The sequence below is a fragment of the Schistocerca cancellata genome, chromosome 1, assembly GCF_023864275.1.
Source record: "Schistocerca cancellata isolate TAMUIC-IGC-003103 chromosome 1, iqSchCanc2.1, whole genome shotgun sequence".
Taxonomy (NCBI): Eukaryota; Metazoa; Arthropoda; class Insecta; order Orthoptera; family Acrididae; genus Schistocerca; species Schistocerca cancellata.
The window spans coordinates 262,270,822-262,415,000 of NC_064626.1; positions in this window are offsets into that span (position 1 = coordinate 262,270,822).

Here is a 144,179-nt window from a genome sequence, read left to right on the forward strand (position 1 = left end):
TGGTTCCACAGATTTAAAAAATGGCCGAAAATCACCTGAAGATGAACCACGATCTGGCCATCCTTCCACATCAAATACGAATGAAACTGAAACTTCCTGGCAGATTAAAACTGTGTGCCCGACCGAGACTCGAATTCGGGAGTGCTGGTTCTGCAAGGTTCGCAGGAGAGCTTCTGTAAAGTTTGGAAGGTAGGAAACGAGGTACTGGCAGAAGTAAATCTGTGAGTACCGGGCGTGAGTCGTGCTTCGGTAGCTCAGATGGTAGAGCACTTGCCCGCGAAAGACAAAGGTCCCGAGTTCGAGTCTCGGTCGGACACACAGTTTTAAACTGCCAGGAAGTTTCATATCAGCGCACACTCGGTTGCAGAGTGAAAATCTCATTCACGAATGAAACTGTTGTGAAACTTCGCGACTTAGTGCGGTCTGATCGTATACTTACAATTAGGGAGATGGCTGATAAGATTAATTTAAGTTTCTATGCAGTTCAGTCAATTTTAACTGAAGGTCTGAACATGTGTCCAGTGTCCGCAAAATTCATTCCAAAAGTGTCGTCTAGTGACCAGAGACAATACCGGCTTGAAGTGTGCCAAGAACTGATTTATCGGACTAAAAATGACCCATATTTGTTAAATAGGGCAATTACAGATGACGAATCGTGGGTGTATGGATATGATCCTGAAACGAAAGTGCAGTCTTTGCAGTGGAAGACTGCAGGTTCACTACGACCGAAAAATACACGACAAAGTGAAGACAGTGCTGGTGATTTTCTTCGATTCTACAGGTACTGTGCATGTTGAATTTACCCCTGGAGGACAGACAATTAACCAGAATTACTACAAATGTGTTCTTAAGCGTTTGTGTGGAAAGGTGTGGAAGAAAAGGCCTGCATTGTGGAAAGACAGGAGTTGGGTGCTACACCATGACAATGCTCTGGCTCATCGTGCCTTCTCCATCGTTGAATATCTGATCAAATTCAAAATTCCTGCTGTTCCAAAACTGCCGTATTCCCATGATGTTGCCCCTCCGGACATCTGCCTGTTTCCTAAAGTGAAATTTTCGCTGAAAGGGAAGTAATTTGACTCGACTGAAGACACCCAGGCAAATACGGAGACCGTCCTTAACACAATTCAGAAAAAAAATGTACAGGAATGTTTACAAAAGTGGAAACACTGTTAGAGTCCGTGCGTTCAGTCAGAATGGGACTGTTGAAGGAGATGCATCACAGTAGCATGCAAGTACCACCATTGTACAATTACAAGCCCATTCTTAAAACTTTCCAATCACACCTCGTAATGTAGACTAATGTAACTTAATGCAGATGAATGGAAAAAAACAGTATCTTAATGTTAGAGTAGAGCACCAGTGTGCTGTTTCACACAGTCGCGTCGATGAAATATATGTGTGTAACGTTGCAAAGTGAAATGAAATGGAACGATCGCGGTAGGGAAGGTGATTGGTCGACTTCATCTTATTGAGAGAATTTACGAATGTGTAGTTCATCTGCAAAGGAGACCACATATTGAACGCTAATACGACTCATTCTTGAGTACTGCTCGAATTGGGTACAAGAGAGATATCAAACAGTTAAGAGGTGGACTGCTAGATTTGTTACCAGTAGGTTCGAACAACATGCAGGTATTATGGCGATGTTTCGGGAGCTCTAAAGGGAATCCCTGGGCAAAAGGCGACGTTCTTTTCGAGGGGCACTAAAGTAAAAATTTAGAGAAGCGGCATTAGAAGCTGACTGTAGGTTGATTCTAGTGCCACCAACATACATTTCGCATAAAGACCTCATAGATAAGATACGATAAATTGGGGACAGTACGGAGGCTATAGATAATGGCTCTTTGCTCACTCTATTTGCGAGCGGAACAGGAAAGGAAATGAACAGTACTAGAACAGAGTACCCTCTTCCACGCACTGTACGGTGGCCTGCGGAATGTTCACGCAGATGTAGCTGTAGTACGTGTCAGCGTGCTCTTGGTTTCACAGTTGGTTCCTTCATGTTCCCACTTCAGAATCTCGTGAGTCCACTTGGACACAGTTAAATAGGTTGTAATGTTTGTGATGGATCCGGTTCTCAGATAACATCCAGTGGCTGGTCTACGTTCGAAATCTCTGAGGTCTTCTGACCGACTCATTTTGCTGTTACTGGTTCTCTGCAGACAAAGCAACATTTCCCACGTCCTTTTATATTGGTCGGCCTCTCATGACGTCTAATGGTCCATTCCATATTATATGGGGGTCTCTGATACTTTTCATCAGATATTGTATACAACACTCGCTTCATTCCTTGTCCTACCTCTCACCTCACGTCGGCACTAGTGCTATACAATTGTGGGTCCGATCCTCAAGCCAGAAAAAATCAAAATTATCTTCTTCTAGTGCCAACGTCTCAGCGATGTGGGCCATTGCGAAGTCTACATCATGACCGATATTCCTTAGATTCGACAGCGATTGCTTGATTTCAGCTACACAAGTGCTAATCAAAAATCGACGCTCTACATTCAATTTAACATACGTTATTGTGCCTCTAATGCAAATTCCATCAACTTACTTAAAATGACATTTTGATCTCGTACAAATTTTATCACTTCAAATCTTGTAATAATTATTGGATGCAAAGACAGTGCATGCTCTAGCATGCATGTAAGTCATACCTTAGGAAGAAAGAGTGGAATTGGTTGACTCAGTTCAGGTTAACAGTTACATTCTTATCCATTTGTGAATAGCATAAGTTCAAAAATGGCTCTGAGCACTATGGGACTCAACATCTTAGGTCATAAGTCCCCTAGAACTTAGAACTACTTAAACCTAACTAACCTAAGGACATCACACACACCCATGCCCGAGGCAGGATTCGAACCTGCGACCGTAGCAGTCCCGCGGTTCCGGACTGCAGCGCCAGAACCGCTAGACCACCTTTTTTTTTTCTTTATTGATTTTCAATTCCCCCCGAAGGGGGCGGGCCGGCAGCAGCTTACTACGCTGCTCTACAGCCTACAGACTTTTTTTAAATAAAGGAAGGAGAAAGAAACAAGAAAAAAACAGGCGATAAAATAGCGATTTAAAGTGAAAAATGGCGTAAAATTGCGGAAAGTTAAAACAGAAAGCAAAGGGGGTTGGCAATGTAGATAAAAGACACAGGAATCAGACAAGTAACACAGTAGACACACAATTAAAAAACATGGCGACAGTCTGGTTTCTGTTCGCAAGTAATAGAAGGACACCCAGCGACAGTATGATGGTTGTTCGCTACACGTCCCAAAAGACACAACACGGAGCACGCACTGGAAAACACACTGTAAAGCACTGCACGAAAAAGGCGGCACAAAGATGGCACTCCCGACCCAAGGCAGATGGGGGGGGGGGGACCTGGAGTAGGGGGAAAAACAAGGAGGGAGGAGAGGAAAAAACGAAAAGGGGGGGAAACCAACGAGGGAGAGGACTAATAAAGGGGGGAGAAGGGCAGACGCGAGAGGGAATGAGAGGAGGCAGAGGAGGGAAATGTAAAAGGACGCGGGGGAGAGAAGGGGGCAAAGAGAGGGGAGGTGGGGAAGAAAGAGGATGGAAGGGGGGCGAGGGAGCCCGGGAAAAGGACAGAGGAAAGGAGGGGGAGAGAGGATCAGAGTTGACAGGAGGGATAAATGGAGGGAGAGAGGGCATCATCCGAGAGGGGGAGTTGATGGAAGCCACCTTGGGAGAGGAGATGTAGGGTGTAGAGATGGAGGGTAGGGGAGACACAACTGTGAAAACGTGGCAGGGGGCGGGGATGGGAGAGGAGAGGAGCAACCAGGGGGTGAGGGGGTTCAAGACGGCGGGAGGCGTAGAGGATGTGGATATGTTCGAGGAATAGGAGCAGATGGGGGAAAGGAATGAGGTCATAGAGGATCCACGTGGGAGATGGGAGGCGTATACGGAAGGCGAGGCGGAGTGCATGACGCTCAAGGATTTGGAGGGACGTATAGAATTTGGGGGGGGGGGCAGATATCCAGGCAGGACTGGCATAACAGAGGATGGGACGGATTAAGGATTTGTAGGTGTGGAGGATGGTAGAGGGGTGCAACCCCCACGTCCGGCCAGAGAGGAGTTTGAGGAGTCGGAGGCAGTTGTGGGCTTTGGATTGGATGGAGCGGAGATGAGGGATCCAGGTGAGGTGACGGTCAATGGTGAGGCCAAGGTAGGTGAGGGTGGGGGGTGAGGCGGACAGGACGTGTGCAGACAGTAAGAGAGAAATCCAGGAGCCGGAAGGAGCGAGTGGTACGACCTACGATGATTGCCTGGGTCTTGGAAGGATTGAGTTTCAGGAGCCACTGGTTACACCATGCAGCAAAAAGGTCAAGGTGATTCTGGAGAAGGCGTTGGGACCGTTGGAGGGTAGGAGCGAGGGCGAGGAATGCGGTGTCATCAGCATATTGCAAGAGGTGTACTGGAGGGGGGGGGGCTGGGGCATATCTGTCGTGTACAGGAGGTAGAGGAGAGGGGAGAGGACAGAGCCCTGGGGCACACCTGCAGAGGGGTAGAAGGTGTGGGAATTGGCATTATGGATGGTAACATAGGAGGGGCGGTGGGAGAGGAAGGAGGCCATCAGACGGATGTAGTTGATAGGAAGGGCGTAGGTTTGGAGTTTAAACAGGAGATCGGGATGCCAGACACGGTCGTAGGCCTTTTCGAGGTCAAGTGAGACAAAAATGGCGGAGCGACGGGAGTTAAGCTGGAGGGAGAGGAGATGAGTGAGGCGGAGCAGTTGGTCATCAGCAGAGAAGGAAGGTCGAAAGCCACATTGGGTGTTTGGGAGGAGGTGGTTTTGGTGGAGGTGGAGATGGATGCGCCGGGAAAGGATGGATTCCAAGAGCTTGCTGAACACCGATGTGAGTAAGATAGGACGATAGGAAGAGGCATCAGATGGAGGCTTGTTGGGTTTGGAGAACATCAGGATACAGGAGGTTTTCCACAGGTCGGGATAGAAGCCAGTGGCAAGGATGACATTGTAGAGGGTGGCAAGGAGGGAAAGGAAGGAGGGAGGGCAGTGTTTGAGGTGGCGGTAGGTAACGCAGTCATGGCCGGGAGCAGTGTTGCGTTTAGTGCGGAGTGTGAGGCTGATGTCCTGTGTTGTGATGGGAGTGTTAAGTGCAGATGGTGGGGTATGGCCCAAGTACTGGAAGCTAGGAGCAAGGGGAGGAACAGAGGTATTCGTATGGTCTATGACATCAGGGAAGAGGGAATAATCAAAGTGGGGATCATCTGGGATGGAAAAAACATCAGAGAGGTGGGAGGCAAAGTGGTTGGCCTTACTGAGGTTATCAGGAAAGGGACAGTCATTAAGGAGGAGAGGGTACTGGGGGGTGGGGCGGTTCCCAGTAAGGCGGTGGAAAGCAGACCAATACTGGGAAGAGTTGATGGGGAGCATGGTGTTGAGTTGTGTACATGTCTGGCGCCAGGCACGGCGTTTCTTCGCAGTAAGCAAGTTGCGGATGTGTCGTTGTAATTGCCGGTGGCGGGTAAGTGTATCACGGTCACGAGTGCGGAGAAAAGAGCGGTAGAGGCGGCGGGACTCTCGAAGGAGAAGGATGGCCTGTAGAGGCAGGGCGGGGCAGTGAGGGTGGATGGCTTTGGTGGGGATATGGGTGGCGACGGCGTCAGACAAGGTCTGGTGCAGGAAGGCCGCAGTGCGAGAGATGTCATCAGGAGACTGGAGGGTAAGGTCGTGGCCGTCAACCTGGGTGTGAAAGGAGTCCCGGTAGGCATCCCAGTTGGCACGGGAGTAATCATGGACAAGTTTAGAAGGGACGGCAGGGCGAGGAGCGTTGCGGGGATGGCGACCATTAGAGATAGTGAGGAGAACAGGAGCATGGTCACTGCCAATGAGGTCAAGGACATCCGCGGTGATGCGCCCAAGGAGGTTGGGAGAGGCAAGGACCACATCAGGAGTGGTGTTGGATTCAGGCCGGGTGTGCTGAGGCAGGGGAACCAGGTCTCCCTGGAGAGTGGTGAGAAACTGATGCCACCGCTGGAGGTCGGTAGGATCACGGCTGTGGATATTGAGGTCAGCGGCAATCACGTAGGTGGAGAAGGTGCGATCAACGTGGGCCAGGAAATCGTATGGGATGGGGGTGTGAGGGCGGCATAAATGGTGGCACAGGTGATGGTAAGGGTGGGGAAGAAGAGGCTGAGGGTGAGATGCTCGGCAGGATTGTTAAGGAGAGGTTGGGGCCGGACAGGGAGGTGCTTGAGGTGGCCTATAGCAACTCCGCCACGTGCCAGAGGGTTCGGATTATCAGTGTGGTGTAGGGTGTAAGGAGCCGTGGAGATAGAGATACGGGGTTGAAGGAAGGTTTCATTTAGGACGAAGGCATCCATGCGGTGCTGACGGAGGGTGTGGAGGAAGAGGAGTTTGTGGGTGGGCAGGGAGCGAATGTTGTGGTACAGGATACGGTAGGGTTGTTGTACCATGGGAGGGGAGAGTTAGACGAGGGTGGTGACGGGGGTGAAGGTGAAGTGGGCCTGGTTGTGGGAGTATGTGGCATAGGTGGTAAGATGGAAGATGGAACGGGCAGCGAGGGCGATTTGGGAAAGTGTGTGTGAGCGCCGGAAGGGGTGGATGTTTTGGAGCACAATGGTGGTGAAACGGATGATGTCCTCGGCAGTAGGGAGAGGGGGCGGAGCGAGTTGTTGGGGTGGATGGGGTCATCAACAGGACGGACAGGGACGGTGAGCTCAGGGGTGACTGGTGGAGGTTTCGCTTTACACTTCGAGGAGTAGGTAGGGTGTGGTTCGTTGCAAGTGTTGCAGGAGGGGGGAGAGGTGAGTTTGGGGCAATTTTTGAGGAAGTGGGAAGCTTTGCAGTGGGGACAAGTAGGGGGGTTCTTGCAGGCAGAGGTAACGTAGTCGTTGTAGGTGAGACAGCGTTGGCAGCGGTAGGATTGGACTGGGGAACGGGAGGGGTCCACCTTATGGCGCTGATTGTAGATGAGGGCTCCCTCGGTGAGGAGGCGGTCAATGGAGGAGGAGGATTCGGTGAATATCCGCATGAGAAAAGTCGGCCCGGCATCATTGAAGATGCGACGGGCTGAGCGGATTTCAATGTCGGGCCGGGAGTTGAGTTCCGCCAACACCTCAGCCTCCGTGATCACGGGGCTAAGCTTCATGATCACAGCGGTGAAGGTTGGCGGACGTCGGGGAGGTTGAGGCTGACGGGGAGAGGATGGGGTGTGGTAGGGGGTGAGGGTTGCACGTTCGCCAAATTGGATACGGGGGATGCGGGAGAGGAGATCAGTGTGGAAGGAGGCATTGGGGGATTTAATGAGGACCGAGTCCTTGCGAGGAATCAGAAGGGAGATGGGGGCATTATGGTAGTATTTCCGGATGGCGAGGGTGAGGGAGTGGGCATCAAGGAATTGAGGGTCAGGATTGGAGAGGACAAAGGTGTGAGTGGCAGGCGCGGTGGGGGCGGGGGTTGGGGCCGCGTCCATGGGGGTGGGTGGGTCACGGGGATTGGGGGTTTTTTTGGAGGAGACTTCGGGGGAAGGGTCAGCATTCGGGCACTTTGAAGGTTTTGTGGTCACGACTGGGTGGAGAGGGGGCAGGGGGACGGGTTGCAGGGGAAGATGGCGGGGGGCATGGGCACCCTGAGCAGCGGATGACGGAGACGGAAGGGGCGTGGGCGTCACAGAGACTGTGGAACGGCGAGCCGAGATCCGTGCTGGCTTGGAGCCTGTCGGAGGCGGTGCAGGGAGCGGTGGGAAGTCAGTAGCTGTCGATGGGGCGACAGAGATAGGGGAGGAGGAGTTGGGGGTGGTTACAGCCGAAAGTGGCGCAGGGGTGGCGTGGACAGGGAGAGAAGGAAGGACGGGAAGTGGTGTGGAGAATGAGCTCCATGTGATGGTGGTTGGAGCAGCGGAGGGAGAGGTGAAAATGATGGTGGTGGTGGTGGGTTGGGACATGGTGGCGGCGCGCGAGAAGGGCGGCGGCGGCGACCAGACGGCGGCGGAGGCGGCGGCGGCGGCGGCGGCGGCGGCGAGCACCGGCAGGCGGCGGCGGCGGCGGCGGCGGCGGCGGCGGCGGCGGCGGCGGCGAGCACCGGCAGGCGGCGGCAGGCGGTAGGCGGCAGGCGGCGACCAAACGGCGGCGGCGGCGGCGAGCACCGGCAGGCGGCGACGGCGGCGGCGAGGAACGGCAGGCGGCGACCAGGCGGCGGCGGCGGCGGCGGCGGCGAGGAGGATCGGACGGCGAGCAGTAGTGACGGCGAGCAGACGACACGGCAAGGAAACGGTGGGGATCTTCCACGTCGAAGTTGCACCCTGAGAGTAGCCCAGGCAGTGAAAGTCTTCGATGAAGAAGAGAGGGAATCCAACCCTCGAATGAAGCTAGACAACCGCGCCCGGCGAATAGCATAAGTAAGTAAGTAAGTAACCAAGAGAGAGAGAGAGAGGTTGAGTCATAAATGAGGAAAAACATGTCATGCAAGTTGTGACACCCCGAGCTATAAACACAAATTCGTTTTTGGAATGTTCCTATGTCAATAAATGACAATGCAATTGAATGGTAAAAATTTGAAAATATGAAGTGGACTTTTGGGTGTTACTGTGCACCGACATTGGCCAAGGGGACTGATCGACAAGGACACAGCGATCGAGTGTTGTAGGTAGTCTACCCGCTAACGAGAAGGCGAGGCACGCAGCGTAAAGCGACGGTCTGCGTGACACTGCGAGCAATGACAGCGCCCACATCTATCTCGTACCGGTTACGCTGGCCAGTATTATGTATCGTGGCTAGTTGGCATAGGGAAAGGAACGTGAAGAGGGGCTGCACTACTGTACATGCATGTTTTATAATTTGGTTTTTGTGTTCCAGAGTTAGTTTTAAGAAACAAGTACACAGAGGCAGAATACAAAATGCAACTACACAGGTATGTGGCAGTTAATACAGACGAATAGACCACAGCTGTAAACATTGTAATTAACATAGAAACAAATGACCAGAAGCTGCAGTGGCTATTTATAAGTACTGTTCGAAATAACGGCCACGATGTATGTGGCAAAGTGGATCTCTTCGCAGGAAGAATTGCTGAACACGATCCTACATTTCTGTATCTCTTTCCGTAATATCACAGGCATGTTGTGTTCTGCTTTGAAGGGTGTTGACATCAACAACCTCTCCTTCATAAATCACTTTTTTCAGATGGTCCCACTTAAAGAAATCTAGTGGATTCATGTCTGGCGATCTTGCTGGCCTTGCTATAGGGCCTCCACGACCAATCCATGTCAAAGGGAGGCATTGTCCAGGTGGTGTCACACTGTGCCGCTGAAGTGAGCGGGGGTGCCATCATTCATGTACCACAAGTTCATACGAGAGGCCAAACTAACGTCTTCCAACAATTCCGGTAATGTAGCATCCAGGAAACGTAGATACCGCTCTCCTGTAGCCCTTTGTGGTAGCACATGTGGCCCTATGAGATGGTGATCAATAATTCCTCACCAGATATTGACACAACATCGTTGTTGGTACACTCGTATCACTGTGCTGTGGGGTTTGTCTTTGGCCCACTCGTGCCAATTATGCAAATTCACTAAACCCTCCTTCGTGAAATAGGCTTCGTCGGTGAACAGTTTTGTTCATGAAAAATGCTGGTCGTGGGTTTGACGCTGTAGGATAAAGTAGCACAAGTCCAGCCTCCTCTGGTAGTCTTCCGGCAATTATGCGTGTACCTTCTGCTTGCGAAAGGGATGGTTATGGTTTCTGTGGAGTACTTGCATAACAGTAGATTGTGACATTCCGACCGCAGTGTCGAGAGACCTTGTAAGGTGTCAGGCAAATCCAACACCTTCCATGAAAACCCTGACATGATAAGCAAATCCAGTAGTATGTCACATAACTCCGAATAAATCGTGACATTAAATTAACCAAAGTAATACGAGTAACGAGTGAGCAAATGGAATATGACAGACTAACACAAGAATGCCTAAATGCATTTCATACCTTCTCACCGTGAGACAGACGCAGTTTCGAGGGGATAAACGTGAACAGAAGCCGAGAGTAGAACCGTGTTAAGCTAGACGGCCCTACGATAAGGGACGGACACCCACGTCGCCAGCTAACCACCAGGACCACCCCCCAGCCTATGTTAAAAGATAGAGCCCTCCAGAAGAACAGTACAGATCTTACGATAACACTAAAAGGGCAACACCATCTGCAAGTTTTAGCGTGAGACTTTTTCGCGTCTCTGTTACGTTGCAAACTTTAAAAACATTGCCCCACCACGAAAAGTATAACGTTTCTCATCGGATAGACAGAATTTTTGTAGGCGGAGCTTAAGGTTAACATTGAGACCCTGATTGGTCAGTTGAAAACACAGCCGGATAGTTTTTTTTTTAAACTTCGGCAAATTGTAGTAAGGAGAAGTTAGGAGAGAGTTAGTTCCGAGACGGCGAGCTGTATGGAGCTGTGCCAGCCGTCGCCCCCTGACGAACACTGACAAGATAATGAACGCACGCGATGCCGCATTTTTGAGCGCATAAGGCTTCACTCAGAACTGCAGAAGTCTCATCTGTTACATACCCGTTTTGCGTAATACTAGTGTCGATCGTCAATTAAAGCTCATGGTATTCACATTTGCTATGTAAGTTAAAATCTGAAACGCGATGATTTTTCTGTTATATAATTATTGAGAAGCCACATCAGCCACTGTAATTTACGACAAGTTAGATAAGTAATTAAAGACAATTGAGGGTCACTGTAGACCACTTTGATAGTTTTCTCTTTTGTGAAACTTACTTTAAACCTAGATTCTAGATGTGATATGGCATAGGTCATCCTTCAATCCATTGTAGAACTTGGAAACCCATTCATGGAATATTCGTTCAAACTTTTGTTCAACGCAGTTGGTTTTTATCATCCTGTATTAAAAACATTTCCTTTTATCAATAGTGCAATTTATAAATAATGTTTTGTTAGTAGAATAAAATCCGCTATCTCATCTAACTCTATTCCTCTTTGCTCTTCTATCACATCATATAAATCTTCCCATCATAGTGGCTTTCAGTGTATTCTTTCCACCTATACGCTCTCTCCTCTGAATTTAGCAGTGGATTTACGGTTGCACTCTTAATGTTACAACCCTTGCTTTTACTTTCATCGGAGGTTGTTTTGACTTTCTTGTATGCTGAATCAGTCCATCAGAAAATCATTTCTTTTTCCGATTTCTTCACTTTTTTCCTGGAGCCATTTTGTCTCAGTTTGCCTGCACTTCCTATTTATGTCATTCCTCAGCAACTTGTATTTCTGTATTGCTGAGTTTCCCGCAACGTTTTTGGACTTCCTCCTTTCATCGATCAAATGAAGTATATCTTCTGTTACCCATGGTTTCTTCGCAGTTACCTTCTTTGTACCTACACTCCTGGAAATTGAAATAAGAACACCGTGAATTCATTGTCCAAGGAAGGGGAAACTTTATTGACACATTCCTGGGGTCAGATACATCACATGATCACACTGACAGAACCACAGGCACATAGACACAGGCAACAGAGCATGCACAATGTCGGCACTAGTACAGTGTATATCCACCTTTCGCAGCAACGCAGGCTGCTATTCTCCCATGGAGACGATCGTAGAGATGCTGGATGTAGTCCTGTGGAACGGCTTGCCATGCCATTTCCACCTGGCGCCTCAGTTGGACCAGCGTTCGTGCTGGACGTGCAGACCGCGTGAGACGACGCTTCATCCAGTCCCAAACATGCTCAATGGGGGACAGATCCGGAGATCTTGCTGGCCAGGGTAGTTGACTTACACCTTCTAGAGCACGTTGGGTGGCACGGGATACATGCGGACGTGCATTGTCCTGTTGGAACAGCAAGTTCCCTTGCCGGTCTAGGAATGGTAGAACGATGGGTTCGATGACGGTTTGGATGTACCGTGCACTATTCAGTGTCCCCTCGACGATCACCAGTGGTGTACGGCCAGTGTAGGAGATCGCTCCCCACACCATGATGCCGGGTGTTGGCCCTGTGTGCCTCGGTCGTATGCAGTCCTGATTGTGGCGCTCACCTGCACGGCGCCAAACACGCATACGACCATCATTGGCACCAAGGCAGAAGCGACTCTCATCGCTGAAGACGACACGTCTCCATTCGTCCCTCCATTCACGCCTGTCGCGACACCACTGGAGGCGGGCTGCACGACGTTGGGGCGTGAGCGGAAGACGGCCTAACAGTGTGCGGGACCGTGGCCCAGCTTCATGGAGACGGTTGCGAATGGTCCTCGCCGATACCCCAGGAGCAACAGTGTCCCTAATTTGCTGGGAAGTGGCGGTGCGGTCCCCTACGGCACTGCGTAGGATCCTACGGTCTTGGCGTGCATCCGTGCGTCGCTGCGGTCCGGTCCCAGGTCGACGGGCACGTGCACCTTCCGCCGACCACTGGCGACAACATCGATGTACTGTGGAGACCTCACGCCCCACGTGTTGATTCAATTCGGCGGTACGTCCACCCGGCCTCCCGCATGCCCACTATACGCCCTCGCTCAAAGTCCGTCAACTGCACATACGGTTCACGTCCACGCTGTCGCGGCATGCTACCAGTGTTAAAGACTGCGATGGAGCTCCGTATGCCACGGCAAACTGGCTGACACTGACGGCGGCGGTGCACAAATGCTGCGCAGCTAGCGCCATTCGACGGCCAACACCGCGGTTCCTGGTGTGTCCGCTGTGCCGTGCGTGTGATCATTGCTTGTACAGCCCTCTCGCAGTGTCCGGAGCAATTATGGTGGGTCTGACACACCGGTGTCAATGTGTTCTTTTTTCCATTTGCAGGAGTGTATATTATCTTTCCAACGTCTCAGATGATCCATTTTGGGCACGTCCATTCCTCTTCAACTGTACTGCCTACTGAGCTATTTGTTATTGCTGTGTCTATAGCCTTACTACTATATTGTTTTGTGAGTCTATATCTACCCTGGGTACGCCTTAGAATCAAGTATCTGATTTCGGAATCTCTGTCTGACCATGATGTGACTTAGTGGATGATATTTTTTCGTTTTCAATGCATGCGGTAAAAATCATCAATAGATGCCTCTTGAGAAACAAAACACTTTGGATACGTTGGTTATAGAGGCAACTATCATAGGAGCACCAACACAATATGCCGACGTTGGAATTGACGCAGCTCCGACGCACTACATTCATAAAGACACAGAACACTGTTCTGAGCACGACTTGAAACGCACTGAACATACTGCGCAGGTGCCGGATGTGGTCAAAGCTGTAGGGTATGCCAACATCTTCATTTACGTTAAAGCATGCATTTCTCGCAGTTTTCTCATATTTTTTTTTCCAACAGTTGTGTTCAACCTCTATATTTCAAAGCAGGTCATATATTGAGTAGTGGCTAAACATTTGAAATTTATCGTACATCACCAACAAGTTTAATATTTATATATACAAGATCGCATTTGATCCATATACATGGTCCTTATTGGTCATTAATCTTACGATGATTCACGATCCTTAATACCAATGGTGTTGTAGATGTAAAGTAGGATTTACCCATATCCCTGCTACATACCTCTCCAGTCTGAAAGGTACGATAGGCAATGACAGCCTTATTATTAAAAGTGTCAAGTCCTGGAATTGTTTTGATTTCATTACCATTACAACGCACAACTGCAACGGTTAGGCAATCATCAACACATTGGACAGCATCAACTTTAGTAAAGCTGAAACTGAATATACATCCACAAAATACAGACGGGCCCTGCAATATAACTTGTGCACCTACAGCACTAGCTGTGGTTATCTCCAAATCGTCGATAGCCTTGTAAACGGTCATACGAGAACATCTTCTGTGTCTCCTAGAACGGGGCATCTTCTACGTGAGCGGTTCAATACTCTTGCGTGAGCGACTGCACCAAGACTGACGCCTTCTTACCAAATTCATTACATATACTTTTACTTTATTGCATGCAAATTTATTCGATTTCCAGTTACACGACAGTTTCACGTTCTTCAAATTCCTGAACTCAGCTGGAGGTAGCGATCATTTTTCTACAGCCGTGCTCTAGTGGTCCACTAGGAGCTATAAATGTTTCGAGCTTAGAAAGGAAGAAATTCAGACATCTGGGGACTCAAACCGGTCCTGTATATTAGCCGGCCACCAAAAACTGAACTTCATTGGTAAGATAGAGTACATGAAGTAAATTGGTAGTGCAAAGGTTTCATTGACGTTAGTCACGTTTGGGCATTGAATAGACATAAAGGCTCGGTTTGTGACATGTATATAAAATTACCACACGCTAATTTCGTGTACCACACAATACGTATATACAGAAGTAAGGAGTGTATTAAACTTCAAAATAATTTGACGTAAATTACGTTAGTGTGTCTTGTTGATTCCACTATTTTGAAAGCAAATTTAATTAACAATATGCCGGGTGTTGATAGGTGTCGCTGCATTGCTTTGTTGGTATTCATATAGGAAATAGTTTTTATTAGTCTCGAAAATAAAGTAACTGCCTCGAAATGTAACTGGGGTTAACGAAACAGTCGGTGCAGCTTCATTTTTGCATTACGTGGTGAATCACTTGCAGTAGTTTCAAAGACCACCAGTTACCAGATATTTACTTGTCATGTGATGGACTCTAACAGTACATTTGTAAACTACTGAACTTAAAGGCAAGCCTACCATACTCACCAATGCAGCAGTTTATTCAGAAGAGCCTACTGGAGGACAACAGTAGCAGAGAAAGGAAGAAAATTATTTTAAGTATGAATATTCCATAGAACCCTAATGTTGTTCGGGGGAGCATTTTGCTGTTTCTTTTGTAACGACAAGAGTCGAAACTGTAGATCATGTCACCCAGTATAAATACACGACCAATGATCCTGGGAAGGAAATGCTGGTAGGAACCTCCTTGGGAGTTTTGGAAGTCAGTACCACAGGACTGCAGGCGTGTAAGTGCACTACCCATTTCTTACATAAAAAGTTGTCGTTAGCTGACTGAAGTAACTGGAGTGTCTAAAATGAGGGGATAGTCTCATCATCGATGAAGAATGCTTCTAACAGGAGCAGAAGGATGACTAAGGAACCAGAAGGGAAGAGAGAGGAAAGGAAACGAGATTTTATAGAGTAGAAATTATGCTTTTTACGAAGATTCTGGTGTGATTTTGATGACCAGTGAATGCAAGGTGATAACTGTACACAATGGTGTGACGACTGTACTGGTTACAAAGAACGTGATAACTACAGAAGAATGTCAAGCTGTACTCTTACCTCACTGAATGGCCGTCCGTGTCCGTCTGTGTGGGTGTGAGTGCGCAGGTAACGCTTTTGTATCTTCCCACTTATTTTGCCTGTTTTCAGGAAAAAAAGTGCATTTATTGTTACTCAGTTAAATATGTAGGAGCCTCAATGAGAGATTTGTACATAGATAGATTACTATAAAAGATCAAGTAGATCTCCACATGTTTCCCTTAGGTGCGTACTTTTACTCGAAACTCCTTTATGACATGTACTTTCAACTGATACGTTCCACTAACAATTAGTTTCCACTGAAACGTAATTGTCCTCAAAGAGCCGAGTAGGACGATGCTGAAGTGGTTGCGTTAGTGGTTAGCCCGGAGAATAGGGCAGAGATAATCAGTGGATCACACGCCGTACTCTCCCGCAAATAGAGGCCTCACTTTGAAGTGGTCGGGTGCAGAACCGCGTAGCCACATCAAACAGACGCAGCTGGTGACAGAAGGAATCAGACTACCGCTAAGACCTGCGAGCGTGCGCTCAGGTTCTCCCCCCCCCCCCCCTCGCTCTTCACCGACCTCTCCCACAGTCAGGCGCCAATGGAATTTAGTCTGCAGGGACAAAATTACTTCTCTAATCCAATTTTATGTGCCTTTACAACTTTTAATACCTTCACGTGAGACGAGCCCACAAATTTCAGTAAAGAGGCATTTTAAGGGGTATTTTTCTTAAATGGTGACCTAATGGAGTAATTCAATACGAGTAGCAGCTACGATACAACCTCGTCAATCAGTCGTCTAAGTGACCGGAAGCATGGATGAACGTAAAAAGTTCGGATTATATGAGGAACAGTTTTATTTGCCCTTAGCATGACAATGCAATACAGTAAAAATTCTATTTTGAAATGGAAACACTTTACTGAAATATTGATTGCTCTGTGTTAAAATGGCAAAAAAACGAAAAGAAAAGGACGACACACTACAAAACATTACACGAAAATTTTGTGTACAGTAGTGCGTGTACTGCAAAATACTGTTAATTAGGGTTTAACAACTGTACTTATCTTCTTATAGTACTGAATTATGACGTAACAGATTTGCACTTAACTGTTGAAACATGAGAAGTCACACAATAACAAAATGTTCTGTTGCTAAGACGGACGAGAAAATTCTGTAATAATGTTTGGCTTAACAAATAATTTAGCTGCAGTGTTCCGCAATCTACTAATCCACAGCATGCATATTGGGTCAGACGCAGAGGTTTGTTTGATGTACTGAACGGCTATAAAAATATATTTTTACGTCTGTAGGTGATCCTCGTGATGTAGATTGGTTGCCTTCGTTCTCCTCGTCATCTCTCTCGTGATCATTGGTTGTTTCAGCTACAGGGTCAGTGTTTCAGTCGCCAGTTACTACATCTTCCGTTGTGCAGTCAGCTTTAACTGTACTGGTCCACTCACTTACATGACTGGGCTTAACCCACGGGTGTTATGTTTACACCCGGGTTCCCGGGTTCGAATCCCGACGGTGTCAGGGATTTTCTCTGCCTCGTGATGACTGGGTGTTGTGTGCTGTCCTTAGGTTAGTTAGGTTTAAGTAGTTCTAAGTTCTAGGGGACTGATGACCATAGATGTTAAGTCCCATAGTGCTCAGAGCCATTTGAACCATTTTTTTGTTATGTTTACATATCCATCACAATCGCTTAATTGTCTACTTCTTGGCTTTCATTACTTCTTTCTGGCAACTTACATCTTGGTTCCCTTCACTCGTTTCTCATTATTTTAGGTGGCATTTTGCGCCGGGGTTGATAAAATTTTGATCCTGGCATTTTTTCTTGAGCTTCGGCATTTGTATAACATACATATTTTATATTTATTGATTACAATGCGTGAAAAAAGTGCTGCCCCATTGTGTTCTTTCTAAAATTGATCGATTGTAATTTCGACGCTATCGCCTATAAAGCCACTCAGATGATCCCCTAATCCATGGGTTGGATTAGTCTTGTAACATTGGCAAGATAAAAGAGAAGCTTTACTTCACCTTATTCAGAAGAATGAGATGACACATTTGTCGAGTAGCAATATGGCACTTTTAGGAATAGCTTTCTTCTTTTTTATGTGTTTTGTAATGGCAGGGACGAACCGGTCTGAACCCATTCCGTGGAGAGGTTGGATTCCATCCATGTTGACGTACGTTACATTAATATACAGGTGATGAAGCCATGTTAATAATTTTTAATGTCCTTAATTTTTTTCCTTTTTCGATCACAAGCAATGTCATATTGTGACTGACATTAGCATTACAACAGAGAAGAATAGTTATTCTATCTTTGGCAGTTTCTATGTCTGTTTGAGATTGATTACGTACAGCAGGTGTTCTTGTTGGGAGCATTTTGTAGTTTAAGCGAGATTGATCTATTTTATACAGTTGGTAAGAGCTCATCTTAAATTATTTAACTAAGGTTTGAAATTTCGCAACAAATTCATTGGCAGCTTTTTCTTCACCTGACAGTATCTCGCTTCAAAGTAATTACACAGAGAATGCCATGTCGTTTTTTTTCACCGATGTAGCCAACCTTCACTGGCTGTAGACTTTTCAGTTTCATGATATTTGTCTAATTTTTCAACGATAATCAGTGCCTTTTCTTTTATGATTACAGTTCCTATGTTTCTCTCGTACTCAAACTAATTTCAGTTTTAGGCTTATTCAGTGTTTCGTGTGTGTTCGGTCCTTTGTCACCTCCAGTCGTCATAGTATGACTTTTAAGAGTTTGTTTATTTTGATCCAGTCCTTTAACAATTATTATGCCGACCCTTACCTCATTGCAATGTTTTGAAGGCCTCGCCTTTATCTAACCCCTCAAGAAATTTCCGTTTCTCCTTTAAAGACATCATTTGCGTTTAACTGATGCTATATTTTTCTTTCACATACTTCAATAAGTACGAAAAATACTGTCACTAATCTGAAAAGCACGTGTGTATAACGACACTTGCTGATCTAGTCAGAAACAAGTTATTTCATACTGTAACTGGTCTAACTACCGCGACAACCAGCGTTCAGCTGCCTACTGATCCTTATTACAGACGATGAGTCCTGGTAAGTCCAAACCCGGCCGCAGCGACCGCCCGAGTACATAAACAAATACCAGAAATGGGGTGATCGGACTAAGGGGCGAGTCGACTATTTTGAGGTACGAATAGTGAGGTTCTGCGGTACCGCTACTTCAAAAGGTAATATGGAAATTAAAAATATTCTTCACATGTTCTGTTTTGATTGATAAAGAGTTTCAACCGTTTAGATGTTGCAGGACATTACAAATTATTAAATAAAAGCAATAAACTTTCTTCTAACACATGAAACTTGGTTACTGTACATATGAACACATTGACTGCAATCGACATGAATGAATTAACAGACAACAAAGAAACAGTTCTCCATCCAGTATGTCATTTTTTATGGTTTCTTTGTCACATTCTATGAAATGGCAATACTACTAAAGTTGAACATTTTATCGACAAGTTTACAGTGTGTGCCGGCCAACGTTCCACGAATCAGCGTCCAGAAACTAGTCGGACAAATAGCTTGTTATCTTGTATATTCGCAACACATTCCGCTCAAGAGAGCTAAATTCCTAAGTCAATATTTCTTTGCTGACACTGGGATTTCAGTATGTTGCAACACAAAAATGTTACTCCTACTATAAATTTAAATCTGAAAGAGATGAATTGTCACCTCAGTCAGATGAGTTGTAAAATAATACTTTAACAAAATTTTACTTGATTAAAGATGACTCTGGAAACGCCCTCGAAAATAAACCTTAGCTATTAAATGGACATAATTCAGTTATGTCTTGAATATCTTACAACTCCGAGAGTTAAGCGATGCCCGTGGTAATAATTCAAATTACAATGCTTTGTAGCAACAATTTACTCCTTGTTACGTGAAAGAAAAACGAAATGTTTGTAAATCATTCTGACAACTATCACCCTAGTGGTCTTTGGAGGAATTACTTCCGCTCGTGCTCAGCGACTCCTAATCTTGGAATATATAAGTTGCTCAAGCGAGAGTGGACTGCAGCCACTAGCGTTTTGCAGTCAGCAGGTTCTCTACTGTAGGGACAAGAGTCTAAAATGACAAAATATTATCCTAACATTTTTATCATTACCGGACATATATTTGCTGAAAAACGGCATCATCCGACAGATTAAACGATTCATCGGCTATTGATACTTACAGTGGATGTAATTCGGATGTGCTTTGCATAACACAGACAACAGAAATTTATCACAAAGAAAATGAAACGGAAATAAGCAATTCGATTTCCATTCTAACGTTACGGGTCCGCCTAATACGGAGTAGTAATTACGTACTTTACTGAAGTAGTTCATTTGCTGAGATTATTGCAATTCCACACGTTTCTATTGAGATAACCGTTTCTACTGACTATGCTACAGCAAAATAGTTCTGTCTCGAAAATCCTAAGACCTCCTATAAATGCTACTTTAAGTATTAACATGTGACGCTCTGCCGTCCTTTCTAGTAGAATGTCAATGTTATGATGGTAGTAGACAAAAGAAGCTAGAATCTAATTCATAGGCAGTCACAAATGATTCTCGTTTGAAAAGCACCAACTGTATAGATCACCAGAACTATTGCATCTATCGTTCATCTCCTCCACTTTCTCGGACTGATGCCTTATTGTAATATTGATGATACTGACAGCCGTTGTTCCTCAGTTGCTACTTGTTCATCATGTAGATATGAACAGTTGCGTCTTTTCCAACAAGTAAACGGCCTTATAAAAACCAAGGAAACTCACAGAATCAAAAAGGATATACCTACATGTAAGGGGTAATAGCAAAACCAACACTGTATGCCCTATTGCAACTAATAGGCCTCAAATGAAAATGAAAATCTCATTAAAAGTGTCCTAAACTTACTTGTTGTCAAAAAAAGTGCGTTTCGTCTATTATACTAGTTATCAGTGGTCTATAATACGAATTAAATAATTTAACTAAATACTTTTCTTAAAAGATCTGTAGTGTTTCCTAACAGCAAAATTAGATTACCTAACGGTTGAAAGGGGCCTATCTCAGTCACATTTCAAAGAATCATTACTAATAACTAGCTTATTCTGGATAAATATGGCAGACTAGTCTTGTGCTACTTTTTGTTTCTATATATGTATTCTGGGAGAAATATTGCATATCGATACATTTTCATTGATTATTATTTCTGAGTTTCACGCCAGCAATATTTTTCACGCTTTTGCCACAATAACCACCATGAATAATTTGCACAGTGTCAGGATACACGGGTAATTAAGAAGCTCGCATGTACTAGTAATGATGAAGAGAGGTTTTTTACTTTTGTTCATGAAGTCTTGGGAGTTTTCGTTGAACCTTGTTAAAACAAGCCATGTAGCCTGATTTGGCCTAGAACAACAGACATCTCGCCTTTCCTTTTTTGATGTTTGAGACTGTTCAAGCAAGAAAATTAGTGAAATCATAGAAATTTTTCAACGAGCTCATTTCGAACTTCTGTCCAGTAAACTGATGTGGTTTCCGACCAACGACCTCCTGCGCTTTTCTAGCATCCTACAGACTGCGCAACCCTTCCGCCCCTCTTTATCATTTTTGTGTCTGATCCACCACCCCCTCTGTGTGCAGATGCATCAGGCAGCGGTGGCTAACGAGGGAATCTGCAAGATTTTGGAAAACACGGTTCCCGATAATGGCGTGTGGAGTCAATCGTGGCCTTCTGAATAACTTTAGTGTGAGGTTATGTTTTGGGCAAGATCTGGTAAACATTTCGCTTTCCGATATAGGTAATCACTGCGGTCACATAAATTACTTACCAAGTGAAATGGACGCAGTGAACAATTATTTAAGGGTGTTGATTCCTTTTGGCGAACAAATAATTTCCTTCATAAATTCAACAATAGCGTGTTTTAAATCACAAAATTGTGTCATGCATTTCGTTTACCTTATTCAGTTGCAAATGCGACTTGAGAATTCTCATCCCTCTCTCTGGTCATTCCCATTCATTTTAAAGGGTTGTGACAATAGATTGCTACATTGCCTCTTTTTTGTGTTGCCACTGGACATGTGAACGTCGTCCGTACCACAGACCGATAGCGATGGATAAGCAGCACTGACATCACGATTCTGCCGACCTCAGACAGTTGTGCTGAAAGAAAAATGTCGCACCGCAACGGTAAATGAAATGTCACTCAGTAGCGGGTACTTCCGAGAAGAACAGAGCAAACCCAAGTGACAGGCTATGCGTTAGCCCGCACACGCTGCATGCGTGAAATTTGGCACGCCGTGGCAGTCCCTGCTCCAGTGCATACAGAATAATAAGTAAACAAGAGGAAAGAATAGAACAATGAAAGTAAACTGAACCCATTAGGGGTGAGACAGCGGTGTTTACTACCGCGCTGGACGCAGTCTGTCTTATTAATTGCCCATCTGCAACACATGAAAACTATATAAGCACCATTGATGACAAGAGTGATTCACTTAAAAACAGAAAATTTAATTTGAAAGAAGAGTGATTCAATTACCCATAACAGAACACCTAACTTTCAATTTGAAAGCTGTATGTTGAAAGATTCGGAATTAAGATGCGCACCTGTGGTAAAGGTTAAACAGATCAGGAAACAATATGACAAGGCTTACCTCAAGGTAACCAAACTCTTAATTTCAATTGTCAACCAAGCTGCGACTGGATCTCAACCCCTCCCTTTTGACAATCTTATTTTGACTAATGACCTGAATAAAAAAAGTTTTGCACCATAACGGTTCCCACAACTCCTGAAGATAGACGTTGACTGTGGATGTTGTATCACAGACACAGTCCCACTGACTCTTCACAGATGTCACTAAACCCGCCCAAAGATGTAAACAACCATGAAAGAGCTGCGCCTATTTAGACCGAGGGGGTTCGACAGCCGATCAGTTCCAGTCATTCCACCAGGAAGGAGGTACCCGGCTCGTGTTGGCTGTAGTTAAACCATGCCTAGACGATCAATACCGCGGTTCGATCCCGCCCGCATTGTTACTTTGTGCCAGGAAGGACTCTCAGTAAGGGAAGTGTCCAGGCGTCTCAGAGTGAACCAGAGCAATGTTATTCGGACATGGAGGAGATACAGGGAGGCTGGAACTGTCGATTACATGCCTCGCTCAGGCCCCCCAAAGGCTACTACTGAGTGGATGACCGCTACTTACGGATAATGGCTCGGAGGAACCCTGACAGCAACGCCACCATGTTGAGTAATGCATTTCGTGCAGCCACGGGATGCCGTGTTACGACTCAAACTATGCACAATACGCTGTACGATGCGCAACTTAACTCCCGACGTCCATAGCAAGGTCCATCACTGCAACCACAACAGCATGCAGCGGGGAACAGATGTGCCCAACAACATGCCCAATGGACGGCTCAGGATTGTCTGTAGTAAATTTGGTTTTTTGGTAGGTAGTTTATTTTTTAAAGTTTAGGGGGATTGGAACTCGTGAATGAGACTACCCCTGATTTTCGATCCGAAGTAAAATTGCCAAAAGAAAATTTATTTCTGTGTGAACAAATTTCTATTAAAGTTTTCTAAGTCGCCAAAAGAAAGAGTTTTTGATGCTGTATTGAGAATGTAACTTTTCACGACCGTATCGGACAATATGGGTCAATTTACTACAGAAATAACAACCTTGGATAATTTTTGAGATTTAATAGAGTGAATTTACAGTAGGCTGTGTAGATCTTCGTTTTCTCTTGATAGCTGCTGGTCAGGCAATTGTCTCCGTTGATTTTCTCCCTCCCATTCTTGAAGTAGGTAGGTATGGAAATGATTTTTTTCTAACTCTTGATCTTTTTGTTTTTCATATTCATTTATTGCTTGTACTTATCGACGACCATACGAAATTGAGTTGCAATGAAATCTGATATTATCGAATCTTCAAACTGGTCAATATCATTTACGAGAATACATCAGTCACTTGCACTGCTCCTATGAACTGCTCTCCGTGTTATCACAGTACGAGATCTTAATTGCAACTGCTGCCGCTCTCGACTGGCGGACGTCTATCAACGCTACCGCACCTCTTTCGTCAGAGATAGCAATGCCTTATCTTCGCTGCTTCCGACCAAAGAGCGCGTTTACAAGGAAATTTATTTATTTACTTTAATATTAATTTACAAAAATTATAATTTAAATAATTAATTGGGTAATTTCATTTGAATAAAAAAAATAAACATTTTCCTTTTTCGTCATTTGCGTCAGTGGGGAGGGGTCTGTTCCACTACAATTGGCATCACGTTCTCTTCACCAATGAGTGTCACATATGCCTTCAACCAGACAATCGTTGGTGACGTGTTTGGAGGCAACCCGGTCAGGCTGAACGCCTTAAACACACTGTCCATCGAGTGCCGTACATCGAATTAGCTACATCCGGTTATAATAGATGTTTCATGTTATTTGTAGGGATCGCTGTGTTAAGTATATAAAGTTTGTAGAAATAATCGACACCTTCCAGTTTGAAGCTTAGTTTGTTAACACAGACTAAGTTTCCCAATCTTTCCAACACCATCTCTTCGTTACACTAGATATGTTGACCCACATAGCATTTATTTGCTGTAGTAAGTCGTATTAGTTTCTAATTAGTTGAAATTCCTCAAGGGTCTCCTTGTGGTAAAAATTGCGCTTTGTGAACGGTAAGGCTGAGCCACTGAGAACCGCAAAGATACAAAGCACAGAAGCCATATTTTGAGAAAAACAGATGTTTGCGAAAGTCAGATTTATAGACAGACTGCCAGTCTCCAGCATCTGTATTTTTTTTTCACCAGGACTCAACGTCCTATTATTCCCAAAAAAAAATTATTTTTCTACTTTCAGTTATGAAATGTAAATTAATACTCCAGATTATATTTATTATAAACGTTAATTCACAAAATTTTCATGTATAGGCTAGGGACACTAGAGTCTTTCTACGGTTGTAAAGTTTGTAATTAATATGAAACTAAATAAGAACACAGAGAACACGTTCATGATGCACCTCAAAGCCCACTCACCCCCTCCCCCCCTCCCCCTCCCCCCTTCCCTCCCCCTCCCCCTCACGCACACACACAATAATGACTTATTCCACCACTTCGTGGTACTCGTTATCGTCATTTTCGTTAAACACATACTGTGGGTTCAGCTAGTGAAGTATTACTTGTATGTTCTTGGTGTAGACACTAACGTATACTGTGGTCTCTGCATAATAATTGAGCAATGCAGAGTAACAAAATGTTGAAGGACGGTAACGTTGACTTCGGTGTTTGTGTTGAAATGCGACTCATTGCTCTACAGTACTAGCATCAAGCACATCAGTACGTAGCATCTACAGGTTAGTGTTCATCACGAACGTGGTTTTGCAGTCAGTGCAATGTTTACAAATGCGGAGTTGGCAGATGCCCATTTGATGTATGGGTTACCACGGAGCAAAAGCCGTGGCGCGGTACGTTTCTATCGAGACAGATTTCCAGAACGAAGGTGTCCCGACAGGAAGACGTTCGAAGCAATTGATCGGCGTCTTAGGGAGCACGGAACATTCCAGCCTATGACTCGCGACTGGGGAAGACCTAGAACGACGAGGAGACCTTCAATGGACGAGGCAATTCTTCGTGCAGTTGACGATAACCCTAATGTCAGCGTCAGAGAAGTTGCTGCTGTACCAGGTAACGTTGACCACGTCACTGTATGGAGAGTGCTACGGGAGAACCAATTGTTTCCGTACCATGTACAGCGTGTGCAGGCACTATCAGCAGCTGATTGGTCTCCACGGGTACACTTCTGCGAATGGTTCATCCAGCAATTTGTCAATCCTCATTGCAGTGCAAATGTTCTCTTTACGGATGAGGCTTCATTCCAACGTGATCAAATTGTAAATTTTCACAATCAATATGTGTGGGCTGACGAGAATCCGCACGCAATTGTGCAATCACGTCATCAACACAGATTTTCTGTGAATTTTCGGGCAGGCATTGTTGGTGATGTCTTGATTGGGCCACATGTTCTTCCACCTACGCTCAATGGAGCATGTTATCATGATTTCATGCGGGATACTCTACCTGTGCTGCTAGAACATGTGCCTTTACAAGTACGACACAACATGTGGTTCATGCACGATGGAGCTCCTGCACATTTCCGTCGAATTGTACGTACGCTTCTCAACAACAGATTCGGTGACCGATGTATTGGTAGAGGCGGACCAATTCCATGGCCTCCACACTCTCCTGACCTCAACCCTCTTGACTTTCATTTATGGGGGCATTTGAAAGCTCTTGTCTACGCAACCCCGGTACCAAATATAGAGACTCTTCGTGCTCGTATTGTGGACGGCTGTGATACAATACGCCATTCTCCAGGGCTGCATCAGCGCATCAGGGATTCCATGCGACGGAAGGTGGATGCATGTATCCTCGCTAACGGAGGACATTTTGAACATTTCCTGTAACAAAGTGTTTGAAGTCACGCTGGTACGTTCTGTTGCTGTGTGTTTCCATTCCATGATTAATGTGATTTGGAGAGAAGTAATAAAATGAGCTCTAACATGAAAAGTAAGTGTTTCCGTACACATGTCCACATAACATATTTTATTTCTTTGTGTGTGAGGAATGTTCCTGAATGTTTGGCCGTACCTTTTTGTAACACCCTGTATATATATATATACAGGTGGTATATATATACAGGTGGTTTACGAAATATATCCAGCGGTAATGTTAGGTGACTCACCCTGTATACATACATACATATATATATATATATATATATATATATATATATATATATATATATATATATATATATATACAGGGTGAGTCACCTAACATTACCGCTGGATATATTTCGTAAACCACATCAAATACTGACGAATCGATTCCACGGACCGAACGTGAGGAGAGGGGCTAGTGTAATTGGTTAACCATAAAAAAATGCACTGAAGTATGTTTTTTAACACGAACCTACGTTTTTCTAAACGGAACCCCGTTAGTTTTGTTAGCACATCTGAAAATATAAAGAAATACGTAATCAGTGCCGTTTGTTGCATTGTAAAATGTTAATTTCATCCGGAGATATTGTAACCTAAAGTTGACGCTTGAGTACCACTCCTCCGCTGTTCTATCGTGTGTATCGGAGAGCACCGAATTACGTAGGGATCCAAAGGGAACGGTGATGGACCTTAGGTACAGAAGAGACTAGAACAGCACATTACGTCCACATGCTAACACCTTTTTATTGGTCTTTTTCACTGACGCACATGTACATTACCATGAGGGGTGAGGTACACGTACACAAGTGGTTTCCGTTTTCAATTGGTGGCCATCATTTGCTGCACACAATTGCAATCTCTGGCGTAATGAATGTCGTACACGCCGCAGTACATCTGGTGTAATGTCGTTGTTTCATATCCTCTAGAGGTGTAGGCACATCACGGTACACATTCTCCTTTAACGTACCCCACAGAAAGAAGTCCAGAGGTGTAAGATCAGGAGAACGGGCTGGCCAATTTATGCATCCTCCACGTCCTATGAAACGCCCATCGAACATCCTGTCAAGGGTCAGCCTAGTGTTAATTGCAGAATGTGCAGGTGCACCATCATGCTGATACCACATACGTCCACGCGTTTCCAGTGGGACATTTTCGAGCGACGTTGGCAGATCATTCTGTAGAAACGCGATGTATGTTGAAGCTGTTTGGGCCCCTGCAATGAAGTGAGGACCAATGAGGTGGTCGCCAATGATTCGGCACCATACATTTGCAGTCCACGGTCGCTGTCGCTCTACCTGTCTGAGCCATCGAGGATTGTTCACGGACCAGTGATGCATGTTCCGTAGATTCACTGCCCCGTGGTTTGTGAAACGGGTGAAAGCGGTGACGATGCAGTATGCGCATGACACTACTTTGACTCAGTCCACCGGCTCTCGCAATGTCCCGTGTACTCATGTGTGGGTTCATGGCAACAGCAGCTAACACACCAACTACACCCGCTTCTCCCGTGACGGCCCTGTTACGGACCCGTTTGCGTGCTACGACTATACCTGTTGCATACAGTTGGCGGTAGATGTTTTGCAATGTGCGGCACATTGGATGCTCTCTGTCCGGGTACCGTTCTGCATACACACTGCAGGCTTCAGCTGCATTTCATCGTCACTCGCCATAGGTGAGTATCATCTCCGCCTTTTCAGAGTTCGAATACACCATGGTCACAGTTCCTACAACACTACACTATCACAGACGTCTGGTAACACGGTGTACTACAGTTGGTCTGCGTGCGGAGACAAATGCAGAATAACAATAGCAGCAAGCGCTACATGCGGACACTGCGACAGCTAGACCAAACCACAACAGTGCACTACAACCACACTCGTAAACACGGTCGTCATCGTAAACATGTCTCTGCAGATGCTGCTCGCCGACCGTGGCCCGTGTTTGTTACAACACGCAACTGAACGTCGGAGGCTTCAAGCGTCAACTTTAGGTTACAATATCTCCGGATATAATTAACATTTTACAATGCAACAAACGGCACTGATTACGTATTTGTTTACATGTTCAGATGTGCTAACAAAACTAACGTGGTTCCATTTAAAAAATCTTAGGTTTGTGTTAAAAAACATACTTCCGTGTATTTTTGTATGGTTTGTATTAAACAATTACACTAGCCCCTCTCCTCACGTTCGGTCTGTGGAATCGGTTCGTCAGTATTTGATGTGGTTTACGAAATATATCCAGCGGTAACGTTAGGTGACTCACCCTATATATATATATATATATATATATATATATATATATATATATATATATATATATATATATATATTGCCCAACATAAGATCTACAGATGTCAGGAGCATCCACACATACTAAAATCTCAAAATGAACGACAGTGTGATTTAGGCAATTCTGGTTCTCACCGCAATTCATCTTCTTCAATAATGAATATTGATGAATTCATATAATTATAATAATAATAATGGGAGATTGGAATGCTAGTGTTGGAGAAGAGGAAGTTGACGGAATTGTAGGGAAATATGGTCTAGGAGATAGAAACGAAAGAGGAAGCCGGCTAATTGAATTTTGTGCCAAAAACAAGTTGGTCATAGCGAACTCCCTTTTCAACCACCATAAAAGAAGAAGGTACACGTGGAAAGCCCCAGGAGATACTAGAAGACACCAAATCGACTATATATTAGTAAAATCGCGTTTTAAAAACCAAATCAAGGACTGCAGAAGCTACCCGTCTGCGGATATTAATAGTGATCACAACCTTGTAATGATGAAATGCTTACTCAAACTCAAGCGATTAGAGAGAAAAACGAACAAAGTATGGAACAGAGATAACCTAAAGTCTGAAGAACTAGTGATCCCTTATGCACGGAAAACTGATGAGATGGCATCAAACATTATTCCCGGGAGTACTAACGAGGAGTGGAAACAAATCAAAGAAGGCATACATAAAGCAGCAGAAGAATTTATTGGGAAAGCCAAACCTGTAAACAGGAAAGAGTGGATAACACCTGAAATAATTTGTCTAATGGAAGAAAGAAGACTATACAAAAATGCCTTTGACGAGCAAAGCGAAAACAAATATAGAAAGCTTAGAAACCAAATAAACAGAGAATCTAGGAAAGCAAAAGAAAATTACCTCAACAGCATTTGTAAAGAGGTGGAGGAAAACATGGTTAAAGGAAAAACTGACTTGGCCTACAGAACAATAAAACAAAACTTTGCTAAACGGAAAGTAAAATCTTCAGGAACTATAAAGAACAAAGAGGGCAAGGTACTATTTGGATATGACACGCTGAAGAGATGGCAAGAATACATTGAAGAGCTATATCAAGGAGACCCTCTAACAGATAATATGATAGAATTAAGCGAAGAAGTAGAGAAAGAAGAACTAGGGGACACAATTCTGAAAGATGAATTTGAAAAAGCACTAAAAGAACTACCAGATAAGAAAGCGGCAGGTGTTGATGATATACCTTCTGAACTAATTAAGAAATCAGGAGACAAAATGAAAGCTACATTACTGCAACTCATACAGAAAATATACAAAACAGGTGAAGTTCCTGAAGACTATCAGAAATGCATCATATTCCCCATACCTAAGAAAGCATCTACTATGGACTGTGAAAACCATCGAACACTCAGTCTTCTTTCACACGCATCAAAAATTCTAATAAGAATAATTTTGAAAAGAGTTGAAAACCAATTGAATAGCACTCTAAGTGAAGACCAATTCGGTTTTAGAAGCGGTGTAGGGACGAGGGAAGCAATCTTATCTTTAAGACTAATAATTGAGAAACAAATTTCCAAAAACAAACAAGTATTTATAGCCTTCGTAGACCTCGAAAAGGCATTTGACAATGTTGTATGGCCAGAAATGTTTAGAATTCTGAAGAAGGCTGGTCTGAAATATAATGATAGAAGGATAATCTTTAAAATATACCAAAATGAAACAGCCTTAGTTAAGAAGGAAAACAAAGAAGAAACAGCAAGAATAAGGAAAGGAGTGAGACAGGGATGCCCACTATCTCCAGTAATTTTCAACGCATATATCCAAGAAGCAATAGACAAAATAAGAGAGAATATTGAAGTAGGAATAAAACTTAACGGAATGAAAATAGATATGTTGCGATATGCAGATGATATCGCCATAATTACAGAAAGGAAAGAAGATTTAGAAGCCGCACTCAATGAAATGGAAAACACCTTAAAAGAACAGTATGGAATGAAAATAAATAAGAAAAAGACTAAAGTGATGGTGAGTGGCGCCCTGAACTACAATGAACCCATACGAATAACAATAAAGGGAGAGAAACTAGGGCAGGTTACAGAATTTAACTACTTAGGTAGCAAAATAACAGCAGATGGAAGGAGCAAAAGTGACATTAAAAACAGAATACAACTTGCCAAAATAGCATTCAATGGAAAAAGAAACTTACTGACGAGTAGAAATGTTAGTTTAGACGTAAGAAAGAGAGTCATGAAAACCTATGTGTGGAGTACAGCCCTTTACGGATGTGAAACTTGGACTTGTGGAAAAGAAGAAAAGAGAAGATTAGAGGCATTCGAAATGTGGTGCTACCGGAGAATGGAAAAAATCAGCTGGCGAGACAAGGCTACAAACGAAGATGTCCTCAGAAGAGTGAAAGAAAACAGATCTCTTTGGCGAAATATACAGAAAAGAAGAATAACCTTCATAGGTCACATTTTACGGCATAACAATTTCATTAAGAGAATATTAGAAGGAATCATTGAAGGAAGAACTCGCCGAGGACGACCTAGATTAACCTACATTCAACAAGTAATAAATGACATCGGGTGCCAGACCTATGCAGATATGAAGAAGAAAGTTGACAAAAGAACGGAATGGCGTGCTGCTGCCAACCAACCTGTGGGTTGATAACCGAAGAGAGAGAGAGATATAATTAGTACCATTGAATCATCGTCAGTGCGAAGTGGAAACGTCTTCATTTAAGAACAGATACCTTTCTATAGCTACGCCACTTTCATTGCAACATTCACTGAGAAAGATCATTAATAAAGAGAGAGAGACAGAAAACGAACTACAGCGCTGAAAACAAAGCCACACAAACAACTGTGGACGACAACAGCAGATTTTGGTACGATATTTACCAACGTCAAATCAGCTGAGTGACCAAGAGTTACGAAAGCGTTGCAATGATCGAAGATTGCGGCTCGCTGCGGGTCATGGTGTGATATTTAAGAGTCCGCTACGGTCGGACGTGCAGTGAACACGGCAGAATTTCGCTAGTTAACCGATTTTGGCGGAATGATAATCGGGTCTAGATAGGTGGGTCACAGTTCCAATGGAGACAGCGTTTCCAAATACGTAAACCGTGGTACAGAACGACCGCAATTTTTTGACGAATTGACATCGCGTTGTCTCCATTGAACCATACGATTGTGTGTGGCATCAGGAACCAGTTCCTTCCAATGTTTTGTAGACTTCCATAGCCGACGAGAGACTCATCTCTCCATGCTGATACCTCGACACAGAGTTCAACGGCTGGCATTCACCTAGGAACCTCGTTACTGGACCCTAGAACAGTAGTGGGACCGAACAATGTCAGGAAACCTAGTTTCAGTTGTATAGACCGATGATCGCGTGAGAGTGGCACACTACGAGTCCATGGTTCAAATGGTTCAAATGGCTCTGAGCACTACGCGACTTATCGTTTGAGGTCATCAATCGCCTAGAACTCAGAACTAATTAAACCTAACTAACCTAAGGACATCACACATATCCATGCCTGAGGCAGGATTCGAACCTGCGACCGTAGCGGTCGCTCGGTTCCAGACTGTAGCGCCCAGAACCGCACGGCCACTCCGGCCAGCCGAGTCCATGGTTCCTCCGCCTCAACAAGTCAGTGTCACGGCGATATGTGCGGTAGTTTAGGTCTGGGCTATGTTTCCACCGTAATTTTTCTATCTCATTGTCAAGCTGCAGGGTCTAATGACACTCGCACGTTATGTGGACATTCTTGCTGATGACCTGATCCCTTCCTGCTACTGAGTACTCTGAGATGCCAACAAGATTAGGCATACAGATGGCTTAATGAATCCTCCCCCGAATCCACTGCCGTTGGTTGGCCTCAAGATCAAGCGAACAGCCGACAAGTGCACTTACGGAATGCAGTTACTTCCTATGCAAGGTCGAAGAACGCAGTACTAACATCACAAAAATAGTTTTTGGTGCCACTGCAAGATACGTGGATAATTATCCTTCCAGAACTATTCTAATATCACGTAGGATTCAAGTGTCGACGCGTTACTGCTATTTTGAGAACTCGCGGAGGGACTCGTCCTGTCTCATAACCGCAAACTACCCCCGACTCATGGCCACCCAGTGTGATGCCTTCTTTAAGGTTACAATGTTTATGGTATTGTCCTTGATATAGCGCTAGTAGCCACTAGGCAGTAGTTTACCTGATGTAGGATGTTCTTGCTCGGCGCCGCACAAGAAGTGGCAGCCACTTCTGGGCCGAGGTGAAAAGCCCTCTGGCGTAATCCCTGGCTGTCTCTGCTGCGAGGCCTGACGCCTGCCTAGTGAGCTAGCGAAGATCAGCTTGCACGGCCGACGACTCATGTCCCTACACTGACTACGAGGCAACTTTCTGTACCTTTCCTGGCTCTGTATCGGCGTTCGTTACGTACCTATTAGTCATCATAAGAATGAGTGTGGCATTCATTTCCTTATTACGAACTATATGTACGTATAAGAAAGCGATCAGTAACCTTCCACATTTACTTTATTTATAATCTTTACATATACTGTTTCGGGAGCCCAGGATGATCTTCTATTTGCAAGTGGCACAGAACCTAAATATTAGCTAGCGAACTCCAATTGGTCTGCTCTGAAGATGGTCAAAAATGACAAAACCAGGTTCATGATGGATGAATGGACATCATGTGATTGAAGTACACAAGTGCCAATGGCAACAGATAATATCTAGCTGGATCAACTTGTAAATGAGAGAGAATGGAAAGTGCGTTGTTATTAATGACACATGGGGGGGGGGGCGGAAGTACCAAATACGAATTAGTCTGCCGGAATTGATGCCAGTACAGAAACGCGCCCTCCAAATGCAAATCATAACGTGACCAGACTCACAGACTTTATTATTTCACATCTCCCCCCCGCCCCCCGCTCTCTTTCTCTCTCTAATTACCAAACAAATTAAATTATTTCCCCCTAAGCATGATATACTAAAAATGATATCAATGTAGTAGATACTGCACTGTAGACTAAGCTAAGGATCACGAAAATGTTTATTTTCGATCAAAGACAAGTTGAATAGTTACAAGTACATTGAGAGATAAACGCAACTTACACTGAGTAAAATTAATTAGCGTTGGCTAAATGGAGAAATGATTTCCGTGGCTTTCCCCTTGATGAAATGAATGGATAAGGGAATCTAACAAATTATTCCAAAAGTGAAAATGGGTCAAACTCACTTGAAAGTATAGCAGCACTCGGTCTTAAAAACGGCTCAACTTTACGCATGTACAAACTCTTGTGTGAAATTACTCTGCATAAACTGCGAGGACTTCACCTACACCAAACACAAGTTGCGATACAGCTGATACAATGCACAGTGCTTTGTCTCAAAAGCAATGGAACGAACTCCTAGCTGCTCTGGAACCCTCCCGAGTAAGCTCCCGTAGCCGGCGTCTGCTGGCCAAAGTCTCTTTCTTCTATGACACCCCGGCGGACGTCGATACTCTCCGGTTCCCACGACCATATTGTCTTTACCGCACGCCGCCCACAGGTGAAGTGTTTACCCTACGTTCGCTCCGTTAAATTTCGATATTGCACCATGTGGGGTAGTCAGAAAAATGTGTTAGACCACGGATACGAGAATTGTTCCGCATCTCTGCACCATTGGCATGCGTTCTACAAAGCCCCTTTACACAATTTTGAAGCATCGCTTCAAACATGATTTAGCTCGTATCCAATCGTAGGCCGTCCCGTCTATGGGACGCTGCCGAGAGTCGAAGCTATCCTAAAAACTCTCGTAGACGACCGTTCCCACAGCGGACTGCACAGAGTTCCCAATACCACTCTAACCTGCATTCATTTCTCTTTTAATAGAGTTTTTTCTTGTGAGCTGTCAGACAGCTAAGAGGATGGGACGTGGCTCCTGTAACCACACTTTATATGATCGGAGATTACTGTGAAGATTTTACGGACATTTGCTTTATACATAATTTTTTATTTTTGAACAACTTTTAATAAATTTTAGTAATAAGAACAGAGCAATTATCTGAAATGATAAAGTTCAAATCAACCGGATATTGAATATAAAACACTTTCGAGGAACATAGACACTGAAGAGCCAATCAAATTGGTACACCTGCCTAATACCGTGTAGGGCCCCCACGAGCACTCAAAAGTGCCGCCACACGACGTGGCATGGATTTGACTAGTCTGAAGCAGTGCTAGAGGTAACTGACACAATGAATAATGAAGAGCTGTCATATATTCGTAATAGTACGAGGGGGTGAAGGTCTCTGCTGAACAGCACGTTGCAAGACGTGCCAGATATCTTCAATAATATTCATGTTTTGAGAGTTTAGTGGCCAGCGGAAGTGTTTAAACTCCTAATTGTGTTGCTGGAGCCACTCTGTAGCAATTATGGATTTGTGGAGTGCAGTATTGCCCTGCTGGAATTGCCCAAGTCCGTGGGAATCCGCAATGGAGATGAATGGATGCAGGTGATCAGACAGGATGCTTACATACGTGTCACCTGTCAGAGTCGTACGTATCTAGAGGAATCAGGGATCCCAAAACACTCCAAATGCACGTGTCCCACATCACTACAGATTCTCTACCGGCTTATACATCCCCAGGCGACATGAAGGGCCAATGGGTTTGTTCCCATACCCGTACACGTCCATCCGCATCATACAATTTGAAACGAGTCTCGTCTGACCATGAAACACGTTATTATCAACAGTACAATGTCAGTGCTGACGGGCCCAGGCGAGGCATAAAGCTTAGTGTCGTGCAGTCATCAAGGGTACACGAGTGGGCCTTCGATTCCGAATGCCCATATTGATGATGCTTCGTTTAGTGGTTCGCACACTGATACTTTTTGATGGCCCAGCACTGAAATCTGCAGCAATTTGCGTAAGGGTTTCACTTCTGTCACACTGAACAATTCTCTTCAGTCGTCGTTGCTTCCACTCTTGCAGGATCTTTTTCATGTCGCAGCGATGTCTGAGATTTGATGTTTTACAGGATTCCTGATATTCACGGTACACTCGTGAAATGGTCGTACGAGAAAATCCCCACTTTATCGCTGCCTCGAAGACGCTGTGTCCTACCTCTCGTGTGCCGACTTCACAAGACGTTCCAACTCGCTTTAATCTTGATAACCTGCATTTGTAGCAACAGTTAACCGATTTAACAACTGCGCCAGACACTTGTCCTGTACAGGCGTTGCCGACTGCAGCGCCGTATTCTGCTTGTTTACATTTCTATGTATTTGAATACGCATGCCCATTCCAGTTTATTTGGTGTTTCAGTGTAATCCTATGTTATTGTATTATTAAGTTAGTACCTTTATTTTTTCGACTGCTGCTTCGACGATCATTGGTACTGCCCCTTGCCAAATGTACGTGATTCTGTGATCCATGTATACATTGTGAAGTGAGCTTTGTGAAAATACATTATAGAAAATATTTCATGGCGTTTTCGTGTTCCGAGTAACTGGAAAATGTAATCTTCGAAGAAAGGTCTCTGCCCAACCACGTGCTTATTTAGAAAAATGAATTAATTGAATAAAATGGCAAACTCAATGGACTATGCCGAACGATAAAGAGTTTTAAATCCGGAAGTTATTTTCTTTCTTCTGAATGATGTTTTGCAACGAAAAACCAGAGACGTAACAAACATTCTATAGTTGAGTCGCAGCGACTGCAAGAGATTGATATCTCTGATCGCCAACATAAACATTTTTAAATAATTACGAAACAACCCGTTCCAACCTATTCAGCGTGAAATGAAAGAACTTTTCCGGTCTAGACTTTAAATAGGAAGTGATTTACTGCAGATTTATGACTTTAACTAACTAGCTAGCTCTGTCAGTACAACTTTATTAACATACGTAAATTAGTGCAGTTAACAGAAAGGCAAACGACACAGTTTTCTCAGTCAGATTATAAACCAAAGCTGCATACGGAAGAAAGCATTAGCTCTTTAAGAAACTGAGACACTTTCGGCTACAATAATTGAGTTAAATTGCGTCCCTGAGATCCCAGTGAGTTCGGGCGGAAGAAATAAACATTGCGTTTATTTAACAAAGTAGGGAGTGGTTTCACGTCGGCATTTCACTTCAGGAATGTTTACTGTGTGCTCAGACCATGAAATTTCGCTGACGGAGCTCTGCCGACGTCTCAGGCTCTGATAAAATCCCCCCATCACAACAGAGTAGCTCGGCATTGTACTGGCCGCCACAGAGGAGCCATGATAACTCAGACCTCCTACGGTGCCAGACGCAACGCCTGCTCACACACCTCCGTCCAGCGAGATCGGTGTTCCTTTTACAATATGCGACTGACGACGTTCTAGTACCTGGCTGCAAGAGCGCCGCCGACCCCACTAGGGGTAATAAATTCTGTTCTCTCCATGGTGAGGCAAAGTGCTTCTGTTCGTCCCACGGCAATTCCCAGAAAGATACAGTAGGCTCAGCAAAATGCCTTCATCCATCAACCACGTCTATAAATGTACCATTGCTCAATAACGTTTGGGATACGCACCCAAACGTGCTGAAAAATTAATTACCGAATTAACTGAAGCTCACAAACCGATTATGACCTTGAAGTGAAACGAAAGCAACTCTAAACAACATGCTATCTTTCAAAATCTCCACTTGAGATAAATTATTACGCAGGGAGTGTCACAAACAGTTCAGGAAGTGTGGCATGTACAAGCAATAGTTTCAGTGTGTCCTTCGTCCCACCACAGAACATCTGGATCAAGTAGAATGGTAACGTTGCTAATATTAAGAAAACTTGATGTAACTAAACCACTTTCATGCAGCAAGCATTACAGTGAAATGCAAGCACACACACACACACACACACACACACACACACACACACACGTGTTCACAGGAATACAGGAATACACTGAAGCTCCAAAGAAACTGATATAGGGATGCGTATTCAAACAGATATATGTAAACGGGCACAATACGGCTCTGTGGTCGGCAACGCCTATGTAAGTGTCTGGCGCAGTTGTTAGATCGGTTATTTCTGCTGCAATGGCAGGTTATCACGATATAAGTGAGTTTGAAAATCGTGTTATAGTCGGCGCACGAGCGATGGGAGACAGCATCTCCGAGGAAGCGGTGAAGTGGGGATTTTCTCGTACTACCAATTCACGAGTGTACCGTGAATATCAGGAATCCGGTAAAATATCAAATCTGCGACGTCGCTGCGGCCGGAATAAGATCCTGCAAGAACGGGACCAATGACGACTGAAGGGAATCGCTCAAAGTGACAGAAGTGAAACCCTTACGCAAATTGCTGCAGATTTCACTGTTGGGCCGTCAACAAGTGTCAGCGTGCGAACCATTCAACGAAACAACATCGATATGGGCTTTCAGAGCCGAGGGTCCACTCGTGTACCCTTGATGACTGCACGACACAAAGCTTTTCGTCTCGCCTGGACCCGTCAACACGAATATGGCACTGTTGATCACTGTAAACATGTTGCCTTGTAGGACGAGTCAAGTTTCAAATTGTTTCGAACCTACGAACGTATAAGGGTATGGAGACAACCTGGTGAATCCATGGACCGTGCATATCAGAGGGGGACTGTCCAAGCGTGTGGAGGCTCTGTAATGGAGTGGGTCGTATGCAGTTGAAGTGATATGGGACCCCTGATACTTTTACATATGACTATGTCAGGCGACACGTACGTAAGCATCACCTGCATCTATTCGTGTCCATTGTGCCTTCCCACGGACTTGGGAAACTCTAACAGGACAATGCGACACCGCATACTTCGGTTGGCGAACAAACCCACCAGATATGAACATTGTTGAGCGTATCTAGGATACCTTGCAACGTGCTGTTCAGGAGAGATCTCCATACCTCGTACTATTACGGATTTATGGACATACCTGCAGTATTCTTTATGTCATTTCCCTCCAGCACTACTTCAGACTTATTCGGATACATGCGACTACGTATAGCGCCACTTCTTAGTGCTCGTGGGGGCCCTATACGAAATTAGGCAGGTTTGGCTCTTGAGTGTAAAAAGAATTGTGATGGGTGGTGTTCATAGAAAATTGCAGCTTATGGTCAGCAAAGAGTTAAGATCCAGCGGAAAGCAAGTACCGAGTTAAATGGAACTATTTCGTATTCGCATTCACGTGACTAATGAGGACAGATTACTTATACTTCTGTATTTGAATAAATTTGCCCATATCCCTGAGTTCACATATGCACAAATTAACAAATAAGTGAAGCATTCAATTCCTTAACTTTATAAGTGTCAATGATTTGAAACTGTCTGCATTTAACAGCATTCATACACAACAGACTTTGTTGTGAACACATCACTACGCTGATGCTACAACCTGAAAATGGAAATGGGCCCTTTGCACTCCACACTGCGTAAAATAGAGCAATTGCTGCACTGAGTGAATAATACAGTCCAGTCAATACACAACATGAAGATATTTCATTACAGTGTTGTAACGCCTTCACATGCCTCACCGTACGTCTGTTGCAACAACGAAGTGTACGTCGAAGTAGCTACTTCTTGTGGAGGTATTACCACGTTCTCCTCTGCCATTGTAAATAGCGATGTCAGGTTGTACCACAGGGGCGAGTGCTAGGAAGTCTCTCTAGACCTGCCTTGTGGTGGCGCTCGGTCTGCAATCACTGATAGTGGTGACACGCGGGTCCGACGTATACTAACGGACCGCGGCCGATTTAAAGACAACCACCTAGCAAGTGTGGTGTCTGGCGGTGACACCACACATACCTCACAAGAAACTAAAGAGTAAATATAAATTAAATTGCAGGATTGTTTTGTTTTTCTTGCGGCCGTTTAGTGCGCCATTCGGAAGTTTATTCCACTCTCCACAATCACGAGACGGTTACCTCCATACCGGTAATTACCATGGACTAAGGCGTAAGCATCTAGGCGGAGCGCAGTTTATATGGCTGTAATAGCATCACAAAAATCACAATGTTTAGTATATTGTTACTCCGTAATTTTTTGTTACACATACAAAAGAGATATTGCTGAATCTGTCTCAATCAGATCTTACATATAAATAATAGAGTTAGTCGCTGTATTTCTACAATTAATGAAGGTTTAAACATCTGTTTCCTTTGTCACTATTCGTCTAACAAATGACGTTACAGACGTACGTTATAAAGCACAAAGTTTGGAGTGAAAGTGTTAGGTGACTCACGAGTTTCCGCTAATGTTGTATATCCTTTCATTATGTCCTCTGTAAGTGAAAAAACTCTGAGAGAATATCTATTGATACAGCTTTATTTATTTTAAGGTCGCCTCCAGACAGAGAGTATTTAAATGATTGCTCTTTAGGTGACAAATAACATTGTTGTTGCTTTCTTTATTCTGTGCTTGAATGTACGCACATATGTTGATGTAGTGGCATTTTGTTCCGATACTGTTTAATGCGGTTGTCATGGGTGTGAAACCCGCTACACGAAAGCCGCTACGGAGCGGTCTTTATATTATGTTCTCGCGCAACACGTTTGAATAACTTCTCAATAGCAAGGACACTCTACCTAGAGAGGTTATTTGCAAAGGAATCGACAGGTACTTCCCAGGAGCATGTGACCGGTGGCAAACAATCATAGCGCTTGGTGCATATGGTTCGGCGTAGAACCCTCTTGTAGCACAAAGTATTGCTGTTCCTGGCAACACTTTGGATAACATGATTTAGACACTTGTGCTTTCGAGATAGGCGTATTCAACGAACATCTATCCGCAATACGGTGAGATCGCAGTAAATGACATGTATTCGGGTTGCATTTATGAGGTTAGAACTTATGCGTACTTTAGGAATGCAGAATGCGTAGTACTCCTTTCCGCGTTGCATTTCTATTAGGACATACTGGTGGGAACGATTTGCCTTTGTTGTCTCTTTCGATCTCATCAGAACACATGATGTTCGATGTTTACTTCTACTTTAACCATCCATACATTCAAGTGACTTGCAAAGTGGTCCTGCATCTTACATACACATCTACATGTACGTCAAGACTCTGCAATACTCAACTAAGTTCCTGGCAGAGGGTTGTATCGAACAACGTTCAAGCTGTTTCTCTACAATTCCACATTCGAACAACACTCAGCAAAAACCAACCATAACATATTTCCGTGTGAGCTCTGATTTCACTTATTTTATATGTGGCCGAGCTGTTCTAGGCGCTTCAGTCAGTAACCACGTGACCGCTACAGTCGCAGGTTCGAATCCTACCTCGGGCATGGATGTGTGTGATGTCCTTAGGTTAGCTAGGTTTAAGCAGTTCTAAGTTCTAAGGGACTGATGACCTCAGATGTTAAGTCCCATAGTGCTCAGAGCCATTTGAACTTATTTTATAAAGATGAACATTTCTCCCTATGTACGTGACTACGAATAAAATATTTTCGCATTCGGAGAAGAAAGTTGGTGGCTGAAATTTCATGAGAAGATCCTACCACAACGAAAAGCACCTTTGTTCTCATGAATGACATCACAATTCGCGTATCATGTCTATGGCACTCTCTCTCTCTCTTATTTCGCAATAATACGTAAAGAGCTGCCTTTCTTTGAACTGTTTCCATGTCCTCCATCGATTGTATCTGATGCGAATCACATACCTCGGAGCAGGACTTCGTAAGAGGACGGGTAAGGGCAATGTAGGCAGTCCCTTTAGTACACCTACTGCGTATTCTAGGTTTTCTGCCCCAAAAATGCTGTCTTTTATTAGTTCCCCACAAGAAAGTTGTCCTTGTCATCGTTCCCATTTAAATTAAGAATTACGAAATTGTAATCCCAAAGCAATTAGTTGAATTCACAGGCTTTAGACTGTTGATCGAAATTTAGTCGATTCCTTTTGGTACTCATGTGGATGAATTCACACTTTTCGTTATTTAGAGCCAAATGTCACTTTTCGCACCAGGCGAAATTATTTTGTGGTTTGCAATTGGTTTAGATCATCTGATTACGTTAAAAGATGGTAAATGGCAGCATCATCTGCCAACAGTCTAAGATCGCTGACATCCACTCACTCGCAAGAATGCGTGTCAGAAGCTTCTAACATTATTTAGAATTTCCTTTCTGCTATAATATCGGGTAGAGATTTTAAACAGTATGATGTGATATTTAGTATTTACCAATGACAAATAATCTTACGAACGTTGTATTTTTTAAAAACTATATTACATTTTCATTTGCTTGATGGCTATGAATTCATTATGTGGCACCATTTTTTCTGTTTAGCTGTTTCACCACGTGTTCCAAATATCTTTATATCGGTGCTTAGGATATGCTTCATAGAAACAGGCCCCGTCCACATACTATACTTTCAATTCAATGTAATGTAGCATACGTACGCAGTGCTTGCAATTATGTTCTGTAAGAATTTTACATCTCCATAGCTGAGCCCACGTAATGCTGTACCTCAAGACACGCGGCGATGAAGACGACATCATCGATACTTATTTCTTCCACCGCACCAGCTCATAGATTCACCGGCTCTTAAGCAGCTTTGGTCACAAAAGACATACGTATTTGATCTGAACTCTTGAAGCAGCATAGTACAGCGTTTTCACTCAATGTCCTAATCTGGATCTCGTTTGTATTATTTCCGAGCAGCCCTCGTCCCATTTCGCAGCACCTGTGAAGGTTTTTACACAGCTGAAGCAAGGCCAGTCATGTCGAGCTTATGAGGCATGTATCAGGACAGAAACAAGGTTAATTCTCAAATAGGTGTCAGGTGTTAACTAATTCTAATGGTGTACACACTCACGTTACTATAGGCCCTGTAGCGTATCAAAATGCATTGAGACTGTGCAGTTGACTGCATACACTAATTGTGTCATACAGCGGGAATGACAAACTTCACGTATTACATGAACTTCTTACAGGATAATGACGTTCAGTTAACAAACGAGGACTACATTTAGACAGTAAGATTTTGACTCTGCAGCGGAGTGTGCGCTGATATGAAAATACCTGGCAGATTAAAACTGTGTACCGAACGGAGACTCGAACTCGGGACCTTTGCCTTTCGCGGGTAAGTACTGCTTTTGACAAGTGTCTCGTACACATCTCCTGTTCCAGTATTATCCTGGAGAACTACCGAGAAACTCCGAACAATTTTACAAAATGAAAGAGTAAGAGTAGGACCAAATAAATATTCCCTGCATGAATTTGAAATGTATTGTTACTTAATAGTAAAGAGAACAAAATAATGAGCTGTTACAAGAGACAGGTGACAATAAACTCTTTGAAAATACTACCTCACACGAAAATATTTTCAAAGAAAAGTGTAATTGTGGGGGGAAACCAAAGCGGTAAGACGATGAAGAATGTTCGTGTAGTAGACTTGCGAAGTTGAATGGTTAAGCGATGGATGTAAACGAAAAATATCGAAACACTTAAATGTTTAACTATTTAAATTATAATACCGAAAATGTCGCCTGTCTCACTACTATCTTCGACACGTCGCACTTTTGATGATGATACAACTTTATCCATATTCTTTAAAAATGGAATGAAATGCTTTCTGATGTTTGAACTCAGTCTGACGAGCGTATTAAATTAATTCCGTTATAGTAATATGGCAAATTAAAATTTATGACTACGTCATGTGGCTCTGATAACACTGAGAGTAATATTCACGTGGAACCGAATGTCAAATTTTAATAAATATATGGGTCTCCGTAGGACACAGAGAAAACTGAAGTACTGTTAATGCATACACACGGCATGAGATACCTGTTACAAATAACTAACTTATTAAAGGAAACTGGTAAAATAAATCATCATTATTTTCTGATATATAATTTCACGAGAGAAATGTCCGACCGGACAACCTCGTTACATACTGAAAATGACCAGTTGACACCATATTGACACCCAGCAAATATAATTTAATCTCCAGTGAGGAAAGGAACAATAATTCCATTTTATCCGCGCGTTCCGCTTCGAAAGATCGGCGATATGAAAGGAAGATATCCCTGTGGAAAATGCCAGACAATGAATGTAAATTAAAACGTTTAATTGAATGTTGGTTTACAATTGCGCGGAGGGATTAACGTGAGCGGATAGGCAGTATGCCGATAAGGGAAACGAGTGGAAATTTTCATTAATGTTAATATTCTGGGATACGAATTGATGAAACCTTGCTACTGGGAATTACGCTATGAATTGAAAGAAATTCATGTATATTCCACTTTGACCGTTCCTGAATCCTCTGCCACGCATTCAAGTGTGAATAATAGAACAGCCATTCGGATATCATGCAGATATTGTTAAAGCAGTGCCTAAATGGAGTTTCATCCGCAAAGACAGGTTTAAAAGAAACAACATCCGTTGAGATGATTGCAGTCCATAAGATGTTAAAGTGAAACGACTGATTGTAATAAGAATTTCTCGATTCGGGGAGTTTTGAGTATTCGAAATTAATAGCACCAACACAATTAGGAATGTGGTCACGTTAAAGGCTTGGAATTTCAATAGTGTTACACTTAGTACTATCTATTAATTGCATTGCCACTAATGTCTCAGCTTTTGTTATTAGTCGTACAATAACATTCGAAACTGCGTTCTTTCTCTCATCAAATACGATATTCCCTTATAGTAGAGTGTGTCTTCTATCAGTTTTGTGTTATGAAACGGTCTTATGTAACACAGGAGAATTAATGGCATCTGATGTCAGTTCAAGGGCCCACAACTACTGACTACGTTCTCCAGTTACCTACAGAATAACATTATGTGTCGGAACGGATGTGGACATACCTTTCGGCGTGTGTCTTTACACTCGATGATCCAATAAAGCAAAGATTTGCCCGTAATTCATGTGATGATATTTCGTGATTATGATCCTCCGACAAATCCTGATAACTTCCGCTGGGTGTGACCTGCGCAACACAGCACAGGAGGGGCTGAGCAGAACAACGCGCTTGGCAAATCATGTCACCAGAATTTCCCCAGAGTGGGCTGATGCAGAATTTTTTTATTGAAGGGTTGATGGGGAATCTTGTTTGCGTGGCCTCTTTGCTGTAGGAAGAAGAACTGATTTCACAAATTGCGGATGTAACATGTTTCAGCACAAGCAAACCAGTTCTCAGGATGAAGGTTGGTTTGAACTTATAATTACTTACAATGTATGGCCCTGTTAAAAATGGGTTGACCTTGCCTTCCAGAGACCGCTCATGTGAGCGCAGAACAGGGAGTTCATAGCGCAGAACAGGGAGTTCATAGGCAGCACGCCACGCCTGGTGCACTCGGCGCTACGGGACCACAGCACAGCTACGACGCCTAAGGATGAGCTTATAACAGTCCGAAACCGGTCGTGTGGAAATAAAAAAATTTACAACTGAAGCTGTATTTTCAACCCCTGTGACAGAATATTGTATTGGAGACTATGTGCAATGGGATCCTTACAGGTAGGAGTAACGGAGTCCACTACAAAATTGCAATTTCAAAGAAGAGTCGCTAGTTTTTCATTGTGACGAACAAGAGTAGTTAGTTTTACGGATATGATACATGGCGTGGAAATTGTTAAATCAAAGACTTTTTCCGTTGGTATGAGATCGTTTCAGGAAATTGCAACCATCGACAATCTCCTCCCAATGCCAAAATATTTTTCTTTTCGACTATATCGTAATAAAAGGGAAATCAGAGGTCACACGAAAACGTTTAGGCTTTCATGCATCCCCACTTGTTATTCGAGAGCTATTGGAGACTATGGAACGTTGGATCGATGCTGAAGGCGTGCTCGGAAGACTAAGGCGGTCAAGGCGACCGCTCGCGTAAAGCGGGAAATCCGGCTTCGATTCCTGGTATGACACAAATTTCAATTTTAGAGTATTCAAGTAGAAGTGGATGAACAACCTACTGCTAAAAGAACATGGTGGTAGTCATATTAAGCATTTTTATAACAGTTAACTGCAATTAATATTAACGCGGCAGCTGAAAATGCGAGTGGGTCTTGTTTCCCCTGTATGAATATCCATACCTACGTCTATATACGTACTCAAAAAGGACCATATGACGTGTGGCGGAGGGTACTTTGTACCAGACGTGTGGCGGAGGGTACATTGTACCACTAATAGTCACTTCCTTTCCTGTTCCACCGGCAAATGGAGCGAGGGTAGAACTGTTATCTATATGCCTCAGTACGAGCCACAGTATCTCATATCTTCGTGGTTCTTACGAGAAATGTATTCTGGCGGCAGTAGACTTGTTCTTCAGTCTTCTTCAAATGTCGGTTCTCTAAACTTTCTCAATAGTGGTCTACGAAAGAACGTCTCCCTCCCTCAACGAATTTCCATTGGAATCCCCGAAGCATCTCCACAACACTTGAGTGTCGTTCGAACCTACCGGTGACAACCTTAGCAGAGTTCCTTCGCTCTCACACTTGCGTCCTATACGCCTCTCTTTTACGAATGAACCACATTTCCCTAAAACTCTCCCAATAAACCAAAATCGGTCATTCCCCTTCCCCACTACCGTCCTTAAACGCGCGATCAACTTCATATCGCTTTGCAACTTTACACCTAGATAATTAACAAACGTGACTGTGCTGAGCAGCACACCACTGATGCTTTATTCGAACATTACGAGAATGTTTCTCCTGCTCATCTGCATTAACTTACACTTTTCCATACTTACATCCAGGTGCCATTCATTGTACCAATTAAAAATTTTATCGAAGCCACTGTGTATCTTCCTATAGTTACTTAACGACGACCTCACATCATCAGTTAACAACCGCCGATTTCTGCTCGCGCTATTCGTCGGATCAATTAGTATGGAGAGAGTAGCAGTGGCCCTATCATGCTTCCTTGAGACATCCCAACGATGCCGTTGTCTCTGGTACATACTCGCCGTTGAGGACCACGTACTGTATGTATACTGTGTTTCAAAGAAATACCTTCCTAGAGACAGAAATGTGTGATAAATTTTAACATACGTAGAAAATTTGTAACACTATGCTCTATATTACCTACGACTGTCTTATCCAACTTCTTTGTCTGCTTTTACGTAATGTGCCTTCTGTATAAGCATGCTCCTTGATGTCAAATTCACGTAATTGTTTTATTCACTACTTATGGTAATTTTCTGTAATTATAATTAATCAATGAATGTAAAAGCAATGTGCTATAAGGAAATGGAAAAGTTAAAATTTTAATTTTAACACTGTTTCATGTATAGGGTTAGTTATCATGTAAAACATAGAGATAAGTCCCCGTGCAACGAGATTGGCTTGGCAGGAACAGCCAAGGTGGATATGGCGGTCGAACTGTAAAGCTCTTTAGTGGCATGAGTCTATCGGTGGCTACCAGGTAAAGTGTGCGCCTCTTGTGAACTGTAGGAGGTGTGAAAAACTGCAACATTATATTATATAGCCTCGAATGCAGAAGTAATTTCGCTTATTATTCGTAACATACTTTGATTAGCACCATACTACGAAAATCCGACCGTGAGAAGAGAATTTTCAGAGCTTGTTAGACAGCAAGAGCCATGAATACTTTTTCCGCCTTTTTTGAATAACACTGGCGATAGACACTGTAACAACCTTATACCAAATTATCAGTTTGCTTTCGGTAAACTTTGTGTTAAACCATTACGCACGATCTCTGTCAAATAAGTGTGCTTTCACAGGAACCACATTATCAGTGTATTTCTAATTTAGTTCTAGCCGATAGTGTTATAAAATTGGTTCAAATGGCTCTGAGCACTATGGGACTTAACTTCTGAGGTCATCAGTCCCCAAGAACTTTGAACTACTTAAACCTAACTAACCTAAGGACATCACACACATCCATGCCCGAGGCAGGATTCGAACCTGCGACCGTAGCGGTAGCGCGGTTCTGAACTCTAGCGCCTAGAACCGCTCGGCCACTTCGGCCGGCCATAGTGTTATACACGACCTTAACTTACAAGATATATCCATTACGTGCATTCGTATATAACATTGGGGTACTTAACACAATTATGTTTAGAATGTTATCTTTGCATTTATCTTTCGCAACTGTTTAAAATGCTTATCATACAATGAAGGCTTTGACGACCGGATGTTTAAGCTGCTGAGAATTTTTCCGGGTTGTATGGCCGTCGTCCATGGAAATCACCAATCCCTGACATTTCGTCCAAGGGTACGTTGGACGAAGTATCAGGGACTGCAGAGTTCCATGGACCAAGGCCATACAACCCGGAAAAATTCTCAGCAGCTGTTTAATATGCCTTTCACTGGATGCACGACAAACATCTAGAGATGGTCAGAATCGTCGCATACTTTTGCGAGCATATCTGCAATTACTGCAGTCACTGTTATTGCTGTACGGGTTCGCAATTTAGGCACAATTTGGGGGCAGAGAGACAAACCTTAAATTAAACAAAAGCACATCCAGTCAAGCGAACTTGGAGGCCACTCGTGCTATACAACATCTGTACATCCTTTAGGTCCAATCCACCATTGAGCCAGCTAATTGATCTTAAATGCAGATACATTGCAACATAGCTCAGCCACGTCAAAAAATTACATTTTTAACGGGGCCTAGTGATTACAAAACAAGCAGGGTGTCCAATTCGTCCAGCGTAAAACATGCCGGCGACGTGGGCTCCGACCTGCACCATAGAGTCAAATACTCTGCACAAGCGCGCCGAGGGGAGTCGCTTGTTTGCAAAGTAACGTGTGGTAGTAAAATACAAACTTTCAGGGTCGGAAATGTCACACCTAATATGTTCCGAGCTGTTATACCGTGGTCTAATGGAAACATGATAATTCAAAAAAACTACGATCCTCCTCGAGAAATTTCATCCGCAGCTGTGTACGAAAGCTGGATTTTTATACGAAATCCATTCGACCACGGCAGAGTAGCCCGTAACATTTTATTAACTGTGAAAGTATCGTGTGCCTTGGGAGTCGATAGCTGAATGGCAGATATTTCCGCAACGCGTCTCATGTTATCTCTCTGTCAGGCCGGGAACTTTATCCAGCACGAGGCGCTGAGCGTGCTGGCCTCCGATCTGGAGTTGTAAGTGAAAAGCTAAGTATTACACACTTGCTTCTGACCCTGATTTGGTACGGTTTTACGCTGTGGCTGAAGATGATGGTGCTTCGGTGCTTCTTCAAGATGTCTGGTACAACTCAGTGACAATGCTGTGCGCGTGTAGACGACAGTAGCGCGATTCATTCAAGACGCTTTTAATGTTGTTGTGTTTCAAATACACTGCATACTACTTTTGTTCAGAGTAGCTTTTCGTGCCACGTATTTGTCGATTTGCAATGGGACTTCGGTGTTCCTTGGTCACCCATTCGAATTCAAGTACACACATCCGAAACGAAACTATAAATGGCTTGTAATATTTCTTTCTCTCTCGCTCTGTCTCTGTCTCTCTAAAAAAGATGCAGGGAACAATTTATAGTTCCCTTTATGGATTTTATCAACTGATAGATGCTAGGAAACTGTGTACTGTTATTTCGAATACTTTAACATTGATTTCTCACATTTTCGATAGCATACTTATTGCCGTGAGGCTATATTCATTCATATTGATAAGACGTGGCGTCACCGCTCTTTGCCCCATTTTCCATTGTGGTTTGTTTTGAATGGCATTTTTAGCTTTACCTTACACAACCTGCTATCTTTCGTAATGTTTTTCAATTATCAGGTACGGACGTCACGCTGCAGTTGTTGTGATGCAGGAGATAGAACAGAGGCTACGACTCTGTCAAGGACGGGGATAGAAATCGGCAGTGCCCTTTTAGAGGAGCCCTTCCGGCCTTTGCCAGAATCGATTTAGCGAGATCACGGAAAGCTTAAATCTGTGTGGCCGGACGTGGATTTGAAGTCTTCCTCCCGAATGCGAGTTCAGTGTCCTAACCATGCGCACCCTCGCTCATTAAGCCAGATTACGCTCCCCCAGGATTCATTATTTGAAAAGTACGCATAAAATCAGGGCGTTTGGACTTGCAGTTAAAGTTTTACAAGACGTGGAAGGCTTTCGAGGTAGGTGAATCCTCTAACAGTCCGTGCCTTGGAAAACGGAAGGATGCGTGGATCTTTCCTCTGGAAAAGGCGTAAAACACAAGAAGGTTTGAAGAGTCTCTCTCATGCTCGACCGTGGTTTGAAATACAAACGTTACCGCAAAACACGTCATAAGGTTAGGTAGTGCAAAACTCTGTTGTATGCTCCTCTCACATAATCAACCAGTGTCTTGAAATTGCTGCTACCACTGTAGATTGCGACTAAAAGTCTAAGGTTGCCCACATGCTCCTATGGGTATTTCGTTACACATCCTTCATACAGTCCGGCCTCTCTTCATGCTATTTCCGTGATTTTGGAGCACTGGAGAAAGATGTCCGTGGCTGTTGGTTTGCTTCTAATAAAGAGTTGCAAGTCAACGTACAGTAATTTTTCCGCAGGGAACCTCAAATATTTTGCCAGGAAAGCATTGGACATCTTGTCTGACAGTGGCATGAATGAATTAACTATTATGGTATTACTTTTGAAATAATAAAGTTTCTTGACGTCAGCTGCAATGGGTATTGATGTATTACCCAATTCTTTTTATATAGAAAATGTAGATATTTCTTTTCTCTTAAACACGATATTACGAAGTTATACTGACACATTTTGAGAAGAATCTGTTAGTAGTGTGTATGACATTGCACTTAAAAACAGCAGAAGTGCAAAAGCTGCCCCCACCACACTTGCAATCAAATGCCATTTAATATGTAAAGCACATGTGCTAAAGTGTTCAGTCTGGGAGATGACTCAGCTTCAGTTTAGAGAGGCCTTTAACGCGAAGGAAGCGAAGGTCTCACTAAAGTCACATCGGTAATTTTTTAACTACATAAACAACATTTCGTTATAGAATGTACCTTGTTCTTCTTAATAATGGGTGTCCTGGCCATGGCAAATAAAAGGTTGTGGTTGTTGCTGATCAGTGAAATGAACATCTTGAAGGTCTGTAATAGGATCATATATTTGTTTCAAGAGACAGGGAAAAATTAATTATAGACGCTATCTACATCTACATACATACTCCACAAGCCACCTGACGGTGTGTGGTGGAGGGTACCTTGAGTACCTCTTTCGGTTCTCCCTCCTATTCCAGTCTCGTATTGTTCGTGGAAAGAAATATTGTCTGTAAGCCTCTGTGTGGGCTCTAATCTCTCTGATTTTACCCTCATGGTCTCTTCAGACAATTTATGGAATTAACAGCTTTCAGTCGCTGACCTGCTGTGTTGTAGCTAAATGATAAGGGATTTTTCTTTCTATGTATTCGCAGCACATTACACTTGTCTACATTGAGATTCAATTGCCATTCCCTGCACCATGCTGCAGATCCTCCTACATTTCAGTACAATTTTCCATTGGTACAACCTCTCGATACACCACAGCATCATCCGCTACATCGGATCAACGTTTACAGTTCACCAGCATGTGAGTGTGATCCTGAGTCGGAAGCTGATGTCAACCACATCTTATTTATGTGCCCCAAATTTGACCGTGAACGGTTGGTCTTCCTGAAGACATCGCTGAGTATGGGCTACCATCTTCCTCAATCAGCTTCTTCTCTTTTGTGTACTAAAGACGTCCGTCTATATAAAGTGATAGTTAACTTCATCAGGAGTAGTGATCACAATCTGTAGGTTTCAATGGTGTACGTAAATTATAAACATGTCTCGCTGATGATGATATTTCAGAATTGGTGTGAATTGTAAGCCAAGACACTTTTATTACTTTCCAATTCAATTCAATTTTTAAAACATTATGTACAAAACTGTAACAGTTAAGCTTTTTATTCCTGTAAATATGCATTTCTGTATTTGTTTATACAATTATGTGTACATTTTCACTATGTGTTGCCGATGGCTAAATTGAGTACACACTCAAAGGCCAAATAAAAAAAGAATCATCCGCAAAAAGCCTCAGTGAACTTCCGATGTTATCCACAAGGTGATTTATGTATATTGTAAATAGCAACGGTCCTACGACACTCCCCCGCGGCACACCTGAAATCACTCTTACTTCACAAGACTTCTCTCCATTGAGAATGACATGCTGCGTTCTGTTGTCTAGGAACTCTTCAATCCACACTGCACATTTTCAAAAGACCATTAATGAAACACGTGTTGCTATTTAACAATGCTATGAATATCGTTTGAATAATTTTGATGCTTCAGTTTATACAATGGAAAGTTTGTTATATTTTTTCTGAAAAAAAATTGCAAGATAGAACTTGTTTGGTTCTTGTCATAGGTCCCTCAATTATACTGATCTTCTGCTTTTTACATTGAACGTTTAGCCTTTGGCTCTTATTAATAGTAGATACTGGAATACCGTCACTGAAGAACACAGTATGTGTTTCCTCACATAAAAGAAAAATACAGGGGACATAAAAATTTGTATTACCATAACGGCTGTGTTCCTAGTGCTGCGCAGGACCTTGGGAGCGTGAATGCTGCAGCTGTGGCGCCGGGTGAGGCAGCCGCAGGGTTGTTGTGTGGCAGGCAGTGCGTTAGGGAGGGAGGGAGGGATTGGGGGAGGAGTGCTACAGACGGCCCACAAACAGCCTGCGGCGCACCGCCCGGTGGCGGTGGCGCGCTGCTGTTTGCTTAGGATAAATAGGTGGCGTATAATTAACACCCACCCACTCCACGGACGTCCGCTGCCGGTCTGCATCTGCCTCTCAGTGGGCACTGTCTCTGCGGATGCCTTACACCGCAAAGTGCCACCAGCTTCCTGCATACAGATGCTTGTGGGATGATGTAGTCTCGGTCACCAAACCTATGGTTGATCTGATGCAGATCTTCTGCCCTGTCACGTCTCAGATGGTCTCTTCCTTTCTACGTGGCTGCTAGGTCTCACATCTTACGCCATACATGCCCAGAAACAAGTGTTAACCAGCCGTTCTGACTGAACTGTTAAGTTCTTAATTAGGGATATTTTACCGAGTGCCATTTCAAGGCCCTCGTCATTCTCTACTCTTTTAATCCCGTTGTCTTGAGCAGTAGCTTGTAACCGTAAATTGTCCAGGCTTGCACCTCCTTCAGCACCCCTGTGTCACTCCCACATAAATCTGTGTTCCATACGTTACTTTCCAGCATTCCATTTCTGGTTTCAGTTTTAGATTTTGTGGTATTACCAGCTATTTCTATATGTAGAAAGACGTTTCACGTGAAAAATCCCTGCTGCTTATTTGCTGTTGCATTTTTCTTTCTTTGTTGAATCCACTTGTGAGATAGAAAACGATGTCTTCCTTTTCAAAGGTCTCTTGCCCATAATTTAACGTATACGCGTCGAACATGTCCATCTAGTTAGCACGCCGTATACAAAATCACCTGTATGTGTGAGGGGCGTGTATTCCCGTTTCGGCCCCTGTAGTTTTGTGAAGTTCCGATAGATGGCGGCGCTATTCGTAGCATTTAAAACTGCGTCTGTAACGCAGATGCGATCCAAGCAGAGATGTGAATTGAATTTCTTTTGATTGTAAACCAGAGCATCGAAAGTATTCACAGGCGCTTACAGAAAGTCAACGGAGACTTGGCACCGAACAAAAGAGCGGTGAGTCGTTGGGCGAGCCGTCTCTCATCATGGCTACGAGGTCGCACAAACCCGTCCTATCGCCCGCGTGCGGTCGGCCTTACACATCTGTGACTGCTGCAGTGTTGGAACGTGCAGACACTCTCATTCGAGTTCATCGACGGATCACAAAGAAACACCTCACTGCATAACTGGACGTTTCTGTTGGTAGTGCTGACACACTCGTCCACCTGTTGATGTACTCAAAAGTTGTGTGACAGCTGGGTTTCTCGTTGCGTAACAGATGGCCATAAAAAACAACGAAGAACCATCCGTTGTGAGGTTGATCGTGACAGTCATTCGTTGAACATTGTTACAGGCGATGAAACGTGGGTTTATCACTTCGCATCGGAAACAAAACCGCCATCCATGGAGTGGCGCTACACCAGCTTTCCTCCGAAGAAAAATGACAAAGCCACGCCATCAACGGGCAATGTCATGCCGATGGTCTTCCGGGACTCTGGGGAGGGGTTGTTCTGTTTGTCCTCCCTCATGGTGCGACGATCCACGTTAAACTTTATTGTTCTACCCTCAGGAATGCAGCGTGTTCATTGCCACAAAAAGGCAAACGAACTTCTCCATCTCCATGGAAACGTAAGGCCTCACACGAGTCTGCGCACCTGAGAGGTTCTTCCTCTTCCATCCCTGAGCCCGAATGTCACACGTTCCGGCTTCTATTTCTTTGAGCCAATGAAACATGCACTCCGCGGGAAGCAGTACGTGGATGGTCAAGAGGTTATGATGGAGCAAGATACTGACTGTGACGTCGACCAGGAAAGTAGTACATTGCGGGCATACAGGCCCTTCCAGTAAGGTGGTGTAAGGTAGTCACACTGAACGGAGATTATGTGGAGAAATAGGGTTTCGTAGCCCAAAGAATGAGGAATAATGTTGTCTTTGGAGTTCCAAATAAAACCAATCCGCTTTCAGCAAAGAATCTGTCTCGTCACATATTGAATGCCCTTCTCACATGTGCGATAGTACATAATTAACTAAAGTCAGTTATCATGCCGGCCGTGGTGGCCGAGTGGTTCTAGGCGCTTAAGTCTGGAACCGCGCGACTGCTACGGCCGCAGGTTCGAATCCTGCCTCGGGCATGGATGTGTATGATGTCCTTAGGTTACTTACGTTTAAGTAGTTATAAGTTCTAGGGGACTGAAGACCTCAAATGTTAAGTCCCATAGTGCTCAGAGCCATATTTTTCAGTTATCATGTTGACGTTCGTGCGGTAGGCCACTTTTTCTCTGACTTGATGATGCATGCGATAATGTTTAACAGAAGTACATATAATAAAGATTTTTCATGTGACATTACGATGCTTACACCGGCCGGGCACATTAAATTTCAAAAATATCAGACACCAGGGAGTTCCTGGAATTCGCGCGAGCTGCAGAGACCCGCGTGCATAAAACTGTTTTCTCCACCACGCTGACAGACTTTCGGCGTTCATAGCATGCAAATACAGCATCAGGTTGTCGTGAGAAATGCATTGTTTTTAAAAATTCACTTATGCACTACGGACGTGTAACACTAGTGAAGTTTTGAGAGCTGTCAATAGTGTGCCCAAAGTACATTTCATTAAAACTATGTTCGAATAAACATGCAATAGATGCTGAAACAGTTAACCTTGAGCCTTATTAAATATTTTCTATTTTCGCATCGATGACCATTCAACTCCGTCGATACTGACCGAACTGTGTCACATGTCATAAAAAGCAAATTTTATTCTGGAGAAATGTAAGTAGTTATGACTACCCTACAACAAAATTATCTACTAGTGCCAGTTCAGACCAACGCAGTGGCTTTGAAACATGCCCGTCTAGATCTAAACATGGCCCCAAAATCCTGGCTGCAACCGTGCATGAATACTGAAATGTGCCGAGGCTCTATTATGGCGGTGTTACAGCATACTGCGAACTGTATGTGAGACCGCATCCAGCAGTTCCCTAAGAATGTTATGCTAAAACTGGCAGCTGGTCCACGACAGCACATATACAGAAGTATAGGTCCTAGAACAAGACCACGATCCGTTGGCAATCATGTGTTCACATAAAACCGTTGTTGGTGATTGCATTTGGATTCTTATTCTTGAAGATGTTAAAATTAGAACGCTTAAAGTAAACTGCCACGCGTAAGGTAAGCCACACCTGTGAATAACACGTACGAGTGTGTGTGTGTGTGTGTGTGTGTGTGTGTGTTTGTGTAAGACAGCATATATTAATGAAGAAAGCATTGGTCTATATGCTTACTATGTCGAAACTGGGCGGTCCAAACGTCTGTACCGCCTGCAGGTGTAACATTTACAGGTTGAGCTCCTACGGTACGAAATGGTTCTGTGTGGGTAATACGCACGCAATTGTGGTTCAAGATACATTCCTAAACCTATTACTCAGAATGCGATGTTCTGAAGTCATACCATTCATCCTCAACCTACTGCGCTGCTTGGCATAAGAGAACAAAGTTCTGTAAAAAGTCGGCCCGGATAACAAAAAATAAATAAATAAAATAAATTCACCGCCTGCGTCTTAGAACGAACGTCCGCATTTTGGGCAGGGACAGTGTAGCTGAAACGGTACTATGTCCAATTAAGAAACTATTTTCTATACATACGATGAGTATGAGTATTAAAATTACGAGTGTATTCTGAGATAAATACAAAATATTGTGTCCCCATGACCAGTAACGATCACAGTCTCAGTACTTGAATCAGGGTAGGATTGTAAACAGCAAAGTGTCTTATATATTGCCATTATGGTCCGCCTGCTTAGCTGAGACAGTCGGCTCTCAGCCGTCTTGCCGTCTTGCGCGCGGGTGGGGCAGAGGGTGGGAGGGTTACCCGTGCGGGTAGTGGTACTGTAGTGTCAACAGGTCACCTCGAACGGCGATGTCACTATAGTACAGAAAGGCCACGATGAAATTATGGTTCAACGCCCAGTATGCTGGACCTAAGGCGTACGAAGTAGAGTGATTACAGCACGAAGTAATGCACGTCGATCCACAGGAATCTTTCGATCGTCTCCAGCACAGTTTACCTGACATTTGTCGATGAAGCAGTGAGCGAACGGCTTTTTTTGCCGTTCAGCCGATGGATATCGTTTCCACTACTCGGACGGCAATGTGGGTGTAGTAACTGTCGTCCGTGCAGGCCTCGGCGTTCGGAACATACTAATCTTCGAGCTGTGGTTTGGAGTTCCGGCCACGCTTCTCGTGGACGCACTGCGGCCTTATGGGGAAGCACTAAGTCACGTGGAAGAAGAATAGCACATATTACAGACGTATCCCGTACTAAACGGAGTGCGTCAAGTGCGAATCGAACTGCGCAAACATATCCCGACATACGTGGCCGTTGGTGGCTCGCGAGCGGTCGTTACTTACGATGGTCAACCGTGAATTGTTCAGGTGCGGGCAGGAAGGTCATGTTCGCTCTGAATGCCTGCAGAGACGCTTCGTGCAGATACGGCGCCTACATCGCAGCAGACGATGCTACGTATTACATACGTTGAGGCATTGAGGAAAGTAACGGAAGCGGACGTTGTACCATTCCAGTTACCAACCCCACAGGCCCGGTTTCCACGCCCACGACGCCACGGCCTGCATCGGAACTGTCGACGTATTCGACAGCAGCGACCACGTCTGCACTCCAGGCTAGTGAGGCAGAAGGGCGCCAGAAGATAAATTCAAGCTCGGACACAGAGATGAATGAGGTGCCTACTTTTCGTCGTGGTCCACAGGACGCGAAAACGCGTTCCCCAAACGACGAAACAAGAGGAGGATGTCCACAGGAAATCGTGCACGAGATGGTGACATGTTGCCGGAGGAAAAAGCATGTAAGATTTAAAAGAACGAAAAGTCCCCAAGATTGGCAAAGTTTTGCAGATGTTGGATATATAGTGCGTACTTCAATGCGAGATGATTTTAATAATTTTCACAACGAAACTATGCCTCGTAATCTGCTAGAAAACCCAAAGAGATTCAGATCATACATAAAGCACCCCCGTGGAAAGACACAGTCAATATCTTCACTGCGCTGTAACAACGGTGAAGTCACTGATGACGGTGCCACAAAAGCAGAGTTATTAAACACGATTTTCCAAAACTCCTTCACCAAAGCAGATGAAATAAGTATTCCTGAATTTCAAACAAGAACAACTGCCAAGATGAGAAACAGATAAGTAAATATCCTACTTGTAGCAAAGCACCTTAAATCACTTAATAAAGACAAGGCCTCCGGTCCAGATTGTATACCAGTCAGGTTCCTTTAAGAGTATGTTGATTCAATAGCTCCATATTTACTAAATTTTCGGAAGATGAACTACTCATCCTGAACTTTCAAAACTCCTCTAACAACTCCATCATTTATCAAATGAAACCTTATACACGCTTCACACATTCGTCTCAGATGATAAAACAGTTTCTGCCCACTCGTCAGGATATGAAACGCATTCTGTTACAATATGACGCACTGATTTCAGGTAACATTGCGTTGGAAGTTAAAATTGGTCTTCAGAAATAAGAAACCGGACTGGAAGAAAATGCAAGTTTCAGCGAAATTTAATTTGATCGGCTATATGACAAACAAATTTAACAGTGTGCCCGTCTGACTGTTAAACAAAAATCAGACACTTTGGCGACTTAGCTATGACATACCATATCAATTTTACCTTTCACCATACATTTTGAATAAAAACGACTTTTACTGCTGTTGATCCTTACGTATCCGTTGTTCCACATTTTTGTAACGTAAAATCAAAGGATAATGTGAACAAATACAAAAGATGACATGCCAGTACTGAAACGATAGAGATGTTACGCCTTTCCCATCCAAATATTTCGTAGGATATTGTACACAAGAAAGCGGGAGCTCAACAAGATAATATTGTCATTCGATTACTATGTTTATTGATCCCCATCTTTCCATAATACTCGTAATTTAATTGACAGAGATCTGAAACTTATGGATAATCGTTGAGACTGCAATAATTTTCCGCGTAACTGCGTCTTCTTTTTCAGTGTGAGTGGGCAGTAATTCTACAAATTATTCAACAGTTGGTTGTTCATTCGGAAAAAGCTGCTGTAATCAGTAAGTTCTGAGCGTAAATATGTCCTTCACCATGTCTTGTTACCTTTTCGTTCTTTACAGTTCTAAATTCAAATAATGAAAAACTTTGTCTGCATTGGTAGCCATTCCGATTAACGTCACAATAATTCGCGTCGCTAAAAGCACAGTTTGAAAGCTGCTTCAAAGGTGAGGCTAAGTTTGATATGCTTGTTTCGCAAACTCGTGGAAAGGGAGTCGCGAATTTCTCAAGTAAGTTTGATCATTTATGATAGTCAGTCACCTGGTCGTCGGCAGCCCTCACCTTTTTTGTTTTATAGGTAACTGGTCGCGGTTTCCTGACTTTAAACTGAAAAGTAGGAAAGGAACATATAGCTCTCAACATAGGTGTTGCCATTTATTGAAATAAGTTCTACTCTTACGTGGTGAAAAGGTGGTGTCTGGTCCCACATACGCATCTTTCAATAACAATTGTTTTCTTCATGCCAAAGTACTCGTAGGAAACTGTATTATACAAATTGACACAACGGGTTTGGAATCACCCCGGTTCCCAGAACTCCTGAAGATAGACGTTGACTGTGGATATTGTATCACAGACACAGTCCGTTTCACTGTTCAGAGATGTCACTAAACCCGATCAAACATGTCAACAACCATGCATGAACAGCGTCTATTGGACGGAGAGGGGGACAGCCGACCAGTTCCAGTCATTCCACCACGAAGGAGGTACACGGCTCGGGCTGTCTGTAATTGAACCATCCCTAGAGGGTCAATACCGCTGTTCGAACACGTCCACGTTGTTACTTTGTGCCAGGAAGGGCTCTCAGTAAGGGAAGTGTCCACACGTCTCGGAGTGAACCAAAGGGATGTTGTTCGGACATGGAGGAGTTACAGAGAGACAGGAGCTGTCGATGATATGCCTCGCTCAGGCCACTCAAGGGCTACTACTGCAGTGCATGACCGCTACCTACGGATTATGCCTCGGAGGAACCCTGACAGCAACGCCACCATGTTAAAGAATGCTTTTCATGCAGCCACATGACTGAGTTACAATTCAAACTGTGCGCAATAGGCTGCATAATGCGCAACTTCAGTCTCGACGTCCACGGCGAGGTCCATCTTTGCAACCACGACACCATGCAGCGGGGTACAGATGGGCCCAACAACATGCCTAATGGACCGCTCAGGATTGGCATCACGTTCTCTTCACCGATGAGTGTCGCATATGCCTTCAACCGGACAATCGTCGGAGACATGTTTGGAGGCAGCCCGGTCAGGCTGAACGCCTTAGACACACTGTCCAGCGCGGGGAGCATTAGGTGCGACCGACGTACGCCGCTGGTGGTCATGAAAGGCGCCTAACGGCTATAGGATAGGTGAATGCCATCCTCCGACCGATAGTGCAACCATATCAGCAGCATATTGGCGAGGCTTTTGTCTTCATGAGTGACAATTCGCGCCCCCATCGTTCACATCTTGTGAATGATTTCCTTCAGGATAACATCGCTCAGCTAGTGGCCAGCATGTTCTCCAGACACGAATCCTATCTAAAATGCCTGGGATAGATTTAAAAGGGCTGTTTCTGGACGACATGACCCACCAGCCACTCTGAGGGATCTGCGCCGAATCGCCGTTGAGAAGTGGGAAAATCTGGACCAACAGTGCCTTGATGAACTTGTGGATAGTATACCACGCGAATAGAGGCATGCATCAATGGAAGATGACGTGCTGCTGGGTGTTAGAGGTACCGGGGTGCACAGTGATCTGGACCACCACCTCTGAAAGTCTCGTTATATAGTGGTATAACATGCAATGTGTGGTATTCATGAGCAAGGGCTGCAATGATATTTATTTTGATCTATATTTCAATTTTCTGTACAGGTTCCGGAACTAATTTTCTGTACAGGCTCCGGAACTCTCGGAACCGAGGTGATGCAAAACTTTTTTGATGTGTGCATTTACTTTGTACGAAATATGATATAACTTATACCCAATTACGTTAATACTGATAGAAGCTGCGAGCAGTCATTGGTCCTACAAGGGGAAATAATTGTTCCTAGGTGTCATTATTGCTCGCAACTGTTGAAAAAAAATGGCCTAGGCTAGAAATTTTCTGCGATACGGTCCATCTGTCATAATTTCCACGTGGGGGCTGTGTCTTAGACAGAATTCACAAACACGATTCAAGGCTTCTAATTTTCGCTATTACATATGAATGTTGATGGTGTTGAGACAGCAACCAGCCACAAAATTATTTTAAGTTCCTTTATCCAAAAGGTACTATTACCGGCTTCGAATCATCATAATTCATGATCAGACGGCTTTCATGCTTTCATTGGAAAATGTGGTTCGTTTTTTATTGATTAGTTGTCCTAAAATATAAATAATTCATAATTATATCCACACCTTACAGATGGTAGCGTTACAGCTGCTGTGGCGTCACTATAATTATGTTTTATTTATATTTTAGGACAATTAAGCAATAAGAAATGCACAACATGGTCTAATGAAAGCATGAAAGCTGTCGGACGATGAATTATAATGATTCGAAACCGGTTGTGGTACCTTTTGGATAAAGGAACTTAAAATAAATTTGTGGCTGATTGCTGTCTCAACACCGTCAACATTTGTTTTCAAATAACAGCCACGGTGTCCAAACATGTCTTCATATGCCAAAATTATATTTGAATGTATTCTACACTTTGCAGAAGTGTGGTACGGTCAGGAATTTTCACTATTTATTGCTCTCCACGTACGATGTAGGATTGCTTTCAAATGGACGATTTACTTTGGTAGGACAAAGATTCGAACCAGTTCCCCCACACCCGGCTTCAGTGACGCTTATTTCATTCGGACACTAACTGGCAAACTTCCTATTAAATCATGCAATTGTTTGCTGAACAATAACGTGGTTAAATGTACTCAGACGTGTGATTGGATTCCAACGTTCCAATTAACGGTTTCATTATTATAAAATAAATGTGCTTGTTTTGATGAAACATTCAGTAATTTTTCTGCGCAAACATCGAATAGCACAGCGCCAATATTAGCGTATAATTATTCGTTCGATTTGCAGCCATCTCGCCTGAGTAAACGCAAGCGTTTCTGTGCATTATGTTCCGCTTACACTTCGTATAAACTGCAAGTAATGGTATTCGGAAATCTTTAAAAAATACATGACGGGTACTAGTTGCTACGAGGAGCCAAAGTATTGCATTATACAGCCGCCAAACATTAACGCGATTATCTTCGTGGCAATAGTTGGAAAACAAGAGTCGTCTAGTAATTGACCGTTGGTGTGTTTGAAATGACATAATATCGCCTACCACAAAGTAAACGATTTCGCTAAGAAAGTATTTATCACATATTCCCGACGTACTGTCGGTTGCTCAGAGATCAGTGGAATCAGAAAAGAAAACGGTTTGCCTTAGTCTATAGCTACACTTTTATCTTGTTACTGCCTGTCGGTTTCAGCACCACCAAGTTCGTTCATCAGCCCATCCGGTTGTAACACCATAGCTCTAATGCTCTACTGATTTATTTTGCCTTTTGTTTTGTTTAATGTTATAACCTTGAGTTTCTGTAATATTTGTTGGATTGAATCGATACCATGAGAATGTTTATTCTTTTCTCTGTTAAAAACTTTGATGTCTTTTAGAATGTAGGAAGTATAATCTCTGTAATATGTAAAATATGAGCAAATTATGTGTTTTGTCTTTGTCATACAATCTCTTTGGTTATCTTTAAAATTAAATAATTTTATTTAAATAATTTTGTGTAGATCTACCAATATATGCAAATGTTCAGTTTTATTTAAAATGATTGTTTGCTGTTATGTAAACTGCTGACCTTCACTTTGGATTCTTAGTTATTTTGTATTTAAAAGGTGCTGTGGTTCCCCTCGGGAACGGAACTGTGTAGCGCGCGCATATTGTGGTTGGCGTAGGTAGAAAAGGTGGAATTGAGAGTCAGTCAGGGACGAGCTGCCTTACTGTCAACTGCCCATGTAAAAGTTACGTATTGTGCTGGTTCCGAGAGAGGCTTTCCGGACGCTTTCCAATGCCTCGGATGGATGTATAAAGAGCTGGAACTATTCTGGAACTGGTATCTATCATCGCCACCAAGAAATGACAGAGTCCAGCAATTCTACCTGCAAATCCACCTACCGTCATGCAGTGGCCACCACATTGCGCAGTCACTGTAATGGAACACTATAGTAATGTACAGTGAAGGATCAGCTCATACGAAGTTTTACTGTACCCAAATATAAGGTAAAATTTGACTGAACTCTTGCACCTACCGTGATTTATCCTCAGTCACATATCCACTTAAGGTCCCTCCCACGCTAAAGTGTTTACCGAGTGTCCTTTATTGAAAGCATATTAAAATTAATATAGCAATAAAGTGTACTAAGATTAATAATGTTTGTTGAAAGGATCTAACAAATATCTCAATTTTGTGTTTCACTGCAGTAAAAGTTCAAAACTGCAACTGTTGAGAGTTATATGTTCATGCTTGCTAAGTGTTTCACTGATGTCATGAAAGTGAGTTTAGTTTGCTCTGCTACAGTGGTCAAGATTAAGGGCCCCCCTCCATTGAAAAGTAGTTCAAATGCACAAAGTTACTTATTATAGCAAATTTCAATTACTCTAGTTATTCAAGTGAAATTCTGTACAATATTGGGCTCCTCTTATCTATCACAAGTGCATATTAATGTTGTAACAGGATCTATAGTTTGTCTATTGTGCTTGTGCTACATAATGATTAATAGAAAGGCAACTATCTATGAAAACAGTAACTTCTTTATTAAAAAGACAGTGAGAAGTAATTTGTTAGTGAATTCCATTTAATTTTAGTTCTAAATAAAAAGGTGTTTAGTGGTGAGAGACTTAATCTATGCACAGAAACTAAATTTCCTGTGGACCATATCCATATTTCATATCAGATAGGAATATGTCTGAAAAGTAATATAAAATCTATGTCCATTTTACTATTCTACAGTGAATATTAATAGTAACGTCATTGAGACTAAGTCCTCAAGGTAATAGTGTGTTTTGTTATCTGTTATAATTATGCAAATAGTTTGTTCTGATCTGGTAGCTCCAACCTTAACGGGAACATACTGTATTCAGGTGCCAGAGTTCATTGCACTCGCGTGTTGCAAAGTATAGGCTGTGTTTGTCCATTAAAGTTACTCATTTTCAGTTTCCTGAACAAGAATATTACTCATTCTCATGCCTAATTAGGATGGCGACCGTTTTCTTTATTCTTTGAACAGTGCAGATAGGTAAAATATTGTTTGTTACTGTTTAAATACATTCGTAATTTTGACTTTCGATTCCGATAAGCCAGCCCCGTTAGGTACAACACTCCTCTCAGAGGGTAACACTGCTCTGCTTCTTGACTGTAGTTGCTTGGATATAAATTCATAATACGAACTGCTGCCAGCTTTAAGGTTATGTTATAGCGGTAGCACGCGGATGTGTTATAAGGCGACCAAAACCATTAAATTAAATGCAAACAGTTCAAATGGTCTGTGGGAAACATTTCTAGAATATTTTCCCATATAACAGCTTCATTGTGTTTCCAAATGCATTACTCCAGTCCCACAGTCGTAAGAATCGTTAACCCAGGGAGGTTAAGACCTTACAAAAATAAGTGGGGTTTTATGCAATGTTTTAAATAGACGCAAATCGCTGCGAGTGGGAAAAGAGAGACCTCCCCCTCCCTTTTTACACTTTTTATAATCAGTCAAATAAATACAAAAAGCAAAACATTGCATACAACATTAAATGTAAGGAGATAAACAGAAAGAAGTCATAAGCGAAGCAGCCCACATTGTAACAAGTTGCAAAGGGCAGAAAAGCATATATAAATTGCTATGAACTGATCTACCTTTGTTCCTGAGTTCTGACAGATTTCATCAAAATCAAGCAACTCAGTTGCGGTTAGACACAGGTTCCAAAACTCAGCAGATAAAAACAGCGTATTCGAGGAATGACACGTACGAATCGAGACTGCTGCGGCAGATTTGTTCGTATCCTACCTGTTGTCTCTGTCAGCAAGTTAAGTTTTTCTTCAATGTTGTGGCAATATAATGTTCTCGCGTTAACCCATTTTACTGTCCCAACACGAGGCATATCATGCCAAGCACACCTGATACATATGGCTTCTGAATTTCAGTGGCTTTTGTTATCTTTCAAAGCTAAACGGAATTCATTCACTCATTCTTGCCACAGAAAAGTGTGGAGTTGACTTCAGAAATGTAATGAAATGCACTTACGCAAACACAGCTAAAGTAACACAAATGAAATACGTAATACAAGGTAAAAAAGTTCTATTACTGTTACTGATCGATTTCAGCAGGTAGCTAAATCTAATCGCGCACCAACAGGTGGAAATTATCGGCGATATCATTCCGACGTCCTGGCGACTACGACTTCCTCGATGTTTAGCTGGTTGATCTCGTGCCTCAATAACTTCCTGTCAAAAGCCTTTCAGTGCCCTTGCGCAGGTCAAAGACCTCATTCCCACGGGTTATAGTGTTCAGTACAATGTTGTTTTTATCCCCACTTCACATATTGTGGCCAAATACGTGTGTAATAACTGTTTCACAAATAGCATATAACTAATTTTTTATATTAATATCCCCTGTGCCATTACAACGCGACAACTCATTTTAAAAGCTACAGTTATTGAAAGAAACATATGCGCTGTTTATTAAAATTTCATTTTTTGATAAACCAAGATAAAATAATACATTTAGTAGCTTTCAGCGTAATCATCATTTGCCACAATACATGTAATGACATGTCTGCTAATATGCTGGAAACAGTGAGCGGAGAACTCCACGATATGCGGCTGTTAGACACATACGGCAATGAGGTGCTCGCTATGATGGAGAAGGCTTCCCACTCTGTCCCGTATTGAAAAGCTGAGAAAGCCTCGCTCATGTTGCACTGAGGAATTGAATGGAATCTGTAGAAGTGCTAGTTGTGAGCGGATACAAGGAGAGTTGGCTGCTGTCCGTAAACAGCTGGAAGCGGCGTTGGCTACCGTCGACAAGCTTCTAGATAATGTTCGAAGTTGCGGTGACCTCGGGGCGCCAGTGACGAGACCTGTGACGCCTTTGGTGCCACAGGAATCCCATGGTGACTCGGACGCCGCCGCGGCTTCCGATACGCAACGTGTGACCGGTCCGTCCTCACTCCAGAGTGGGTGACAGGTCCGCGTGTCACTGGGCGGCAGGAGAAATACGGAGTAGGCCGACCGACTGGCACGGCCTGCTCCCTGCGTCTTAGCAACGGGTACGAGGTGCTTCCCAATGCTGGTGATACCTCTGAGCCTGCACGGGATGCCTCTCCTGTTGGGCCAGCGGTCGATTTTCGTGCCCAGTCCGGACAAGTACAGAGGGTGGGTATATTTGGAGAGCGATGGAGCCCCTTAGGGAGATGGCATGCAAGGCGGGAAAGAATTCCATTGTGCATTCGGTATGTTTGCCGGGAGGTCTCATCCGTGATGTGGAGGAGGCCCTGCGTAATGGGTGCTACCGGCTACATGTAGTGGCACATGTCGGTACGAATGACGCGTGCCGCTTGGCTTCCGAGGCCATCCTCGGCTCCTTTCGGCGGCTGGCTGTTTTGGTGAAGGCAACTAGCAACGCACGTGGGGTGAAGGCTAAGCTGTCTATACGGAGCACCGTACCCAGTGTTGATCGCGACCTCTGGATTGGAGCAGAGTGGATGGTCTAAACCAGAGCCTCAGACGGATCTGCGACGGTATCGGATGCGAATTTCTCGACCTCCGGTATCGGGTGCAGAATTGTAGGGTTCCCCTTAATAGGTCAGGCGTGCACTGCAGGAAGGAAGCGGCTACTAGGGTAGTGGAGTACGTGTGACGTGCACGAGGGAGTTTTTTAGGTTAGAGGACCGCCTCCCTTGGGAGCAAACACCATTTGCCTGTTAAATCAACCACAGCGACCTCAGGGAATCTTGGCCCTCGCAGATTTGAGATAGAAAAGTTTAACACGAATATAACAAACTGCAGGAGCATTCAAGGAAGGGTCCCAGAATTAGTATTGTTCACTGAAGGTTATAATGGACAGATAGTAGTGGGAACCGAATGCTGGTTGAGGCCAGACGTCAATGGCAACGAAATCCTAGGTTTAGACTGGAATGTTTATCGTAATGATATGTTAGTCGCCAATGCTGACTGGCTGTATGTAAAAAGTACGAAAAAATCTAGCTAGACTAGGACATATTCCAAATGTGAATTAATCTGGGTGAAACTGAGTATCAAAGAACGGTACAAAATGGTGATCGGATGCTTTTATAGATCACCTAGGTCAGGATCTGTAGTTGTAGAGTGCTTCAGACAGAAATTTAAGAATATCATTAGTAATTTTACTGATCATGGCGTTGTAATAGATGTAGACTTTAATTTGTCAAGTATATATTGCGAGTGTTATGCCATCAAAACTGGTGTCAGAGACAGGGAATCGTGTGGTATTGTTCTGAATTTCTTGTCCGAAAATTACCTTGAGCAGATAGAGAACCAACTCTTAGACCTCCTGGCAACAAACAGACTTCAATTTATCGAATCAGTTAACGTAGAGGAAGGTATCAGTGATCGTAAGACTGCGACAGCACCTATGAGGATGGGTCCTACAAGGAATGTTAAGAAAGGTCAGAAGATATATTTGCTCAGCGAGGGTGACAGGATACAAATTTCTGAATATCTCAGCAGTCAGCATCAAATATTCGGTGATGAGGACGAAGATGTGGAGAATAAATGGAAAAAATTCAAAGGCATCGTTCAATATGACCTAGATAAGTAAATCCTTGCTGACAAACAAAAGCTGAACGAATCGAAAATGAGCGTAAGGGGAGCAATGAAAGAAGGGTTCGATAATTTTGAAAGTAACACGTTGTCAATCGACCTGTGTATAACATCTAAGAGATTTTGGTCATATGTAAAATCAGTAAGTGGTTCAAAATCATCTATTCATTCTCTTAGCGACCACACCGGCACAGGAATGGAAGATAACAAAGAGAAGGCTGAAATACTGAATTCAGTCTTTGAAGTTGTTTCGCCGCCGAAGATCGTAACACTGTCCGTCCTTTCAATCGTTGTACGAACATCAAAATGGCAGATATTGAGATAACCGATCGCGGAATTGAAAGGCAGGTTTAATCGCGTAGTAGTGGAAAGGCTTCAGGACCAGATGAGATACCTGTAACATTCTATAAAGATTATACGATAGAACATGCTCCCCTTCAAGAAGTATATGATCGTAGATCGCTTCGACAACGAAAGGTACCTAACGACTGGAAAAAAGAGCAGGTCATTCCCGTTTCTAATAAAGGCCGCAAGACAGATCCACACAATTATAAACCTATATGGTTGACGTCAATCTGTTGTAGAATTATGGAACATGTTTTATGCTAAAGAATTACGACGTTTTTGAAAATGAACATTTTCTGTATGAAAATCAACATCGATTCCGCAAACTGGAATCCTGCGAAACTCAGCTCGCTCTGTTGCCCCATGAGATCCACAGCGTAGTGGCTAAGGGCGCTCAGGCAAATGCCGTGTTCCTTGATTTCAGTAAGGGGTTAGACACCGTCCCGCATTGCCGTTTAATGAGAAAAATACAAGCTTATGGAGTATCGGAGCAGACTTGCGACGGGATTCAAGACTTACTTGTAGGTGGAAATCAAAACGTCGCTATTAACGGAAATAAGTCGACAGATGTAAAGGTAATATCCGGAGTTCCACAGGGAAGTGTGATAGGACCGTAGCTGTTTACAATATACCCAATGATGTAGTAGAAAGCGTCGGATGCTCTTTAAGGCTATTCGTAAATGATGCAGTTGTCTATACCAAAGTAGCAACGCCAAAAGATAGTAAGAATTTGCATAACGACCTGCAGAGAATTGATGAATGGTGTAGAGTGGCAGTTGACCCTGAACGTAAATAAATGTAACATACTGCGCATACTTAGGAAAAGAAATCCACTACTGCACAGCTACATTATTGATGACAAACAGCAGGAGACAGCGTCTGCCATAAAATATCTAGGCGTAACTATCCAGAGCGACTATAAGTGGAATGACCATATAAAACAGATAGTGGGAAAAGCAGACACCACACAGATTCATCGGAAGAACCTTAAAGAAATGTAACTCATCCACGAAAGCAGTGGCTTATAAGGCGCTTGTTCGCCCGATTCTTCAGTACTGCTCCTCTATCTGGGATCTCTATCAGGTAGGACTGATAGAGAAGATCCAACAAAGAGCGATGTGTTTCGTCACGGGATCGGTTATCAAGCGCGATAGCGTTACGGAGATGCTAAGCAAACTCCACTGGTAGACGTTACAAAAGAGGCGTTTAGCATCTCGGAGAGATTTACTATTGAAATTTCGGGACAGCACTTTTCAGGAGGAGTCAGCCAACATATTACTTCCTACCCCCGCCCCCCTCCCAACCGTAACGCTTATTGAACACGGGGAGAAAATTCGAGAAATTTGCCACACACAACTAGGTGGCTTGCGAAGTACGATGTAGATGTAGATGGACGCCATCTGCTTACCCTTGTAGTATGAGTTGAGAGAAGATGAAGTGGGGTTAATATTGAGGGCGAAAGGATATCAAAGATGAAATTCATTAATGGCATGGTTAATCTTTGTGAAGGTAGGACAGAATTATAGGACATTGTCAATAAAATGAACAATCTGCTGAGAACAGTATCGTCTTGAGAGCAAGCCAAGATATTGAGGATCAATAGACTTCAGACGAGCAACAAATTATAATGCGTGAAGAAAGCCAGAAAGGCTCCTCGCCCAAATGAAGATTACCATTATTAATTATAGTCCTTTATTTGAAAAAGTTTTAGGGTCAGTTCTTGCAGCTTGGGAGGGGGGCAGTGGGGTAAATTTGAGACAGTTTTGCACAATTTTTTTTTTTTTTTTACAATTTAGCTGTTACTTGTAGATATGTGGGGTGAAGCGTTATGCAGTCTCCACTGTGCAGCACATAAATTGTTCAATTTCGCCACCAAAATCTCGCTTCATGTAGAATACCAGGAATCCGAACTTCATTCTAAATGTTTCAAGATCGGCTTCATAAAATGAAACTCCCCTAAATCTTCAATAAACAATATCGACGTTGGTTGAAACCACTCCAGAGCGTAGCTATAGTTGAAAATATTACAGAGTTCTCTAGCCGAGAGGCGTTGTGCAATTTTTCCAAGTTCATACGTGTTTCAGGTAGGACGTGGTCACACACACTATTGTAAACAGCGAAAGACCTCCTTCGCAAACGCCGTTATTACTGCATGTGGTATGAGGTTCAAATAGTGTTGCAATACTTTGTGGGGCACTCAATTTAATGTTCGAGTCGTAAGTTCATCTGATCTGAATGCATCCAAGACTTCATTGGACGTTACTTATGCATTCACAATTTACAAGAACTGGATAATTGTCTGTCCGCAGCTCGTGGTCGTGCTGTACCGTTCTCGCTTCCCGCGCCCGGGTTCCCGGGTTCGATTCCCGGCGGGGTCACGGACTTTCTCTGCCTCGTGATGACTGGGTGTTGTGTGATGTCCTTATGTTAGTTAGGTTTAAGTAGTTCTAAGTTCTAAGGGACTGATGATCATAGATGTTAAGTCCCATAGTGCTCAGAGCCACTTTTTTTTTTTGCGTAATTGTCTGGTGTCAGATACCTTACGGATTCTGGAAGAATCTGTCATGTGGAGTTCAGTGTAAGTCATAACATCAGATAATCGCTGTCCTGATCATTCGCAATCTTGGTTGGCAAAATAGATACCTCACAAATGCATTATTGAAGATAGCAGACCAACATTCGTCAGAAACGATTTAGAAATCCCTCATATTTGAAGAATGTAGACCTATATTCGTCAGAAATGATTTATAAATCCTGCGGAAATGTCAGTCTGTATATCAAGCTTATGGATATGTCTTTCTTGAAGTCCAGTACAGTTACCCTTTTCCATCCGAGCACTTTTCTCCTGGAATCTCTTATAAGAATATTCGTGGGTCGGCCAGCACTTGAAATATTAACGTTTTCTTAGGTGAGACAGGCAGTCGGGCCAACCATTCTCGATCTGACGACAACCCAACCAACAGACAGTCAACGGACCGACTGACAAGGTAACTTGCACTCCAATCGACCAGCACACAACCGGTCACTCAATGCAAACGTAAAAGGCGTTTACGCCCACAACCGAGCATACATTAAGCTGTCGAACTACACACCGTGCTGGACAGCGATAACACGGTGTGGAGAGGGCACTGCCTAAATTTACGTCAACGGCCAGGGCAGGTAACCAGAAAGATAACAGCCACAGGACAGAAAATTCCGCTGGTGCACTTCTATTGAAAATAACCAAATACAGTTGTACTCCACCGGACAGTGGCTAAAACTTCGCCAACTTGAACACACTCGTTGTTGCTCGCGGGTAGGTCCCAACAGCCAACTACGGGTACCAAACGCCACAATTTGAACAGTCTTGACTTGCTGGTAAATTAAATCCAAACTCAACTTTCGTGTCCAGGGTCGGTGAGCCACGGACCTCGTAGCAATGGGAACAGCCCCACACACTCCGACACTGCGTAGAGACCGCCAGCAGGCCTGGCCAAACTACGACCCATGGAGATTTTCTCGCTGCTCCACGCCAACCGACCGCCTGCCCCACATTAGCACGGAGACAGCACTAAAATGACTGAGCACTCGACCTCTCAAGCTACACACAGTTTCACGAACACTTGCACGAAGGACTAAACAGTATAACGGCAGCGACTGTGCAATAACAAGGACGAATCACGAGTCGGCACACTCAGGCAACCCATATGCGATCGCCGGCGAACATACACGTCGTCTGACAAGACTACCGACCGACGGCTAATCAAGGTGGTCTGAGCTCAAGTGATATGTATCGGCAACCGTCGGGTGGGTCGTGGTTGTACGGACCTCGCTGCAGTGGCGACTCGACTGAACTTCTGCCGCGTCCTAAGTCCAACACTGACAGGTCCGAACTGCACTGCTAGCGCCTCCCAACACACTGGCAGATCCGAACTAACCAGAGCACACGACAACCGGGAAGTAATAGGAGTCAGCAAAGATAATACGCCAGGGGCTTATATCTATAAGCGCCGCTGATGCCGCTCACGGGCAGGCAAGGCAGCAACTCAGTGACACCAGTAATTGAAATTAACACAACGAGGTGGCAGTACAGTAAAACCAGAATGTCAAATGAAATATGGCACGAACACCAGCCACGCACTGCTCAGAGAGTATTTGAGGGCTGGAGTTGCCTAAATCATCAGCGATTAGGAATTAAGCGTTAACCGTGCTTTGTGCTACTGTTCTGTGTCACTAGGTGACACTTAGGAAGCCTCTTACTGTTCAGATCACTGTAAAATTGCACCACACAAGATAAACAAAATCTTACGCTTCCACATATCTGTTATCGTAATTGTAAAGCGACTATAATATTAAACGTTTTAATGAAAATTTGGAAACTTCAAGTAACATACTTCGAAAGTTACTTGGGTGCAAACTTCGTAGTTGTACTACAAACTCCATGTGGCGGTTTTCGTGAACATCTCCAGAAATTATGACGAGCACATCTTTTCAAGAAGATCACAAAATGACATATGCAGCAACTCGTGAGTGGTTGTGACTTAGTGACAGTATAGGTCGCGAAAATCATTTGGACTGGACTGGTAAACTTCTTGCTGCTTCCATAAAAAATGTATGGTGGAAACTAATTAATTTGCACTTATAATAATTTTCACAGCATATAAAGACACAATAGGCGTTTAGCACTTGTTTTGGAGACAATAAAGCCTAATTAATTGAACTTCAAACCTTTTCATCCCCTGTATTTCAACTAAATTACAAGTACTTCTTCCAAGATTGAGTTATGCGGTCTGTGTTCGGCAGGACTTTAGTTAGTGTTTTTTCAGTGCTGCTTTTCATCAGCTTGCTCATATCTACAAAATCTTAGAGAAGGGGACATACCTCAAGAAACCTATCAAGGTAGGTGAACTGCAATGTCAGATGTGTGACCAACCATCCCACCTCATCACATGTTGTGCATTAGGCGTCAAATAAAGATAAGGTTGAAATAAGTGTGAACTTCAAAAGAAGCAGTGTAAAAACGCAGAAGAGAGAGGCCTATACGTGTGGAGATAGGTTTTTGAACTGGAATGGTGGAGGAAAGCTCGGTGCAGACAGTGTGCGCGAGGAACACTATGGCCAATGTGTCAAGAATCAGCTGGCTGAGAGGCAGCATTATTGTCAGTTTTCACTTGACAGATTTGTCCTTTCAAGCTGTCATTAAGTTGTGAGATATAATTTTTCATACAATAAGTTAAACTGTAAATTTTATGATCTATTTCGCAAGGAACTTCATCTTTCAAATTTTTTAATTTAGCATCAAATTCTTCCGACTGCTTAATAAATTCGTTGTTGCTTTCAGAAACCAACCCATTCAATTTAGCGTTCGTTTCAAAACCCAATTCATATGTTTTATTATTAATACTATTATTTATACCAGTATACTGTATATTTATATCAGATGGAAAATAAGCTGCCTTTGTGCTGAAGGAATAAAATTATTGCTGCACCTAAGACTGACATCAGTAGGTGCAGTCACAATCTAGAGGGAGTAGAGTATCACCTGAACGAATAAGAAAATGGAGATAGAGGTTATAGGCCTCCTGTTAGACAAAACGAGAAAAGGATCGAAGGACAAGTAAGCCGAACAGAAGTGCAAAGAGTAAACAATTATAGTGTAAGGTTAGAGCACGAGGAGGTTCTACTGGAGGCAGATTTTTTTAACAGAGAAAGAAATTACAATTAACAACATCTGCTGTCAGCTGAGTGAGCGGACCAATAGAATGTAATGCCAGAGTTAATAATGACAGGGTGGGCGATGAGGAAAACTAATAGCCGCCTGAAAATTTTCTAGCTTTAACAGACAGTCGAAACGCACGTTAAGCCAATTAGCGAAACCCTTTGTAAGCAGACGAGATAAAAACACACCGTAGTATAGCACATTTCTGCGAAAGAAAAGATAAAAATTTTGATTCTACAAACTACGCCACAACGATACAGACGCTAGATAATGAATGTTCAGTGCAGAATCGGAATGTAAATGAGCACTGCGATGCTAATGAGAATCCTAAAGAGAATTGTGGACAAAGTCCTGTAAATGGGGAAACAGATGCAGAAGAGAAATAAAAATAGACAGGCAGCAGAAGCTCCACGCAGATGAAAGTCTGATTGTGACAATGAAGTAACTGAAGTTGAGGAAACCGGAGGTCATTTTAAAGATTCTGTCACCATGGGACACATGGTTGCAGAATCTGATAACACAGAGAGAGAGAGAGAGAGAGAGAGAGAAGGGAGGAAGGAGGAGGGAGAGAGAGAGAGAGAAAGAGAGAGAGAGAAGGGAGGAAGGAGGAGGGAGAGAGAGAGAGAGAAAGAGAGAGAGAGAAATAGAGAGAGGATGTGGAAGAATAGTTAGACTTGTCACTTGTGGACAGATTGTTTGATCCTGTAGCAGTAAAGCAGTAAAGCAGGATTTGATGAAGCTGAAATAGTGCAAGATCTGGAAGATCAACCTAATAGCATAACAAAAGGACAATCTGTAATTAGCGTTAAGATTTCGAATGAGGAAGTTACTTGTTTCCTGGATGATGGTCCAGATTTATGTGCAGTGTCACGAAATTTTGAGGATAATTTCCCTGATAATAGAGAAATGCTTATAGAGCCAGTTTATGGTGGAAACCTTACGATAACCACACGAAGAATAAGAAGTTATGTTACCTATCAAGATGGAAGATGTGTAACTACACCACAGATTTTCTATAGATCAGGAATAATTGTTAGGAAAAGACTTCTTCCAGAAATACAAAGAGTAAATTTTGAAAATGATAAATTGGTTACTGAGGAATATGGGAAAACCATTACAATACCTTTCATTGGAGAGGCAATGTGTGACGCAGAAGAAATTTGTTATGCACTAATGAATTACTACGCAAGAGGAGAAAATATTGTTTCATACAATAAGTATGAAGACAGCAGTAATTCACTGGCCTCAGGGGACATCTAATCTCTGATACAGGTGTTTGTCAAATACCAGCCGTCCTGAGCTGTTGAAAATATTGTTTCATTTTCGTTTCGTATTGTCACCCCACCCCTTCTTCATTCAGAATTTTACTATCATCTGTCATTCTTCCTTAACATAGCGGTTCTAGGAGATAATAATCAAGGTAAAAGCTTTTTGTATATATAGCAAAAGCAAATATTGTGAAAGTTTTGTAGAATCACATGATGTGTAGTAAAAAAATGAAGTAATGGTATACTGCCAGTTAATGTGTAAGTTCTGAAGCAGTTGGTGTAATGTCGTGATTTTCTGTGGCCGATGTCAATAGAATCTGTACAATGATAAAGGTAAACTGGTATTTTCTATTAGGGTGTTGTCAGGTGACGACGTTATCGTAAATACTTCCAGCCTTATTCACTGCTTGTGGTGTTATATGTTATGTGACGTAATGAAAACAGTAATAATGGTTTTAAGACGTAAAGTCAAGAAAGTGTTCACTAGCCTTGAAAGAAAAGTTCAAAAAATGGAAATATAATAGCTCAAACATACATAAAAAATTACTTTCAGAAGTAACTTGCTAAGGAGAAAATTAGAGCCTAAAGTGCCATTTAATAACGACTTTTCTGGAAACTGAGTCCAGTAGAAATTGTGTCCATTGGTGTATATTTTCCTTTTTGTACAGACTGTTAGTTCACGTCCTATTGAAGAATATTTTTACTGAAAAACAGTTTTGTTGATCAGCATTATTGCTCAATATGAAACTCAGGAAAACTACTTGATTGTGTTTGTGAACAAGTACTTATTAGGAAAAGAAATTAGGTATGGAATTAGAAGGAAAGTGTTTATCACTTAGCATGAGGCAAGCGCAATGTTACGACTTTTGCTGCAAATGGGAGTATGCGGCGGACGTAACATTACGTGCACCAGATACGGTGGATGATTTTCCGTAGTGTCAAACGTATATTTACGGCTCCCGCAAACTTCTGTCAAACTGCAGGCCTAGTACTTTTTTGTACATGGTAGTAATTTCTAGTGGAAAAATTTGTCGCTTTTATAACCTTTGTTAATGTCTCGTATTCCATAGGTGTTAGCTGACGTTCAGATTCTCTGTTTCGTGCAGTGAAGAGGAGAAACGTCTAGAGAAAATGATTTTCGAAGTCCTTGACGAATTTGCAGGTGATGAGAGTGAAATACTTCATGACGATTCAGATCATATATCTATTGTTTCAGTTTAGCAGACTGTGTTGTCATGAAAGGTTATCCTGCAGGTAAATTGGAAATCAGTCAGAGAACATGATTCCAGCGATCGTATCGCTGTCTACGTGTTTCGTTAGGTTTCAATTTGTATCAATCTGCACGTCATTATGAGTGCTTAAGTTTTCTTTGCTATTGTGTTTGGCGTATTTCTTTAGATTAAAACGGAGTGTAAGGAAATTTAAACATAAAAATCACTTTTTTCGTACCGAAGTATGCATTTGAATACTAGAATGACGTTTCACTTTTTTCCGTGGTAATTGCCATTAAATTGAAGTTTCATTTGTGTAATCAGATTTGACACAAGCAGTACAAAACTATGTGTACTTAAAGTAGAAAATCCAAAATCTTAAAGAATTATGAAATTTCATACCGTACTTCTACCCACAAGTTACAACTTCCAAAAAAAGACAGCTTTACACATAGTTTTAAACTGTAAACGGGTAGAATTCCAATGTTTCCGGAGATTTAGATTTCGTTGTACACTCCTAATCATAAGCGATAAGCCGCAAATAAATTTTATTTATAATTATATACAAGGAGAAAGAAGATATTTGGGTGAAACAATCTGCTAATGGTACAAGCGACCTGCTATTGTCATTAAAACTGACTGTGGTAAAGAAACTGAAACTGCACATTTTCACAGCTGAGAATTTTCTTTCCTGCAGTCAGCTTTAACAGAAAAATTGAATATTTTTGTCTTAAAAATGTTAAAATTTTGAGGTAAATCGGTACATTGCAGTTTGAGAATGTATTAAACGACGTTCGTCTTTCAATGATAATATAGATTTTATTTCTATTTCTATATACTATTAATATTTAAAACATATGTAGCTGGTACGCGACACTGGTGTCAGGTTGCATGAGCGTGGAAAGACTAGACAATATAAGGAACTCACATAATTCATATCAAGTTCTTTTATTAACACTCCTCAAGAAAAGGAACTACCACTTAGGTCAAAAGGGCCTTGGTATATTGAGACAAAGGTAGCCAATTAAATGACACAATGTGAGAAGAGGTAGTGACAATCGATGAAACAAATCTCTTTAAGTACAGATCTCAGGTACAATGAGTGTAACATTATAAGAAAATAGTTCCCAGAACAATAAACATCTTTAGAATGTCTTTGATTAAAAGTCAACAAATAACTAAGGTTTACCTGAAAGGATTCCATTAAAAGGAAATAAAACAATTCAGGCTGCTTTATGTGATACCATCAAGCATCAGGTAATGTGGTCCGGACGAACGGCCCTGAATTTACTCAGGGCAAGCCCGATTGATTACCACAATCCTTTTCTACACTGTTCAAATAACCTAGAGGGTTTGCTGCCGGGTGACGTCGTCGGACACCGCCGATATTTCGACAGCAGCACACCCTGCCATTCTCAAGAGCAGGGTGTGCTCCTGTCGGAATATCTGCGGTGTCCGACGACGTCACCCGGCAACAAACCCTCTAAGTTATTTGAACATTCGATTCGCCGGGAATAGTTAAGGTCCTTTTCTACACTATTATACACTGTTCTCGTGGCCTAGGCAGTGACTGAGCTGTTCCTCAACATGAAGGCATCGTTGGTGTATACCTGCTGCTTGAGCTGCTTACAAACCAACTAGAACGTTGTCGGGAGACAGCTGTTCTGCCTCTTAGGAAACTCATGGATTTTATACATCTTTTTTATGTCGGAAATGTATGTACCCTCAATCACACTTCCTGTGTCACTCGTGCTTATATTATTAGTAGTAACAGTTTTGACAAATTTGGCTAATTCCTCACTAAGAAACAGAGCAAGGAAAATAGTTGGTATAATGAGTTACCACCCGCGCCCTGCTGCATGGAAATTTATATGAAGAAGCAGTAACTTCTTACGAGGGAGTAAGCACCATAATAACTAGCCAAAGGAGATGGAACAGTTTTATTGCTGTTTACACCACGGTTCTAGTAGCATTCACTTTGTGCACAGGAGTGCTGGTCTGATGTTAGGTAGTTTTGCTCATGTGTAGGATCACATAGCAATTTCGTATTAGCACCATGTCTCTCGAGTACATCCTCCCTGAAGGAGATACATGTGGCATCAGTCCACTCTACGGCAGTACACTCTGTGGGATGGTTTAAGTCTCATAAATGCATTGATTCTACTGGTTAATACTTGATGATTAACACTGTTTCTGAGAACCAGCGGTAATTGACTAATATCTATATTCAACTGCATGTGTGAGAACACAGTTTGAGCTTGGGATACATAAGTTCTGCCTGTTTTAATACAGCGCCTCTTTGTAATACTTGTACCGCCTTTGTTGAACTATGCGTTCAGATAACCCACGTTGTCCACAGGGGAAGGGTAAGAGTTAAAACATATTGTAGACAAAGTATAATTTATAAGATTTCTTGGTCTTGAGTGTCCAGGTACCCTCAACTAACCTCAGTTCTCCTATTTTTATGGTACTTTTCCCCCAATTTTATGCATCCTTAGTCATTTTACGTAATTATACACATTTTTCGTTAAATTACATATTCCGTGGTATTTGCGTCAGTTTTACGTATTTAACATTAATTTGTCGGAATTATCCCATATCGATAGTGTCTTTGCCATTGTATCTGTACACTGGTATGCTGTACACTGGTATGCTGTTGATTACTGTATATTGATTGACTGACACCACTTGTTTGAGATGGAGAGAGGCGTGTTGAAACACTGGACATCTGCTATTTGTCACTGTGAGCATGGGATTAAATGTAGAGGTCTCCACCTTCAGAGAATAGTTTGGCAGCATTCCTCAATGGTGCAGTGTCATCCTATTTGCGTATGTTCCGATGCCCTCTACATTTTTTCTTCGCCATTAAGATAACAGTACCTCTGCCCCATGTGTGTTTTGAAGAACACCTTCTGGTGGTCATCAACACCGAAACAGTAGTCTTGTACATGACGGCAAAATTAGGAAGTAATGCTCTTCGAAATGGAACACCTAGACAAGTGCTACCCCATCACTGTGAGAGATGAGATTGACTGATTATGACATCACATGCAAATAACTGTTTCACGATTGTGTGTCTAAAAATAGGAGTTACCGCACGTCCTGTGTAATTTCATACTTCATAACCTATGATTGTAAAGTAGACACCACTTTAATTATAGCTGGTTGTGGAATCTAGAGATGATAATGTTTTATCGACATCTGAGTAGATTACGTGAAACAGATTGTTCTTACCAAACTAGAACACAAGAATCTGCCCCATGTGTGTTTTGAAGAACACCTTCTGGTGGTCATCAACACCGAAACAGTAGTCATGTACATGACTGGAAAATTAGGAAGTAATGCTCTTCGAAATGGAACATCTAGACAAGTGCTACCCCATCACTGTGAGAGATGAGGTTGACTGAATATGACATCACATTCAAATAACTGTTTTCAAACGCTCTGCAATGCCACAAACCCTTCTGGTTTCCATATACTGCAGTGTCTTCCTCATTTTTGTCAATGAGAAACATCGCCTTTGTGTTTTATTTCTACCACACTATGTGTTGTTGGAGTAGCGTAGTAGCATAGTTTAGAGCATTCGATGTTCAGCTTTCTGTGAGAGGCAGTGGATCAAAACTGTTAATGCCGATTATTTAGCAGCTGACACACACCTCGAAGTCATGGTAGAAAAACTAAGTGAATGACACTGTACAAAGATGTATTCATACACTGCTTCGATGTGTTACATCTGAGAAACGATATATTAAACTTCTTACAAATGACCAACTCAGGAACTGCCCTTTGTTTTTGATAGCCTTTTGGACGTAGTCTTCCCCCAGTAGAGGTGGCAAAACGTTAAACAGATCTGTTCAAGGGACTTCAACCACTGGCCACCTGCTCCAATACAGCAATATGTGTATATGGAATATGCTCGATCTCATTATGCAGGTGGTATTTGTTTTTGATATGTCGGAAGCGACAGGCATGGTAAAATCTTACAGGAGATTCTATTACAAGGAGCAGTGTCACTGGCTAACGTTTGGATACAGACAGTTCACAGTTTTTTACTTACTCTGGCTGTTAAAAAATAGAGATGAGGAAAACTCTTGAGCATACTAAGTGACCGTATAGATGTTGATCTGTATCGATATTTTATACATCTGAATTAACTGTAACGCCCTCACGCATGACAATTTGTTATTTGAACATGCATATTGTTCTCAACCTACACCGACTTTGCTCATAAAACTAATAGAAATCGATTGTATCTATTCTAGTGAAATCATGTCTGATTTTATTATTATTATCATCAAGATTGTGTGTCTAAAAATAGGAGTTGCCGCACGTGCTGTATTACTTCATACTTCATAACCTATGATTGTAAAGTAGATACCACTTTAATTATAGCTGGCTGAGGAAACTAGATATGATAGTGTTTTATCGACATCTGAGTAGATTGTATGAAACAGATTGTTCTGTGAAGAGCAAATTGCTTACCAAACTAGAACGCAAGAATCTGCTGCTATTATAAACGGTTGTCTGTTAGATGACGAACTTTTTTACATAGGTCAAATGAGAGGAGTTGTGGTGCAAAAACCTGAGGCGTAAGCACACAATTAGTACTTGTTTTCGATGTGTTGGTGGAACTCTATAGGGTTCTTTACTAGGTCTGGTCAGGAGGTTCTATTAGAAGACATGCTCTCACGATTTATTTCATGAATGGCAACACGATACAGCATCATATTGGTAAAACATGACCTGCTGTAGTGTAGCAAACAACAATGTCCTCTTGAATTGAAGCTTGTTGTCGTCGAAAATAAAATGATTGTGTTTCTTCCAAAATGTGAGCACATGGTGTGCAAGACTGTTTTCTGTAATGTTATTTCATATGTCTGAAATATTTATAATACATATTTGTATGATTATTTATAAACACTGATTAGAATGTGAGGGGTGCTATCAAGCAATGAAATTTTATCCATCAGACTCAAAGAAATCACTCCAAACTCTGCAGTTTGGGCATCTGTAATCGGCGGCAGTGAAGTAGTTTTATTCATTCGATGTTGTAAAATAATGGGAGGTTAAGGGAAATATGGGCGTGAATTGTATCTTACATCGAACGTAAAAACTAAAAGAAAATGGATGGCGCCTATGTTTCGTGGAAGCAGGACATTTATTATCATTTCAATTGTGTTTTCGTTTTTCAAATCCATGGTTGCTTACAATTGGCGCATTGACGTTAAATAAAACTGTCCTCAATCGCAGAGTGACATGCAGTTGGAGTTGGGCCCAGTGTGTGTGTGATCTTCAGAGTTGGCAGTGGTCCAGTCTGTGGGTGGTGTGGGGGAACAGTTTAGTGTGGGTACATCACAGATGAAACAGTTGCACTTGGGGTGGCCGAAATTTGCCTCCTTTTTTCAAGGGGCATTACAGTCTATTGTCTATGTTGGTGTCGTCAGCACAGAGCAGCCGGCTCGACCATGCAGCCTTGTGCATGTCGGGACGCGTTGGATTTAAGACTCTCTCACTAGATATGGCAGGAGGTTGTGGTCAGCATAGGTTGCACACAGAAGCAGTAGTAACTGGCCATTTGAGAAAACCTGTACACTTACCTATGGTGCGGAGAGGGAGGCAGAGGGGGAGATGAGGTGAGGTGCGAGTTGCTCTAATTTTGGTACTTCGTGAACGCACATCGATGAGAAAATATATGCAGTTGTCGCTGTTCTCTCCTACTGCAGTCTTTTGGTACAGAAATTTTCCCCCAACCATAGTACATTTGTTGCATTATGAACTGTTGATGATTGTGTTGGCCTTTTTCATGACAATGTCGATGTGTGATTAGAACGGTGAAGTATTTTCCATCAGTTGCGATAGTATGTATTGCCTTTCCTGCAGCCCGTCAGTGGAACACAATTTTCGCCACTAATTAAAGATAGTACCTTCCACTCCAGCCTTTTTCCTGTGAAGGGTTGAGTTTGAATGCGTCTGCCACTAGTTCCGTGTGGTATTATGAAACTTTTCCTAGCAGGATAACACCATTTGTCTTGAATCGTCAATTTTTCAGCTGAATTGAGATTTTAAGCCCTCCTAGTGTAGAACTACATGCATAGTTGTGTAACTACGACCAATCTTTACTTCTGTTTCCCAACCGAAATAAATAAAGTACACCTACCTAACCTTCCTCCCCTGCATCTGGACAGTTTCCATGTGTTGTGAGGGAGGGGTGGATGCTCTTGGGAATTACGTCCAGAATGACCGGGCATTGAGTTCTGGAAAGGACACTACGTGGAAGGGGGTAGGGTGGGACATTGGCACAGCCCTGTACAAAAAATTCACGCAAAAATTTTTAAATTCCCTCCAATAGAGTAGGTGGGCGATGGAGAGGGATAGGTGGGGAAATCGCATGATATTATACAAGGGGGGGGGAGGGAGATACACTAAAGAGACTACTGTACCATTTTTGAATACTGCTGCGTGGTGTGGGGTACTTACTAGACAGAATCAGCGGAATACATCGAAAAAATTTAAAGGAAAATGTTTTGTGTTTTTGAGAAGTAGGAGAGATTTGGGGTGGACATCATTAAAAGAAAGGCTTTTCTCATTGCGGCGGGATCATCTCACGAAATTTCAATCATCAACTCTCTCCTCCGAATTCGAAAATATTGTGATGACGCCGACCTACGTAGGTAGGAACGCTTTCATAATAAAATAAGGCAAATCAAAGCTCGTACAGTGGAGCAACAGAAAATTATGTGAAGGTGGTTCGGCGTGCCCTCTGCCTGGCTCCTAAGAGTCATTTGGTGAGAAGCCATGTAAACGTAGAAATTGAGCTTCAAAATACCTGAATGTCCCTAAAATGTTCCTCTTTACTTTCGGAGTACTGCTGGAGCATCTGCATCCTAGGTCATCGGGTAGCTTTCTAATACACACATTAAACAAAATCAACATCACCTCGAATCGAAGAGTTCCGGCACCTGTATAGAAAACTGGAAAAGAGACCAACATAAATTTCACTGCGAGACCTTCAGAGATGGTGGTCCCGATTGCTATACTCACCGGTACCTCTAATGCCCAGTAGCACGTCCTCTTGCGTTGATGCATGCCTCTATTCATCGTGGCATACTACCCACAAGTTCATCAAGGCACTGTTGATCCAGATTGTCCCATCCCTCAACGGCGATTCCGAGTACATCCCTCAGAGTGGTTGGTGTGTCACGTTTTCCCCAAAACAGCCCTTTTCAAACTGTCCCAGACATGTTCGATAGGGTTCCTGTCTGGAGAATATGCTGGCCACTGTAGTAGAGCGATGTCGTTACTTTGAGGGGAATCATTCACAAGATAAGTACGATGTGGGCGCGAATTTTCGTCCATGAAGACGAATGTCTCCCCATTATTCTGCGGACGTGGCTGCACTATCGGTCGGAGGATGACCATCACGTATCGTACATCCGTTACGGCGTCTTTCATGACCACCAGCGGCGTACGTCGGCCCCAGATAATGGCCCCCAAAACAGCAGGGAGCCTCCATCTTGCTGCACTTGTTGGACAGTGTGTGTAAGGCGTTCATCCCTATCGGGTTGCCTCCAAACAAGTCTCCGACGATTGTTTGGTTGAAGGCTTATGCGAGACTCATTGGTGAAGAGAATGTGACGACAATCCAGAGCGATCCATTCGCCACCTTGTTGGGCACATCTGTATCGCGCCGCATAGTGTCGTAGTTGCAAAGATGGACCTCGCCATGGACGTCGAGACTGAAGTTGCGCATCATGCAGCCTAGTGCGCACAGTTTGAGTCGTAACACGACGTCCTGCGGCTGCACGACTGCACGAAAAGCATTATACAGCATGGTGGAATTCCTGTCAGGGTTCCTCCGAGCCATAATCCGTAGGCAGCGGTCATCCACTGCAATAGTAGGCCTTGGGCGGCCTGAGCGAGGCATGTCATCGACAGATTCTGTCTCTCTGTATCTCTTCTATGTACGAACAACATCGCTTTGGTTCACTCCGACACGCTTCGACACTCCTCTTGTTGAGAGCCCTTCCAGGCACAAAGTAACAACGCGGATGCGATCGAACCGCGGTATTGACAGTCTAGGCATAGTTGAACTACAGACAACACGAGCCGTGTACCCCTTTCCTGGTGGAATGACTGGAATTGATCAGCTGTCGGAGTCCTCCGTCTAATAGGCGCTGGTTTTTTACATCTTTGGGCGGGTTTGTTCAAATGTTCAAATGTGTGTGAAATCTTATGGGACTTAACTGCTAAGGTCATCAGTCCCTAAGCTTACACACTACTTAACCTAAATTATGCTAAGGACAAACACACACACACATGCCCGAGGGAGGACTCGAACCTCCGCCGGGACCAGCCGCACAGTCCATGACTGCAGCGCCCTAGTCCGCACGGTTAATCCCGCGCGGCAGGGCGGGTTTAGTGACATTTCTTAACAGTCAAAGGGACTGTGTCTGTGATACAATATCTGTTGTGTCTAGACAAGACAGTCTAGACACAAGGCGAGGAAACCGAAAGGGCACGCGTCAACTTACGCCGACTGGCGTGAAGTCTGGAACAGGATACGTTATGAATGCTATAAAGAAAAGTACGTAGCTGCGGTTATACTTAACTTTAATCTATCATTTGTATACAGCATTCTTGATGACACAAGTGAGACTCTCTATAGAAATGGTTAATGGCGCCTTGCTAGGTCGTAGCCATGGACTTAGCTGAAGGCTATTCTAACTATCTCTCGGCAAATGAGAGAAAGGCTTCGTCAGTGTAGTCGCTAGCAAAGTCGTCGTACAACTGGAGCGAGTGCTCATACGTCTCTCTAGACCTGCCGTGTGGTGGCGCTCGGTCTGCAATTACTGACAGTGGCGACACGCGAGTCCGACATGTACAATGGACCGCGGCCGATTTAAAGCTACCACCTAGCAAGTGTGGTGTCTGCCGGTGACACCACAATATCCACCGTCAACATCTGTCTTCAGGAGTTCTGTTAACTGGGGCAATGGACTACTTTTTTTTAAGTGTGTACTCGCGCCATGGGTGGTCACGTGGCGTGAAAGAAATTCCGCAACGGGTGGGATGTTTTTACCTTCCGTCTCGTCACTTACAATCCGTGTCATCAGGTGTTCTGCTGTTGCCGACAGTGAATGAGGTTGCACAGGTTGTACTTCCTCATTTCCTGCAGCGGAGAGTGTTGTCTTTGGTGGATCTCTGTCACTGTGGCATAGTTCGCACAAAGTAACTCGACCTACGTCGTTGTACTTGGTAGACCCAAATTCAGCAAATGATCTACCGTTGCAACGGTTGTGCTGAACATCAGTTCGCTCCACTGCAACATTTTTTTCAGTAGTCACTTCTCTACAGACCATGGCAATACGTACACGTTGATATCACGGGTCTCTTTTGGAACACACAGTGGTTGCTGGTGGTAGACGCCACACTAAAGTTGCATTTGTAGTCCGTAAGACATACTCCACAGCTTGTCCTCTGTTTTTTGTCCCGAAGGTCTTCCTGAAGTTCTTGTCTGAAATAACGGCCCACGGTTCACGACAGCCGATTTCCAACAGGTTTGCGCTGACAACGGCATAACCATGTAACTACTGCTCTGTTTTACCCTCAGTCTAGTGGTGAGACTGAATGGTTCATTCCAGTTTTCATAGGTCGCATGGAAATACCCTGTTCATTCCACAAACGGTAGCAGGCCTTAAAGATTTTTCATTCCTCCTACTGCTCCATGCGTCTTGACAGGAAGTTTCCGGCAGAATTATTAAACGCTTCTCGTCACCATACTCTGTTACATTCTCTGTAGCCACCACAGAAAGCGTTCACTTCCCCGGGTTAGGTAATTTTTTAACCCCAGAATAAAGTTCCTTAAAGTTTCTGGCACGAAACAGTGTAGAGAGCACGGTGTCATCACACCGCTATTGAGTCGTTCGTGTTACGTCGTTCAAGGTCTATCGGGGCTGCACCGGCATCACCAGAACTAATTGCAGTGCTCTTATGTAAGTGATTCTGCCACAGAATTTTCACCCACAGACGCAGCACCCTGCTGGGTCCGCAACAGCAGTTGTCCGCCCGTCGCAGTCGGCACTGTCCTTACCGTGGTAATGGAGATCATTGTCACACCGCAGCCGCCGCAGTCGAAGAATCGCCGCCAGTCTTGTCTGTGAAGGCGCCGCCCAAGACAGCCATCATGACGCCCCCGGAATTCGGCCTGCTCTGCTTCCGACCACAGTGTTTGCATCTCTGGATGCAGGCGTGCATCCTGTGACCAGCTTTGCTGTTCCTTGTCACTCACAAGTGTGACACCCGAGAGCGAACTGCCGTCTGCCGACGCTACATTCCCTGTCTCTTCACCTACGTCTGGATTCAAGCCTCCCCCATCTCCGTCGGTGTTACGTGATTTATCACTACATGATGATGGTCGGAAGCTTGGGGAACGGGAGATGGTACAGGAACGTGGTATCAAAAATGGCTCTGAGCACTATGGGACTTAACATCTGAGGTCATCAGTCCCCTAGAACTTAGAAATACTTAAACCTAACTAACCTAAGGACATCACAAAAATCCATGCCCCAGGAAGGATTCGAACCTGCGACCGTAGCAGTCGCGCGGTTCCGGACTTAAACGCCTAGAACCGCTCGGCCACCGAAGCCGGCAACGTGGTATCGCCTGAAGTCCATTTACAGTTGATACCCCACGATACCATCACAACCTGACGCCAGTCGCTGCCGTATGCAGTCACAATGACAAGATGCGCCCTCAAGGGGTTCTATTATACACCAACACTGCCAGACGACTTCTTATCAGAGCGATGAGCCACTCACTCAGTTCTGTGACCGTGAATGAAGTCAGCAACATCACTATAGTTCAGATCTGGCAAAGCTTATTTTGTTATTAGCTAGAACTAACTGTGCGTCAAAGTTAAGTAAAAATTGAAAGGTGATTTTCCTCCTGTGCTCGTCAAGCATAAAGCTTTTCTTGTACTTTGCGACAGTAGCAAATATCTATTGTTATTCAACTGGACCTGGAAGGCATCTAAGTTAAGGCTTTGATATTAAAATTTTTCACTAAATTGAACAAATATTTTGTGTGTGTTGCAGTATTTGCATGATATCCTCTTGCAGTAAATCCATGACTACTACGGTGCACAGAAGCAAATACCCCACTACCGAGTCTCCTACTAACAGATGAGTCTGTGTGTGGAGTCCTGGAACCTTTTTGTGGTCGTGGCCACTCAAACAATACGATAGTGCTTGGTCGGAAGCCCAAATTTTTATGCACTTCTGGCCAGTGTTCACACAACTGTATATCAGTTGTATTGGTCCATAGTAACAATTAAGTGATAAAGAAGCAAGGTGCCTGCAATTTTAGGTATAAATTTTTATTTATATGTTATTGCATATTGTTCATAGATCCAATTAATGTTAAGAATATTTATAGTGGATTATTCTTCACCTGATTGCAGCATATCTCCGTCAGTTATCGTAGTTAATAGTTATGTTTAATCCTCACATGGTATCAGCTCTCGAAAAACATATTGTAGGCCTGGGGTGTTTTTTGATCCCAACGTGATTAAGCAATTTTATGGCGATATATTTTGAAATATGTCCATAAAAGTATTTATAATTTATCGATATACAGATGTATGATCTTGATATTACAACTCCATAATTTCTTAATATAATTAAGCTTCATATAAGTAGTAATTATCTACTTCATTTGTTTGAAATGTGAAAATATATTTTGTTTAGTTTGTTTAGTTCCAAAAATTATTTTCAACATAAAATATTCATAGCCCACACACTATGTAACAATACTGTAATCTATTAATGGTATGTGTAATATGATTTAAATGGAGTTTTATTACACTATACTCGCTCTCTGTCATATGACGAACAATCATTACAAAACACACTTATTCTAGCATACTCTTACAGACAAACTTGTGACGCCCATTAAATTTTTAATTCACTTTCTTGTCCTTTGAATTTGGGAAGGAATTACACGTTTTTTATTAATTAATTAATGAATTTTTTTTAGATTTGGAACATCGGCTTCCTGGTTACCGTGTTGTTACTCCTCTGGAAGGTCCTTGAAGCCTGAAGATATTATTGCTGAACGAATGCCTTGTGTTCTGCACTGAGGTGACAGGATTCGTCGTTCAACGTGAGGTTTGATTAGTTCTTTTCCTAGTCCTGAGAGGAATTCTCTTCTTGGTTTTTTATTTCTCATATCATGTAAAAATTTAAAATACAGATCGGAAGCATTGAGACTAACTAAATCTAGTATATTAAAAAATACAGCAAGTGACCAATTTCTAGTTCCATGTTTCGCTGAATAACGTCTAGCCATCTTATCATTTGTATCAACTCCTGAGTTTATTAAGTGGTAGAACATTGTTATTTCAGGTTCTTGTGCTCATGCTCAGTTACATCAAATGTTTGGTATTTAGTAGACAGCAAAATGAATGACTTATTTAGTGTAGAAACGTACAAAGCTACAACAATTTTCTGTGCATACTCAAAAGTTGTCGATAATGGACGCCTCTGTTTTGATGGTGACGTTTCTTTTCGTATCTCTTTTCAGTTGGCCTGAAGCGATCGCACAAGTGTCAATTTATTAGCAAGAAGTTGTTGTGCCAAATCGAAACTTGTAACGAGTGAACGGTTTCTGTGGTGGCAATAGAAGATGTAGCAGAGTACGGTGACAATAACGGCTTAATTATTCTGCCGCAGTTTCCTGTCGTGAAGCAAGGAGGACTAGGAGAATCGGCGGCTGTGGCCGAGAGGTTCTAGGCGCTTCAGCCCGGAATCGCGGTGCTGCTACGGTCGCAGGATCGAATCCTACCTCGGGCATGGATGTGTGTGTATCTTTAGGTTAGTTAAGTTTAAGTAGTTCTAAGTCTAGGGGATTGATGACCTTGTATGTTACGTCACATAGCGCTCATAGCCAATTGAACCATTTGAAGGACTAGGAGGAGAAAAATCTTTAACGGCTGCTCTGGTTTGTGAAACGAACAGAGAATCTCCATGCGTGATTGAAAATCCGAACGAACGATTCAGTTTCACCGTTATACTGATTGTAAGACAAAGCAGTAGTTCCATGGTTATGCCGTTGTCGGCGCAAAACTGTTGGGTGAAAAGGAGCAGTAATTACATGGTGCATGCCGTTGTTGGAGCAAAAATGTGTGATTGTGTTTGTCTGCAAACAATTGCCAACCGCCGATCATTGTTTACAAACAATTTCTCTAATACGTGGTGGAGAAAAATTGTGTCACGAAATTTTAGCCCTGGACAGCTGGTGCCAGTAGGAACCACAATTACTAACGTTATGTAGGTCGACAACACACCATTTTTAATCCACGGAAACTAGGCGCCATGTGCTCCGATTGGCCGTGGGATTGATATATCCAGTTTTCGGTTCTTCCTTCGCGCCTCTCCTTCAGTCAACTTTCAACAACCCACTCGACCAGCTTTAGAAGGGTTGGAAATTCCCTTATGGATTAATTACTTAAGTGATATCCAATTACTAATTTACGTTCAGAGGCTTCCTGAGAGACTATTTTTGGTATAATTTCTTCTTTATTGACAACGCATTATTCCCGGTTCCTCTTACATAAACAGGTCCGCCTGTCGTGATGCCTTCTGCCCAATTTCACATTATATAGGAATTTAGGTATACTTTTGATCCTATTTTAAACGTAAGTAGATCCCGAACAGACGAATACCAGAAAGCATTTAAAATGTGCTGTTAACTAACAATGTTAAAAATAAAATGTTTAGATACTACGAAAAGAATGAGAGGAAAGAATTCTAATGAGGAGCTTTCCAGAATAAGCATTATCGGGACATCATCCACGAACAGCTAGCTTGGCTGTAGAAGGAGCAGTAAAAAGGAAAAGTAGTAGATTCCAACCAAGACTACAGTATCCAAACAATATGACTAAAGATGTTGGGTGTAGCAGATACGTAGAGATTCAAATATAGAAAAAAATAGCAAAAGTGGAAGGCAATATCAAAACAGACGAAAGACTTTAACTCAAGTCCACTAAAACAAGCGTTTACAGTGCTATGCCAATTTTCTCAGGGTACTATCATAGTTCATAAGCGCGTATCACAGATTTCGCTGGGCTTTGAGAGAAACTTGTAAACATAAATACCACACGGTAAGTCACTGTGTGGTGTATTACGGCGGCAGGTGAACAGACAGCGGGAAGAGTCGAAGCTGTGTCATCAGGCATTATAGTAATTATCGCATTCTCACACGTTGCTCTGATTAGCACTGGTTGCCCTCAGGTGCCACCTAATATATTTACTAGGAGTGATTATGGCAAACTGGCCACGGTAATTACCGCGCTGCCTCCTCGCCTGTCAACGGCTGACGTTGTCCGTTGGGTCCATTAAAAATTCTGAGGGGCTAATTAAAGCCCTGGGACAGCCACTGGATGTTGTGGCATCCCGTTAATGAGTTCCTCCTACCACTGACTTAGGAAGCTGGCTCACCTCGCGCCAGGAGCTTGCTGGTGTGCCCATCTTCACAGCTGACAACGAAGTACTGGCTTGGGCGGTAGTGAAAATCTAGTAGATGCTGTCATTTATTCAAAGATTTTTCAGACCGTGCATATAGTTGACGTTACCACTCAACATGATTTCGTGAAATGCGGACCATCTAAGCCTTCGTTGAATCCAACTACTTAGCTTCGAAAGAATTTATTGTGTGCGCAACCACTTCAACATCGTCAGTGTAATAAAATGAATGCTCTGTGGACCAAACAGGTACACACGCACACGCACACGAAATAAAAACGAAACGCAGTGACATATTTAAAATAATAAAGCAGAAAATTCAGCAACCCTGGAAAACACTAAAACCCGCAACCTAATAATTTAAGCTCTAGGGTGGACAGCCGAAGCGGTGCACTGTTTATCACTCCCGCCCATACAACCTTCCAGGCTACTGTGTCTGTTCGTTTCCGTTTCGACCAGTAAGCCCAGTGACCTGAAAAACAGTCTCCTGTTCACGCTGTTGCAGCAGGAGAAGAGCATCCTGAAAATCCTACGAAAATTTTACTCCTATGCACATTTGTCCAAGGGTCTGTACAACACTGAGTCGGAGGAGATAAAATGCATGTTCCCTTGATCCCGTCTCATCTATTCCTGTATCTTTAGATTCACGTACAACTCAGTATGATCCATTGTAAACGTATTTGGAAGGCGGCGATGGAAAATACGCTCAAGGAATGCTATTGAGCAGTCAAGACATACTATTTGGCTAGACTGCGTTTTAACTTAAATTGTGGTTTTCACCAGAAATATTTTCAATCTGTTCTGTAATGTTTCTTTTCTAAAGACAGTCAAATTTAAGACAAATCTAAGTCACTGAAGAAGCGAAGCTGGTGACTTCATCGCTCTTTAGCGTAAGACATATTTATTCGGAACAAGTTTTGTAAGTAGGCTGTTTATATTTTCTTATTGGCAACTATGTAAGTAGACTGTTTATATTTTCTTATTGGCAACGTTACGTAGCGCTCTGTATGAAAATCACTGGCTGTGCTGTGTGCAGTCTGTGGCTAGTTTGCATTGTTGTCTGCCACTGTAGTGTTGGGCAGCGGTAGCTGGATGTGAACAGCGCGTAGCGTTGCGCAGTTGGAGGTGAGCCGCCAGCAGTGGTGGATGTGAGGAGAGAGATGGCGGAGTTTTGTAATTTTTCATGAACTGCTATATATATTATGACTGTTAAGGTAAATACATTGTTTGTTCTCTATTAACATCTTTCAATTGCTAACTATCCCTATCAGTAGTTAGTGCCTTCCGTAGTTTGAATCTGTTATTTAGCTGGCAGTAGTGGCGCTCGCTGTATTGCAGTAGTTCGAGTAACGGAGATTTTTGGTGAGGTAAGTGATTTGTGAAAGGTATAGATTAATGTTAGTCAGGGCCATTCTTTTGCAGGGATTTTTGAAAGTCAGATTGCGTTGCGCTAAAAATATTGTGTGTCAGTTTAATCACAGTCATGTATAATTTGTTCTAAGGGGACATTTCATATGTCGACCCTTCGCCAAGGATACCTCACTGGAATCTTCTGATTTTTTCTTGTAGTTTGTGTAATTAGTGTAGGTTTTGTTTACTGCTAGCGCGTAATTATAGAGAGAATTTCCTTGGTAGTTGTGGTTTTTCATTGTTGCACAGTAAAACAGTTGTGGCATGCATGTAGATTTGCACCAAGTATTTCGCACAGCTGCGCTTGCAATTAACTAGATATTATTTTCAGTTCTATGTTAATGTGTTCTCTTATTTTTGCTCTTAAAATTGTGCTTTTCTGTGTTGTCGTGTGAAATATTGTGACAATAATGGCGTGTGAAAAACGTAATACTAGGCTCCAAAGTAAACTGAGAAATGACAGTGAAGACGAAAGCAGTGTGTTAGCGCCACCGAGTAATGAATTAACTAATGTTCAAAGTAGTAATTTCGTAATTGTACATAGGGAAATGGAGCGAGGTGCAAACAATGGTGTAGACAGTGAAACAATTAGTGAACAGGGAAGCATTATCGATCGATCGGTCGGCAACAGCTCGCCTGAGGAAACCGAAATGACAGGACACAATCTTGCAAATACTGTAGATTCAGGTTTTGCGTCCTCACCCTTTTCTCAAATAAGTCAAGACACATTTTCTGCTATTCAAACTGCGAATATTGCCGGTTCAAATGCGTTGCCGAATAGCACTGAGGAACATGTTTCAGACACCAGTGCACTGTTATTACAGTTAATGCAACAAATGGGACAAAGGCTACAAAAGTTAGACACAACGCTTGAACAAAATCAGAAACAAATGGGACAAAATCTTCATAAGTTAGACACCATGGAACAACACCAGAGACAAACACAGCAACAGTTAGACACAATGGAACAAAATCAGAGACAAACACAGCAAAAGCTTCAAAAGTTAGACACAATGGAACAACACCAGAGACAAACACAGCAACAGTTAGACGCAATGGAACAAAATCTTCACACCACGCTTGAACAAACACGTGAAGATTTAACTACTGAGTTACATAACATTGAATCGAAATGTCAAAAAGTGTGTAATGACGTAAAAACACAAATTTGTGAGCATTTTGAACCTATTTTTTCGTGGCATCAAAATGCATTACAGAATCACGAAGCAGCCATAAAAGAACTGCAAACCATTGTTCATGAAAATCATGAGACCTTGTGGGCTAAAATTGACTCAGTTGCATCTACGGATTCGGTTACGCAACTTGCAAAAACTCAGGAAAACTTAAAGGACACAGTAGATTCGATTTCAACACAAATGGACACTCTGAAACTTGGTTCAGAAAAACACACTGAGGAAATGTGTTCACTATCGGAGAAAGTAGCCGAACTTTCGGATCAGGTCACTAACTTATCTACAAAGGTAGATGATGATCTGAATGACACAAGACCCGTACCCTTCACTGACACAGAAGAGTATGAACAAATAAGAAAATTCAAACAAAATCAAAATCAAATCAATACACAGTACAAAAGAGAAATCCGGGAAGTACAAGATCAGTTGATGCAGGTGATACAAGAATTACATATTTCAGAGGACACTCATGCTCCAGTACGGGAAGAGGAACTTAGAAATACGGAAAAGCCACAAAATGATAACACAGGGCATTTCGGTAATTATGAAAGGAATTGGCAAGGTAGACCGAATTTTGAGATGGAACTACTGACACGACGTAACAATGTCCGATATGCTACTCGCCGACACGATGACTTTGACTATAAGCTGTTCATTACTACAAGTAAATTCAAAACATTTAAGAATTCTGCCAACGACATTCATCCACAAGCGTGGCTCCATCAATTCTCTCATTGTTTTCCTCCCAACTGGTCATTAGAACACAGATTAGAATTTATGTGTGGCTACTTGGAGAATGAACCAGCTGTAAGAATGCGATCGGTCATTCACGATTGTCACAGTGAAGGAGAATTTTACCATGCATTCCTCTCAGTATATTGGTCTCAAGCTACACAAGACCGAGTAAAACATAGCATCATGATGATGAAACACTTTGAACAATCTGAATTTTCCAGCCTTGTGAAATATTTTGAAGACATGTTGCACAAGAATCAGTACCTGTCAAGCCCATACAGCCCCTCAGAACTCATCCGCATTTGCTTAATCAAACTGCCTGAACATTTACGACATATTATTTTAGCAGGACGTTGCAAAGACGACATTGAAGTTTTTCAGCGACTGTTACAAGAACTAGAAATTGACACTGACAATCGCGTAACGCAAAAACAGGAACACAACAACTACAGGTCACATCCGTCGCAATTCCGCGATGAAAGAAATAATAACTGGACATGACAAGGCTATTCTCACAACACAAATCGTGACCAAAACAGACACCACCTGTATGATAACTGTTGGCAGAGCAGTAATAATTACAGGGAAAGACCACCTCTCCGCGGTAATGTCTATCACAGAGACAATCAGAGAAACACACAATATGGGAACCAAAACAACTCTTATCAAGGGAGACAGAATAACTTTAGATGCAACGGTCCAGCGCACAGTTACGACTCAGGGAGAAATTCTCCACCACGTGACCGACAAGAAAGAAACTATGGAATCTACCGACATGACGACAGACGATATGATCGTAACGACAGACCTGAACTGAATCAGAACTGGCGGGATTCTCGTCACGGTGAATTTGTAGAAGTTAGGTCTCCAAATCCCAATAACGACGCACGCCAACAAAGAGACAATAGGCAATGACTCACACCGCTGGCAGCCACAAAACGTACTTATGAAACTGACGACACAGCTGCCGTAGCTAGTAATTACGTAAGAATGGAAGACATTAGAGACATCTTACTCCAGGAACACGACGTAAAACATAACAACATTGCATATCCTGTGATTCACATTACAGTAAATGACGTAAAATTTACGGCAGTACTTGACTCTGGCAGTCCCATTTCAGTAATTAGTGAAACAGCTTTTAGCAAGTGCAACAAATCGAACGATTGCCCCACACTTCTGTTACGTAAGATTAAATTACAAGGTGCAATCTTTAGAAAAAGTGTAGATGTACGCCAACAAACCAACTTAGAATTCTTTTGTCAAAGCCACAGCTTCTCTATGAACTTCCTTATTGTTCCATTATTGTCGACGGAATTTATACTGGGAGTAGACTTTTTGAATGAATACAAAGCAATCTTAAGCTTTCACGATGCTGAAATAAGTTTAGAGAAAGAAGGTAAGTTAATAGCTTTGAAATTTGAAGATTGGCTCTCAATCCATGGCGAGGAAATTAATCGGTTTTACCTTCTGTTAGACAACAGTTCGGAATTTTCTACGGAACTAGACACTAACAATCACTCTGCAAGTACTGACAGGGATGACATCGACTGCATATTTGAAATTAATGAGTTAATTCAGAATAAAATTCAAACAATTGAGAATTGTAATGACACTGATAGGCAGGACCTTTTTGATATTTTACAAGCAAATTCCACAGTTTTTACTCACAAAACAGGAACAATCAAGGGATTTCAATACCAATTTCGTGTTCGTGAGCATACTAAATTTTGTGTTAGACCATACGTAATTCCGGCGCATTATAGGGACTGTGTTAGAACAGAAATACAATCTATGCTTAATGAGGGCATTATTGAGCCTGCAGTAAGCTCATACAACAACCTATTACATGTTGTTGAGAAGAAAAATGGATCGATCAGGCTTGTTTTAGATTCGAGACAAATCAATACTATCATCATTCCTGAAACAGACAGGCCGCAGACGATGGAAGAACTTCTTCAAAATTTTAATGGTGTAAAAGTGTTGTCTTCCACTGATCTCAGATCCAGCTTTTATCAGATCGAACTTCATCCAGAATGTAGAAAATACACAGCTTTCCTTTGTTTCGGCGCTTGTTATCAGTTTCGGAAACTTCCTTTTGGTTTGAACATTTCTTCAGCAGCATTCATTCGCGGGCTAAGTTCCATATTACCTGAGTTCTTAAAACGTCACATCACCTTATATGTGGACGATATTCTAATAGCAGAAGCTTCATGGGAACAACATAATCGCATCCTCAACAGTTTGTTACGTATTTTTGCAGAATCTGGAATTACAGTTAACTTGGAAAAGTCTGAATTCGGTAGGACAAAGCTGAAGTTTTTGGGACATATTATTTCTTCTGAAGGCATTCAGCCGGATCCTGAAAAGTTAGAAGCAATCAGAGCCATTCCAGTTCGATCCACAAAAAAACAAGTCCGCAGTTTTCTAGGTCTCGTAAATTTTTACCGTTGTTTTCTGAATATGCAAATTCTTGTTACACCAAAACTTTGTTCTCTCACTGGAAAAAATACTATTTGGAACTGGGACGAACAAGCACAGTTGGAATTCAATTCTTTGAAAGAATCGCTACTTAACGCGCCAATACTAGCTCATCCAGATCTGTCACAAGATTTCTGCCTTAGCACGGATTCTTCTAAAGTCGGTCTTGGTGCCCATTTATTTCAAGAAGCCATTGAAAATGACACTACCATTCAGAAAACCATTGCTTTTGCTAGCCGAGTGCTAAAAAAATCTGAAAAAAATTATTCCGTTACTGAATTAGAAGCTTTAGCGATCGTTTGGGCATTTAACAAATTCCGTTTCTTTCTTTCTGGTAAGCACGTAAAAGTATACAGTGATCATCGTGCATTACAATTTCTTATGTCTTCAAAATTAAATCATGACAGGTTAAAACGTTGGGCATTGTTTCTGCAAGAATTCCACTTTACAATAGTCTACATTTCCGGCAAGGAGAACATTGTTGCGGACGCGCTGTCCCGCGCACCGGCTGGGCTTGAGAAAAGTAACACAGAACGCAACCTCGAGAAAAATTTCAGTATTATTTACATTCAGAAAGTCGCCTTTGAAAACTTCATCACCATATCTTTAAAGGACATTGCTCATGAACAAGATAAAGATCCGATTTGGAAAGACATCAAAAGTAAATGGCATGAAAAGACACACACTCAGATTAGCATTATTACTGTAACGTTCCCTGGCAAACTCACACATTAACAAACTGAAATTTATTTGTACCATATACGCCACTCTGAGAAATTTTTATATAATGTAATTATTTAACAAAAAATATTATTGAATTTTGCGTAAAAGACATTTGTTATTATTGTAATATTTTTTGTAGTAATATTCTCTCTGTATTTAGGATGGTAATATTTCTATATTAAATATGTAATTGCGAAATGTGTCAATATCTGAGATAACAGAGATGTGAAATTCAGCCAGAGGGAAATAATGTCGTGAAATTACAAAGAAATGTTAATAGTCAGCAATACTATAAAAGTACAATGCACTATGTATTCTTTGGTCTTCCTCGTTTAGAGCTGAAAGCGGTAGGAAGCTGTATCAATGTATTTGGTGATTGGGTAGACGTCATTTGTCTGTATCTAGATTTAGCCGCCATTGAAGGAGAAATTACGAACTAATGTGAGTTGAATTATTGCTTTCAGCATTTTTTAGCGGTGTTGCTGGGCTGTGCCGCGACCGATCGATTTGCAGCAGCGGCACATTTAAAAAATTGTTCCGCTAAAGGAAAAATCAACCAAACCCGTAAATCGGGAACAGATAGATAAACATTAACAGTGAACTAAGAGAATGTTCTTCTTTTACAGCGATCCAGAGACTGACAGATTTAAAAAAAAATAGTTACACATTTGTGCATTCTTAGACGTATAGTTAACATTGAAATTTAACAATTTTGGTTCTTTCAAATAACTTTAATGTATAGCGAAGTAGGTTTGATCAGTGATAATTAAATGTTGGCTTGGTAATAATTAACCATTTTCTGCTAATAGTGATAATCTTGTGTTCAAAAGCTAATGCCGGGAAAGAATTCAGTAAAAATATTTAACAAAAAAAAAATCCACTGCATTTAGAAAATGTGTGCCAAGGCCGAATGATGTAAAGAATTTAATTTTCAACCAAATATTCTTAATCAGTTAATATGAGTTCACGTAATTTGTAAATGTACGTAATTCTTTTGAAAGTGAAAATTTTTATTACCACATGTAAATAAGAGAGAGGTTCTACAACAAAGTTTGTACTTACAGAAGAAAGTTAAAGAGAGGCAAATTAAGTAACTAAAAGCAACCATAATAAATAATAATATAAAAATAAAATTCTTTAACGAAATTTACACAGCAAATTTCGTTAAATTACCTGGTTAGAAAAAACATACTCTTCAAACGCTGCACTGTTGATGACAAGCTATGGGTACTTTGCATTCCAGACGATATTGTTAATAAGCTCATTTGGTACATTCATCTCAGCTATGCACATTTTGGTCCACGAAAATGTTATCATATTCTTCGAACGACTTGTTATTTTAACAATATGGAAAAGCGAATTCGAAGAGTCTTGTCTATTTGTAAACTTTGTCAAAAGGCGAAACCATCTACTATCTCACATCGTGCTCTTTTGTTTCCTATTATTCCTTCTAAATTAAAAGAATTTGCTGCTGTTGATCTCTTGGGACCCCTTGTCAGAACATCGAATGGATTTTCGTACGTTCTAGTCGCTGTTGAACTTACTTCAAAATTTGTTTCTTTCACTCCGTTATGTAAAGCCACTGGACGGTCTGTATCCAACGCCTTTGTTAAAAATTTCTTACGTGAAGTTGGCCACGTTGCTAAAGTCATTTCAGATAACGGACCGCAATTCAGATCTGCTGTTTGGTCACGCATGCTTCGGAATCATAAAATCAAACCTGTTTTTATTTCATTGTACTCACCACATTGTAACCCGTTTGAACGGATTATGAAAGAAATCAATTAGCTTTGCAGACTTTATTGTCACAGAAAGCATCAGCATTGGGACAGATACTTACACTTATTTCAAAATGTGCTGAATGAAATGCCTCATGACTCCACTGCTTTACCACCTACTCTTGTACTGAAGAATGAAGAACCACCGAACAGAATCATAGAGCTTGTACCTTTCCCGAATACACGTAAACTTCGACACAAAGACATAATTGATTTGGCTCTTAGAAATATAAAATGTGGAGCAGACAAAAGGAGAAAACTACACGGTAAAGCAAATGCAAAGAAATTGTATATTGGTCAGAAAGTTCTCATTAAAGTTCATTCATTGTCACATAAGAAGAAACACTTGAGTCACAAATTCTTTCTAGTTTACAATGGACCTTACAGAATCCGACGTATACCACATGATAATTGCGTTGAAGTTGAAACTCTGCGTACTAGGAAGAGTAAAGGTTTACACCACATTTCACATGTAAAACCGCTTATTGAAAGATAATCTGCTTTTTAACTTTGTCTTTGCCATAAAACGTTTCACTTCACGTTACTAGTATGCTTGTTACCATGCAACAATGTTTGAAGTTAAATATCCAGTCAAGAACCAAGAGAACTTACTTAAACAGAAATTACGAATGCATTGTTATTGCGAACAGACGACACAGTGTAATTGTGTGTGTACATTCTTGCTTGTTAGTTGCACGATTAGAACATTTACCAGTACTGCTAATGAGATTTTAATGCAACATTTTGGTTTACTTGAAAATACATTTGGGATTTAAAGTACTTTCTGTGAGATTAAAGATGACTTAGTATTTGGTTTCTTTGACAGCTACATGGTTATATTACGACACTACTAATGTGTGACACAATTTACATTGTTGCTTTTGCGGTGTATCTGTTTTATATATGCACAGTTTTTCTGAATTCTTCTGGAAAACAAAACATGTTTTATTAGTAACTTTTGTGGTATAGCTACAAGGAGACAGCCTTTTCCATAGCACAACAATACGTTACAGCACAGTACTTTCATCATCACAACAATAAGCGTAATAACTAAGATATCTCTACGCAAAGCATTTCACTTTTGTTTATCATGAGGTAAGTACATTGGCTTCTGCAGAACTTAGCTTTCGGAGGAAAATAACTACGACACTTCCACAGAGATTATCTTACAACAAGATGCATATTTAGCGCTACAGGACACGCATTTCAGTGATTAATTTTGTACTTAAAACATTTATTTTTAAAGATTTTTGAATTACAAAGAAAGTTTTCTGTGATACATTTCATTCCATTGCTGTAATCTGTAACACCTGAGGGTATAATTACAATTATCCTCAGGGGGGTACACGCTTACTTTGTGTACCATGTGTGTGGCAAGCACAAGGAGCCATAGCTAATATGGTATTTGCTTATACAACTTTACACATCGGTACCATATTTCTCTAATACATAAATTACACAGCTATCTGATCATTTAACTGAGGAGACAAACTTTTTTACTACATCAGTGACACACGTTACGGAATTACACCGTTGGATAACTTCACACTTACGAAATTGTAATTTGCCTGTACTGTGTGAACCCTTCATATTTTTCGGAACCATTGTGATACTATTAGAGCTTTGAATGATGTATTTGGTAAGGGAGAATGATTTTTAAAGTACGTTTGAGGCAGATGACACTTTTGACATGAGCAGAGAATATTTTTTAATTATTGGAGGAAGCTACGACGATTTTGAGATTTGACTGAGGTGTAATGATGTTATTTTTACAACGACGATGTGTATTATGCTGATGAGGTATGTTTATGATCAATAAGCTGATGTTATATGAGGAATCTGATTATGCTATGTAGTTATTATGTGTTGATGAATATGAATATGTATATGTGTAATAAGGTAAGGAATAATGAGTAGTGGTTAGGGACTCTGGTTTGTGAATAAGGATGTTCGAAACCAAGAAACATACTTTAAGAGTTATGAAATGTGTGTGTATATGCGTAATGCCGACGAAAACTTTTTGGACACTGTTATATTTATAGGATTTTGTTTCTACACATTTGTAACGCTAATTCTTGACCTGTGAAATTTTTTATATGAGACTGCCACTGTAGCAGAAACTGCTGTCGTAAATATTTCAGTAAGAAAGGTAAGTGACCACCTGCACGTAATACGTTTTGGGCTCCCAGCTGAGAGGTAGTCGTCTGACAAAAGAAAGCCATTAGGTGGAGAAAAAAAAGAGGCCATTATCATCGCCATTGACATTCCTTTAGAGAAAGGATCGCAAATACGACACACTAATTACTTGGAAAGATACTTACATGTGCACACCTGATTTATGACAAGCGTCTTTCTACGAGAGTTGAGAGAATTTCTACTAACATATGAAATGTCACATGACTATTGAATGATATTTTTATGCTTTGCTTTTTGTAGTTGCTTATTTCATTTGATATCTAGTTTACAGCTGTGTTGCAGCATTGGTTTTATAAAATAAAATAAAATGCATTTGCTAATGTGAACACTTTCTGTCAACAGATCTATTAAATAATAATTTTGTGATCCACATTCTTCAAAAAAGGATCACTTGGAAAGGAAAGAACAATAAAAAGGGACTAGTAACAGTAACTGCATACATAATATTCTTTTCAAGTACATGGTAATATTTTTTTTACAATATGTTGTTGTGGTGCACCACTTTAATTACATTGACATTAAGCTGTGAATATACATTTCCCTTATCTGCACTGTTGTTTTTATTGTAATATTTTTTTGCTTGAGCTATGTCATGTTTAGATATAAGTTAATACTTCTGCTGCTGCTGTTCGCCAGGCATAGTGCTACTAAATTTCACTTTGTATTACTCTGTTAAGCTAGTTTTACTACTGATTTATTTTTCTTGTTGCTGCACATTGGCTCATATTAGTTGTATTGTTGCATTGCTTGGTTATTTAGATTTACTGTAGCTTGCTTTGCAATTTTCCACTTTTTTTGCATTGCTGTTTGTGTTAATTTGTTATGTGCTGCTGCGTTGCCTCGTCCCTTGGCATATATATATCTGAGCTCAGTAAATATAAGTTAGCTTAAGAGGGGGTAGACTATATAAGAAACTAACTATGATGAATTTATCAGAAATGCATTGAGAAGCTATCAGAAAATGGTTTGGCAAAAAAAAAAGGATACTGTACAATGGAGAAAAACTATTTCTGACAGAGGATGTGAACAGAATACAGAAATCAGGCTTAGATAGAACTTTTGGGAATAATGATGAACGAAGGGAGATCTCCATGCAAAATACTGCAGTAAAACAAATCCTGTCCTTTCCTTTTGTGTCATCCCACTATATGTTTGTGTACCCCTGTGTATTTGTGTTTTTCCTGTCTTTATGTGTTTAGCTGATGAGAGCTATGTTGTAGACTTTTTCTAATACTCTGTTATTTACTTTGTAAAGATGTTTAGACATTATTTATTCTGTTTTGTTGCGCACATGTGAAGGTGATGTTTCAAACGTTCTTCTGATCTTTTATGTATTTACTTATGTCATAATTCCTATAACATTGATGTATATGTTTATTTCTATTCTGTTGTAAAGCCTGTACTACAAATGTTATCTGTATTGTTATGTTCTTTAATGACGTATTTTGTACCTTTGTAATTGTATTCTTATGTTATAATATTGTAATTGACACCAGTCCATCAAATTAAGTAACTTGTAAGTTACATTTCACTGCACACATTTCTGTTGGTAATAGCAATGCACAATATGTGAGACGTTGGGACTGCTAGTGTTTGCACGTGTGTTACAAATTCAGCAAGGGACTGGATAACAGCATTGCTGGTTCTAAGGACAATTCCAAAAACTTCGTGAGTGTACAAGTGGTGGTTTATGGACTTGCTATCTTCTCTGCAAGACTCTTCGATGGTGATTGTGCACCTGCACAGTCGCAGCAGATGGCTGGTGACCATCATCTCTACAAGGACTACAGTGGGTATACACCTTTGATGACCCACCAATACCATTATGTCTACAAGGACTGCAGGGGGTCTGCACCTCTGGTGGCCCACCAATACCACAATCTCTACCAGGACTACAGTGGGTCTGCTCTGTGATGACCTACCTACTAATATTCTTCAAAAGTTCGAATGACTCTGCTGTGGGTTTGCTCTGTGGTGGCCCATTACCTGTCTGCATGTCAAGACTCAGCACTGTCTTTCCGTTGGAAGGACAACACTACTTCTTCAAGACTGCATGAAAATCCACTACTTCTGTGTGCATTGTCTTTTACTGCTCAGACTTTGAGAAAAGAAACGGCAGTTTCACTGTGATGAATGATCAGGACTGTCTTTATGGACTGTGAGAAAATTTTAGCTTTTGACCACCATTGTATTAATAAGTGTGTGCATTTGATATCTTTGTTATTGTAATTATGAAAAATTTTATCAAATCATTATTGGCCACTGGCCAAAACAATTTGTAAAATTTTTTGTGGGGAGCATGGGGGCTATGTAAGTAGGCTGTTTATATTTTCTTATTGGCAAATATGTAAGTAGGCTGTTTATATTTTCTTATTGGCAACTATGTAAGTAGGCTGTTTATATTTTCTTATTGGCAACGTTACGTAGCGCTCTGTATGAAAATCACTGGCTGTGCTGTGTGCAGTCTGTGGCTAGTTTGCATTGTTGTCTGCCATTGTAGTGTTGAGCAGCGGCAGCTGGATGTGAACAGCGCGTAGCGTTGCGCAGTTGGAGGTGAGCCGCCAGCAGTGGTGGATGTGAGGAGAGAGATGGCGGAGTTTTGTAATTTGTCATGAACTGCTATATATATTATGACTGTTAAGGTAAATACATTGTTTGTTCTCTATTAACATCTTTCAATTGCTAACTATCCCTATCAGTAGTTAGTGCCTTCTGTAGTTTGAATCTGTTATTTAGCTGGCAGTAGTGGCGCTCGCTGTATTGCAGTAGTTCGAGTAACGGAGATTTTCGATGAGGTAAGTGATTTGTGAAAGGTATAGATTAATGTTAGTCAGGGCCATTATTTTGCAGGGATTTTTGAAAGTCAGATTGCGTTGCGCTAAAAATATTGTGTGTCAGTTTAAGCACAGTCATGTATAATTTGTTCTAAGGGGACGTTTCAGTTTTAAACAGTGTTTCATTACATAAATGCCGATGTTTCTCTCATGTATCTAGCGAAACTTCACTCTCTGGGTGGATGAGCGACAGTATGATATGTAGGTGCCATGGGAACGGAACGCATATACCGTGCATTCAAAACGAAGCCAGGGCCGAAAACGCAGACGGACTAGGACTGCTCTCCATACCTGGTAGCCAAAATATTAAAAAATTCGTCTCTGTAAACGAGAAACTTCCCAAGCACCTCTAATATGCCACCCGCAAAAATTTCTAGTCGAGTGTGGGGCCCTAATATGTCACCGACTTTTGTCGTGTACAGTGATGGCCCTTATTTTACGTTTTGGGCAAATAAGAGAAGTACGATAATGTTTTGTCGGAAATATATAGCCAATATTTAGCACCCACTGCTACAGTTATCTAATTATCATTTACAGCTGGTGTGTACTTTCTGCAAGGCTGCAAGATGAACTAGAAACTGAACCGTCAGCCACAAAGAAAGATTGCTTGAAAGGCCTCCTGGCTATGGACATAATTGTTAATCAGAGGATCACACTTAAAATGCTATCTAGAGGGACTCTGTATTCCAGTACAAAATGAAGGTAAAGAAATCACTTGCTCCATACCTAAAATAACGTAGGGGCAGAAATTAACAGTAAAAAAAGGCAAGAAACACCATGTGTGAACTTTTCAGAGGAAATTATGACTCTGTATTTTAGTAGTTATCATAGTCTCCTTAAAAACGAAACACCAGTTAGTGAAGTTTACGTACAGATATCTGTTATATAGAAGCCAGTGGTATATCTACGGGAATCCTGATGCACTTTGAATTTAAATACGGTATTGAACCTGGCAGCACCACTGAAGCAAAGTATCATCACTAGTTAACGTTGCCTGCATGCAGGAGGGAGTAACCACACAGCCGTATGAAAAACCACTGCTTCCTTCAAACGACGTCATCATCCCACTCACCTTCCTCTCCCCTGCCCCATCCATCCTCCTCCACCACTTAGAGATTAGTACTTTGATAGCTATTAAAATGGAACAGCCAATCAGAATGTAGCCCCTGTCACAGCCATCTTTGTCGTGCTTCTCATGAACTTTTTGTGTCATGTTGAAAAGTATTTATCCCATATATTATGTAAAGGGTGTAACCTGCAGTATTTCCAGATCCAAAATATACACACGCATTTGATGAAACATAATATGACTTCAGGGCAGTTAATGGCTGGATGGCTCAGACAGAGAGAGCTCCTCATGTCAGTGGTGTGGAGTTAGATAACACACGCACGCTGCCAGCTGCTAAGAGGTGACACAATATGTTAAATTTCACCTCTCATTTTATATATATATATATATATATATATATATATATATATATATATATATATATATATATATGTGTGTGTGTGTGTGTGTGTGTGTGTGTGTATGTATGCTGAAGCCCAAACAGTGTAGTACGTTATATAGGGAATGGGAAGAACAGAGAAACTCAATAAAAATACTGCAGTTATAAATTTATTGTGGACTTTATTGAATTGCAAAGAAAGATTGACAGTGTACATTTACACGCCCCTTTTTATATACCATATTATTCACGTACTGCAACGCACTACTTGTGTTTTGGTTGATCTTGAAGGAAACACCGGGCCTTAAGCGACTGAACGTCATTGGTAACGATCGTATGTATATGCCTTTATTAATGCAATCATAATTTTCTTGCTACATTACAGCTGAATTTATTACGAAAATGGTTAAGCAGGATATGAGCATTAATGTGAATCTATTAAGGAAGCAGTTTTAGATCCTTAGCTTCTTTTCTTTCCTTAGAACAACGTATGAAAAAATAAAGTGAAGTTAAATAGAAATTTCTAACCTCTTAAAATCTCGTAAGTTGAACAGATGTTTTGTAATACTTTGCGCAGTCACAGAAACATTTTAACAGAAGCTGAACTGAATTTTCCGCTTCGATCTAAATAAAAGATGACAGTAAAAACTTTTGTAGATCTTCAGATTTTATCGTACTTCTGCTTGTAATGTGAAAGCGTAAAGAAGGTCGTGTTTAAGCCACAAAAGTGAGCGGTCTTGCCAGCGTGCAGACAATAGTTATTAATTTATAAAATTCAAGTAATTTATGTTCGATACTGTAAATTGGCAAGTTATTGTTATGATGGTGTTGAACGGTGCAAGAATTGTCTCGAAGAAAGGAGACTGCAGCCGGCCTGAGTGGCCTAGCGGTTCTAGGCGGTACAGTCTGGAACCGCGCGACCGCTACGGTCGCAGGTTCGAATCCTGCCTCGGGCATGGGTGTGTCTGATGTCCTTAGGTTAGATAGGTTTAAGTAGTTTCTAAGTCTAGGGGACTGATGACCTTAGATGTTAAGTCCCATAGTGCTTAGAGCCATTTGAACCATTTTTTAATGACTGTAATTTGTGATAAAAACGGGAACCTAGAAACAAGTACAGGACAGGCTGAAATCTGATCGCTCCATACAGTTAAAATGTACTTATGTAAGTTATACTGTTTATAAATAAGCCCTAATTGCTTGTGAGAATTGTTTGAATATATTTAGTGTTTACCAGATTTCTTATTCTATTCTTCTCCTTTATATTTTATTTTTGTAAATATCAAACAGCCTTTACTAAAGCAGAGAATACTGTGGCATCCTGGTCATAGACAGAAGGCCTTCTCCTTGTCTCCTATACAATTCATAGCTGCCCCATTTATTAATGATTTCATTTGCAAATGCAATTTTTTTATTGTTCATTGTTAAAGGTCCATTAGGTAGTTACAAAATTCACATTGATTACAATTTAAAAAGAAATTTGACAGTGTTTTAAAATATCAGTGACGCATTCAAATTAATTCATCATATCAAACATGACAATTTGAACCACAACAGCAAAATGTGAGGTGAATGTTAGAAATAAGGAAATCCTCGGGATAAGAGGTACTAGCCCGATGTCACCAGAAAATTTCGGGACGCCTTACAACACCGGAAAGCTGGAAGAACTTCTACTCCCGCTTCGATAGCACACAGTAAAATTTCCTTTAAAACATGTGCATCTTAATATAAAAGGCCAACTGATATGTAAGAAATACAAAGCACATATTAATTACAAGTGTCATACTTGTTCTAGATTACACACCAGTAAATAAAGCATTTATTGCTGTATGGGCTCTGTTACAGGAGAATGTGCGCTTAGGATAAGAAATGAGAGAGGAGGGAGAATACTTGGGTTCTGTATTAAATTTCAGCTAGTGACACCAAATACTCAGTTCAAGAGTCGCCAGACGAGGAGGTATACTCAGAAAAGGCAGGGTGATACCGGAAGACTTCATCACCGTCAGACAGAGATTCCGAAATCAAATACTGGATTGTAAAGCGTACGCAGGAACGGATATATACTCAGCTCACAATGTAGTAATGATGAAGAATAGGCTGACGTTTACGGGATTAGTCACGGAGAATCAGTACGCAAAGAAAAGAGATACGGAAGTACTAACGAATGACGAGGTACGCTTGAAGTTCTCTAAGGCTGCCAGTACAGCAATAAGGAATAGCGCAGTAGGCAGTACAGTTGAAGGGGAATGGATATCTCTAAAACGCGCAGTCACAGAAGTTGAAAAGGAAAACATAGGCAGAAAGAAGGTAACTGCGAAGAAACCGTGGGCAACAGAAGATATACTTCAGTTGATCGATGAAAGAAGAAAATACAAAAATGTTCTCGGAAATTAACGAATACAGAAATACAAGTCGCTGAGGAATGAAATAAGTAGGAAGTTCAGGGAAGCTAAGACGAAATGGCCACAGAAACAATGTAAAGAAATCAATAGTGGAGCGACTGTCAGAAGTATTGATTCAACATATAGGAAAGCCAAAACAACTTTAGTTGAAATTAAAAGCAAGTCTGGTAACATGAAGAGAGCAACGGGAATTCCCCTGTTAAATGTAGAAGGGGGAGCTTATAAGTGGAAAGAGAACATTGAAAGCCTCTATAAGGAGAAAGATTTGTCTGATGTGATAGGAGGAGTTGGTTTAGAAGAAATAGAGGATCCAGTATTAGAATCGGAATTCAAGAGGGCTTTGGCGGACTTAAGACGAAATAAGACAGAAGAGATCGATAACATGCCATTACAATTTCTAAAATCATTCTGGGAAGTGGCAACGAACCAACCATTCATGTTGTTGTGCAGAATCAATGAGTCTGGCGACATACCATTTTACATTCAGAAAAATATCATCCACACATTTCTGAAGATTACAAGAGCTGGAAGGAGCGAGAATTATCGCATAATCAGTTTAGCACCTCACACATCAAAGTTACTTACAAGAATGATATACAGAAGAGAGAAAACTGAGGATATCTTAGATGACGATCAATTTTGCTTTAGGAAAGGTAAGCACGACTAAACAAGAATTACGACATGTTCATAGGATTTGTCGACCTGCTAAAAGCATTCGGCAGTGTGAAATGGTACAAGATGTTTAAAATTCTGAGAAAAAGTGGCTTAAGCCATAGAGAGAGAGAGAGAGAGAGAGAGAGAGAAGGGTAATATACAATATGTACATGAGCCATCAGGGAATGATAAGCGTGTAAGACAGGAATCGATTGTTTCGCTACTACTGTTCAATAAAAGAAAAGAAAGTTTCAGGAGTGGAATTAAAATTCAGTGTGAAAAGATATAAATGATACGATTTGCTGATGACACTGCTATCCTGAGTGAAAGTGAAGAAGAATTACATGATCTACTGAATAGGATAAACAGTCTCATGATTACACATTATAGAGTCAGAGTAAATCGAAGAAAGACGAAAATAATGAGAAGAAATAGAAATCAGAACAGCGAGAAACTTAATATCAGGATTGATGGTCAGGATGTAGATGAAGTTAAGGAAGTCTGCTACCTAGGCAGCAAAGTAACCAATGACGGACGGAGCAAGGAAGACGTCGACAACAGAGTATCACATACAAAAAGAGCATTCCTGGACAAGAGAAGTCTTCTAATATGATACATAGACCTTAATTAAGAAATTTCTGAGAATGCGAGTTTGGAGCACAGCTTTGTATGGTAACGGCCAAGAGATGTCTACTAGTATCAAACATATAACTTAATTTGATGAAGAAATTTCTGATAATTACGTTTAGAGTACAGAATTGTAGGTAGTGAAATATGGACTGTAAGAAAAGCGGAACAGAACAAAATCGAAGCAATTGAGATGTGGTGCTACAGACGAGTGTTGAAAATCAGGTCTACAGCAAAGGTAATGTATGAGGATGGTCTGTGCAGAATCGGAGACGAAAGGAGTATGTGGAAAACACTGGCAAGGAGAAGGGATGATCTGTCAAGACATCAGGGAAGACTTCCATGGTACTGTAGAAGGCAAAAACTGTAGAGGAAGACAGAGATTGGAATACATCCAGCAGATAATTGTAGACATAGGTTGCAAGTGCAACTCTGAAATGAAGAGGTTGGCACAGGAGAGGAATTCGTGGAGGGGCCGCATCAAACTTGTCAGAAACCTCATGACTCACAAAAACAAAACAAAACAAGAAACAAAAAAAAGTGACTGGGTCGGAAATGGAAGAGGATTCATGTAAATATTCTTCCTTTATAATAAGTGGTCACAGATACTAACTAAAGATGTTGACGTATGGCGTTTTTATAGCCGCTTTGGCCACTGTTCTTGGATTTTACTTGCCTGATCAAGTAACGGTTTTTGAAGACGATTTGCTTCTTGCAACGAATAAGTAGTGAGGTTATCTTGCATTATTGCGTATGGTTCTGCTGCGTTCTCAGAAAGGAAGCAAAGACTCCTAGAGTTTAACGTCCCATGGATATCGTTCGAGATGGAGCATAAGCTCAGATTTCGAAAGAATGGGACAGAAAACTCCCCGTGCCCCATGCACAGGAAGCATCCGCATGGAGTGGTTAAGATAAATCATTGCAAACCTAAATCTTCATGTCCGAACGGAAATTTGAAAGTCGTCCTCTCGAATTCGAGTCCAGTACGCCAACTACTGTGCCACCTCATTCGGTAAAGTTCTCTGGAGTTGCTACCTGGGACATATTGTTTCCCTGGAGGATATACAACCTGGCCAAAGTAACCAAAGTAGACATACCGGTTCTCAAGACTCGGAGAAAATTAAAGTCATTTCTCGGCCTTATATCCATTGATAGGCGGTTTTTGGCAAATCAGATGCTCAACAGCTCAGCTCCGTCTATTTTGTTTAAGAAAAATGCGCACTGGCCTTGGTCTAAATACTGTCGTAATTAGCGTGACGGCATAATATAAGCTTTATGTCGGGCAAACAGTTTATTGGTGTATATGGCATACCTTAAATTTAAGATTCGGCTGTTCCTCGTCTTAGGCACAAAAAAAAAGAACCCTTGCAATGCAGACCACCTTATCAGCTTACTCTACATTCCTTTCCTTTAATTTTTTTTACACTTTCGTAACAACGTAGATGCCTGCGCTCTTCGTTCTTTCCTTTGTATAACTAACTATTATGGTTCCATTAAAGCAATATGGCCTATTTCTTTCACTGTTGTGATCTTCTTCCCGCAAGCTGCTTCTCCATCTGTAATAATATCGTCGTCGACGGGACGTTAAACGCTAATCATTATTTGGTAAGATTCCGACCAAACATCCGGTTCCAGTAAATTAGCTTATGGAACATCAAAACAGCTTGGTTTCATGAATATGAGGTGAAAACTTAAAATATGCTAGGCGATTGCTTGTGTAAGGAGAAATCACGACTTCTGAGACGTATAACCCTTGTGGAAAATCCTGTGAAGTTGTGCTATATAGCCCCACACGAAGAAACAGAATTTAATTTCGTAATAATCACGTTTTGATAGCGGATTAATACAGTATACATAATTACGTTTCGACGTTACTAATGACGGACCTATTGCTTAATTAATTAAATTGCCGGTAAAATTAATTGCTTAATTTATTCATTATATATCAATTTTCGTCAGCCTTCAAAAATCGCTGGTGTATTGCCTGTGTACAGGAAAATCGAATGGTGAGGTGGATAGTATTTCAAGTCCGATGGTCAATTAAACTAAAAAAACCACAGGATGATGAACGGTTGCGAGGAAGCTTTGTCACATTTATCCATCACCATAGGCGCAGCCTTGGGAAGGTTAATTCCAGTATTAGTAAGGATACTTCGCGATAGCACGCTCGCGGCTATTCGGTCGTTATTATTACCCAATTTTGCCGCTTGCCCCGTTAGCAGCCGGTAAGACGATTTCATTAGTTTTCGTGGCATGGTAAGTATTGTTGCACTGTCCCCCTCTTTGCGCTCGTATTCGTAACTCCTTATGGATAATCACCTTCGTTCTTGTTGTTTACCTCCAACAGTTCATCTCGTTTCTCCCAATACCATTCTCGAGGGCCTGGACGACTTATCATACGTATTAGGTAGTATTCACTTGTTTTTATCTTTTCCATTGCAAAACGGCTGATCGCGAATTAATGGTCAGCTGCGCGTCTACTTTGTTCCAATTGTGTAGCAAGACTACCTGGCATTTTCTCTATTTCAGACGAGCAATATGCTCTGTTTCTTCCTTGAACCGCTTTCTGCTATTTGTCTGTATGCCCCCCTCCCCATTATTTCCTTGTGTGAATAAATCTGGCAATCGAAACTCTTGCAGTAAGAGAACAGGTATGATATCTACACGGTCATCGGAAAATAAAGACTGGAAGATGTCAATTCACTAATCAGCTCACACGAAAATGGTAAAAGGCACGATAGCTGATTCTACGAATAGTTCTTCCAAAAGCAATATCTACAGCATCTATAACATCATATCCGTTACATTGTAAGTCCTTAATAAATGGACGGTTTTCACTGACATAGATTCATGTTTATTGATTTCATCCATATCTATCCACACCTTTCATTTGAGTGTATATAATTCAGTTCAACTTGATTAGTGTGCGCAGGGTTTTTGAAACCGATACCTTATAAAAGTGTGTTGGCACAACGCAGCAAGGAACATTGCGTTTGATTTCTTAAGCTTCCTCGTTAGTAGGAAGGGTTCTAAACATCTACTTAGAGCATCAAAATAAATGGAAAACATTCCTTTTTTTGGATTTCTTGATATATGCTAATAATTTAGTGTGACGAGACAAATATTTCATGCTGAAGATAACCGCATCATTCAGGTAACATGTAGCGGAAAATCACGAGTCATGTCCTTGACTATAGGTCTCTGCCTGCCCGAAGTTGGTCTGATATTGAGCGACTGTTTGAGCCTGGGGAACAGAAGGAGCGGGGAGCAGGAAATGAGAGTTGGGTTTGCCGTCGCCCACGACGCAGGATATTGGGAGGTGGGCTTCGGGAAACTGCGAAACAGCTGCAGCGATCAGGCGCCGGCGGATGAAGCCGCAGGCCGCCGTCTTCTTCCCCCCTCCTTGGTTGACCTGTATCTTGCTGTGACGTCGCACAGAAGCATCTGAACAACATCAAGGTCACTTTTGGTGCTGCACAATTTCTTCTTTCAATGTATCGCTCTTTATTGAATTTTATCGATATTCATTAACAAACTCCTTGCCCACCAACTTCGTGTCGAAGGCGATCTGTGGTCAATGTAACGTGGTAGGATAATATCACCAACTCCCCCTGCACGGAAATCTCGTAAATTGTCTTTGTCTTAAATCTCTCGAGAAACCAGACGTGAACAAACACCTAAAAATTTTACACTGGAAATTATTTTCCGATGGTTTCATTATAGTCATCTTCACCATCAGACTACTCTCTTCCATCGAACATAATTCGTAAATTCAGCTTATTGTGTCGAAATTATTTATACGCAGTCGTCTACTGCATACAACAAAGTAAAAGAAATGTGAGAGCAGTGTACCGAATTTCAATTTAATAACTACACTAGCACAAAGACCTTTAGGCTGACCACCTTTTTTACTTATACAAGCAAGTAATTAGTAACAACAATTTATAGCAGCAGTTCATTCCGTTTATAAGATGCTGTTGATTTAAAATGCAAACTAAATTTCTCCAAAATACTGCTTGATGCTTGAAGCACGTCTGTAAGCAGTAACAACAATTTCTAATAGCAGTTCATTCCGTTTGTAAGATTTTGTTGATATAAAAAGGAAATTCATTTTCTGTGAAAAATACTGCTTAATGCTTCAAACACGTCTGAAATGCTTTACATATTCTTGAGATCTCTTCAAGACATCATGACGATAGGTTCGACGTGTCACACAATGTCTAAATGAGCGAAAGCTGGGAGCACTAACCACTGAATTTTCTTAGGAGAATGTTAATGTCTAATGTTCCGATTTGCCTGTAATTAGAAGACTTATAAAATTCTTGCATCTCCAACACGAACTGCCCCGAACAAATTCTTATAAACTGGATGACTGGTATGTCAAAATCAAATCATACTGTATATAGCTGCAGTGTCGAATATGTCCATGTACATTTTGGTTATAACTGAACATTCCCGACTAGAGAAGGCCCGTATGAGAAACGAGTGATTGTAGGACAACGAAAATTAGATAATACATTTGTGAGGATATATCAGAGAGAGAGAAGTAACGAATTAACCAGTGAAAGAAACACTCTTCAATTTCCTCATGGAAGGGTATTTGTGAATTACGTACCATGTCTAGGTTCCAAGCTACGGAAGTTACTTAATGTGTCGACCATCTGTAACCACAACAGCCTGAAACTACGCTAGAGATTGCTCTACTCCTGCCTACCTCTCTCGTTAAGCTCATTTTCGGACTCCACAGTGTGTCGGTGTCCCACTAATAAGCCCTGTCCCTCCGGTAATCCCACAACCACAAATCACAGTTGTTTAAGTCTGGTGGTCACACAGTGTGGAGCGACCAGTCAGTCATTTGGTTTCTCCCGTTACGGAGTAACCGAGTGACCTCACGTGCAATCTGAGGTGGAGCTTCAACGTGCACCAACAGACTTTAGTCCAAAGCATCTCTCTTCATTGAAACATTGAAACAGGGATCGCTTGTTGTCAAAGCAAACCTATGTAGCGTGTGCTGCTCGCGCTGCATGTTCTTGTTCCTAGGGGCCCGAGTTACTCAAAGAAAATTTGTCCAATCATGAACTGTGCCGTGAAACCACCCCACACACAGACCCCCAAAATGTGACAGTTGTGAGTGTTTACCGCCACAGTGAGCGTGAAGTGTGCGTCGTCATTTTAAAAAATGTTCCACGGCCAAATGTCGTTACAATCAACCCTTGCAATTAGCGTAAGAGCAAAGTCTGCGTCAGGTGGTGAAAGTTGGTGAGTAATGCGAAGTTTGTACGGATTCCATTTGACACTTCTTTGCAGCACGTTTTGAACGGTAACATCTCTCGTGCACTGCTTGAAGATATCACACTGCGTCCAGCGTTCTCAGTCGTGGCAAAAGTAACGTCTTCAACAATTTGTGGCAGATTTGGCTGTCGACTTCTCCCAGGAACAATTACCACATCGCCATGCTCCTTAATCCCGGTGCACAAGGAGGACCTCAACGTAAACCTCACTGAGTTGATACTCGCGAAGTGTACCAGCACTATTGCTGTTGTTTCGATAAAAGAGATTTACGATCAATGCCCTACTCAGTTTTTCCAGACCCTTGTTGACTATCTGCAACTTTATTGCAGACTGATGCTTGTGTTTCCACCCTATGTCATCCTAGCAGTGCCAGCGCGTAATGGCATGTCTTGACACTAATACTGACAACGAAACAATCCCTGAGCACGTAGTCTGACAGCGTCCCCATAAAGATGGGCAGCCATACGGTAAATGGTTCTCCGTCTATACTGGCTCGAGTACCGAAAGTTTAATTGAAACCACAATGTACATTAAATACAGACACTTGTGAAAATTTTTCCACAGAGAGGTGCAGTGTATTTGGCAGCTGTGTTTTGGGAGTGACGGAACTCAGATGTCTACCTCGTGAATGCTATCACCGATCCTCCGCTCTTTAACTGCAGTCCACGGTTTTCATAAGTTTTTTGCTGAATGTAGACGGAAACATTTACGTTGCTTTGTGGTCGTTTCGTCTCAGACTGATTCTAGGCAACGGCGACTGTAGCTGTTAAGGTGTGCGTCTCATCGAAAAATTGTTCAAATGGCTCTGAGCACTATGGGACTCAACATCTGTGGTCATCAGTCCCCTAGACTTAGAACTACTTAAACCTAACTAACATAAGGAAATCAGACAACACCCAGTCATCACGAGGCAGAGTCTCGTCGAAATATGCGGAAAATAATCACAGCACAATTAAGAAAACTTTCGAATAATAACAGGAAGCGTAATACGAAGCTGAGACTTCTGAAGCAATGGTCGGAGGATAATCTGCAACTGGAAAGAAAAGGTAACTGGAAAAAAATGAGAAATAATCGAGATGGGAACGATAAGTGGAAATATTAGTATATTAAACACCCAAGTGCAGTGTTTCGCTATGTAAAATACAGTGACGGGACAAAAGTGGTAGTATACCTTCCAAAATCTTGTCGGAACTCCTTTTTTCCGGCACAGTGCAGCAACACGACGTGGCATGGACTCAACAAGTCGTTGCAAATCCTTTGCAGAAATAAGAGTATGGAACCAAGGGAAACTTCTTTATACAGATTTTTACTTAAACTGCTGAGTGAAATTGACTATACTGTCTCTCTGCTATTTTATCATCTCAACACTGACCCACAATATCCTAGCGCCACGTAATCTGACTGCTCAAAAATAATAACCTGACTTCAAATAATTAATACAAAAGAATGGCCCTGAACTAGAAGAAATCCTGACAATAACTCGTACATTTCATAAGTCACTTACCTCACAAAAAAAATCTTCATTAACGAACTACAGCAATGCCACAAGCACCAATACTGCCAGATAAATACGAGGGCAGTTCAATAAGCAATGCAACACATTTTCTTTCTCGGCCAATTTTGGTTGAAAAAACCGGAAATTTCTTGTGGAATATTTTCAAACATTCCCGCTTCGTCTCATATAGTTTCATTGACTTCCGACAGGTGGCAGCGCTGTACGGAGCTGTTAAAATGGCGTCTGTAACGGATGTGCGTTGCAAACAACGGGCAGTGATCGAGTTTCTTTTGGCGGAAAACCAGGGCATCTCAGATATTCATAGGCGCTTGCAAAATGTCTACGGTGATCTGGCAGTGGACAAAAGCACGGTGAGTCGTAGGGGAAAGCGTGTGTCATCATCGCCGCAAGGTCAAGCAAGACTGTCTGATCTCCCGCGTGCGGGCCGGCCGTGCACAGCTGTGACTCCTGCAATGGCGGAGCGTGCGAACACACTCGTTCGAGATGATCGACGGATCACCATCAAACAACTCAGTGCTCAACTTGACATCTCTGTTGGTAGTGCTGTCACAATTGTTCACCAGTTGGGATATTCAAAGGTTTGTTCCCGCTGGGTCCCTCGTTGTCTAACCGAACACCATAAAGAGCAAAGGAGAACCATCTGTGCGGAATTGCTTGCTCGTCATGTGGCTGAGGGTGACAATCTCTTGTCAAAGATTGTTACAGGCGATGAAACATGGGTTCATCACTTCGAACCTGAAACAAAACAGCAATCAATGGAGTGGCGCCACACCCACTCCCCTACCAAGAAAAAGTTTAAAGCCATACCCTCAGCCGGTAAAGTCATGGTTACAGTCTTCTGGGACGCTGAAGGGGTTATTCTGTTCGATGTCCTTCCCCATGGTCAAACGATCAACTCTGAAGTGTATTGTGCTACTCTTCAGAAATTGAAGAAATGACTTCAGCATGTTCGTAGGCACAAAAATCTGAACGAACTTCTCCTTCTTCATGACAACGCAAGGCGTCACACAAGTCTTCGCACCCGAGAGGAGCTCACAAAACTTCAGTGGACTGTTCTTCCTCATGCACCCTACAGCCCCGATCTCGCACCGTCGGATTTCCATATGTTTGGCCCAATGAAGGACGCAATCCGCGGGAGGCACTACGCGGATGATGAAGAAGTTATTGATGCAGTACGACGTTGGCTCCGACATCGACCAGTGGAATGGTACCGTGCAGGCATACAGGCCCTCATTTCAAGGTGGCGTAAGGCCGTAGCATTGAATGGAGATTACGTTGAAAAATAGTGTTGTGTAGCTAAAAGATTGGGGAATAACCTGGTGTATTTCAATGCTGAATAAAACAACCCCTGTTTCAGAAAAAAAATGTATTGCATTACTTATTGAACTGCCCTCGTAAAAGATTCTAACTATTGAAGGCTCTGACTACTCTTTATAGGCATGTGGTTAGCAAAGGAAAGATTTTGTTGCAGAGGAAACACTGTATTTAGCTGATTTTAACTTAATCAAGTGACAACCAGTTCAAAAAATTTTACAGGGTGGTCCATTGATAGTGACTGGGCCAAATATTTCACGAAATAAGCATGAAACGAAAAAACTACAAAGAACGAAACTCGTCTAGCATGAAGGGGGAAACCAGATGGCGCTGTGGTTTGCCCGCTAGATGATGCTGCCATAGGTCAAACGGATTTCAACTGCGTTTTTTTAAAAAATAGGAACCCCCATTTTTATTACATATTTGTGTAGTACGTAAAGAAATATGAATGTTTTAGTTGGACCACTCTTTTCGCTTTGTGATAGATGGCGCTGTAAGTCACAGACGTATAAGTACGTGTTGTCACGTAACATTCCGCCAGTGCGGACAGTATTTGATTCGTGATACATTACGGGTGTTAAAATGGACCGTTTACCAATTGCGGAATAGGTCGATATCATGTTGATGTATGGGTTTTGTGATCAAAATGTCGGACGGGCGCGTGCTATGTATGCTGCTCGGTATCTAGGACGACATCATCGAAGTGCCCGGACCTTTCGCCGGATTACGTTATTTAAGGAAACAGGAAGTGTTCATCCACATGTGATTCGTCAACCACGACCCGCAACAAATGATGATGCCCAACTAGGTGTTTTAGCTGTTGTCGCGGCTAATCCGCACATCAGTAACAGACAAATTGCGCGACAATCGGGAATCTCAAAAACGTCAGTATCGAGAAAGCTTCATCAACATCGGTTGCACCCGTACCATATGTCTATGCACCAGGAATTGCATGGCGACGACTTTCAACGTAGTGTACAGTTCTGCCACTGGTCACAAGAGAAATTACGGGACGATGACAGATTTTTGCACGCGTTCTATTTAGCGACGAAGCGTCATTCGCCAACAGCGGTATCGTAAACCGGCATAATACGCACTATTGGTCTACGGAAAATCCACGATGGCTCCGACAAGTGGAACATCAGTGACCTTGGCGGGTTAATGTATGGTGTGGCATTATGGAGGAAGGATAACTGGCCCCCGTTTCATCGATGGAAATCTAAATGGTGCAATGTATGCTGATTTCCTACGTAATGTTCTACCGGTGTTACTACAAGATGTTTCACTGCATGACAGAATGGCGATGTACTTCCAACATGATGGATGCCCGGCAAATAGCTCGCGTGCGTTTGAAGCGGTATTGAATAGCATATTTCATGACAGGTGGATTGGTCGTCGAACCATACCATGGCCCGCTCGTTCGCGGGATCTGACGTCCCCGGATTTCCTTCGGTGGGGGAAGTTGAAGGATATTTGCCATCGTGATCCACCGGCAACGCCTGACAACATGCGTGAGCGCATTGTCAATGCATGTGCGAACATTACGGAAGGCGCTGTTGAGAGGAATGTCGTTACACGTATTTGCCAAATGCATTGAGGTTGACGGACATCATTTTGAGCATTTACTGCTTTAATGTGGTACTTACAGATAGTCACGCTGTAACGGCATGCATTCTCAGAATTGATAAGTTCAAAAAGGTACATGTATCACATTGGAACAACCGAAATAAAAGGTTCAAATGTACCTACGTTCTGTATTTTAATTTAAACAACCTACCTATTTCCAACTGTTCGTCTAAAATGTTGAGCCATGTGTTTGTGACTATTACAGCGCCATCTATCACAAAGCGAAAAAAGAGGTCCAAATAAAACATTCATATTTCTTTACGCACTACGCGAATATGTAATAAAAAGGGGGTTCCTGTTTTAAAAAACGCAGTTGATATCCGTTTGACCTACGGTAGCGCCGTCTAGGGGGCCAACCATAGCGCCATCTTGTTTCCTCCTTCAAGCTAGACAAGTTTCGTTCCTTGTAGTTTTTTCGTTTGACGCTTATTTCCTGAGATATTCGGCCCGGTCACGATCAATGGACCATGCTGTATAATTATTAGTAATTAATCTCCATGACGGAAACACTTTCAGACCGCGCGTTCGCGCTAATACGGCAAACCTCCATCACTGCTGACTACTCACTCCCAACTTCCATCACGGCTGGCTGTTCACCTCCAACTGTTAGTCCGACCAGCCACAGAGCCTCTCACAGAGTGCGCACAGCGCTGTCAGAGTTATTAATGCAGAGCTCTACATAGCGCTGCCAACATACAAACATATAAACAGGCTACTTACACATGCTGCCTCTATAGCTGTTCACAATTGCGAAGGTATTGCCGGTGCAGGATTCTGTGCACGAACTGGCCTCTCGTTTATATCCCATAAATGTTCAATAGGATTCACCTCGGGCGATCTGGATAGCTAAATTTTTGGCTCGAATTGTCCACAATGCACTTGAAACCAATAGCGAACAGATGTGTTCGAGTGACATGGCACATGGTCATCTATTAAAATTCCATCGTTGTAGCCGACCATAGCAATTTCCAGCGAATAATTAGTTCAGTTTGACCAGGGGACTCAGTTCATTTGGTTTTCTCGGCGCGCTCTTCGCACTGTGGATTCCGGAATATTGAATTTTCTAATGAATGTCCCATGCTGCTAGCTCCAACTACCATTCCGTGTTCAAAGTCTCGGAAACCTTTTCACATGAATCACCTGAATAGAAATGAGAGTTACGCCTATGTACTGCCCTTTTACAGCTTGTGCACGCAATGAACATCAGTTAATTGAATGAACAGAACTGTTGGCACTATGTATGCGCAAGTGTTCCGACCAAGACTATGAGGCTTCATGTGTCGTATATGGCGTATAACGGTGTGCAAGAAACAGTTTAAATTTAGTCTTTGAAGGAGCTGTACTGCAGTAAGAGGCAGATCGAGAAACAGCACTGTACACCGAAGCAATTGAGAACGTCTACAATTTATGGATACTGCACACTGCAGCGGTAGGTCTTAAAAACTTTTTCAGATGGCTCTGAGCACTATGGGACTTAACATCTATGGTCATCAGTCTAAAAACTTGTTCAGTGAGTACTTCCAGCGCAACGCTAAATACACCAAATGCAACCCGTTGGTATGAGAGATAAACAACCATTTATGCTCTTACCGATAGATTAAACTCTCACAAACATAATTCGAAGGACTATTAAATGTAACAAGCGAAAGGAATTTTGCAATAGGTCTTGGAAACTCAACTTTCCCGTTTCAGTTTAATGCTAAGAACTGGAAAGAATTAATGCAGCAGCGAAAGAGAGATTACGTATGACTTTTTAGCAACGGCATTGGTAGAAATAAAGATGAAATAATGGGATATAATGTCGCGGCATTCGCTGCCAACGTCAAAGCATCGAACGACAGTATAACAGACCACTTGACGAATCTTTCAAAATTTGAAGTGAACGGATGAGTGCATAATGTCTACATATCCAATGCAAACAGTAGAGAATCACTGGAATGAGCTTTGCGAATAACAGTAAGCTACAGAACTCATAACTTGAGGTAAATTTTTGTGACCTGATTGACAACATTAATTCGCAACTAAGTATCTAATTTTAAGATATATCTTCCTGAAATTTACGGTGCAGTACAACTTATTCATATGTATGCCTTAACACAGATCTTAAAAATTAAGCACTTACGTTTTTTCAATGTCATTTTCTCATGTCATTTTGCTTCTTCTTACAACATAGCCAATGTTGCTAATAATTTATCGAGGTAAAAATATAAAAATGTCTGGAGTAGGACTTAGCAGAGATAATGTCGAGTTACACCGACGTATTTATAGTATCCAAAAAACGGCTGTTGCAGTAAGAGCTCTTTTAACATGGTTAAAATATTTTTATAAAGAGCTTACGTTCTGCAGTGAGTCAGGCAGGGTTATACGGTTTGCAATACAACCAATTGAAGAAGTGTGGTACGAATAGTCGCATGTTAGTTTGAGTGGCGAGAGAATGTAGCGGAAATGTGGAAAAAATCGTAACTAGCAGAACTCGAAGCAAGACACCGTACATTTCTCAAGCAGGTACCTTGAAACCCCCGAAACCCATCTCTAGGCGCAGAAACTACGAACATCGCTGCGCCGTCTGCTAAGGACCGTGCAGATGAGATTAAGCTCGCACGGAAGCGTAGAAGCTATCACTTTCCAGACGCTATATTTGTGAATCGAACAAGAACGGACGTGATAAAACCGTAGACAAAATAAAAAGACACGGAAAATAGATTTCTGTAATGAAATTGACAATTTTTGGACATACAAGAAGGAGGAAAAATTAATTTAGGTTGTTTCTAAGGGGCATTAGGCATTGCTGTAATACGAGTTTGTATATACGAGGGCAGTTCAATAAGTAATGGAACACATTTTTTTTCTGAAACAGGGGTTGTTTTATTCAGCATTGAAATACACCAGGTTATTCCCCAATCTCTTAGCTACACAACACTAGTTTTCAACGTAATCTCCATTCAATGCTACGGCCTTACGCCACCTTGAAATGAGGGCCTGTATGCCTGCACGGTACCATTCCACTGGTCGATGTTGGAGCCAACGTCGTACTGCATCAATAACTTCTTCATCATCCGCGTAGTGCCTCCCACGGATTGCGTCCTTCATTGGGCCAAACATATGGAAATCCGACGGTGTGAGATCGGGGCTGTAGGGTGCATGAGGAAGAACAGTCCACTGACGTTTTTTGAGCTCCTCTCGGGTGCGAAGACTTGTGTGAAGTCATGCGTTGTCATGAAGAAGGAGCAGTTCGTTCAGATTTTTGTGCCTACGAACACGCTGAAGTCGTTTCTTCAATTTCTGAAGAGTAGCACAATACACTTCAGAGTTGATCGTTTGACTATGGGGAAGGACATCGAACAGAACAACCCCTTCAGCGTCCCAGAAGACTGTAACCATGACTTTACCGGCTGAGGGTATGGCTTTAAACTTTTTCTTGGTAGGGGAGTGGGTGTGGCGCCACTCCATTGATTGCCGTTTTGTTTCAGGTTCGAAGTGATGAACCCATGTTTCATCGCCTGTAACTATCTTTGACAAGAGATTGTCACCCTCAGCCACATGACGAGCAAGCAATTCCGCACAGATGGTTCTCCTTTGCTCTTTATGGTGTTCGGTTAGACAACGAGGGACCCAGCGGGAACAAACCTTTGAATATCCCAACTGGTGAACAATTGTGACAGCACTACCAACAGAGATGTCAAGTTGAGCACTGAGTTGTTTGATGGTGATCCGTCGATCATCTCGAACGAGTGTGTTCGCACGCTCCGCCATTGCAGGAGTCACAGCTGTGCACGGCCGGCCCGCACGCGGGAGATCAGACAGTCTTGCTTGACCTTGTGGCGATGATGACACACGCTTTGCCCGACGACTCACCGTGCTTTTGTCCACTGCCAGATCACCGTAGACATTCTGCAAGCGCCTATGAATATCTGAGATGCCCTGGTTTTCCGCCAAAAGAAACTCGATCACTGCCCGTTGTTTGCAACGCACATCCGTTACAGACGCCATTTTAACAGCTCCGTACAGCGCTGCCACCTGTCGGAAGTCAATGAAACTATACGAGACGAAGCGGGAATGTTTGAAAATATTCCACAAGAAATTTCCGGTTTTTTCAACCAAAATTGGCCAAGAAAAAAAAATGTGTTGCATTACTTATTGAACTGCCCTCGTAGAATACTCCGTCTCGTAAGGCTGGAGACATCATCTGAGTCTATCAATTTAAAGACAGCAGCTTGAAGCTGATAATAGCTGAGTAATCCCAACTGACAAATTACCGAGTCACAACGACGTGTGTAAAGGCGTTTTTTTGCGTTCAGTAGTTGGTATTTTTCCATTTCTTTAGCGCTAAGGTTCACATCATGTATAAATTAAATCCTCAAAACCAGAAAATCGAAAAGAATCGAAAAGAATCACTTAATGGAAAAGAATTCCCTAGAAGTATAAACATGGCTTTAACGGAAAAGAAGAAGAACTGATATAAACACGTCGTGAGCCTTAGCACAACATAAAGCAAACAGCACCAACTCTGCCCCTGTACAAGCTCCGTAACAGATGCCGATGCGATTCGAGGTCTTATAAAAAGATTTTACGCTTAGAATGGGCCTCTCCGATTATCTTCATGATTTGAAGGACAGATCTCTTAAAGCAGTACGACGCAGTTCAGCACTTGCAAAAAACAGCCGAGGTGGAAAACTTCAGAAGTCCTTCTGACTTCTAAGCGAACCTGTCGGTTGCTCATTGCGTGGCTTAGCTGGACAGTGATTTTAAAGAAACTCGATCGATTTTTGCTATCGTCATATGGGTTTCAATTATTTATTAATTATGATAAGGAAATATTAATTAACAAATATTGAATCATAATTTTAATTATGATTCCATATCTTTACTCTTAACTACTATTTGAGTGAAAATGCAAGTACTCAGAGGAAATCGATGGGTGAAGTGTCAGACACAAAAGCAAATACTGTCTTATGACTAGATATTGAACAAAATTATTGGTGTATATGGTTGTTTTCTTAAATTAAAAAGCCATTTCGCATATCTGTATCAAATATTTTAATGTGTTTTCCTACGTCCACTAATTAAAGGAAGGTCATTAGTAATCAAAGTTATGACTCAAATTTTGTCAATTAGTATTTTCAGTGGTTAAAATATATCTAATTTGTAAAGAATTAAAACTATAGTGAAGCTACATGATCATTGTTTTATTAAGCTACGCGCTACATGCTCAGCCGAAATTGAGAACCACACGCCAACAATGAAGTCTATTTTAAGCTTTATTGCACTTAGCTATGTCAGCAAGGTGTCATAACCACTACACTTTGTAACCACTCAAAAATGATTTTGATGAATCACAAGTATGATGCTATACACCGTAAAAGTCGAAAAAATTATTAACCGATGTGGTAGTAATGTGCAATGTCTCTGTAATCTCGGATATTTCTCCAGATGCTGTGAAACACATTGCAGGCTATATTGGTCTTAAATCCCACCACAATGGAAAATCTTTGGGTTTACTTGCAGAAATAAATGTGAAGTTCGAGAGTCTAATGGAGACTGAATATCAGTTATACCTTTTGGGGGCTTTACTATTCAATGCCAGCAAGGAAAAATGAAATGTTGTACTTTGAAAGAGTGTTTGCTGTGTTTCATGGAAACGGAATGTGCAAACTAACAAAAAATATCATACTACTCAGGCACGGCGGGGCTATTTGCCTTTACACAAACAACCAGTTGCTCGGAATTGTTCATGCCATCGTCTAACGCTCTGTGCTGTAGGCAGATCCACACCAAACCTAGTATGAAGGTCACGCTGAACAGTTATTACTGACCCGCACTGCGCAAAACGTAGAACACAAAACGTTTACTGTTGTCCCGACACCATGTTCACTAGAACTTACGCGAGCGGACACTGCTGTTACCCAGCGGGGAACATGTAAAACTCGAGACTTTGCTCTTTCCAGCAGTACGTTGTTTCCGCACATATCTCAAATAACATATTTTTTTTAATCGAATGAGTCTTTTGGTACACCCTGTAGACCTGTGCTCTGTTATGAAAGAAATGTCTCGTTGGTTACACGACACAGTTACTGGTTCTTATGTAAAAGCAAGAACACTGATAGGGATTAGGTATCTGAATCAAGGAGCTAAGTTTCAAGCCATGAACAATTATTCCACAAGGAGGAGGAAGCTATGGACTACATTTTCATCTCGTACATGGCACCAGAAATTCGGAACAGGCTGCATTAACATCCGCTTCTTCTCCAAATGAGTGAGTCAATTTTCATCTCAACTATAGTTTATTTTGTAGTAACATGTAATAGTAAGTCAACTTACTGCATTTGGTTTTTCCTATTTCCTACAGAAATTATCCGGTAGTAATACACACAGCGTCTATGGAGCAGTTCATTTGCCATATACCAACACCGTTGCGTTGGGCTAACCTGTGACGTCGTGGGTCCAGCCAAAAACAAGCGTTATTGTCGGAATAGCCCCCTGATGTGGGCGACGCTTCGTTAAGCTGTGAATGGGTTGCAGTGGGCGAAGGAATGCAGGAGGGGGGAGGGCTCGCAACTTTACGAACATGCCCCTGCGCCCTAATCTACACCAGACGCCCCTCCGTCCTTCCTTTTCTACCGCACACTCATTATGTTGCACATTTGCCCGACTACTCTCCTACCTCTTGAGTCAAAATGTGAAATAAGTAAGGTAAACAGTAAATTCTAATTTATATGCTTTGATTTATCATTACATGAAAGATCTATTCGTCCCTGCGGCACTGTACATATCAGATACTACAAACATCCAAGGCCCTTTTTAAACCGGACTTTAAAAAGTACTCCATACATCTCCAAAGAACGTGGTAGGATAACTCCAAGACCCACTTGTCAACTTAGAATTTGAGAATATTCTTCAGTCCCTTTGTATAAAACGTGATAATAACATTATGCAGGTAACAGCCCGCACAGAGGCACAGAAGCATCCGTCCCCCACACATTCCAACCTCGCTTTTCCCATATTTCTATTACTCTCTGTCACCAGCCCAAGCCTGAGACTTAGGCACCACATTTCTATTGATAGTGTTTCAAAATCAATAACCATTTCTGCCTCATTGTAGAAGATACTTTTTAAAAATATTTTTAGCTGTATGTTCTGTTAGATACATCAGGATAGCTCTAAATACAGATCTGTATTATCTCTGCTGTAAACTGTAATGTCACGTCAAGTGTCACTGACAAATTTAAGTGCTTCATTCAAAAATCTTTGCCGGCCGCTGTGGCGGAGCTGTTCTAGGCGCTTCAGTCAGAAACCGCGCTGCTACTACGGTCTCAGGTTCGAATCCTGCCTCGGGCATGGATATGTGTGATATGCTTAGGTTAGTTAGGTTTAAGAAGTTCTAAGTCTTGGGGACTGATGACCTCAGATGTTAAGTCCCATAGTGCTTAGAGCCATTTGACTCTCTGTCCCACTACTGCTACCGGGGTGCCTAGTCGATGTATCGGAATCGGGTTGTCTCTCACGGTAGAGCAGGTGGCCACTGGTTCGCATCGGGATCAGGAATAGGATGTGGTGGACATGAAGTAGAATGACCAGTCTGAGCCTTCTTACCCTTAGTCTGAATATCTGCTTGGCCCTGAAGTTGTTACTAGATAAGCGTGCTAACATGTTCCTGCACTGGCATGATACACTCCTGGAAATTGAAATAAGAACACCGTGAATTCATTGTCCCAGGAAGGGGAAACTTTATTGACACGTTCCTGGGGTCAGATACATCACATGATCACACTGACAGAACCACAGGCACATAGACACAGGCAACAGAGCATGCACAATGTCGGCACTAGTACAGTGTATATCCACCTTTCGCAGCAATGCAGGCTGCTATTCTCCCATGGAGACGATCGTAGAGATGCTGGATGTAGTCCTGTGGAACGGCTTGCCATGCAATTTCCACCTGGCGCCTCAGTTGGACCAGCGTTCGTGCTGGACGTGCAGACCGCGTGAGACGACGCTTCATCCAGTCCCAAACATGCTCAATGGTGGACAGATCCGGAGATCTTGCTGGCCAGGGTAGTTGACTTACACCTTCTAGAGCACGTTGGGTGGCACGGGATACATGCGGACGTGCATTGTCCTGTTGGAACAGCAAGTTCCCTTGCCGGTCTAGGAATGGTAGAACGATGGGTTCGATGACGGTTTGGATGTACTGTGCTCTATTCAGTGTCCCCTCGACGATCACCAGTGGTGTACGGCCAGTGTAGAAGATCGCTCCCCACACCATGATGCCGGGTGTTGGCCCTGTGTGCCTCGGTCGTATGCAGTCCTGATTGTGGCGCTCACCTGCACGGCGACAAACACGCATACGACCATCATTGGCACCAAGGCAGAAGCGACTCTCATCGCTGAAGACGACACGTCTCCATTCGTCCCTCCATTCACGCCTGTCGCGACACCACTGGTGGCGGGCTGCACGATGTTGGGGCGTGAGCGGAAGACGGCCTAACGGTGTGCGGGACCGTAGCCCAGCTTCATGGAGACGGTTGCGAATGGTCCTCGCCGATACCACAGGAGCAACAGTGTCCCTAATTTGCTGGGAAGTGGCGGTGCGGTCCCCTACGGCACTGCGTAGGATCCTACGGTCTTGGCGTGCATCCGTGCGTCGCTGCGGTCCGGTCCCAGGTCGACGGGCACGTGCACCTTCCGCCGACCACTGGCGACAACATCGATGTACTGTGGAGACCTCACGCCCCACGTGTTGGGCAATTCGGCGGTACGTCCACCCGGCCTCCCGCATGCTCACTATACGCCCTCGCTCGAAGTCCGTCAACTGCACATACGGTTCACGTCCACGCTGTCGCGGCATGCTACCAGTGTTAAAGACTGCGATGGAGCTCCGTATGCCACGGCAAACTGGCTGACACTGACGGCGGCGGTGCACAAATGCTGCGCAGCTAGCGCCATTCGATGGCCAACACCGTGGTTCCTGGTGTGTCCGCTGTGCCGTGCGTGTGATCATTGCTTGTACAGCCCTCTCGCAGTGTCCGGAGCAAGTATGGTGGGTCTGACACACCGGTGTCAATGTGTTCTTTTTTCCATTTCCAGGAGTGTAGATTCGTATCGAGTTTTTCCTTGTTTATTTTTCATCATTCTTTCACATTTATAACACTTTCGTGAAACGTCACTAGTTTTATATCATATTTCCATCCAATTGTACCATGTATCAATCTCCACACGATATGAATTCTCATAATGTCCCTAATTATGGTGCATTGGTTGTAACCTATCAACAGTGAAGGGTTGTGCGCGGGCACTCACAATTACGCTACACTTAAATTGCGATAAATTTATACGTAATTTAATCAGTCATATATTCCCTTATTTACATGTCACATTACTTTGCTTGCATAACTGGAAGTCAATTTTGCTCAAGTAATTCAAACATTTAACCACTAATATATGGTAATTTCTTGCTAGCATCCGAATCTAACATAGCTCAGCCACGGTTAGTGTACCTTTTTCATGACACTGAAAATTTGGTTATATAGCAAAGGCCCACCTAATTATAGTAAAGCCAACCATAAGACGACATGCACACCCCTGCCCTTTTTTGTCTAGTATCCCCACAAACATTATACTGCCTTAGTACACTTCTCAGACAAGTGCGTGAAGTTCAGTGTCCAGACCTACTTGGGCTCCTTTCCCGTCAAAGAATTTGCTTCCAGTAAGTACTGACACCATCACTTATGAACTACATTACTCTTTATACTTAATCGAGAACATGAACGCATAAAAAATTAAAATTCATTCTGTAAATAAACACGAAAGTTAATCATATACACTTAAAAGTATACAATCAGCATCAGAACTCCTTCTGTGATTCTGCTGAAAACAAACATGAATACACTTACATATCTAACTAAACCTACCTACACCTAAGAACTCAATGATATAAAATGTCCTTATTATATATAATCTTTACTAAAGGCTGGACTAATTCTAATTTACGCTTATCATCATGGTGAGGATAGAGTCCCTTCACCTTCCCCGTCAGTGGGTAGGCCAATAGCTACGCCACAGCATGTGGAATCCTTATTATTTCAAACGGTCCAAAAAATAATTGCCATTTCTTTTTCCTCTTCTTCAATAAAGATACTTGTGGATGAGTGCGCAACAACACTGCATTCCCTACAGCAAAATTTTGTACTTTCTTCAACATACTGTCATATTTTAACTTTCTCTTTGTGGCCTTTTCGGACATGTTCACTAAAGCCAACTTGAAGTTTTTCTTTCCAAGTGGGCTTATCGTATGGTGCATTTGGTAGACTGTTCACGAACTCATTCCTTTCTTCCTATTGTAACATAAATTCCTCTGGTGTGAAACCTGCTGAGGTATGCGGTAAATTCTTTAAAATGTCTTCGAACTCTTGCACATATTCTATCCACCGTGTTTGAGTATTCGGACAATATGTCCTCATAAATCGATTTAGCTCGGGAAAAACCCTCTCAGTCCTTCTCGCTTGTGGATTACATCTTTTATTTTCTCGGCTAACTCTCTTGGTTCTATAAATAAATTACTCACGGTGGTGGTCAGATTCGTTACTTTAGCCACTATAATTGTGTGTTCCACAGCTATGGTTTCTACATTTGCAGAAATAGTCGCCTGAGCAAATGACATATTCGTTGGCTCAGCAAACAGTTTCGTCTGTGTAGCAGACATGTTGGACTGTTCCGAAGCTAAATTCTCAACTGTTGTTGACGTATTGGCTTGCGTAGCAGACAGGTGAGACAGTTCTGCAGCTAAACTAGCTGCGGTATTCATCAAAAGTTTTATTTGATTTAAGAGCTCAGCCATAGGATCTTTGGATTCCCCTTTTGCAGCATCTGCTGTTTCCTCTGGGTTTTTTTCATCACCACTGGGCTGCATGTTCACTTCCTGTTCCCTCTGCATTTTAAACAGGGATGTGGTTTTAACCATAAAAATTCAGTTGTTCACTTTTCTTATAATTACTTTACTGTGGACACAATTCTGCTTTACCCCACAAAAATATACATCAGATTTTATACCCCAGAGTATCTCTTCACAATTGTGACCACTTCAACAAAAAAACACGTACCACTCTGCATATACTAAAACAGATACAATAACTAAATCAACAAATATTTCAAACCCAGTCGTTATCTATTAAAAACCAGACTAAGGTGTGCAATGAGTTAGCATGTCATTCTTGTGCTTGCCTTTACTGCAGAGTAGAACCGCATGAAGGTCATATGTGATGGACCCGCGTTGTTGTGGGTGTTTGATGTTGGATGTAGCTCACATAGAATGATTCCACGAGTCGTACATGAAATTGTACAAAGCACAACATTAGTACATATACGTAACATAAAATACACATTTATCACAAAATCATAATATATACACTAAATACATATAACTGAATGATCATGTATTAATTTGCTTTTGGTCATGAAATAGTTGACAGTATCTGTTTCACTCCTTGCAGGTCCTGCCACGTTTTAGCTATTTTTATATTATTACAGCTCAAAAAAAGAAATTAATGTTTTAACCTGGTAATATCAAACTCGTTACTGAACTAGTCAGTGTAGTGTGTCTCTTTGTATGTCTGTGAACGACAATATCCACAGCGGCGTCGACTACTCCCACAGCGTACATAATTTCGTCGGCGTACACAAGTTACTCTCGTGGTGCAGAAGCAGCTGCCGACTCCGACGGTTGCCTGTAAAATTCTTGAAATGTAACACACACAAACCTTCTATAGGATCTTCTCGATTTGGTACACTGCCATTCGAATTTTGTCATTCGATGATTGTCTGCGAGTGAAATGAGTTCGTCGTAGCAGAAAAGCTTTCTCTATGCTTTTGACCGTGTTACTGAAGCAGGTTCTACAGCAAACATCTAGCACCAAATGTTCGAAGTGCTATACAAGCTTGTAATACAAAACAGTTCATCACATAATCTTTTGATCAAAAATAAATACGCACAGTTACCTTTGAAATGCAACAGACTGTATTCGCACCATTACTAGACTCCACATTAACGGTACGTATCGCTTGTGAATCTCAAAAAACACAAATTACACACTATGGCGTGTAACAATCAAGGCTCCTACCTGCTAGTACGGGCCAACGGACATTATACCCCTACTATAACGCAAGCATTAAACTTCAACTCTAAACGTTCTCTCGGAGTAGCGACTGACGAAACCATGTGTTTCAATAAAATTCGAAGAGGGTCGATTGAATCGATCAGCTGATCGATCCATGACTCCTACGCGCTAGTACGGGCCAAGGGGTATTATATCCCTACTATACTGCAAGCATTAATCTTCTACTCTAAAGGGATTGTCGGAGCAGTGACTGACGAAACGCTGTGTTTCAATAAAATTTAAAAGACTGTGTACGTCTTCCTACTAATTTTCGCTTGTATCCAGTGGCTACAAATTTTTCACGTTTGCAGTGTTGTTTGCAGAGAGATCAATAAATTTAAATGATTTCAGATTCAATTACAAACAACATTTATTTGATACTTAATTCTTAGTGTTACATCCACTTTCGTTTGCTACCACATAGATGCACTGAGCAAATTGTCTCCTGTTAACTAAAGGTAACTAACTGATTCACATGTACATACGTCATATTCATTTACAAAACCAGTTCTGATTACTTTACGGTAGGGAAAGACATCACTTAACTGACTGATTTCACAAATTTTTTCCAGTTATCTTTTGCATTTTGATTTCTTCTTTTTTCTATTTAGTTTCTTAGAGATCCGTGGGCTCATCAACTTCCCCCTGCATACATGTACATTAAATAAATTTAAATTTATTTGCTATCCTACCTGGTGTTAGAATTGTAATGGCCGTATTTTTTGTATCTTTTCTCTTTCTCTTTTGTTCCCGGATACTTCAGAATCCATTTACATTAATTTAATTAAGCTATAATTTGTGTAATTAGCTAACTGAGTTACATTGACAGAGAACGAAATCTATCTGTTCCCAGTGTAGACTGAACTGGAACAAAAACTCCTAAGCACAACTGTCTTTAATTTTACATGCAATTATTGTCATCATTCTTAACCCTGACAACAAAGCTTGCTGTCTGTGATAGATATCCGAGTATGAAATCTGCGTAGTTTCATGGACACATTTACAGCGGCTGGTCGCATTCAGCCACTGGCAACAACAAACCTTTCTGAATATGCAGACAGTTGTCTGTTCTTCATCGAGCCATGCCTAAAAAGTAAAATATTTTGTTTCAGGCTTTACGTAAACCAAATCAACTGGTACCTGGGTAGCGTCCATTGGCAGATGTAATGACACAGTGGTATACCTCATGTCGGAACTCACGTTTCTTACTATAGCCTACACTTTGACCCACAGATGCAACACGCATTTCTCTTATTTAACTGCGTCGTTGCGCTTAATTAATCATGCATATGCATAAGGTGACCAAATCTTTACATTAAAATTGAATCACATGGTAGAAGATTCTGCACTGAATACTCTGAGAGCAGGAATTAATGGTTGCAAATGAATATTCTTTTTTTTTATTTGCATGCGCAGTTTTCACGACATAAGGACGTTGTAAGCTCTTATCAGGTGTTGAAAGCTACAATAGAATGCAATGCATGGGTTTCAATGTAAGGCTGCTTGTCTGTTATTCTGCATACTGTATTCTTCGTGGACTGCATTTCACGGGAAAATTGAAGGGTGTCATCCAGACGAAATCTATCCATGCGCACCAACACCAGGTCCTTAATCTGCTGTGCGAACAGTTCTTTATATGACTGTATGTGGTGCTAATGACCTAGTATTTTTATTAATTCCTAATCAACATTTGTAAACTTGTTCCAGTTAGCGTGATGCTGTCACGAAACTCTTCTACATACAGTCTTTTGCTTTCCAAGTACTACATCTTACGCAATACATTAAACCAGGAACACTCCATCGTGGACAAACGGTTTTGAAGTGTACACCGTGGTAAACACCGCTGCGGACCCGTCACATACGATTACGTAATGATGATCTTGAGGTTGAAGCACTTCTGTGCGTGTTTGCTTACTAATGGATTTGTTTTTGTAAGGGGTTTGCCTAGAGAAAAACACAATTTTATCTTTTTTTTATTTCCAAGACTTGTTTCACTGATGTTTCAGCGTTATCAGTGAGCTTTTATTTTCTTCCTATGAAAAAGGAAAAATGGAAAATGGAAAAAGGAAAATGGAAAAAGGAGAAATTTGCACACATACAAATTTGAGCTTTCAAAACAATATTTACCAATATGAAAACAAGTGTGTGTGTGTGTGTGTGTGTGTGTGTGTGTGTGTGTGTGTGTATGTATGTTTGATTGTGGGTCGGTAGGTTTTTTTATGAGCTGGTGTTGTCTCATAGTTGTTTGAGGGCACAGAACAAAGTTCCATTGCACAGTACAGTGTACTCATTCATTAGTAGTGTCCTCCAGCTACGGCTTCTTGTTTTTCATAGTGTTGTTCAATTATTAGTCTTTTTTTGGGGGGGGGGGGGCTCTTGCTGTATTTGAGAGTTATGAAGTCGGTGTTAATGTCTGCCGGTTGTTCTTCAAGTCCATAAAGTTTTGAGAAAATGTAGAATGATAGCTGTTACTTTTTAAAGATCCTCTGCGCCCTGTGTAACTGGTGTTATATTTTCTGGCTCTCTGTCCAATGTAAATTGATATGCCGTTGGAGCCCCCGAAATATTCACTTTTGTCCACTATTTCCTCAATTCAAAATACACTGCGCAACGAGATTAAGCGATCACTTTTACTAAACCCTGTAACTGTCCTATGCGACATCGAAGTTTCAAATTTGCCTCAGAAGTGCCTACAATCTGCCATGCGATGTCACGCTCGGACTCCGCAACGTTTCATGCTGCAAGGTGTCGAGACACGCGAAAGAAAGTCATAGGTTTACGTGAGGTGTAAGGTTGGTTATTGATGTACAATTGGTTCAAAATGTCACCCACAGACGTCATGGAAGCGTCACTGGATGCAGAGGTCGTCGTACCCTTTACTCTACTTCGCCCCTCCTCTTGACGCCTCTGTAGTGAAGGACAGAACTGCGAGACCCAACGATGAAATATAGTGGTTTCCTCTTGTGTGGCCGAAGAAAACATTTCAGGCACACAGCCGGTCAGAAATGGCACGAAAAAGCCTCAGGTGGTGGCGTAAAAGGCGTCAATTAAATCACCTTTTAGGCTTGGACGTGGATGCCCACACATTTCGCGATCGGAATCGACAGTTTGCGGTTCTATGAGTAACAGGAACAGTTGTTTGACAACCTTTGACATTGCTGAAACCCTCGGCAGTTTCAGACCTGTTCTACGGACATTGTGGTGCTGCATGCATAGAGAACTTGGTCGCATTCCTTTGGGGTGCAGAGCGACCGCAATTTTTGATCTAGCGTATAGGTTGGAACAACTAGGGAGCGTTCAAAAGAATTCTCTTGGGCCCTCCTGTGGAGTGATAGTGAGAAAGGATGGATGGTTGGAATGGGGGAATCGCATGCGCAAGTGAAACTGCATAGGGTACCTCTAACTCCGCTAGCTACACAACAAATTCGGTGGCACCCACGCACCTTCGTTGGGCACAGCCAGTCATTGAATCCTAGGTGCCAGCATGACAGACATCTCTTTCGACATCCCTTATATTTCGTATGCTGCAAGCAATCATAACACCAAAGCTGAGGTGTGTCGAAACGGGTGTGCGTGACAGTGGCGCCTATGAGTTAATGACTAGCTGTCGGTGAACGCAAACATTTTTAAAAGTCCCAACAAAGGTCCACGAGTAGCACCGATGGCGTTGCCAAACTGGGGTGTCTCTGAAGTTTGGTGCTTAATTCACGTGTGTCTCGATGTCGCATCCCGCTTGATCGCACCACGGGAGGTCGCAAAACAGAAGGGCTGAGAAAGCACGAACATCCTTTGCTGGTTCGGATCACATTCCAGTTTCGTTGAATGGACTCCAAAGGGGTGTGATGTTCTTCAATAGTACCTCTAAGTTCATCTTTATACAGCATGGTAGTGGGACTTCGGCTATTGACTATAAAACATCACATCAAAAACTTCTCCAACCGTCCAAATTACCAATTTTATTTAGTTTTGTGACCAGTTTCGGCGTTTTGCTACCCATCTTCGGCCACCCGATCAATCTACACGTCTGTCAGGAGCCTGAAGATCCGCGGCGAAACGCAAAAATAAAAAATAAAATAAAACTGGAAATATAGACGGCTGAAAGTGTTTTTGCTTTCATATTTCATGTTCAGTGGGGTTGCAGCCCCAGAATGTCCTTAGAGAACAGTTCAGTGCTCCGGGTGGTTGTCAGCAGTTTGACAAAGCTGGTCAAGAAGGACGTACTGTTGTTCGTCTCACTGCGAACTTTGTTTCCGTGGCGAAATATTGGGAATCAATGGCCCAAGAGAAGAGGTGGTTTCCTCGACGCACTTTATCTCACCCCGTGAGGTGTTCTCATGTCGATTCTGAGCAGTGGCGTCTCTGAAATGTTCTCCTCGGTCACCCACAAGAAAAACGTGTGATTTGAACGCTGGGAGTTGCAGTTCCATCGCAGAGAGAGGTAAAACCGTGGGTAAGAGGGGGTGTGACGACCATTTTCTCGAGTGACATTTTCGCGGTGGCGTTGGCAGTATTTTTGTGAAATATGATGCCAACGTGACACCGTGAACTCAACTCACACTTCACATGATCTTTTCAGCTCTGACCTACATTTCGCAGGTGTCGACGACCTGCTGTTGGAAGCATCGCCGAGTTCGAGGGTGACGTTGTTGACACCTTTGATCCAAATTTCCGACTTTTGCATCGCATTGGGCGACAGTTACTGGATTCCGAAAAAGTGACCATTCAATTGTGCTGCGGAGGTTAGTCTATGATCCTTAACATAATTTTTACTTGTTCCACTTTCATTATCGGTAATGGCAAACGCTGTTTATGACTCAAAAAAATTTCTTTTAGTTTTGTCCCTAATGGCAACAGTTAAATAAATCTTACTCGGGTAAATATGACCCAGAAAGGAATCTTTTATCGTTTTTGTCTGGTGTTTATATATCTTGTGAGGTTTATTGCTATTTTGTCCTGGGTTTAATTTCGTGTAATAACAAATTTACTGTTAACGACTGCCTTCTTTGGCATTATTTTTCATATGAAATCCTGCTGCCAGAGACGTCTGTCGGTGGCTCGATTGCTATTATGTTGCAATGTAGCTAGTGAACAGTCATAATGGCGAACAATTCATTACCTGATGCTGAAACAGAAGTGATCTTAAACGTTTCTGGCAATGGGGAGTCAGTTTCTGATTGTGTAATACTATAGTTCAGAAATTTATGATTGCCATGGTCAACAATCTGTCGGAAATACACAAATTATTTTAATTGTTTTCAGGGCATAATTCAATGGCATAATAGTTAAGTTTACATCTAAAAGAGAGGCGTAATTCTGCAGTCATCATCATCATTAACAAATCTGGAAATGCAAGACATACGAGAACCATAATAATTTGTGTAACAAGTTCATCAGCAGTAGTCTCTTACGCAACTGAAAATGAAATTAGTGTCATGAATAACAATGAAAGTAAGCGAGTTTACCAGTAGCAATGGATATATATTGACATTGTTCCGTTTCAAGCATACCTCGAGTTGTCGATTCTTGCTGGTGTATATCCATCGTATGGCGAGTGAACAAACAGCCAGTGGAGAAGGAAACCATACGGAATATTTTTCAGATGACAATGATGTTCGGAAAACTTAGTAAAGTACGTGTGAGGTGATCTGTTAATAAATCGTCTGGAAAAGAAATGTAAGGAACAGACATACTAGCTGGAGTTGATAGTCCTTGAACAAAATGGGTAAGAACGACTCGTGAATTATGTAGCGTGTCCCTGGACGAAAGGTCGATTTTCTACAAGACTGGGCAGCCTGCCGTGAATGACGACGGAACCGCCCTCTCGCTGGAGGAAGTTTATGGCCATCGTCAGCTGTGCTGCTGTCACAGCTACAGCCAGAGGTGTTGGTGACATTGCAGTGACACCACACTTGTGGTCTCGGTCTTTGTGCAGTCAGCAATGCCAGACGTCGTCTTTTGTTTCACATGAGAGGCAAATGGACGCTGGACGCCTCCACCAAGGAATTTCCTGATTTATTATGGCCGTGGACCGGAATAAAGAAATTTACTAAACGAGCCTGCTGTCGTCATGATGTTGACGTCTCAATTCATTTTCCACAGGTAACAATCCAAGGTTCATTTAACAATATATATATATATATATATATATATATATATATATATATATATATATATATATTCCACAGGTAACAATCCAAGGTTCATTTAACAATATACATATATACTCCTGGAAATTGAAATAAGAACACCGTGAATTCATTGTCCCAGGAAGGAGCAACTTTATTGACACATTCCTGGGGTCAGATACATCACATGATCACACTGACAGAACCACAGGCACATAGACACAGGCAACAGAGCATGCACAATGTCGGCACTAGTACAGTGTATATCCACCTTTCGCAGCAATGCAGGCTGCTATTCTCCCATGGAGACGATCGTAGAGATGCTGGATGTAGTCCTGTGGAACGGCTTGCCATGCAATTTCCACCTGGCGCCTCAGTTGGACCAGCGTTCGTGCTGGACGTGCAGACCGCGTGAGACGACGCTTCATCCAGTCCCAAACATGCTCAATGGGGGACAGATCCGGAGATCTTGCTGGCCAGGGTAGTTGACTTACACCTTCTAGAGCACGTTGGGTGGCACGGGATACATGCGGACGTGCATTGTCCTGTTGGAACAGCAAGTTTCCTTGCCGGTCTAGGAATGGTAGAACGATGGGTTCGATGACGGTTTGGATGTACCGTGCACTATTCAGTGTCCCCTCGACGATCACCAGTGGTGTACGGCCAGTGTAGGAGATCGCTCCCCACACCATGATGCCGGGTGTTGGCCCTGTGTGCCTCGGTCGTATGCAGTCCTGATTGTGGCGCTCACCTGCACGGCGCCAAACACGCATACGACCATCATTGGCACCAAGGCAGAAGCGACTCTCATCGCTGAAGACGACACGTCTCCATTCATCCCTCCATTCACGCCTGTCGCGACACCACTGGAGGCGGGCTGCACGATGTTGGGGCGTGAGCGGAAGACGGCCTAACGGTGTGCGGGACCGTAGCCCAGCTTCATGGAGACGGTTGCGAATGGTCCTCGCCGATACCCCAGGAGCAACAGTGTCCCTAATTTGCTGGGAAGTGGCGGTGCGGTCCCCTACGGCACTGCTTAGGATCCTACGGTCTTGGCATGCATCCGTGCGTCGCTGCGGTCCGGTCCCAGGTCGACGGGCACGTGCACCTTCCGCTGACCACTGGCAACAACATCGATGTACTGTGGAGACCTCACGCCCCACGTGTTGAGCAATTCGGCGGTACGTCCACCCGGCCTCCCGCATGCCCACTATACGCCCTCGCTCAAAGTCCGTCAACTGCACATACGGTTCACGTCCACGCTGTCGCGGCATGCTACCAGTGTTAAAGACTGCGATGGAGCTCCGTATGCCACGGCAAACTGGCTGACACTGACGGCGGCGGTGCACAAATGCTGCGCAGCTAGCGCCATTCGACGGCCAACACCGCGGTTCCTGGTGTGTCCGCTGTGCCGTGCGTGTGATCATTGCTTGTACAGCCCTCTCGCAGTGTCCGGAGCAAGTATGGTGGGTCTGACACACCGGTGTCAATGCGTTCTTTTTTCCATTTCCAGGAGTATATATATATATATATATATATATATATATATATAGGGTGATAGATTTTATGCTCTAATGATATATGTAACAATGCAGTAACTTATTTAGACTGTTGCATTAAAATACAGTGATGTAGTAGTAAGGAATGTGTTGGTTGAGCGCTTGCGACACTAGTTAGCCCATGTAGAAGGTGTTAGCCTCTGTAATGTAGGTACTTGCAGGAACTGATGACATGCGCCGGCCTTAGTGGCCGAGCGGTTCTACAGTTTGGAACCGCGGGACCGCTACGGTCGCAGATTCGAGCACTGCCTCGGGCATGGATGTGTGTGATGTCCGTAGGTTAGATAGGTTTAAGAAATTCTAAGTTCTAGGGTACTGATGACCTCCGACGTTAAGTGCCATAGTGCTCAGAGCCATTTGAACCATTTGATGACATGCTTGACGTATTGCCTGTTGAGAGTTACTGAAGAAAGTGGCACTACATTTGACTGCAGAACAGTGCAGCAGAACGCGTATTGACTGGTGGACGAGACTTCAGGCAGTGACTGAAGCACGCAATGGTGTGGGGAGATTTCAGTACCCGACTTTGTTTCTCCAGCGATTGAAGTCAACAAACCCAATCTACTGGTAGTAGCAAATGCAGGCAGTAGTGGGTTGCCGTTACGGAGCATAGCAATTTACGACGCAAGGAAGGGAAATTGGCAGTCGCTGAGTGGTGAAATATATGGATGTGTGCGGTTCCCTTATTCAGTAATACTGTTTGCGCTGGCTGGATCTTTCCATGCTTATAGAAGTGCACGAATTTATATGAAAATAATTACGAGTTGAATAAACATTTCTTTCTCAGTGCATGCAACTATTTAAAATATATGTTGGTCATTGTCCTTGAAATATGAAGCATTCCCAACATTATAATACAAGGTAAAGTTGCCTTTAAGTAAAGAGACTGATACAGTTTCTTTCATTCAGAACATTGTCTTCATTCAAGTAGTTACCTAAGATAGACTTTTTGGTTTAAATTAATAAATACATATTTACTGAAAATCCTGGCAAATGTGTTTCTTCTCTAATTATTATACTTCTGAAATATTATGAATCGACGCAAAACAAGAGACATCTGTACTATTTCTAGTATTTCGTCATTATCCTGAACAAAGCTTCTCATGAAATACCTTATTTGTAAGATTTTAGGTAATAGGATTGGATGAATGTGGCGTGTATGAATGAAAACATTGTTAATGATGAATGACCTTCTTAATTATAAAGACACCAATGACCTTGACTGTTTTCACTTTGACGGTATTTCGTCTTTAAATCTGCGTAACATTGGCCCTATGTACTCTCGTCCAGAAAATTGTGGGAATTCTTCTCAGTGTTTGAGGTGGATTTTTCTTTATTTCCAAAAATCCTTGTTTCATGGTGATTTTGAAAAATGAAATTGTAGATGTAAGGATACAGATATTAATCCTGTACCTGACTGACCGAGTCAAACCTAGCGCGTGTTCGCTCCCCTGTGGTAGCATCAATGACGTGGGAGCCTCATTATAGCGGCAGGGCGAGGTTTCAGTGCCTGCACGTGTTTAGGAGTAATTATGACTCAGTCCAAGTTCAACAGCTACGCGGAGTGAGTATGAGTCAGTCCGAGTGCAACAGCCACGCGCAACGGATCGCGTGCGCGAGGGGTTTGCAATATGTCTGACAAGTTTAGTACATAATTTGGAGAAATTATTTGTCCCATTTCTTACGAAATGATAATTCGGTGGCGGCCGTAAAAATACTAAACAATGGTGGGTGAGAAACTTCAACCAAGAAAGGTTTAGTGAGCGAGTGTGGCTGTAGAACGTGTAAGAATAGATATGTAGAGACACATTAATTGTGGTTTAAGTTAATACTTCGAATGTTTATTACATCAGTGTTAAAGTCATTTAACTTGTTCATTTTAACGATAATATTTTGTCGAGGACTATGAACATATTTAGCAGATAGGTAGAGTGTGCGGGTGCCTATAGGTGCAAGGACGGGAACTTCCACAGTCACACATGTGCCCGTTGGGTCTACGTTCGCCCTCCTGTGCCTCCTTAATCGAGAAGTCCGTTGTCTACGAACTTCAGACAGCCAAATTTCTGCCAATACTTTCATTGAAAAGGAGGAGCGGCTTAATTTATCTTCTTGCGAAAGTCGTAGTGTGAGTGCTGATTTGCATCAGCCTACATTCTCACTACATTTCTCTTGGACACAAACTGCTCTTTCCTGAAATCGCTTTCACCTGTTTTTCCACTCTTGTATAGATAAGTGATACCAGTATTTTGTAATTATTATGACTCTGTCACTTTTGTCGTATATTACACCTGCCAGCACCTGCCTGCTTTGGCATATGAGTCTCCCGTTTCCAAAATCTGCTAATTCCATTTTTTCCAGTATTAAATTTTTTATGTGCTGAAAGAGCGTGCTTTGAGATGCACAATTTAGAACATAACACAAGTTCCAGGCATGATGGCTGCAATTCAAGTAGACCTTAAAATGGTTCTAATGGCTCTGAGCATTATGGGACTTAACTTCTGAGGTCATCAGTCCCCTAGAACTTTGAACTAGTTAAACCTAACTAACCTAAGGACATCACACACATCCATTCCCGAGGCAGGATTCGAACCTGCGACCGTAGCGGTAGCGCGGTGCCAGACTGCAGCGCCTAGAACCGATCGGCTAATCCGGCCGGTCCAGTAGACCTTAATGCCCCACAACAACCCAGGACATAAAACCGTTTGTTATATTCAGCCCTTATTTAATGCTCTGAAAAACATACATTTCCAAAACCGGTTATTTCAGTACACTTGTCGAATCATATTTAGAATACATTTTGAACATACATTAATTGCTCTTGACAGGCATATGCGACTATATTTCGTTTAGCTTTTTGTATTTTATATTTTTCATATTGATGTAGCTGTGAGCCTTGATTTTGGAGCTAATACACATTTCTTAGAAAAGCTGGTTGGCCGGATTCAAAAGGAAGTACATTGAAATAGCACTGTCTAGAACTTGAGTGATTATTATGACATTATCGGTAACTCTGGGACAATCTACAAACTTGGATCTGATGCTGACACGAAGACATGTGTTGAAGATGCCATGAAACTTACCTCTGCGTGGCACTTTCAGTTCAAATCTTCAAAAATGATATTAATTAAAATAATGATCAGAGCCCCATTAGTATTCAAGGGGTACAAAGCCGCAACGCTAATATCGAACTACGTTCAAGTATCTGCATGAAGGGTACTAGCAGCCGCGCGGAGTGGCCGCGCTGTCTGATGCGCCCTGTCGCGGACTGCGCGGCCCCTCCCGCCGGAGGTTCGAGTCCTCCCTCGGGCATGTGTGTGTGTGTGTTGTCCTTAGCATAAGTTAGTTTAAGTAGTGTGTAAGTCTAGGTACCGATGACCTCAGCAGTTTGGTCCCTCGGGAATTCACACACATCTGAACATTTGAAGGGTACTAAAACCATCAGAGATGCGTAAAGGCGTTATGGTAAAACGAAAATAAAATCAAAGAAGCAACAGTTCTTTCACAGAACCACTGAGTACCAGAAAGAATGGACTTATTTTACGAATATCTTTAACAAGCGGTCTGGAGCTGAACTAGATGAATCTGATGTCGGTGAGCTATCTGATAAGTCTGAAGAGCAGCTGGCTCACAATGAGGTGCTACTTTATTATAAAGTTGATGGCAATTGCTCAAAAAATTAATTAGCAGGTATGTACTATGTAATTCTTTCAACTGCTCACTAATAATTTTGTAACAAAACTAAAAACCATTTTAAAACCAAACCATTTCCATATACCGTTATGTCCAGATTACAGTTCCAAACGTCAGTTGTGTTGAAAATAAAATATTTTATTTTAAATGAGGTGATGTTGGAAGTATGAATATAAATTTATGGGTAGTATAAATACAACCCAGGATACAACAGAAAATTGTAATAAACAAGAATAACAATAAAAAAAGAAATAACAAGTAGGTGAACGTATTTTGTCGTTTCTGAAAATTTTTGTTTCTTGCAGATAACGGACTTTCGAAACGATCGACTCATTTGAACTATTAATCAATGTTTGAAGTCTGAAGATATTTCAGCTGCCTCATAGACAAATCTTGTTCCTGAAGCGGAATACTTTTTGATGGCCAGCTCTTCCACGGACCTCAGTAGATCTGAAGGTATGTTGTCTACGACAGAGACTTTTATTCGACTCTGGTCTTTCAATGCTCTGTCAAATTCTTCCCTCAGTATCATATTTCCCGTCTCATCTTCATTTACCTCCTCTGTCCATAACATTAGCTGCAAATGCGTTTCCCTTATGTAATCTTTCTATACATTTCTCCCAAATTTTAGCTTTCCCTTCTTTGATTAGAACTGGCCAGTCTTCTGAGCTCTCGATATTCGCACAGGCGTTTCTCTTTTCTCGAAACGTAGCTTTTAATTTTTTTTATGTACAACATCTTTTACAGATGCTTCTACAGGCTTGTTATCTTGTAGCCATTCCTGCTTTGCCATATTACGCTTTCTGTTAATCTCATGGCTTAGAAGTCTGTATTATCTTTCGCTTGCTTCTTTTGATACATTTTTATACTCCTTCCCTCTCCAGTTGCAATCAGTGCTTCATGTGTTATCCAACCGTAAGGATTTCTACTGGACCTGGCTTTTCTATCTATTTGGGATTCTGCCGCTTTAACTACTCCATCGTTCAAAGATATCAATACTGCTTCTATTGCATTCTTTCCCCTGTTCCAGTGAATCTTGTAGTTATACTCACTCTGTAAGCCCCCTCCCGCCATATGTTCCAGTCCTCCCTCGGGCATGGGTGTGAGTGTGTCTGGTGTTGTTTGCATAAGTTAGTTTAAGTAGTGTGTTGGTCTAGGGAACCGATAATCTCAGCAGTTCGGTCTCCTAGGAATTCACGCACATTTCACTCTGTAAGTCTCAGCCACCCTTGGCCGGCCGCGGTGGTCTAGCGGTTCTAGGCGCTCAGACCGGAACCGCGCAACTGCTATGGTCGCAGGTTCGAATCCTGCCTCGGGCATGGATGTGTGTGATGTCCTTAGGTTAGTTAGGTTTAAGTAATTCTAAGTTCTTGAGGACTGATGGCCACAGATGTTAAGTCCCATAGTGCTCAGAGCCATTTGAACCATTTTTGAAGCTACCCTTGGCTTCTACAATTTATCCAGGTCACATCTCCTCAATTTCACAACTTTTAGCAATATCTTTAGTTCCTGTCTACAGTTTATAGCCTATAAATTATAGTCATGCACATCCGCCTCACAGTTTACCGTCTGGTTTCGTCTTCTCTGGTTTACTACAATATGGTCAGTATGAAACATTCCCGGTTCTCCAGGTCTGTTTGAAACGCTCTGCTTAAATCCGCAGGACAGAACAGGTAGTTGGAATTGGGAAAAGGGGCCAAAATGGGGCTCTCAGTTACACTCAGGCACATGTAACTTCATTTAGTTGTTCAAAACATACAGCAAAAATTTTTGAACTTAGCTATCGGCTGAATAGGCCACACTATCTTATACCTTAAGGGAACAACCATTTCAATTTAAATATGGCTGAAAGCCATTAGCTTAAAATTCAGAATCAAAACAGAATATTTAGAAGGTAGAAGGCCTCACGCAAGTAAGTTCTATAACTTGGCTGAAGGCCCAATAAATCCAACACTTGTAAAGCAAACAAGCTTAATTTAAAGACAGCTGGAAACCCATGATTTAAGACTCCAAGTAAAATTAATTAAAAAAAACACAAGGCAGTAGACCTTACCTTCAATTAGGCTGCAGTCCCCACACAGCCCGATACTTGAAAGGCAAGAATTTTAATTTAAAAATGGCTGAAGGCCGAAGACTTAGAACAACTAAAATAATTTTTTGTAGGCAGAAGGCCCAAAGCTTTACCTTTAAACAATATTTTATACAGGCTAAAGGCCCAAACAGTCTAAGATTTAACAGTAAGGAATTTAAATTCTAAAGCAGCTGGAGGCCCTATATTTAAAACCCAACTAAAAGCATACAAATTAGAAACCATTGGCTAAGCCATTAAAATACACAAACAAACACCAATAAGAAAACGCAGTACAGCCAGTGGCGCTCATAAGTTTCCAGGGGTCGGTCTGCACTTGAAATATTAACGTTCGCTTAGGGAAGGCATGATGTTCGGCCCAACTACATCCGATCCCCCGGCAACCCATTCAAGAGACAGTCAAAAATTGTTCATATGGCTCTGAGCACTATGGGACTCAACTGCTGTGGTCATAAGTCCCCTAGAACTTAGAACTACTTAAACCTAACTAACCTAAGGACATCACACACATCCATGCCCGAGGCAGGATTCGAACCTGCGACCGTAGCGGTCGCTCGGCCACCAAGAGACAGTCAACAGACCCACCGACTAGACAACTTGCTTTCCACCCGACCAGTGCACAAGGAACTCCAAAGCCAAAACGTAAAACGCGTAGCCGACCACAACCAACTATGCACGTAAGCTGTCAAAAATACACACACGTGTTGGACAGTGACAACACGGTAAGGAAAGGACACTGCCTGAATTTTACGTCAGAGGCCAGGACTGGTAACCGTAACGCTATCGGCCAGAAGGCAGAAAA